This window comes from Chiloscyllium plagiosum, unplaced genomic scaffold, assembly GCF_037043375.1.
Source record: "Chiloscyllium plagiosum isolate Xiang-an unplaced genomic scaffold, Cpla_swu_hap1 HiC_scaffold_2, whole genome shotgun sequence".
NCBI classification, from domain to species: domain Eukaryota; kingdom Metazoa; phylum Chordata; class Chondrichthyes; order Orectolobiformes; family Hemiscylliidae; genus Chiloscyllium; species Chiloscyllium plagiosum.
Window position 1 is genome coordinate 20,859,776 of NW_028270140.1, and position 144,179 is coordinate 21,003,954.

At 43.2% G+C, this 144,179-nt stretch overlaps 1 pseudogene; it reads right to left on the reverse strand.

Moving 5' to 3' along the window:
• Positions 1–18,657: 18,657 nt before the first annotated feature.
• Positions 18,658–104,336, reverse strand: LOC122558068 (large ribosomal subunit protein uL13-like; annotated as a pseudogene).
• Between the last annotated feature and the right edge of the window lie 39,843 nt (positions 104,337–144,179).

The window sequence follows — 144,179 nt, forward strand, 5'->3', positions numbered from 1 at the left end:
ACACCAACTGCACTACCCTCATCCACACACTTCATCACCTCCTTGAAAATTCAAATTTGTGAGACATGATTGTCTCCTGGCAAAGCCATGCTGACAATCCTTGAATATTTCTAATCTCTTCAGGTAGAGACTAGATTAGATTACTTACAGTGTGGAAACAGGCCCTTCGGCCCAACAAGTCCACACCGACCCGCCGAAGCGTAACCCACCCAGACCCATTCTCCTACATTTACCCCTTCACCTAACACTACGGGCAATTTAGCATGGCCAATTCACCTAACCTGCACATTTTTGGACTGTGGGAGGAAACCGGAGCACCCGGAGGAAACCCACGCAGACACGGGGAGAATGTGCAAACTCCACACAGAGAGTCGCCTGAGGCGGGAATTGAACCCGGGTCTCTGGCGCTGTGAGGCAGCAGTGCTAACCACTGTGCCACCGTGCCACCCACAGTGTAGATAAAATATGTATCTGCAATGTTTTATGGAAGTTTCCCTACCACTGACATTAAACTCACTGTCCTAAAGTTTCCTGGTTTAACTTTCTAATCTTTCTTGAATGATGATCCTATATTCACTGTCTTCCTGTCCCCTGGCTCCACTCACGTGAACAGAGATGGTTTGAAAATTAACATTTGGACTCTGCAATCTCCTTCATTGCCTCCCACCGCAGCTTCAGATATATCTTATCTGGGCCTGGGAATTTATTGAACTTTATGAACCCTATTAAAATCACTAATACTATCACACTTTCAAAGATGTTCTTTCCAAATTTATCAATGTTGCCCTCCTGATTTTAATACCTACATAGTTCATCTGGATAGTGATACTAAGTAATCTTCTAAAACATTTATGTAGTCTGGTTTCACATAGAGATCACCTCTTTTGTCTGATCACTCTTTCCCTCGTTATCATTTTGCTGCTAATATACTTACAAAAATGCCTTTGGATTATTTTTTATTTTAATCACTAATGTTTCTTCATGCCCACTCTTTGCTCTCATAGTCTTTTTTGAGTGAATCTCTATACATTCTATTCTTGTTTCTACAGTTTTTAGCTCACGTTATCTACAAGAACTCCCTTTTTCTTCTTTATCTAATTTTGCACATTCTTTGATATCCAAGGGTCCCTAGAGCTGTTTGCTACTATCCCTTCATCTTTGCAAGAACATGTTGGTCCAGCACTACCATTATTTCTTTTTAAATAAATCTCACTAATCCAATGTAGCTTTTCCTCTAAACTGTTGTTTCTGGTTCGCTTTGGCCAGATCCTGTCTTATCATATTACCCTCGGCCTTCCAGCAATTTTGAATTTTTATTTCTGGTTCAACGTTGTCCTTTTCTGTAACTGTCCTAAATCTTAGTGAGTTATGGTCAGTATCACTGAGATGCTCCCCAAAAGATATTTCCACTTCTTGCCCAGCTTATTTCCACAAAATTAGGTTGAGCATCACTCATTCTTTTGTAGGAATTTCTACGTGCTGACTTAAAAAGCTCTCCTGTATTTATTTCAAGAATTTCTCACCCTCTAAGCTTTTTAATCTTTGTCTATCCCTGTTAATATTGACGTCTCCCATATCTTACCTGAAGTTTCTAAGCCTTGGAATATTGATCTGCCAGTCCTGTGCTTGCACTGTCCCACTGAGACAGGCAGGGAATGGTAAGGTGAAGGAGCCTTGAATGACAAGAGAAGAGGAGTTTCTCGTCAAGAGGAAGAAGGAAGCTTACTTAAATTTGAGGAAGCAAAGATCTGGCACAGCTTTCTAGGATTACAGGGTAGCCTGGAAAGAACTCAAAAATGGATTAAGGAAAGCTAGGAGGATGCAAGATAAAGTCTTGATGGAAAGGATTATGGAAAACCCAAAGGTGTTCGACACTTATGTGAGGAATCAGAGAATGATCAGAGGGAGGGTAGTGTTGATCAGGGATAGTGGAGAAAACTTGTGTCTGGAAGGTAGGGAAGACCCTAAATGAGTTTTTTGCTTCAGTATTCACTCAACAGAGGAACTTTGTTGGTAGTGAGAACGCTGTGAACCAGGTTAATAGGTTTGAGCAGATTGATATTAAGAAAGTGGATGTGCTGGAAATTCTGGGAAGCAAGAAGATAGGTAAGTCCCTAGGGCTGGACCAGATATATCCACAGTTACTACGGGATGCGAGGAATGAGACTGCTGTGCCTCTGGCAATGGTCTTTGCATCCACACTATCTACGGGAATAGTACCAGATGATTGGAGGGAGGCCAATGTTGTTCCTCTATTCAAGAAAGGGAATAGGGAAATCCCTAGGAATTACAGACCAATCAGTCTTACGTTTGTGGCAACCAAGGTACTGAAAGGACTCTGACAGATAGGATTTAAGATGATTTGGAAAAACATAAAGATACTGAGCATGGCTTTGTGAGGGGCAGGTCATGCCTCACAAGCCTTATTGAGTTCTTTGAGGATGTGACGAGACAAGTTGACAAAGATTGAGCAGTGGATGTGGTGTATATGAATTTCAGTAAGGAATTTGTTAAGGTTACCTGAGGTAGGCTCATTCAGAAAGTTAGGAGGTATGGGATACAGGGAAATTTGGCTGTCTGTGTACAGAATTTGCTGGCCCAAAGAAGACAGTGAGTGGTTTTGGATGCAACGTATTCCATCTGGAGATCGATGACTAGTGCTGTCCCGCAGGGATCTGTTCTTGGGCCTCTGCTCTTTGTAGTTTTTATAAATGACTTGGATGAAGAAGTGGAAGGATGGGTCGGTGTGTTTGCTGATGACACAAAGTTTGGTGGTGTTGTAGATAGTATGCAGGGCTACTACAGGCTATAACAAGATATTGACAGGATGCAGAGCTGGGCTAAGAAATGGCAGATGGAGTTTAACCTGGATAAATGTGAAGTGATTCATTTTGGAAATGTCAAATTTTAATGCTGAATACAGGGTTAAAGACAGGATTCTTGGCAGTGTAGAGGAACCGCAGGACCTAGGTCCATGCACATAGATCCTTTAAAGTTGCCACCCAAGGTGATAGGAGAAAGTGAGGTCTGCAGATGCTGGAGATCAGAGCTGAAAATGTGTTGCTGGAAAAGTGCAGCAGGTCAGGCAGCATCCAGGGAACAGGAGAATCGACGTTTCGGGCATAAGCCCTTCTTCAGGAATCCTGCTGCGCTTTTCCAGCAACACATTTTCAACCCAAGCTGATAGGGTTGTTAAGAAGGTGTATGGTGTTTTGGCTTTCATTAACAGGGGCATTGAGCTTAAGAGCCTCGAGGTTTTGCTGGAGCTCGATAAAAGCCTGGTTAGGCCACACTTAGAATATTGTGTCCAGTTCTGGTCACCTCATTATAGGAAGGATACAGATATTTTAGAGAGGGTGCACAGGAGATTTACCAGGATGTTGCCTGTATTGGAGGTCTTGTCTTACAAAGAGAGGTTGAGTGAGCTACAGTTTTGCACACTGGAGAGAAGAAGGAAGTGAGGTGACTTGATAGGGCAGGTGACTGAGGTGTCAGTGGGGGAGCACTTTGGGGCCAGCGACCATAATTCTATTAGATTTAAAATAGTGATGGAAAGGGATAGACCAGATCTAAATGGTGAAGTTCTAAATTGGAGAAAGGCCAATTTTGATGGTATTAGGCAAGAACTTTCAAAAGCTGATTGGGGGCAAACGTTCGCAGGTCAAGGGATGGCTGGAAAATGGGAAGCCTTCAGAAATGAGATAACGAGAATCCAGAGAAAGTATATTCCTGTAGGGTGAAAGGAAGGCTGGTAGGTATAGGGAATTCTGGATGACTATAGAAATTGAGGGTTTGGTTAAGAAAAAGAAGGAAGCATATGTCAGGTATAGATAGGACAGATCAAGTGAAACCTTACAAGAGTATAAAGAAGATAGGAGTATACTTAAGAGGGAAATCAGGAGGACAAAAAGGGGACATGAGATAGCTTTAGCAAATAGAATTAAGGAGAATCCAAAGGGTTTTTACAAAAACATTAAGGACAAAAGGGTAACGAGGGAGAGAATAGTACCCCTCAAAGATCAGCAAGGCTGCCTTTGTGTGGAGCCACAGAAAATGGGGGAGATACTAAACAAATATTTTGCATCAGTGTTTATTGTGGAAAAGGACATGGAAGATATAGAATGTAAGGAAATAGATGGTGACATCTTGAAAAATGTCCATATTACAGAGGAAGTGCTGGATGTCTTGAAGCGCATAAAAGTGGATAAATCCCCACGACCTGATCAAGTGTACTCTGGAACTCTGTGGGATGCTAGGGAAGTGATTGCTGGGCCTCTTACTGAGATATTTGTATCATTGATAGTCACAGGTGAGGTGCAGGAAGACTGGAGGGTGGCTAATGTGGTGCCACTGTTTAAGAAGAGTGGTAAGGACAAGCCAGGAACAATAGACCAGTGAGCCTGACAATCGGTGATGGGCAGGTTGTTGGAGGGAATCCTGAGGGACAAATTTGGAAAGGGAAGGACTGTTTAGGGATAGTTAACATGGCTTTATGCATGGGAAATCATGTCTCACAAACTTGATTGTGCTTTTTGAAGAAGTAACAAAGAGGATTGATAAGGGCAGAGCGGTAGACATGATCTATATGGACTTCAGTAAGGCGTTTGGCAAGGTTCCCCATGGGAGACACGTGAGCAAGGTTAGATCTCACGGAATACAGGGAGAACTAGCCATTTGCATACAGAACTGGGACAAAGGTAGAAGAGAGAGAGTGGTGGAGGGTTGTTTTTCAGACTGGAGGCCTGTGGCCAGTAGAGTGCCACAATGATCGGTGCTGGGTCCTCTACTTTTTGTCATTTACATAAATGATTTGGATATGAGCACTAAAGGTATAGTTCGAAAGTTTGCAGATGATACCTAAATTGGAGGTGTAGTGGACAGCAAAGAAAGTTACCTCAGAAATACAACATGATCAGATGGGCCAATGGGCTGAGAAGTGGCAGATGGAGTTTAATTTAGATAAATGCGAGATGCTGCATTTTGGAAAGCAAAACTTAGCAGGACTTATATACTTAATGGTAAGGTCCTAGGGAGTGTTGCTGAACAAAGAGACCTTGGAGTGCAGGTTCACTCCTTGAAAGTGGAGTTGCAGGTAGATAGGACAGTGAAGAAGGCATTTGGCATACTTTCCTTTATTGGTCAGAGAATTGAGTACAGGAGTTGGGAGGTCATGTTGCAGCTGTACAGGACATTGGTTAGGCCACTGTGCAATTCTAGTTTCCTTCCTATTGGAAAGATGTTGTGAAACTTGAAAGGGTTCAGAAAAGATTTACAAGGATGTTGCCAGGGTTGGGGGATTTGAGCTATAAGGAGAGGCTGAACAGGCTGGGGCTGTTTTCTATGGAGCGTCAGAGGCTGAGGGGTGACCTTATAGAGGTTTACAAAATCATGAGGGGCATGGATAGGATAAATAGACAAAGTCTTTTCCCTGGGGTCAGAGAGTCCAGAACTAGAGGGCATAGGTTTAGGGTGAGAGGGGACAGATATAAAAGAGACCTAAGAGACAACTTTTTCAGGGTGGTATGTGTATGGAATGAGCTGCCAGAGGAAGTGGTGGAGGCTGGTACAATTGCAACATTTAAGAGGCATTTGGATGGGTATATGAATAGGAAGGATTTGGAGGGATATAGACTGGGTGCTGATAAGTAGGACTAGATTGGGTTGGGATATCTGGTCGGCAGGGATGGGTTGGACTGAAGGGTCTGTTTCTGTGCTATACATCTCTATGGCTCTACGATTCGAGGGGTATCGGGTAATGAGATGCATAGGTAGAGTAGATAGGCAGAGGCTTTTCCCCAGGGCAGAAATGGCTGTCATGAGGGGTCATGGATGGCAGTAAATTGAGGGGTGTGTAGGTTAAGTTGATCTTAGATGAACATAAATGCTCAGCACAATATCGTGGGCTGAGGGGCCTGTACTGAGCCGTACTCTTCTATGTTCTATGTTCTTTGTTCCCTCAACTACATCTCCATGATAACAATAATATCATATTCCTAAGTATTAATCAGCATCCTGAACTCATCTACCTTTCTCATAAGACTTCTATTATGTGTTTCTGTGATTTTATACATGTGCATTTCAGTAATGTTCGAGCCTGACCCATTTTGTTTTGCTTTGAACATGTGGCACAAGGCAGACTCTGCCAACAGATTTAGCAAGAGATTCGTCAGTTTATCCAAACTTGCATTTACCTAATGGCTCTTAAATGGGTGAATTAGTTAAGAAACAGTATTGAAAATAACATATTGATCTATTCAGCCAGCAAGTAATCCTTCATAAATGAATTTATAATCTGCTTGTCTAACGTTGATAATGATTGACTCAAAATTAGTTTAAGAAATATATCCAATTAATGTTATGCTTATATTACTTTCTGTAAAGCATAAAGCAACCAAATGTAACCACATCATGGCTAAACAATTGTAACACCAATTTTTAATTTATTCTGATTACGTTGACAACGTTGGCAACATCAGCATTTATCTGCTTATCCTTAGTTGCCCTTCAGAAAATGGCGAATGACCTTCTCTCCACATGGTAAACATACTATTATAGAGAGAATTCCAGGATGAAGAGGATCGATGATTAGGAGGGAGCTCTATAATATTTTCAAGTTAGGATGGTGTGGGACCTGGTTGCATGTGGATCTGATGGTGTTACAAACACCTGTGAACATTCTCCTTCTCGATGGCGGAGATTGCAGTTTTGGGACATGGACAGAGGACTGCTGATTGATATGAAAATTAGATTTCTGTATTATAGGATGGTTACTTGATAAATAAGTTTTGATAATGGCTAGTGCTAATTGTTGGACAGAATAGATTAATTTAATGAGGAGATTGTGGTGTTGATGTTCTCATAGGTTAGAATAAATAGACTGAAAGTCTTTCCTGACCTTGTTTAATTACTGACGTTGTGACATGGAACATGGTCCAAATGGGATTACATGGAATCTGTTCACATACTAGTGGTCTTGATATGTTCCCCAGACTTCCAATCCTGAACTTCCAGTGGGTACGTGTGCCCCACCGTGATTCTGACTGACCCTCATGATTGGCTGTGATTGTAGTTCTTCACACATTCAGGATAAGCCAGCAAATGCTGTTTAATTGCAGAAACACATCTAATGTTAGAAACTGTTGTGAGTTTTACGAGCACAAACTGACTGGATATGGTCAGTAACTTATTTGAATAGCAAAAGGGATAAATTGAACCCTCTTCTTTAATTGCAGGATTTACTTGAGAAAGCAATTAGTTCAACTTATCCTCTGGATAACAGCATCTTCGACACCACACAGCGCTCTTTCTATGGTACTTCAGTGTGGACCTCTTAGAATCTTCTGATTTAGAAGTGGATGTACTAGAAAATTCAATGTTACAAATAATTTACTTGGTAATGTTTATTTTGCTTTCCATGTTGGTTTTTTGATTTATATATTATTCTAATTTTGTAAGTTAAAATAAATCAGAAATAAATTACAAAGCTTCATAAACTAATTAAACCAATCTTGATTTCAACATTTGATTTGTTTCATATATATTTTCCGGATAAAATATTCTCCCAGTGGTTGAGGCACAAATTTCAATTCCAGGCACTCTCAACTGTGAAGTATATTAGATTATTACTGGAGGCTAACTGGAAATGGCAATGACTGGATCAACGTATGTAATGTGTGAAAATGCATTGTAATTGTGTTCCTGTCTATTGGGCATTGAGGAATTAAATTGTAAGAGAATCTCAAATTATGGTTTGAATTAGAGGCCTAGATCTCTCAAATTAATCCAATTAATATTGGCAAGACACTGTGGACAGTATGGGCATAGAGGATGGCTAGAATGAAAAGAGATTTATTGCTGCTAGCACTGTAGATGTAACCAAGCTCTCAGACTGAATTACAAGGAAAATGATTGAAGCAGTTGGATGATTCAAGACAGTTTATCACCAGTAATCTTGACGTTTATATTGGTAAAGAAGTAATTTGAAAACTAAGGTTCCTGGTACATCAATATGTGTTGAGAGTTTTTGCTTCCTCATCTTTTAGCTAGCAAAGGTTTTTGTTGAAACCATCTATGACATGCTCCCAATCTCTCACTGGAACTTTGGTTGAAGATTGACAGCTCTGCTTGAAAAGTACAACAGCCAAAATTATATGATGTAGTCATTGTCTAATCACTATTTGGGGAAGTTTGCTGTGTGCAATTTATTTGTTGCATTTCCCACATTGTAACAGCAACTGACCGTCAATTTTTTGTTTTTGGCTGCAAAGTGCTTCGGGAAGTTCTAAGGATGTGAAAGGAGCTGCATAAATGTAAAGCTGTCTTTCTAGTTGCTATGAAAAATCTATACTTTAATTAACTGATACTGAATGTTGTAATAGTGCTGCCTGTAGTATAACAAAAGGGGTTAAATAAGGTAGTGCCTGCCAGTACATTGAGTGTCATTTCAAATCCTGAAAGTCTTGTAAGTATGGCAATGGTTATTAGCATACTATTGCTTCATACTTTAATAGAAGTTGTTTTTTCCTCTGTTAATTCATTTTGTTTATTAGGATTCCTAGGGCAATTCATATTATTTATAATGATAAAGGTAAACTTTGACTTGATTTTTCCTGCATTTGGCAATAATGCAGGATTTTCAGTTCTGCATATTACAATGAGTAGTCCTCTGGTGAGATTCTTCAATTTATTGCAATGCCAAATGGGATACCCAAAACATTCAAGTTCCTGGCTGAGGAGGAATGAACTGGCACCCCTCCTTCATTCATCCTCCTTTTGCGACAGTCCCATAGAACATAGAACACAGAATAGTACAGCACAGTACAGGCCCTTTGGCTCTCGATATTGTGCCAACCATTTATCCTACTCTAGATCAGACGAACCTACATACCCTTCAATGTACTAATTTCCATGTGCCTATCCAAAAGTTGCTTAAATGTCCCTAATGTATCTGACTCTATTACCACTGCTGGCAGTGCATTCCACGCATCCACCACACTCTGTGTAAGAACCTACCTCTGACGTCTCCTCTAAACCTTCCTCCAATCCCCTTAAAATTGTGCCCCTCATGAAAGACATTTCCTCCATGGGATAAAGTCTCCAGCTATTCACTCGATCTATGCCTCTTGTACACCTCTATCAAGTCACCTCTCATCATCTTTGTTCCAGTGAGAAAAACCCTAGCTTCCTCAACCTTTCTTCATAAGACACACCCTTCAGTCCAGGCAGCATCCTGGCAAATCTCCTCTGCACCTTCTTTAAAACTTCCACAACCTTCCTTTAATGAGGCGACCAGAACTGAACACAATATTCCAAGTGTGGTTGAACCAGGACACTATAGAGCTGCAGCATAACCTCGCAGCTCTTAAACTCAATCCTTTGGCTAATGAAAGACAACATACCATATACATTATTAACAACCCTATCAACTTGGGTGGCAACTTTGAGGGATCTATGGACATGGACCCCAAGATCCCTCTGATCCTCCACATTGCTAAGAATCCTGCCTTTAACCCTGTATTCTGCATTCAAATTTGACCTTCCAGAGTGAATGACATCACACTTTTCCAAGTTGAACTTCAAGTGCCACTTATCAGCCCAGTTCTGCATAATGTCAATGTCTTGTTGCAACCTATAACAGCCCTCCACACTATCCACAATTTGACCAATCTTTGTGTCATCGACAAACTTACCAACCCACTCTTCCATTTCCTCATCCAAATCAATTATTAAAAAACACAAAGAGCAGAGGTCCCGGAACTGATCCCTGCAGAACACCACTGGTCACTGAACTCTAGGCTGAATATCTTACATCTACCACCACCCTCTGTCTTCTATGGACCAGCCAATTCTATATCCAGACAGACAAGTTTCCCTGTATCCCATGCCTCCTTACTTTCTGATTGAGCCTACCATGGGGAACTTTATCAAACACCTTGCTAAAATTCATGTGTACTTCATCCTGTGCTCTACTTTCACCAATGTGTTTTGTCACATCCTCAAAGAATTCAATAAGGTTTGTGAGGCATGACCTGCCCCTCATAAAGCCATGCTATCTCTAATAAAACTATAGTTTTCCAAGTAGTCATAAATCCTGTCTCTCAGAAACTTCTCCAATACTATGCCCACCACTGACATAAGACTGACTAGTCTGTAATTCCCAGGATTATCCCTATTCCCTTTCTTGAACAAGGCAATAACATTTACCACCCTCCAATCATCTGGCACCACTCCAGTGGACAGTAAGGATGCAAAGACTATCGTCAAAGAAGCAGCAATCTCTTCCCTCGCTTCCCGTAGTAACCTTGGGTATATCTTGTCTGGCTCAACAAGTTTAATTTAGGAAGGATCCCATCACTTGTGGATACTTTTAACCCAGACCAAATCAATTCATGTTTTAAAAGGAGTCAATTTAAACAGGCTTTTTTTGAGTTAATGAGAGATTGAGTTTGCTAGCTACTAAGCACAAGAAGGAAATAATAATAGAACACACATACACACAGTTTAGAAATAAGAGGTGAGTTTTGAAAAGATTAAAGTTAAGAAGTACATATGGGTCAGTCTTTGCATTTACTGAAGAGTAGAAGAGATATTGTGAAATGGGTTGCATTGATGTTAATAGGTGGAGCTGTTGATTTTGAGATATTTGGCTTTGATGTCACCTGAAAGGCATTGGAAATATTTTCTTTGGACTGTGATTTTTGCATGCTTTCTGCTTTGAACCAGAGAAAGAGAGAGACTTCCCTTCCTTATCCCTGTAGCACCAGGATGAGAAGGGCTTTTCTTAGCTGTAACTCATTCTGCGTATGTTTTCAACTATAGACCAGTTTCCAAGTTGACTTTTAATCCTTGTCCCTGTGCATTTTTGAAAGGGGGAAACACAAACATGTCACACACTGAGACTTCTTTCTTTTGTCCCATCGTGTACACGTTCTTAGATAAACCACAAGAGATTACTGTTAAATTTGCAGTGCAATTCTCCCTTTTGAAGTCCTTTACTTTGAAGCATCTTTGGCATCCATCAGGCATGACATTCCAGGGACTCCCTCAAAACTGAGGATGATGCACAAATACCCTTTCAAACAGTCACTGAGATGTATGGTTCATATTTACATTCTCATCCACTTTATGAAAGTCAGATGTTGTGATTGGAAGTGTAATATGTTCAAAGATGATATGGGGTTGTGATCCATTGTCATAACAAAATGGATTTCTTGCAAGGAGGATATCTACATATATAATGCTCTACCACAATTCAGTGCTTATATTTCCTTTTAATCAATACCATTTTTATTTTGACAATAGAGAATTGGGACCGGAGATAGTCTCAGAATAAATTGGCACCAATTTAAGACTGAGATGAAAATGAATTTCTTATCTCATTCTTTGAATGGTGCAACAGGCTTGAGGGGCCGAATGGCCTACTATTTTTCCTAATTCTTGTGGTCTTGTGGTGTTAGGATGTAATACTTGCCCTTAACAAATATTTTTTTATTTGCTTTTGGGACGTGGGCATTGCTGGCTGGGCCATCAATTGTAATCCATTCTTAATTGCCATACAGAAGATGGTTGTGAGATACTCCTTGAACTGCTGGAGAATTTAGGTGTAGGAAAATCCTTAATTGGATTAGGCAGGATTTTGACTGAATAGCAGTGATAGAACAGCAGTACAGATCCAAATTAGGATGACATGCAACTTCCAAAAAGACGAACATTAAAATTACAACTGTAGAACATTAGGCCTTTTGATCCAGCTCTGCCTTCAATAAGATCGTGGCTGATCTGTTTGCTTTTCAGATTTCACAATCCCATGAACCCACTCTAGCAAGAATTTGTCTACCCCAATTTAAAAACACTTGTTAACCATCCGACAGCATATTCTGGAGCAAAGCTCCAGAGCTCCAAAAATATTCTTCCTATCACAGTCCTAAAAGAGCTACCCCTATTTTTAGAAGAAAATCCCTCGAAAGAAAATGTCCCCTAGTTCAGTACAAACCCACATGCGGAAATATCCTTTCCATGTCCACTTTGCCGATACCATTTAGGATCTTATTCACTTCAATCAAGATACTCCTTACTCTTCTAAATATCAGAGGAAACAAAATCAGCCTGACTCATCTATAAGTCAGGAAAATCGATGTTTTGGGCACGAGTCCTGATGAAGCGCCATACTCTCGACTCTGATCTCCAGCATCTGCAGTCCCCACTTTCTTCCAAACCATTTATTCCAGGACAAGATTAGAGTGGTGCTGGAAAAGCACAGCAGGTCAGGCAGCATCCGAAGAGCAGGAAAATCGATGTTTTGGGCAAAAGCCCTTTATCAGGCTTTTGCCCGAAACATCAATTTTCCTGTCCCTCGGATGCTGACTGTCTTGTTATGCTTTTCCAGTACCGCTCTAATCTTGACTCTAATCTCCAGCATCTGCAGCACACACTTCTGCCACTTATTATAGATGTCAATCCAGTAAACCTCCTCTGAACGGCCTGCAATGCATTTACGCCCTTCCTTAAATAAGGAGACCAAAACTGCACACAGTGCTTGAGATGTGGTCTCACCAATGCCCTGTATAACTGAAGTATAACTTCCTTACTTTGAATTTCAATTCCTCTGCGAATAAAGAATGCCATCTCATTAGCTTTCTTGATTTCGTCACAAACTAATTTTTGTGACACATACAAAGAACATCTAAATCCCTCTGCACTTCAGAATTCTGAAGTCATTCTCCATTCTTCTGACCAAAGTGAACAACTTCACAATTTCCCACATTCTAATCCATATACTAGATTTTTGCCAACTCAGTTAACCTACCTATATCCATCTGCCATCTCCTTATATCTTTTTACCAGCTCATTTTCCTGACTATCTTAATGATGTCTGTTGAATATAGCTACCATGCCCTTATTCCCTTCATCCTTACTCATTGTTGTAAATTGTAAAATATGACATCCCAGCCCTTGGGAATCTCCATTCATATCCTGCAATTAGACAAAGGCACATTTATGCGTACACTCTGTTTTCTATCAGCTGGCCAGCCAATCTCAGAGCCAAACTAATGTATTACCTCCATGAGCTTTGATTTTTCACAATAACCTTTGAAGTTGCATCTTTTGAAATGCCTTCCAGAAGTACAAGGGCAGCATATCTATAGACTCACCTTTATCTGCAGCAAATGTTAGTCATTCAGAGAACTTCAATAAATTTATTAATCTTGATTTTACCCTGATGAAACCATGCTGAATCCTTCCAATTACTTTTAAGTTTTCTAAAAACATAGCTATACCTTCTTCACTGAAGATTCTAACACCCTCCCCATGACATGCAAGTTAATTGGTATATTATCCTGTTTTCTGCCTCCTTCTCTTATTGAATAGAAGGTTATATTTGCCACTTTCCAGTTTGATGGAACCTTTCTTGAATCAAGGGAATTAAGTAAAATTACTAATGATGCATCTACTGGTTCATTAGCTGCCTCTTTTAGACACTAGGATACATACATCTGGAACCAGACCCTTGTGAGTCTACAGCTCCATTAGTTTGCAGATTGCCTAATATTGCTTCCTTGAGATTGCAATTTCATTAATTCTTCTCTCCCTTCCACCTCTTGATTTGAAACTACTACTGAAAAGTTTCTGTACCCTCTACAATCAAGAAAGAGGAAAAAATATGTTTAATTTCTCTGCCATTTCTTTATTATCTACTGTGGTGCCCATAGGATGCTGATCATGGGGGATTCAACAGTTGTAACACCATTAAATGTCAAGAGAATGTGAAGTTTTATTTCCTGTTGATGACTTTCATTGTCTGACCATTGTGTAATAAAGAGCTTCTTACTACTTATCAGCCCAAACCTTGATGTTTGTGGAAGGACCATTATTCTGAACTTTTTATTTTAGTATTTGTCTAATTTATTAATATGATTTTGTACTTTGAAGGTCTGTAATTTGAGACTGTGATTTATTTATTTTTAAATTTCTTTTCGAAGAATTTGTACTATAGAATCTGTGCCTAGGAACATTTTTACTTAAGATGGCTTCGTTAATGCCGCCTTGTAAAATTTTCGCTGCATTCATGTGAGTGCATGTGAAAATAAAGTGAATTCAAGTTCAAGTTCAATGTGGGCCCTGCCTGTTTAATTATCTGTGGGATTGCAAATGGAAAATCAACATGTGAGATCTGTCAACATTTCCACTCCCAAATAATAAGGGAGGGTGCGTAATTGATGAATCAACTGAAGATGGTACGAAATTACTCTGAGGAATTCCCACAGCGATCTCCTGGGTCTGAGGTGATTGGCTTCCAACAATCAAAACTGCTTATAGTTGGCTAGCATTAGCTCCAGCTGGTTCTAAGCTTTTCAACTGTTTGCCATTGGCTTCAATTTTACAATACCACTTTGAAGTTACAACAGTCAAGTACTGCCTTGAATGTGAAGTGTACTCACTCTTACCTTCCCTCTGGAGCTTAGCTTCTTTTTCCCCTAGTTCAGATTAGGGCTCTATATTTTCCTGTAGTCAGATTTTCGTGGCTTAACCCAAGCTAAGCATCAGTGAATAGATTAATAGGAGGTAGGTGCTGCTTGAAAATATTGTTGGTATGAAGATGTTAGAATTTCTAGTGACCAATTAGAGGAGCAAACTTCAATATTTCAAGTTGTAAGATATTTTACTGTAACAAACAAATGAATGTAAAATTGACTCAACAATCTTCTGTTAACAAACGAGGCTCTAACCCACAGAAAGTTTCCTTCTTTTTTTTCATTCATGGGATGTGAATGCGACTGGCCAGGCACAAATTTGTTAAGTATCTCTCATGCCCAGAGGCCAGGTAAGAGTCAGCTATATAACCTTTACATTTATCAGTCAAAACAACAAAACTTTTCTACTGCAGGTATACTTTCAGTTCCTTACAAATCCATTTCCTGCTTCCAGAACTAGCCATTCAAAGCTATTCTCTGCTTAAATTTCTTGCTTCATTTTTCCCTTTCCCTGCCAGGTAACATTTAATCCTGAGACGGACTTACACAGCAACGCTTATGATGGAGGTTATCGGCCACCCTGCAACCGCTCCCCCCACCAAAATCTTATCATGAGAGCAACAAAATTTAAATGGGTCCTTTACCCAGGAAGACACGTTAATTAGCTATTCTCCAACTCCATTCTTGAATTAGAATGACAGCCAAGATTCTGTCAGAGTCCACTGCCTTCACTGTATTGTGTATGCAGAGTGAAATATTGTAGGTGACAGGATAGTTGAAGAGAGCAGTAAATAAGGCATTCTGTGTTTTATTGATAAGGGCATACAAGAACAAGGAGCTGATGCTGAACATGTATATAAGACGCCTGTATTACTCAGTTAAGGTATGTATACAATTCTGGGTGCCACACGAAAGGAAGAGTGTGAATGTATTGGAGAAAGTGCAATTGAGATTTACATGAATCATTCCAGGGGTTGGAAATGTCAGTTTGGGGACAATTGGAGAAGTTGTGACTGTTCTCCTTGGAGTGAAGAAGGCTAAGTGGAGATATGGTAGAAGTTTTCAAAGTAATGAAGGGGCAGGACAGAGTAGATGGAGGGAAACTGTTGCCACTCATAAAAGAATCATAAACAGAGGATACAGATTTAAAGTATAGATAAAAGATTGAACGTGAGGTAAGAAAAATATTTTTCGGATTGTGGCTAGTTTGGCTCTGGAATGCACATGATGTTTGGTGGAGGCATGTTTAATTGAGGCTTCAAGAGGACTTTGGGAGACTATTTAAATAGGAACAATATACAAGAGTTTGGGGAAAAGGCAGGAGAGTGGTACTAAGGCATGATGCTCATTTGGAGAGTTTGTAAAAACACAATGAGCTGAATGGCCTCCTCTGTACCACTTTGACGCCTGTGTGACTTTGTGATCAAAATTATTGAAAATTGTCATGTGATGCCAGGGACCTCAAGAGGATGTCAAGATGAGCCATCATTCATCATTTCTGGCTAAAGATCTTGGATTTTGTTTTAGAGTCATAAAAATCCACAACGTGAGAAAAGACCCTTCAGCCCATCAAGTCTGCACCAGTCAAATACAAGCACGTAACCATTCTAACCTAATTTTCCAGCGCTGGCCTCATAGCCTTATGTGCCTTAACATTGCAAGTGCACATCTAGATATTTGTCTTTTGACCTCACATGCATTTTGGTGATGGGGTGGATAGTCCAGCTAAAGCTAATTTACTGATTGATTGAAGATGGGGATCCTCCTCCCATTAATGTCTAATTGTGCACCATCATTTTTCTTGGGTTGTGGCAGGACTGTAGATCTTTTTGTGTTGATTGTGGAATTGTTTGGCTCTGTATGTAATGCTGCTTCTTCTGTCTCACGTGCACAAAGTCCTGTAGGTTCATCAGGTTTGGCATTCTCCTCCAATGTTCCCTTACTTTAAATTTTGTTTTAGAATATGCTTTAGAGAAAAAAAAATGCTCAATTCTTCTGAAACAAAGAGCAGATGAGAAAGTGGAAGTACTCCCTCTGAAGAAGTAGGTGGAGTTGGTGATAGGAAGGGCAGCTATCAAGGCAGTTAAAGTTAAAAATCACACAACACCAGTTAGAGTCCAACAGGTTTATCTGGAAGTATTAGCTTTCGAAGCGTTGCCTCTTCATCAGGTGGTTATGAAGCAGGACCTTAAGACACAGAATTTATAGCAAAAGATTACAGTCACATGCAGCTGAAATGATATATTGAATAAACCTAGAATGTTGAGACTTTCATCTTTTGAAACCCATTCGAAAAGATGAAAGACTTAACAATCAGATTTGTTCAATATATCATTTCAGTTGCATGTGACTGTAATCTTTTGCTATAAATTCTGTGTCTTATGGTCAACTACCTGATGAAGCAGCAGCTCTCCGGAAGCTAGTGCTTCCAAATAAACCTGTTGAACTATAACCTGGTGTTGCGTGATTTTTTAACTTTGTCCACCCCAGTCCAACACCGGCATCTCCACATCATGGCTACCATCGACACCACTAACTGCCTGCTCAAAGTGGAAAGGATCTCCAAGAAGATTGCGCATATCAACACAAACATCAAGGCAGGTTGACATTGAGGGGAGATGCTCTCTTCTTTCCTGCAATCTCAGAGGCTAAGTTCTGGATGGAAAAGTAAGACCCAGGGTTAACCTTCCAGCCTTGCTGTCAATTCAGGGCCTTAAGTGATCAATGATTTGACTTGACATTTCTCACATGTACATACGATCAGCATAGGCATTGTGGCCTTATGTTACCAGATAGTTTCAATCTGGCACCTCCTGACATTCAGCTATCATGAATCCTTGGAGGCTGCTGATGAATTAGAGAATCTTGACAGATACTATGATTGTCATAGAAGAATTGGAAGTCTGATGGTGGTTCACTTGCAGGATTCATAGAAAAGCAACGATCTCTTCTGCAACCAGTATGTTGTGTGAATCGAGCAAAATCCTATTTGTTTAATAAGTAGTTCTGTAATGTGCAGTGATTTCCTAAATAACAAATCAACCTTGATATCTGTACATCAGCACTGTTTAGTGCACTGTCTGCAATGTCAGGATAGCAGTGGTACACAAGAATAGAATTATGAAAGGAACATGAGACAGATATTACATCTGTTTATGACAGCAATTTAGGATTCTGGCACCGCTGTGTCTGAACAGCATGGTCTCGTAAAGACAGCGAAAAGCTGTTATGGGTGATTACATGAGAGAGTTTTGTACATTGAGGATGAAGTGAAAACAACAACATCAAGGAGAGAACATCAAAAGTAACATTCTGAAAGAAATAAAAACACATAGTTGGCCTTCTGATGTTGCATTGCCCTGGTATATTAAACTTACAAAGGCAGGAAATAAATTCGTAACTTGGTCATAATCTACATAAAAACACAAGAAGTAGTAACAGGAACAGACATTTTGTTTCTTCCCTCCTGGATGGGCATTTAATAGGATCCTCAACTGCATCCTTCTGGACTTTAACCATATCCATTAATTTCCTTTGCATCCACAATCTATTGATGTCGCTTCTGACTATACTTATCAGCTGAGCATCCACAGCTCTCTGGAGGAGAGAATTCTGAAGATTCACAGCCCTTTAAGTGCATAATATTTTCCTTCATATCAACCCTAAACAGTTGGTCCCTTAACTTGATACCACCCCTCATGTTCTGGGCTCCTGAGTTAGAGGAAACATTTTCCCAGCAGCTGAACTGTCAGACCTCTGAAGAATTTTAAATCTATCAATGATATTCGAATCATAGAATCCCTACAGTGCAGACAGAGGTCACCAACCCTCCTCTCTGTCTCCTAGTGGGTCTCAAGTCCCAGGCTCAAAAACCAAGAGCAATAACTGTGGGCCACAGTGGCCAATAACAGTAGTCAGTCTTTATAGACTGTAATCAGCCATGCAGAAGCTTTTGATATTTTCAAATGAACCTGTTCAGCAAAGTTATTACACACCTCTGGAATAGGTGGGAGTTGAATTCAGGACTCCTGACTCAGAGGTTGGGACATAACAGTTATTCCTCACGAACCTCCATAGGAACTTGTTTTTTTTTAATATAGCATTTCTTGTCAATGCCTGAATAAATACACTAAACAAGAATACCATACTCTTTCAGCACTGCTGTGTTATTGGCTATTTCGGCATTCTACTCATCTGCTTTCTTCAGTTTTAAATGTTCTTATTTTTCTCAGAGTGAAGTTTGGTTCTTTCTTTGTCCTTCATTTCAAGAGTGGCTGTAACTTCCTGCTTTTTCCAGCCAACTTCCTGAGCAAGACAACCAGGGACAGTAAATTAGCATATTGGCTTCAAACATACATCTTCAGGGCTACTGGGAAAACCGTCCATTTCCTCGAGGTATATAGAGAAGTGAACCCATTATTGACCTTCAGTCTGCCCAAGACAGCTTGACCTTGTGCAGCAATTTACCTTTTACCGTTCTCTGGAAGATGTAGCTTGATGCTCCGAAGGGATGAGGGTCACAAGATGGGATTGTATTCATCCTCTTTTAGTTTAGGCCAGTAAAAGTTGCCAGAGATGTTCATTCCTTCACACTTCACCACCGCCACTTTACGGACTGGTAAGATTTATTTGGCCACAATGGCAGCCAAACAGCCAATGAGAGGGCCTTGGCCATTGAGGAGCAGGAGCTGCCCGGCATGAAAATTAAACAGATGGAGATATTTTGTTAATGTGCTTTAGGTTCTGTTGGCTGGGCCAGCATTTGTTGCCCATCCTAAATTGTCCATTTACCTGTGTGACTTGTTGGGGCCATTTCAGCATTGCTTGCGTCCCCAATCCTGCATTTTTCTTTGGCTCAGAAATCTATTAAAGTATGACCCCTCACAAAATTTCAGTTCTATTCTGACAGAGGCACTTGTGATTAGGTCCCCTTAGACTTTAAGAGCCAGCAATCGAAGAGTCTTCCATTCTTTGTATCACTGCAGAACTCCTAAAATGACCTGTGAAGGCAGATGGAAATGGCTGTTTCCCAAAACGTCTTTATTAAAATAGAGAGTCATTCCCAAAAAATTAAACATTGGCTGAAATTAAAAATCTACCATGTGTGTGATTTGTGTATGACCTAATAGTTTAAACATCATCACAGACTTTGGAATTTCTAGATTATATGTCTTTAATCTTTTATATAACTTCTCAATTCCATGATATAAGTAAAGTCACCATAGTCCATACAGGTCATTGGGCTACTCTCTTATTAGAGAGGTGGCAGGTGCTGGTTTAACCTGAGGGTTATCATACCACAGGCAAGAGGAGAAGTTGAGAATAGATTCATTTATGGTAACCTCAGTCGCTGTGGGAATTGAATCCACACTGTTGGCATCACTCTGCATCATAAGCCAGTCAACTGCACTAAGTGACCCCTTGTCCATGATAAAGTCTTCCATCTTCTTAAATTTATCAAATACTGACCATTCCCAATAAGTAATTCTTTTCGTAAACATTGTCTGTAAGTCATATTAGAATTTAACTGCTTCCTTGTCACGACAAAGCCAATGCCTTATGTTGAGGTCTCTTGGTTCGAGAAGTCACATGAGTCCACATATTCACCTCAAGCTTCCACGGCTACATTCAGAAAGCATTGGCAGATAATTATAATTCGTCATCCTGCAGCATGACTCAGCCATTGCACTTTTAAAGGCACTGCAAGCTTTGTATCTGTTAGAAACAGCCATTGCATTCTGCTTTCTTTATCTTCCCACCTGGTGAGATCAAGGTTAATCCACTAATACCATACTTGGCAGACTAATGTGCCTATGCTGAATTAGACAGCAAATGACTTTCAGAGATTTACATGAGTTTTATTGTGAGTCAATGCTTTAGCACAAACACGAGCATGCCCCTTTCCCGATTGAACCCGCTTACGAACCAGAAATCGGCCCTGTTTAAAAAAACATCTTGCATAACAAGAATCTATCTACCTCCACCTTAAAAATATTCAAGGACTCTGCTCCCACGACTCTTTCACGAAGAGAGTTACAGACACTAACTCACCTCAGAGAAAAACAAATCTCATCTTGTTTAAATGGGCAACAACTGATTTCTAAACAGTGATTCCTAGTTTTAGATACTTTAATAAGAGGAAACGTCCTCTCCACATCCTTCCTGTAAAGACTGGTCGGTGTTTTATATGTTTCAATCAAGTAGCCAATCAACCTAACCTGCACGTATTTGGACTGCAGGAGGAAGCGAGTGCATTTGGAGGAAACTCACGCAGTCACATGGAGGACGTGCAAATTCCACACAGACAGTCATCCAAGGCTGGAATCAAACCCAGATCCTTGACATTGTGAGGACTATAGTGCTAACCACTGAGCCACCATGCTGCCTTTCTGTTTTGATGGCTTCATTTGACTACTCTATCAAATATTGGAGCTGAAAAATTTCTCAAGAGAGGTAGCTGATGTGTTGTCACAGGCAGTGCACCACACAGGTTAATGGCCAGCATCCTGGCATCATTTGTAATGTCTTCATTCTTGGGTACTCTACAGTAACATCTGCATTTCTGTCTCCATGATAAACCAAATGGTGTGTTACAAGGACAATCTACTGGTGACATGACTCAGGGGCAACTTTTTCATACAGTGCGGTGTGTATGGAATGAGCTGCCAGAGAAAGTGGTGGAGGATAGTACAATTACAACATTTAAAAGGCACCTAGAACGGGTATATGAATAGGAAGGATTTAGAAGAATATGGGCCAAATGCTGGCAAATGGGACTAGATTGGATCAGGATATCTGGTCAGATGGGCAAATTGGACCGAAGAGTTTGCTTCCATGCTGTACATCTCTGTGACTCGAAATACTACACCTCCTTCCTATGTCAGCCTTCCATCTATGCATTTCACTGCTCTGGCCTTTTTGGCATATTAGCAATTGGCATATGGCTCAGGTAATAATCCATAGATCCCCAAACAAGGGCCCTTTTTAAATTTGGTTCATATCTTCCAATACTCATATAGCAAGGCTTGCTTCCTCATCCTTTATGACAATGGCTCTAACATGAACTCTACGCTGTATCTTCTCTTTCCAATCTCTTCTCCAGTTGCATGGAGGTATTTTTGTCTTTGTACAAGGTAACAATTCTTCTTTTTGGAATTGCAGACATGATTGCAAAGGAACAAAAACAACAAAGCACAAAAGAGAAGTTCAGCCCAGGAACATCCCCTTTAGCCCTCGAAGCCTGTGTCGATCATTATAGAACATAGAGCATAGAACAATACAGCGCAGAACAGGCCTGTCGGCCCTCAATGTTGCGCCGACCTGTGAACTATTCTCAGCTCGTCCCCCTACACTATCCCAAAATCATCCATGCGCTTATCTAAGGATTGTTTAAATCTCCCTAATGTGGCTGAGTTGACTACATTAGCAGGTAGAGCATTTCATGCCCTTACCACTCTCTGTGTAAAGAACCTGCCTCTGACATCTGTCTTAAATCTATCAATTTGTAGTTATGCCCCCTCATATACACTGACATCATCATCCTAGGAAAAAGACTTTCACTGTGTACCCTATCTAATCCTCTGATCATCTTGTATGTCTCTATTAAATCCCCTCTTAGCCCTCTTCTTGCCAAAGAGAACAGGTTCAAGTCTCTCAGCCTTTCCTCATCAGACCTTCCCTCCAGACCAGGCAACATCCTGGTAAATCTCCTCTGCACCTTTTCCAATGCTTCTACATCCTTCCCGAAATATGGGGACCAGAACTGTACACAATATTCCAAGTGCGGCTGCACCAACGTTTTGTGTAGTTGCAGCATGATATTGTGGCTCCAGAACTCAATCCCTCTATGAATGAAACCTAACACACCATATGCCTTCTTAACAGCACTATCCACCTCTATGTACATGGACTCCAAGATCCCTCTGCACATCCACACTACAAAGAATCTTTCCATTGACCCAGTACTCTGCCTTCCTGTTATTCTTCCCAAAGTGCATCACCTCACATTTATGCCCTAACTAAACTGAAAAACAAATATTTCGCGCTTATTCAGACCATATTCCTCTATTCCCTCCCTAATCATTGTGGTGTCTAGTACAATTACAACATCTAAATAGCGTCTGGATGGGTATACGAATAGGAAGGGTTTAGAGGGACATGAGCCAAATGCTGGCAAATGGGACTAGATTAGGTTAGGATATCTGGTCGAGTTGGACAGAAGGGTCTGTTTCCACGCTGTACATCTCTATGACTCTATAACTTCCAAATCAATATTCTCTCCATTGTAGTGTCAAAGATATCTACTATTGAAACAACAATGCTCTATATATGAATATGTTAGTCGAGAAAAGGAACTGTGTACATTCACAATGCTTCTTTGTGACAGTCTGTGTTTTGATGAGAAATCCTATTATTGAAATTCTCTCTTTAAGCTTCCACAAATTGCTAGGCAGAGGTCAAGTAGAGGTCTGAAAGGTAATCCCTCAAATGGAACCAATAATTTTTATTTTCTGAGTTAATCCCTAAGCGGATTGTTATTTTGCACACAACAAAGGCACTGCTTTACATATTTGAACGTCTGCTATTGATTCACAAAATTACAGGATTAAAATCCATTGCAACACCTCAGTGGCTTGAATTTACTATAAAACTATCTGACACTCAATGAATAAGTAGGTCAGACGTTTTGAAATCAAAGTCAGAGTGCAATCCAATGCCTCAGTATCATTGAGGATTTTTTTTGGGAGAGTGGCAAAAGTCAAGTGGGTGTTAAAGTGAGATAGAGACTTGCCTGCCAGGACAAACTCCATCTATTGGCCCCATTCACATCCATACCTGTGCAAGTGCTTATTTTTTATTAACATTTTAATGAACCAATTTTATACAGGAGATTAGAGGCTAATCGAGAGTTACACACTTAGATGTTTGAAATAGCTTCAGAGCTGTTTACTTATCGGGCGTCACACTGTATTAATTCAGCATTCAGAATGTTCATCTCACTCACACACTGAAGCTAAATGGTATTGGCAGATATGTCAAAGAAGGCATTTTATTGTCCCTAGGCAGCTTCAATTTTTATAAATTGTATTTTGATATTACATTTGGATATAAAATGGCAAATTTCTAAAACTTAAGGGAAGAAATCTTGGACACAATTATATCTTCTCTAGGACCTCTCATGATTTTCCTGTCAACATTGTACGCAGCTCTATAGGATTTAGATTATATTCAATTATTCGAATAAGACACTGGCTAGAATTCCATCAGAGCATCTGCAGCCCTGTTTCAAAAATATTATTTTGAAAGGTAATGTTACTGTTTGCAAAGAGAACTTAAGAGTATGTTTACACTCAAGACTGAATCTCATTATACACGTTTAGAAATGTTACCAATTCATTTTGGATCTGAAATTCTGCATAATGTGACTTACCAATCATCAACAGATTAGTGTATCAAGGTGAGCGTGACTGTGTGTTGCTTTTACTAACAATTATCAACGATCAACTCTAATCATTATTATGGCCCCTCAGGCCAATCCCTGAACACTAAGGATGGACAATAAATGTTGACTTCGAGGAGCAGGAAAATCGATGTTTCGGGCATAAACACTTCATAAGCCATTCCTGATGAAGGGCTTATGTCGGGAACGTTGATTCTCCTGCTCCTCGGATGCTGCCTGACCTGCTGTGCTTTTCCAGTACCACACTCTTGACTCTGATCTCCAGCATCTGCAGTCCTCACTTTCGCCTAATAAATGTTGGGTTGTCAGCAATGCCCAGACCCCAAGAATTAATAAAGAAAATCAATTTGCTTTTGAGCCCTTGAATTTGTTAAGTTCCATTCCTCAATAGCCAAGAATGTAGGTCGCAATAGTGACCCTCTAAACTAGTTTTAGCTCCAAACTATAATCCGTCTTGCAAAACTCTACCTTGGGTTTGGAAAGTTAATTGTTCGGCCTATGTGTGTGTGTAGTGAACAGAGGCTTTCTCTTTTTAAGATGATATTTGAAAATGGAAAAATAACAGAAAATATCTGCAATCATGAAAGCATTAGTTTTCAATTAAATAGGAAAGAAATATGAATCAAAAGGAGGTTAGTTTTGATGTGACCTTCTGCTCTCATCAAAATTTCAAAAAATAATAAAGAAAAGGGTAACTAGGGAGAGAATAAGACGCCCTCAAAGATCAGCAAGGTGGACTTTGTATGGAGCCACAGAAAATGGGGGAGATACTAAATGAATATTTTGCATCAGTATTTACTGTGGAAAAGGATATGGAAGATATAGACTGTAGGGAAATAGATGGTGATATCTTGCAAAATGTCCAGATTACAGAGGAGGAAGTGCTAGATGTCTTGAAATGGTTAAAGGTAGATAAATCCCTAGGGCCTGATCAGGTGTACCCGAGAACTCTGTGGGAAGCTAGAGAAGTGATTGCTGGGCCTCTTGCTGAGATATTTGTATCATCAATAGTCACTGGTGAGGTGCCGGAAGACTAGAGGTTTGCAAACGTGGTGCCACTGTTTAAGTAGGGTGGTAAGGACAAGCCAGAGAACTATAGACCAGTGAGCCTGACCTCGGTGGTGGGCAAGTTGTTGGAGGGAATCCTGAGGGACAGGATGTACATGTATTTGGAAAGACAAGGACTGATTCGGGATAGTCAACATGGCTTTGTGCATGGGAAATCATGTCTCACAAACTTGATTGAGTTTTTTGATGAAGTAACAAAGAAGATTGATGAGGGCAGAGCAGTAGATGTGATGTATATGGACTTCAGTAAGGCGTTTGACAAGGTTGCCTATGGGAGACTGATTAGCAAGGTTAGATCTCATGGAATACGGTGAGAACTAGCCATTTGGATACAGAACTGGCTCAAAGGTAGAAGACAGAGGGTGGTGGTGGAGGGTTGTTTTTCAGACTGGAGGCCTGTGACCAGTGAAGTGCCACAAGGATCGGTGCTGGGCCCTCTATTTTTTGTCATTTACATAAATGATTTGGATGCGAGCATAAGAGGTACAGTTAGTAGGTTTGCAGATGACACCAAAACTGGAGGTGTAGTGGACAGTGAAGAGGGTTACCTCAGATTACAACAGGATCTTGACCAGGTGGGCCAATGGGCTGAGAAGTGGCAGATGGAGTTTAATTCAGATAAATGCGAGGTGCTGCATTTTGGGAAAGCAAATCTTAGCTGGACTTATACACTTAATGGTAAGGTCCTAGGGAGTGTTGCTGAACAAAGAGACCTTGGAATGCAGGTTCATAGCTCCTTGAAAGTGGAGTCGCAGGTAGATAGGATAGTGAAGAAGGCGTTTGGTATGCTTTCCTTTATTGGTCAGAGTATTAAGTACAGGAGTTGGGAGGTCATGTTGCAGCTGTACAGGACATTGGTTAGGCCACTGTTGGAATATTGCGTGCAATTCTTGTCTCCTTCCTATCGGAAAGATGTTGTGAAACTTGAAAGGGTTCAGAAAAGATTTACAAGGATGTTGCCAGGGTTGGAGAATCTGAGCTACAGGGAGAGGCTGAACAGGCTGGGGCTGTTTTCCATGGAGCATCGGAGGCTGAGGGGTGACCTTATAGAGATTTACAAAATCATGAGGGGCATGGATAGGATAAATAGGCAAAGTCTTTTCCCTGGGGTTGGGGAGTCCAGAACTAGACATGATGGGATGAATGGCCCATCCTTTTGATTCCTATGATTCTCTGATGGCATGTGGTTGGTAAAATAAATGTGTTCAAATGGGTTGAAATATGATGACACCTAATGTATGTAACACACAACTCACACTGAGAATGAAAAAGCAGAATAAAAATTGCATTTGCAATCTGGTAGAGATTACAAAGGGGTTTTCACATGAAGATTTCAGCCTCCAGGACCCAGTCTAACCCCAGACACTATAGCACATATGTGCAAATACAGTATCAGGGAATGTTGCAGTCTCAGAAGTGTATCTTTCAGTTTAATATTTAAACTGAAACTGTGCCTGACTACTCAATTGGTTGCAAAAGATTCCAAGGGACAATGTGAAGAAAGGTCAGGATTTCTCTAAAATAGCATTTATCCTTTAGACAACATGAGCAAAACCTGTCAACGTTGAAAATTTATCCCACTGCTGTTTGTCAGATGCTGTTGAGCATAAATTAGTTGCTGTGTTTAAGTACATTATTACGGTGACGTACACTTGAAAAAAAAACACTCCTTGGTTGAAACACCTTGAGACCTGAGGGGAAAGGAAAAGGAAATAGATTTGCAAATATGAATTTTTACAGAATCTTAGTTAAACTGGAGTTGGAGCATTATGTGCAGTTTTAAACAGCTCATTACACGAAGAATATAAAAGAAATGAGATTATGGCTTCATTAATGTACAAAGGTGTTATCAGTCAAGGTGGATTCCAGTTTTGAAGAGAGATCTAAAAAGTTAAGGCTTTTCTTAAACACTAAGGTGTTTAAAATTATCAAGGATTATGAAATGATTATTACCAATGGGATTCAATGAGAAAATACAAACTCAAGATAACCACGAAATGAACTAAAAGTGAGATTAGAAATTACTTATTTTTAGTTAGCCAAAATACAACAAAGATAGGTAATAAGTGCTTTCAGAAGTAACTTAGGTGCTAGCTGTACAAAGGGAAATATAGAGATATTCTTCAATATTTGCTGGTACAGTTTGGATTATACTAGTTTCTTAGTCAGCATTGACAATTAAAGAAAGCTGCATCACTTGTGAGAGATTTATTTCAGTATTCAGGCACTGAGGGACCACAATTGGGCAAAAGGATTATGATGTGTGATTAACCTGCATCCATTCAAAGTGATGCACGGCAGACTGCCTACTGTGTGCTGTTTGCTAATAATAATATTGATGATGATGATAGGGAAATCCAATATTGCATATCTCAGCAGTGGGTCCAACATTGCACAGGACAAGCACCATTTAAAGCCAGCTTGTATTATGTAAAGCCAGATTGCACCTCTTAAAGGTGAAAAACATTCTGGCTACAATAAAGGCTGAAAATAGCGAAAGATGGTTTGAATATCAGGAAAAAATTACAATGGCTCACTAGACCATTGTGTATGAACTAAGATCCTCTGAAGAAGTGCTGGAAACCTAAGGTTTGTGGTTAGTTTCACTCAGGGGACCAAGGAGACCTTCCGGTCAGTAACTAAGAATGCAGTGCGAGCAGAAAGCCATTGCAGTCAACATCAGCAGGCTAGCTCTAAGGTCACGTATGTAACAAAGCAAGACATTTCATAAACCTTTACAACAGAGGTTCATCAGATTCATCCCTGGGTTGGCAGGATTGTTTTATATGGGGAGATTGAGGAAACTGACTATTCTGTATTTGCTGGAGTTTTGAAGAATGAGAGGTAACTTCACTGAAAGTTACAAAATTCTTGCAGGGTACATCAGGATGGCTGTAGAAAGGATACATTCCCTTGGCTGGTGACTCTAGAACCAAGGAATCTTACCTCAGGATAAGGAGCAGGCCATTTAAGACTGAAATGAGGAGGAATTTCTTCATTCAGAGGATGGTGAATCTATTGAATTTACTTTGCCAGAGGGCAACTGAAACACAGTCATTGATGGTGTTCAAGACAAAAGGCAATATGTTTCTGGAGACTAACGATATTAAAATATAGGGGTACGATGTGGGAATGTGGCATTGAGGAGATGATGATCCAGGATCCAGAATTGTGTGGGACAGGCTAATGGATTGAATGACCTATTTCTGCGCCTATCCTCTTGGTTTCCCTTGTATTTAATGTATTGCTTGGGGACAAAGCCAAATTTTTGAGGTCTGGAGTCCCATGTAGACCTGATGTTTGTGTAGATCTATTGAGTTTTAAATAGATGGTTGTAGATGGTGGACAAATTATTAGAATCAGTGGATATTGTCCACATGGCGGTTAGCTATTTGACAAGGCCCCACATGGCAAACTGCTCAGAAAAGTAAGAGCTGACAGGATAAAGGGGAATGTGGTCCAAAACTGGCTCAGGGACAGGAAACAAAAGATAATGGTTGATGTATGTTTTTATGAATAGTATGTGGATTCCAGCAATGTTCCTGGGGGCTGTGTTGGGTCCCTTGCTGTTTGTTGGTATATCAATGATCTGAATTTAAATGTGGGAGGCACAACTGAGAAAAGTCAGATGACATAATAATTTGCTGTGTAGTCAAAAGATGTCAATGTCAGAATTATAGCAACTGTTTCATTGAGTGGATGAAGAAGTAGCAAATGGAAATTAATCCAGAGACGTATGAGGTGATGGGTGTGGAAGGCAAATAAAAAATTAGGAAATGCACAGTAAATGGGTGGGTTAGAGGAAGTGGGGTAGAAAGACCTTGGATGCATGTTCATGGATCCTTGATGGAGGCAGGACAGGTAGATCTGGTGGTAAGGAAAGCATATTATTACAACACTGACAGAAGGATAAATGGTTTGATTCAATCACCACCAGTTACCCTTTATTACTGATACCAGAATAATATAGATTTGCATCAGGCCACTTTAATAAAGTTGACAGTAATTTGTTTATTATTTTCAGAACTGATTTCCTAAACAAATAGAAAAACTGGCTAACAACTAACCTTATTCCAGATTAAACTATATCCCTTTAAACCCTGACAAACCCATTCACATGAAAAATAATATAAAAAAAAGCTCTGCAGAAATAATATGAATTTGGTTTTAAGGAAAACAGAAAGGGAATAAAAATCTGTGGGCCAAATTTCAGAACTCAAATGATAAAATGGGATGATTTATCACCATTCTGGGCTTTTTTAGCCAACAAGATTGATTTGATGACCGCGACAGAATGATGGAAAATGTTCACATCAGATTTTAGTTCAGATAGAAAGTCAGTTAGACTTAAGTCTTTGAATAGAAGTAAAAATTCAGTTTTCAAGTAGTCAGATATAATGATGTCGAGAATATTCTCAGGTTTCTAGAAATGAGCCACTGAAATCTGTGCATCTTGTCCTGTGCAAGGTTTCCTCTTACTTTTTTTAAGAGGGGGAGTTTGTTTTGGCTACAAGCTTTTTGAGGTCTTTTCTTCTTTCCACTGGTGCACACAAATATTCTTAAAAAGACTGGAACTGGAAGGACATTGACTGGCAACCTTCAACAAACAGGCTCCATCTCTTCCAAATCCAGTTTGTCCAACTATTAAAGGTATAAACATCATAGAGTCAAACAGCATGGAAAAAGACCCTTAGGTCCAACTAGTCCATGCCAACCATTATCTTATCTCACCTAAAAGCTTTGCTGGTCTCCTTTCCTAAGTTGTGTGACTTTTCAGTAATAAGGTGAATTCAGCTCACATTACTGTTGAATATGACTTCAAATTCCTTTTTAGATTACCCACATGGTTCCATAAATTCCATTTTCTCAAGGTCACAAAATATAAATATGCAGAGCTTTACCAACGTAAACAGCGCATAAAACACGAAAGCAGGGATTAATGCTGGAACTGTATAAAGGATTGGTTAGATCACAGCTGAAAGTTTGTGCACAGTTCTGATCACCATATTACAGGAATTACATAGTGTTTCTGGAGACATGACAGAGGAGAATTACAAGAATGTTGCTAGGACTTGAAGTTCCAGCTGTAATGAAAGACTAGACAGACTAGTGTTCTTTTTCTTGCAATATAGATGGCTAAGGGTGACTTAACTGAAGTCTGTAAAATTATGACGGGCCTTGCTAATAACTAGAGTAATAATAATCTGCAATTTCCTGTTCAGTGGTGTAGGCAATCCTCAACTCATATAAAATTTCTCTGGATCTCCACCTGATGTGTGTAACCGATGGACCAACTGCTGGAAAATGGTATTAGAATGGGTGGCTAGTTCATTTTTTTGGCTGACACAAAAATAAACTAAATGGTTTGGCTAAATGGCTTGATTCTGTGCTGCACCTTTCCTATACTTTTACAGGGCTAAGATAATTGTTCTGAGGGAGTTACTGTGTATGTTACATTGGCTCCACCTATTCTACTACCATCACTCAGTCCATGGGTGGAGCAAAATACTTTCAGTCTAATTTTCAGAAGGAATTGTCATACCCGTGCAAGTTCCCTAATATCCTGGTTACTATGCAGGTAACTAATGTAGCTCTACTTATTGCTATAGGGTAATAAACATTGTTGAAGTCTAAGAACAGTGTTTATTCTGTAAATATGGTGGTCTTTGTTACTCTACCACTAATGACCACATAGGTCAAGGACAAAACAGTATCAGAGTATTACTACTGCACCATTATCAGCTCACAATAAATTCTCGCATTTTCCACCTACTGATGTTATGCACCCTGCTTTATACTGTGCAATTTTCTCTCTTTCTTATGTCTTAATTTGTGCTGATTACATTCCAATACTTGAGAACTGTTGTTAATTCTAAGAAACCATGGACAATCAAAACCAATGCGTTGGCTGCATGTACAACAATCTATTTTAAAACTCGAGAATGCTTGTCATCAGATCCACAGCAACTGTCACCACTTAGACTCAGTAAGTTCTAAAGTATTAATTCTTATTTTTACTGATTTTCTTATCAAGTTCCTCATACTCGTTAGCCCCTTGGTTCTCTCTTTGATTTTGGAATTGTTTGTGTCTTCTACCATAAATGTATATACAATGTATTTGACGCTTTTACATTCCTTGCCATCATGTTCTCTTTTCTCTTTCCTAATTAATGTTTGGCCATACTTTGCTTTTCCATCGTAATATATTTTAATGCAGCTTCTTTATTCACCATTTGTAACTCACCCTTCATACCTGCACAGTTTGCTTTTAGATTTAAGACTGTAAATTCTGATAGAGCTATATTGATTTCAACTTAATTTAAAAATCCATCATATACTGGTCAATTTTCCCTAGAGGCCCCTTAACCATCTGGTTATTAATTTACCCTTCCTTCTTGTACAATACTAGCTCCAAAATAATCCATTCTCTCAATGGTTCCTCAATGTACTGATCTAGAAAATTATTTTGCTATGAAAGTTGCAACCACACAATTACTGCATACAGACTGGGAAAGCCAAATATGACACATCTGCCTCCTGATCTATACCCCAATCATGCAACATTGACTGTTATAGGCCCTCCAAACAACTCTCACCAACGCTTCCTGTGTCTTGCTTGGTTTATCTTTTTGATTTTCTGAATTGAGAGTTTTACAATTTTGACCACATTTCAGAAAGTATTTCAGTTTGAACTACAGGGATAGGCTGGGGCTACTTTCCCTGGAGTGTTGAAGGATAAGAAGTGACCTTATCAAAGTTTGTAAAATCATGAGGGACATGGATAGGGTGAATAGCCAGGGTCTTTTTCCTAAGATAGGGGAGTCCAGAACTAGAGGGCATAGGTTTAGGGTGAGACAGGAAAGGTTTAAAAAGGACCTCAGGGCAACTTTTTCACACAAAGGTTGCTACGTGTATGGAATGAGCTGCCAGAGGAAGTGGTGGAGGCTGTTACAATTACAACATTTAAAAGACATCTGGATATGAAAAGGAAAAGTTTAGAGGGATATTGGCCAAATACCGGCAAAACTAAAATAGATTAATGTAGAGTATCTGGTTGGCATGGACGAGTTGGACTGAAAGGTTTGTTTCTGTGCTGTACACCTGTATGACTATGACTCTAAGTATTATAAGGCATTTCTGAGACTGTGTTGGCCCTATAGAAATGAAAGTCTTTCTTTCTCCTTTTTGCAGAAATTGAATTAAGCAAAAAAAAATTAAAAAGCTTGCTGTTGGTATTGTTGTCTCAATTAGAAATCTCCAGGAGGCAGGCTGATGGTTATTCCTCAGTTAGTCAAACAGAAGTAAGTCCCTATTGTTAATTGCTTATCCAAGTCAGAAATGGAAGTGATTGACAAGGTTGTTCCCACAATGGTTCAGAAACAGACCAACATCAGGACAGCTGCCTTATACTTGAAATATATTATTTTATAAGTTAAAGCAGGTGCGAAAAGGAAAAATATCGTCATGGTTTTAATCGAAGTTGGGTTCAGATAGCTGTTATAATCCACTTCACTTTCATCTGAATTCATGACGAGCTTTGAACTTCACAGTCTGATTAATGCCTTGTAATACACCCAGGCTTCCATTATTCTCCTTTTAATTCCCTAGTAATTGCTTGTTCATTATGTGCAGGTACTTAAATTCACATAAAAGCATCTATAAATATTATTTGCAAAATCGTTAAGTCAATTCTTATCTGTGATGAACGGGACTCAGACAACACAATGAAAACTGAATATTTTCACATTATTTATTGAAGAGAGTACTTCATTAGAATCTTAACTTTGCAAATTAAATATAGCACATCATTATATCAGCTTCTTTGTATCCAGAAATACATGTGAGATCCAAGCGTAGCTATGAACTTCTCAGGGTTTAAATGTATATCCTTTGTTATCTCATTGTTATTCCAAAGTTTAAACTTTGCATTTTATGTCTTAGAAGAATAGAGTGCAGTAAATGAGAATGTAACTGTTATTTAGCGGGTTAGGGGGAACCAGGGGGAGATAGAGAAGAGGGCCAATAACCACAATGTACTTGTTATATATGAGAGCTATGTCATGGCCAACCAATGGTAAGAGGTAGTCTAAGGTGGGAATGGGAGTGGCTGTGTTTTCAAAAATAAAAATGTAAGGTTAGAAAGGATTTAATGATTAGGGAAGTAGATAATCTCCAGACAGGCACATTGGAGAGGCATCTGGATAGTTACATGAATAGGGAGAGATTAGAGGGATATTAACTGAATAAGGGCAGAACGTTTATTTTTCAGTTTAGTTAGGGAATAATGATTGGCACAGGCTTAGAGGGCTGAAGGGGATGTTCCTGGGCTGTCCTTCTCTTTTGTTCTTTGTTCTTTTTGTTCCTTTGCAATCATGTCTGTAGTTCCAAAATGGCGCATTCTTACCTCGTACAAAGATGAAAATTACCTCTGGAGAAGTGATTGGAAAGTGAAGATACAGTGTAGCATTCATGTTAGGACCATTGTCTTAGAGAGGATGAAGAAACAAGCCCTGCTATGTATGGATTGGAAGATATGAATCAAATTTAAAAAGAAAACGTAAGATCCTTGTCTGGGGATCGCTGGGTTAATACCTGGGACATATGCCAATTGGCTTAGAGATAAGGTCAGAACGGTGAATGCATGGATGGAAAGCTGGCACAAGATGGAGGTGTGATATTTCAGGGAACACTTGCCTCAATATTGAGATAATGTGGTATGTTCGCCACAATATACAAAGGGAATGTGGTACATGACTAAAGATGTCTTACCTGAATTGCATAGAAACTTGTTGAACTCTCAGGTGGAGTACTGAATGATATTTTGATCGCCTCAAATAACCATGTTCCAGAAGGAAAGTTCACCAGACCACCTTTTGGGACAAGGGAATTTTCTATGAGCAGAGGTAAGTAGACTGTGCTTATGAATTAATGTTAGTTTATTGTATTATAGCAGTTATATACAAGTTGCATTAACATGATAATTTTTATGAACACGATGAGGAAATCTCAAATATTAGGTCAGTTCTTTTCCAAGGTGGTGGTGGAGTAGCAGCACTGCACCTGAGCTCAGGCCCAGGGCTTGTCCACTTCTGCCTGCCTTTTTGTTTCTTTCCTTGTCATTTTACTTTTTGTTTTTTCTTTTGCTTTTCTCTTTTTTTCTGTTTTTTTTCTCTTTAAAAGCCTTTTCAGTGTCTTCAGAAGGGTGAGAGCAGCCCTGGCCTCTCAAGGCAGTGGCGGCAAGAGTTGGTCCTTGGGGAGAGTGATCCCAGTGCAGAGGGGAGCGAGCCCTTGGAGAGGTCCGGATAGCTGTGAGTGTGGGGCCCAGAGATGGCGCCAGAGTGTGGTGGGCCTAACCGTGCAGGACTCCAGGCAATGTCATTGGCTTTCAAGATGGCAGTCAGTGGAAAAAGCAGCATCGGCGTTCGGCATTGGAATTGGGATGTTGGCTTTTAGCTGTGGTGATGCGGTAGGCCGTAATCGGTATTCCTGATGGCTCAACGGGTTGCATTGGCAGCGGTGTGGTACTCCTGCAATGCAGTAGCGGCAACGTGGGCCTGGAGTAGGGCTGCTGGAATGGACTGTGATGTGGGGGCATTGGTGGGTCCAGAGTCTGTTGTGGAGAGCTAGCCCTCCCCTACCCCCCACATCCTCAGATGTCAAGCAGAGCAGAAAAAGGAAAGAAGAACTCTGTTGTTAATTATACCTTTATGTCTTCAAAATGGTGCTGGAGTGTGGCAACATATTACACTTTTCACTGTACTTATTTGTTAAGTACAAGTGACAATACAATTCCTTTACTCATTAAATAACCTAAGCTGTTGTCCGACCAAATCCATATGACATCATCATGTGTTGTACTTAGGGTACTCCTTAGTAATAACCTTTTGAGATTGTTACACCCTTATGCAACAAGGAAAAACTTCCTATCTCCATCTAAGGCTGCATCCTGTCTGCCGTGTTTAATTGTGTCTAAGGACCAACAAGAAGATGGAGCACTTTTGAAGGACAACCTTTATTTCTACAGGAGCATTTCCAGGTGAAGAAGAGACACACCAATCTCTTTAAAACAATTGCTTCAGTTGAGGACCAAAGTATCCAGATTCTCTCAGTAATTTTTTACTGATTTTTTTATTTTAGTTGTGCTTTACCTAGGCAAAAGGTAGCGTCATTCTTTGTCACTTGTGTCCTTGCTGCTTTGGTTTGTATTTATATGTGCACATGTTGTGGAATTTGGGAAATAATTTTACATTTTTAAGGTTGCTAAACAGGTGGATTTTAACACAATAAAACTAACAGTTATGCTTCACTGGGATGGTGCAGTTGAAATCAAATTGTTACAAAAGTTAATGATTTTAAGTTATATACAAAATTCTTCAATTTATCTGCTGTGTAGACCCAGGTAAATTAGGACTGAGTCTCTCTACAAGATTTGCTATTTATTATATATAAATAGTTTCTAACTACAGATAAAAAAGATTATGGGCCAAACAACATATGTCTCTACTAGTTGAAATTTTAACTGCTTATTAAGTTGATTTCTACATATATCCAGACAGATACAAAACAAACTGTGGGTGTTATGGGTAGAGGGAATCATTGGAAAGGCAGCTTAGTGGTCCCTATCTACAGAGTTTGCTCAGATGATTCTTTCGCTGCACTATGCACAAGTAAATAAAGATGATGGGAGTCATTTGAGAGACCATTTTGTTAAAACCAAAACAAACCCAAATATCATGGATTAAATCAGGTTTTAGCCAGTTCTTGTCCAATCATAACACCAGCTAGGATCACAACATGACAAAATAATGAATCGGAGAAAATGGATTTTAAGGGGATGAGAATGTAACCAGAAAAAGTAAACTAGAAAATTCACTTAGAAAGAAATACAACTGCAGTTGGAAGCATTTAAAACAGTGATCAATAGCATTTAGGAGAAGTTGTCCACTGAAAAGCAACCACAATAGTTAGAGGAAAGATAATAGGATCCTTACTCAAAGATGAAATGGAAGGAATATCAAGAAACTGAATATATAATAAAAAATCCTCAACATGGATCTCAAACCGGGATGTTCTGTTTGATCTATCCCATAATGCAACATGTAATATCTCAGCAGTCCCAAGAGCAGCAAATGCTGGGGACTGCCACGGTGTAAATCTAACATTCCAGTACTTATTTTTCAAATTCGCTCATGGGATAAGCAAGATGGATGGTAGAGATGTTAGAATTAAAAGCTGAATAGAGGAAAACATGAAAACACTTAAATGCATTCATAATGCTTGGGAATACTTGAAAGCAAACTTACAGAAGGAATTGACAGCGTTTGTAAGAATTGAAATGGTTAAAATTTGCTTGTAAACATTGAAAAGATCTACTAGAACACTGTAACATGGCTACACCTCAATGGCATTCCTTCCTTCAGTGCCATCTTCATGGTTCCATTATATCTGAGTAGTGATGATGCTGCTCCTTTAAATAGGCTATGCTGTCCTTGGCTTTTTTGTCAGAGGGTTTGTTAAAGCAGCGATTCTGAAAAATCTGGGTTTAACTACTTGAGCGTGCTTTCAAGCTCTTTTAAATAAAAAATCACTTGTACAATGAAAGGGAAGTGGCCAGTGCTCCCAGCTCAGCTTTACTCTCGTTTGGTTTGGTTTTAGCAGTCTGGCTGTTCACTGAAAGCAGTCAGGAAGTTGGAGGCTGCTGGTCCAAGAAACAGCTACAAAAACGAAAGTGTTCCATGCTGAATCTCTCTGCCCTCTCCCTCTCTCTCTCGTACGACCCTGTGTTTGACTTTACCATTTTTGCCAAGTGGTATTTATAGGGATTGCTGTGGGAATTTGGAACAGGATCATTAAGTTGGAATAACCTGTTGGGTTTTCAGCTAGGTTAAATTATTCTATAGGAGACAGTGAGGCCTGCAGATGCTGGAGATCAGAATTGAGAGTGTGTGCTGGAAAAGCACAGCAGGTCAGGTGCATCCGAGGATCAGGAAAATCGATGTTTCGGGCCAGAGCCCTTCATCAGGAATGAGGGTGGGACCTTCGGGGGTGGAGAGATAAATGGGAGAGGGGTGGGGCTGGGGAGAAGGGAGGTGAGACTGCAATAGGTGGGTGGAGGTGGGGGTAAAGGTGATAGGTCGGAGAGGAGGTTGGAGTGGATAGTGGGAAGGAAGATTGACAGGTGGAACAGGTAATGAAGATGGTGCTGAGCTGGAAGGTTGGAACTGGGGAAAGGTGGGGGGAGGGGAAATGAGAAAACTGGTGAAGTCCACAACCCTGGGGTTGAAGGGTCCCGAGGGAGAAGATAAGGCATTCTTCCGCCAGGCTTTGGGTGGTGAGGGAGCGGTGATGGAGGAGGCCCAGGACCTGCATGTCCTCAGCAGAGTGGGAGTGAGAGTTGAAATGTTTGGCCACGGGGTGGTGGGGTTGATGGGTGCGTGTGTCCCAGAGATGTTCTCTAAAGTGCTCTGCGAGAAGGCATCCAGTCTCCCAATGTAGAAGGGACCGCATCAGGAGCAACAGATACAATAAATGACATGCATGGAAGTACAGGTGAAACTTTGATGGATGTGGAAAGCTCCTTTGGGGCCTTGGACGGAGGTAAGGGGGGAGGTGTGAGCGCAGGTTTTGCAATTTCTGTGGTGGCAGGGGAAGGTGCTAGGAGGGGACAGTGGCTTGTTAGGGGGCATGGACCTGACCAGGTAGTCATTGAGGGAATGGGCTTTGCGGAAAGTGGATAGGGGTGGGGAGGGAAATATATCCCTGGTGGTGGAGTCCATTTGTAGGTGGTGAAAATGTTGGCAGGTTGGTGGGGTGGAAGGTGAGGACCGGGGGTGGGGGGGGGGTGCAGTTCTGTCCTTGTTGTGGTTGGACGGGTGGGGTTCGAGGGCGGAGGTGCGGGACGTAGATGAGATGCGTTGGATGGCGTCTTCAACCACGTGGGAGGGGAATATTTCTATATTCTGTTCTCTTTTGTTTGTGTTTCATTCGGTAATCTTGCAAACAAGTTCTGTTTTGTTTAAAACTAAGTGGTTGGGCCAGCTGCATCACTCCTGGAATATCCACTGTACACCTGCTTAAAGCAACGCGAACAATTAGGGTCCAGGCTGCTGTCTTGAAATGTTTTGAGGGGATCTGGCTTGGTCCATAACAGACTGGGGACTCTTTGCGGGATTTGTTCTATAGTTCCAAATTGGGATTAAGTTGCTGAACTCGAAGACAGTGAATGGTAAGTGTTAGTGTCTTTTGCTTCAGGTGTTGAATTCAATTGGTTTAAATGGTGCTTGGTGTAGTAACGGCCCATTCAGTCATCAAGAGTTTTCTGGGGGGTGGAAGAAGTGACTTTGGGGGGCTTGGAAAAGGTGACTGCAATTAGCAGAGAAGCTCGGGTTGAAGCTGCCTCCTTCCCCGAGAAACGGAGAGATATTTTGAGCAATAGCTCAGCATTTAAATTTGCTGGAAGAGCAGAGAGTTAAAATGGCAAGATTAGCAGCTGAAATGGCTCATGTTTATGATTTGGTCCATAAATCAAAGTTTGGCAACAAAAATCAATTTCAATCCATGAGGGATAGAAATTGGGGAAAAGAGAAATCCTTATATGGAAAGGGAAAGGTAGATCTCGGTGAAGATCATAAAGATAACGTACAACATGGTAAAAAGGAAACCTTTGAAGGAGAAAGAGAAGTTAAAAAGTTACGGTGTTTTCACTGCAATAAAGTAGGCGACATGAAATCACAGTGTTGATGGGTTAGGAAAAGCACTGGCAAGCCAGATGTAGGAAAACAGGATAAGTCAGTGAACTTTTTCAGAGTGGTAATGGAGAGCACAGTGGAAGCTGGAAAGCTGCACCAGAATGTATAACCCGGTCGGAGGTTCGTTGAGGAGTAAGTGTCAGATCACCTTAAACTATAAACGTAAAGTTTACTTGCATAGACAAAAAGCACTCAATTATGAGACAAGAGTGTTCAGTGAAGAATGGGAAAGTCATAGTAGGAGTACTGGATAAAGTCTCAGCTCCAGGGACACAATGTGTCCTTGTTAACGATATAACTGGTTCATAGCTAGGAGTGCTGCCTACTATGGTTGAAAAGCCAGTGGAAACTCAGGCAACAGAACTATTGCAGGACACATTTCCTGGGAATTTTCCGAACTGTATGGTAACAAGGTCACAAAGTCACCAGTTGAAACAGGAGAGATCAAAGAGTACAGATAAGAAAGTTGAAGTGGAATTAGCAGAGACCCTGTTTGATCAGATGGTTGAGACAAACCAGGAGCAGATAGAAGACATCTTTAGCTCAGATGACTTAACTGAGTTACAACAGAAAGATAAAAATTTAAAGTGATTGTATTAAAAGGCATCCACAGAAAAAAGAATCCAAATGTATCCTTGAATGCTACTATCTTGGAAATGATGTCTTAATGATGAAATGGAGACTTGCATATTCAGGCAGACAAGAAATGGGCAGAGGTTCATCATGTCATATTGCCAGTGGGTTATAGAAAGGAGGTGTTGCAAGTGGCACATGGACTACTAGTGAGTGATCATTTCAGGGTAAGAAAAACCAAGCTAAAGTACAAAAACATTTTTACTGGCCTGGACTGCACAAGGATGTAGTTGAATTTTGCCAGAAATGTCATACATGTCAGGTAATTGGAAAACCACAGGCAAGAATAAAACCCACACCTTTAATATTTATTCCTATGTTTGAGGAACGTTTTTACAAGAGTCTTAATTGATTGCAGAGGACCCCTACCTAAATGAAAAATGGGAATCGGTATTTATTAATGATAATGGATGTGTCCACTAGATTTCCAGAGGCCATTCCATTATGCAATATCATACTCTAAAAGGATTGTAGAGCAGCCACTCAAATTTTTCACTAGATATGAACTACCCATAGAGATACAAACAAATCAAGGGTGAGACTTCACATTGAAATTATTCAAGGAAGTTATAGACAGTTTCGGAACAAAACAATTAGCATCTACTGCGTACAATCCAGAATTGCAGGGAGCGCCAGAAAGGTGGCATCAGATATTAAAGACCATGTTGAGGGCTTATATTGAAGACTATCCAGATGATTGGGAGAAGGGAATTCCATTTGTACATTTTGTAATCAGATACATCAAATGAATCAACCAAATTCAGTCAATTTGAATTAGGTTTTGGTCATGAAGTGAGAGGACCACTAAAATTGATTAAAGAGAAATCGATAAGTCAGAATTCAGAGACCACACAATTTAACTATGTGCCAAATTTTAGGGAATGATTAAATAGAGTGGGGGAGTTGGCTAGGCAGCATTTAAAAGCATCACAGGATTCAATGAAACAGGAAGCAGAGAAGAAATCAAAAACTTGTAATTTTGCTATTGGAGATAAGGTGTTAGTGTTACTTCCAGTGATAGGTGAACCTTTAAAAGCAAGGTTTAGTGGACCTTATCAGGTCAAAAGGAAATTAAGTCAGGTGAACTATTTGATAAGGATTCCAAGCAGAAAGAAATCTCACATTGTGTCATGTGAATATGCTCAAGAAATATTTTGACAGGGAAGGAAAACCAAAAGAGATTGTGCTATTGGTTACAACACAGAAGGAAGAACAAAGTTCAGAGGATTCGGAATTCAACATTCCTCAAAGTAAATTGGACAATGAGGAAGTTGTCAAAAATTGGGATAAATTGTTAAGTTACCTTCCAGAGGAAAATCGAAATGACCTGGAAGAGTTCTTACTATCTCCACATTACTATGGGTGGAAATAAACTGGGAAGGACTAAACTAATTATGCATGATGTAGGTATAGGAGATGGCTGTTCCAATTAAGCAACAACTTTATAGGCATAACCCTTTGAAGTTGGTACAGTTCAAAAGGAGATTGAACGCATACTCCAAGACAACATAATATAAGTGAGTTACAGTGACTGGAGCTCACCCATAGTAATGGTGCAAAAACCAGATGGTACCCAGTGGTTATGTGTAGACTATCACAAAGTCAATGCAGTTACAAAGACTGATGCATATCCAATTCCGTGTTTGGAAGACTGTGCTGAGAAGGTAGGACAAGCAATTTATATTTCTAAGTTGGACTTGCTCAGAGGGTAATGGCAGAGCGAAGGCAGTTTCAGCTTTTGTAACGCTGAATGGACTGTGTCAGTTTAAAGTCACGCCGTTTGGCACAAAAAATGCGCCAGTCGCATTTCAGAGACTCACTGATAAGGTCATTGCTGGACTACCCAATTGTGTAGTTTACATTGATGACCCAGTGATTTTTAGTCACATATGGAAGGAACATTTGCAACATTTATCAGACTTGTTCGATCGACTTTGGAATGCAGGCTTGATGATAAACTTGGCTAAAAGTGAATTTGCCAAAGCCCAAGTCACCTCCCTGGATCATGTTATTGGACATGGACAAATGGCCCCACAGGATGCAATAACAAAAGTAATTGAGGAGTTTTCCATACCATTGACAAAAAGAGCAGTACTACGGTTCCTGGGATCGAGTGGATTTTATCACACTTGCATACGAAATTTTAGCAGTGTGGTTGCTCCACTCACTGAATTGTTAAAGAAAGGCAAGATGTTTCAGTGGACAGCCGACTGTCAGAAGGCAGTTGACAGCCTAAAAGCTGTGTTAACCACTGCCCCAGTATTAGCCACACCTAATTACGCAAAGCCATTCAATGTGGCTGTCAATGCAAGTGATGTGGGTGTCAGTGATGTGCTCTTGCAAGAAGATGACGAGATGATAGAAGACCTATTGGGTATTTCTACAGGAAATTGAACATTCATCAGCAAAAATATATGACAGTTGAAAAGGAAACTTTGATTTTGGTGTTGGCGTGACAACATTTCAATGTTTATGGTACCAGTAATGCATCTGAGTCAATCATATTCACTGATCATAACCCATTGAAGTTCATGGAGAAATTTAAGGACCGAAATTCCAGACTGTTTAGTTGTTATACCCATTCAATTTGAAAATTTTGCATGTGGCAGAATGAGAAAACATCATTGCTGACGCAATGTTGAGACTTGATTGAAAAATGGGTGCAATTGATGGCAGGAGTGTAACAGACCGGGACAAAAGGTAGTTGTGTATGTTTGCATGATTCTCGTTAATGTAATATGCATGTGTGCTGTAGTGTACTAACAATTTAAGATGAATGGGTTTTAAAATGAACCATCAAATCCAAAGCTGGGTTCATTTTGTTTTAAGGGGGGGAGGTGTGATGATGTTGCTCCTTTAACAAGGCTTTGTTGTCCTTGGCTTTTTTGTCAGAGAGGTTGTAATAGCAGCGATTCCCAAAAAATCTGAGTTTAACTACTTGAGAATGCTTTCAGGTTTAATAAACAAATACTTGTACAATGAAAGGGGAGTAGCCAGTTGTCCCAGCTCAGCTTTTATCTGGTTTCATTTGGTTTTGGCAGTCTGACTGTTCACTGAAAACAGTCAGGAAGTTGGAGGCTGCAGTCCAAGAAACAGCTACATGGAAGAGGGTGTTCCATGCTGCCACCTCTCTTTCTAACATCTCTCTCTCTCAAAAGACCCTGCTTTTGATTTTACCTTTTTTTGTTTATGGAGTTTGTTGCAGGAATTTGGAACAGCATCATTAAGTTGGGATAGTCTTTTGGGTTTTCAGATGGGTTAGGTTATTCTATATTCTGTTATCTCTTGTTGGTGCTTCATTTGGTAATTTTGCAAATTAATTCTGTTTTGTTTAAAACTAAGTGGCTGGGCCAGTTGTATCCCTCCTAGAATATCCACTGTACACCTGTTTAAAACAATGAGCAAACTTAGGATCTGGGCTACCAGATGTTTTGAGGGAGTCTGGCCTGGTCCATACAGAGTCTTGTCGTTAGGTTTCCTGAGTTCATTTGTTGATTGTCCGATGCAGCAGCTGGGAGAGTACAGTATGGCTACTGTCAATATGAAAAAAAAGATCAGTGAGTTTCAAACTGCGTCAGCAACATTTGGCCAATCTTGGTTAATGGGTGGAAGTCTGCCAGGTCACGAGGGGAATGCTTGAGGCCAAATGGTGTGGGAAAGGTTCAAAAATGTATGTTTGCTTGTGATCCTGAGGTGCTTCACCTGGGGGAGATTAAAGAAGAGCAGAGAATGGACACCAAGATTCAGCTGAAATGAGGCAAAACTTCCAAATTAGGGTCAATAGGCAAACTGTTGTGTCACTTTCAAGATTACAGTGGTGCTGGAAAAGCACAGCAGGTCAGGCAGCATCCGAGGAGCAGGAAAATCGACGTTTCGGGCAAAAGCCTATCATCAAGTTGTGTCACTTGACATGCCATTAGCTCTTAGGAAGACATGTTGTTGGGCAACCAGGACTGAAGACTCAATATTCAAGGGTATTTAACATTCCAGAAGATTGGGCAAAAGGGCAAAGGTGTAGCTAGCTTTGTTAATAATATAAGGTATCAATACTGCAGGAAATAGTGAAACAGGGCAATAGAATATGATGTGGAATCAGTTTGGGTGGGAAATAGAGAATAACAAAGGAAGAAAGTCACAGGTGAGAGTGGTCAAAAGGGCACAGAAAAATTATGGAGGGTAGGATAAACTATAAATTGGGAAATGTAGGCCTGGGAGAAGGGTATTCCAATTAATATGGGTTATATTAATCTGCATATTGACTGGACAAACCAATGTGAAAGGAAGATAAATTTCCAGAATGAATCAGAGATTGTTTCTTAGAATGGTATATTGGAGAACTCATTCCAGAACAGGCTATTTTAGATCTAACAATTATGCAGGTAGGTTTAAAAGGCATCTTTTCATTTAGGATCCACTAGATGTAGCAATCATAAAATGGTAGAAATTCAAATTCGCTTTAAGGGTGTCCAAATGGAGGAGCAGATCAATCTGGGAGTGCAGGTTCACAAGTCTCTACTAGTAACTGCACATGTTAATATGGGCAGAGAAAATCAAAAGAAGCATAGGATTTCAATTCTAAGTGAATAAAATTGCAAAGAAGATAATTTAAATTTGTATAAAAGGTCAAACTTAGATTAAACTGTACAGTTCTTATATGGTTCTGTATGAGATAAACGTATTTAAACTGCAGTGAAATAGCAGCATAAAAGATGAACTAAAATGGTAGCATAGCCAGCAGAATATACCCGTGAATAAAGATTGAATAGACTGTGGATTCTATTCTCTCAAGAAGTGAAGATTGGAGGTGGGACCTGGTTTGAGGTCTGTAACATTATGAAAGCGTAGACATGAAGGAGATATTTGAGATGCAGATGAGAATTAAAAGCCTTCTGCGTAATGTAATAAATCCAAGAGGGGCTCCAGTGGAAATTGGTCTGCCCAGATTCTAAAATAATCCCAGATTTTCGAAGAGTGCAAGCAACAAGATATCATTTGTAGAAAGGAATCTAGAGTTCCAAAAACTGATATCACTCCCAACCTTTCCTCTTCTGATTGGTTGCCCTTCTGAATCATATCCTTCTTCTCAGTAAATGTCAGGAATATCTTAGCTGTAGCAAACCTCTTGCCTCTGAGACAGATATTTGCGCCTAAATCTCACCATTTAAGCGTTGCACAGTAAGAGATGTTGTCTTTCAAATGAGTGATCAAACCATTTGCCTACTGCTTTGAAGTCAAGGTGCTGAGATCATCTCTGAGGTCCTGAACAACATCTATTTCCCAACCAACATCTCTAAAACAAATGATCTGGTCATAACAATGTTTTTAGTTTGGGGTCTTGCAGTGCGCAAATTGGTTGTCACATTTCCTATAGTTAAACAATGACAACATTTCAAAAGTAATTTATTTGCAGTACAATATTTTGGGATATCCTGACGTCATGAAAATTGTCTTGCTTTTTTTTTTAGATTAGATTTTTTTTAGATTAGATTAGATTAGATTAGATTACATTACAGTGTGGAAACAGGCCCTTCGGCCCAACAAGTCCACACCGACCCGCCGAAGCGAAACTCACCCACACCCCTACATTTACCCCTTAACTAACACTACGGGCAATTTAGTATGGCCAATTCACCTGACCTGCACATCTTTGGACTGTGGGAGGAAACCGGAGCACCCGGAGGAAACCCACGCAGACACGGGGAGAACGTGCAAACTCCACACAGTCAGTCGCCTGAGGCGGGAATTGAACCCGGGTCTCAGGCGCTGTGAGGCAGCAGTGCTAACCACTGTGCCACCGTGCCGCCCATGGTGCTTTATTGCACCATGTTAATAATAGAGTAATGTGCTCTGCAGGGTGAACATTAAAGTTGATGTCCAACAAATGCAGCTCCTGTGCAATCCATGATTCTTGTTAAGCTGCTGCAGCAGTTTCTGTGTGATAGATAACACATTTCACCAAAGCAGTTATTTCTCGTATAAGGAGATACTGGAGCTATCGATTCATTGTGAAGTTGGAATCAATAATTGATCAGAGATATGACCCCATTAATATTAGGTCAAGTGGTACAGCAGTTTGGCTTAAGGCTTTGTATAACAGGTTTTCCTCTATTAATTAGATTAGATTACTTACAGTGTGGAAACAGGCCCTTCGGCCCAACAAGTCCACACCAACCCACCGAAGCGTAACCCACCCAAACCCATGACCCTACATTTACCCCTTCACCTAACACTACGGGCAATTTAGCATGGCCAATTCACCTAACCTGCACATTTTTTGTGTGTGGGAGGACACCAGAGGAAACCCACGCAGACACGGGGAGAACGTGCAAACTCCACACATAGAGTCGCCTGAGGTGGGAACTGAACCTGGGTCTCTGGCACTGTGAGGCAGCCGTGCTAACCACTGTGCCACTGTGCCACCCATCTGTTTAGGACAAAAGCAGGTCGCCTAGTGTAGTGTATATTAAAGCTGTATTTTTGTGCTGGGTTTCATTTTGAATGATTTTCAATATTCTTTTAAATTGATAAAAGCCAGCTAGCAGAAAGAGTTGCAATATTTGGAACAAAAAAATGAATAGCAGTGTAGAGTTCAATCATCTTAAAATTTCAGTGTAAAATGAATTATTCTGTAATTTATCTATCCACAGTAATTCAGCAATGCTCTCGGTATTGGTTGCCTTTGTAGAGCCAAGACACATCTTCAAAGGCAATAGAAAGGCAAAACATCAAAGAACTCTTCATCCATGAGCTTTGACAACACATTTACCACAGAATTCATGCAAAAAATCCCTATATAATGTATTATGAATAATAACAGATACCTGGCAGAGAATTATCAAATTGATGACAATTGTGAGTGTCAAGGGGCTTCAGTCTCATAGCTTTTGTTTCAGCTGGAATTACGTTTAGACATTTATTGAGAGATAGTGGTGGACTTCCATCAAAGTTTGCGTCGGGTGAGAAACTTATACCAATTACCTAGTCCAGAATAAGTGAACAAATCACAACTTGTACAGTTTAAAAACAGTAAACAAAACTCGGACACCAGCCTAACTGCACCGTCCAGGATCTGAAGGCAGAGCAAGAAATAGATTTCATTCTGGTTTCTGAGAAATAAAATGCTTTAACATGAGGGGAGACCAATAAAGTGAATCATTAGTTTGAATTCTTGTGTTGGAAGCAAAGAGACTTGACCTTGCCACTGAAGCACTTTAGAGCCAAGTCTGTAGAAGCATACACAATGACAAATGGTAAAAGAAAGGTTCTTTCAGACTATGACTTAAAATTAAACAGAGAGAGTAGGGTAAATGGATACTGGTGCAAGGCAGTTAAAGAATTGATATTTGGGAGTACCTTATGCTTCCATTAGATTGTAAGTATATTTGAATTTCTTACATCATGTACTTTCCCTGGCTGAATTCTAAAATGGCACTGGAACCTTATTGACATCAATGGATCCAGAATTAAAAATCCAAACTAGTCACTGACCTTTGTTTACCTTGGCTCTCAGGGTTACGATTCTGTAGACCATGGCAAAATTGTCACCATGGGAATGAGGAAGTTAGTTCCACTCCAGGATTTTCAGAGCAATGCTGTTTCTTTTCGACAATGTAAATTGTCAAATATTTTCCCATCCTGGCACTGCGAGGGTAGAAGCACTGAGATGACATTGTTTGGAGATGCCAGTGTTGGACTGGGGTGTACAAAGTTAAAAATCACACAACACCAGGTTATAGTCCAACAGGTTTAATTGGAAAGTAAAAACAAGGACAGCAGATGCTGGAAACCAGAGTCTAGATTAGAGTGGTGCTGGAAAAGCAAAGCTGGTCAGGCAGCATCCGAGGAGCAGGAAAATCGACGTTTCGGGCCAAAGCCCTTAATCAGGAATAGAGCCATGCATTAATTGGAAGCACTAGCTTTCGGAGCGCTGCTCCTTCCTCAGGTGATTGACAACCACCTGATGAAGGAGCAGCACTCTGAAAGCTCGTGCTACTAATTAAACCTGTTGGATTATAACCTGATGTTGTGTGATTTTTAACTGAGATGACTTTGACCTTCTTACTTCAATTCATCACCTTGGGATTCTTCCTTCAGATAGATATCCTTTCTTATCAAATGGATCAAAAACGAGTAAGGGTTTCAGCATATAATATTTACACATTCATACGGGAGACTTCAACCACTTACGTATGCACATTAAAATTCAATGTCATGTGGTACTACTGTCATGGAGTCATTGTGCTGCCAGTTGGCAAAATGGAAGATTGGTCAAAGTGGTTAAAACAATTCCCTAATTGCTAACTAGCCTGGCCTACTGATAACCAGAGCTACTCACAGCCAGTGAAATTCTCCATCTCCCCTGCATCACAGGCAGTGACACTGTCAACCTGCCCCTGCTTACAGCCAGTGACAACTGTCAATGTCCATGCTCACATACAGTGACACTGTCAATACTCCTGCTCACAGCCAGTGACACTGTCAATCTGCCTTTGCTTACAGCCGGTGACATCTATCAATCTGCCCCTGCCTCACAGCCAGTGACACTGTCAATCTACCCTGATCACAGCCAGTGACACTGTCAATCTGCCCTGCTCACAGCCAGTGACATCTATCAATCTGCCCCTGCCTCACAGACAGTGACAGTCAATGACCTTGCCTCACAGCCAGAGAGACTGTCAGTACTCCTGCTTACAACCAGTGACACTGTCAATGCCCCTGCTTACAGCCATGACACTGTCAATCTGTCCCTGCCTCACAGACAGTGACACTGTCAATCTGCCCCTGCCTCACAGCCAGTGACACTGTCAATGCCCCTGCTTACAGCCACGACAATGTCAATCTGTCCCTGCCTCACAGACAGTGACACTGCCAATGCCCCTGCTTACAACCACGACAATGTCAAACTGTCCCTGCCTCACAGACAGTGACACTGTCAATCTGCCTCTGCCTCACAGCCAGTGACACTGTCAATGCCCTGGCTTACTGCCAGTGCCACTGTCAATCTTCCCCTGCTTCGCAGCCAGTGACACTGTCCATGCTCTTGCTCACAGCCAGTGACTCTGTCAATGCCCTGGCTCAGCCCAGTGACACTGTCAATTCTCCTGCTCACAGCCAGTGACTCTGCCAATCTGTCCCTGCTCACAGCCAGTGACACTGTCAATCTGCCTTTGCTTACAGCCGGTGACATCTATCAATCTGCCCCTGCCTCACAGCCAGTGACACTGTCAATCTGTCCCTGCTCACAGCCAGTGACACTGTCAATTCTCCTGCTCACAGCCAGTGACTCTGCCAATCTGTCCTTGCTCACAGCCAGTGACACTGTCAATTCTCCTGCTCACAGCCAGTGACTCTGCCAATCTGTCCCTGCTCACAGCCAGTGACACTGTCAATCTGCCTTTGCTTACAGCCGGTGACATCTATCAATCTGCCCCTGCCTCACAGCCAGTGACACTGTCAATCTGTCCCTGCTCACAGCCAGTGACACTGTCAATTCTCCTGCTCACAGCCAGTGACTCTGCCAATCTGTCCTTGCTCACAGCCAGTGACACTGTCAATTCTCCTGCTCACAGCCAGTGACTCTGCCAATCTGTCCCTGATCACAGCCAGTGACACTGTCAATCTGCCCTGCTCACAGCCAGTGACATCTATCAATCTGCCCCTGCCTCACAGACAGTGACAGTCAATGACCTTGCCTCACAGCCAGAGAGACTGTCAGTACTCCTGCTTACAACCAGTGACACTGTCAATGCCCCTGCTTACAGCCATGACACTGTCAATCTGTCCCTGCCTCACAGACAGTGACACTGTCAATCTGCCCCTGCCTCACAGCCAGTGACACTGTCAATGCCCCTGCTTACAGCCACGACAATGTCAATCTGTCCCTGCCTCACAGACAGTGACACTGCCAATGCCCCTGCTTACAACCACGACAATGTCAATCTGTCCCTGCCTCACAGACAGTGACACTGTCAATCTGCCTCTGCCTCACAGCCAGTGACACTGTCAATGCCCTGGCTTACTGCCAGTGCCACTGTCAATCTTCCCCTGCTTCGCAGCCAGTGACACTGTCCATGCTCTTGCTCACAGCCAGTGACTCTGTCAATGCCCTGGCTCAGCCCAGTGACACTGTCAATTCTCCTGCTCACAGCCAGTGACTCTGCCAATCTGTCCCTGCTCACAGCCAGTGACACTGTCAATCTGCCTTTGCTTACAGCCGGTGACATCTATCAATCTGCCCCTGCCTCACAGCCAGTGACACTGTCAATCTGTCCCTGCTCACAGCCAGTGACACTGTCAATTCTCCTGCTCACAGCCAGTGACTCTGCCAATCTGTCCTTGCTCACAGCCAGTGACACTGTCAATTCTCCTGCTCACAGCCAGTGACTCTGCCAATCTGTCCCTGCTCACAGCCAGTGACACTGTCAATCTGCCTTTGCTTACAGCCGGTGACATCTATCAATCTGCCCCTGCCTCACAGCCAGTGACACTGTCAATCTGCCCTGCTCACAGCCAGTGACACTGTCAATCTGTCCCTACTTACAGCCAGTGACACTGTCAATCTGTCCCTGCCTCACAGCCAGTGACACTGTCAATGCCCTGACTCACTGCCAGTGCCACTGTCAATCTTCCACTGCTCACAGCCAGTGACACTGTCAATCTGCCCCTGCTTCGCAGTCAGTGAGAGTCAATGCTCTTGCTCACAGCCAGTGACTCTGTCAATCTGCCCCTGCCTCACAGCCAGTGACACTGTCAATCTACCCTGATCACAGCCAGTGACACTGTCAATCTGCCCTGCTCACAGCCAGTGACATCTATCAATCTGCCCCTGCCTCACAGACAGTGACAGTCAATGACCTTGCCTCACAGCCAGAGAGACTGTCAGTACTCCTGCTTACAACCAGTGACACTGTCAATGCCCCTGCTTACAGCCATGACACTGTCAATCTGTCCCTGCCTCACAGACAGTGACACTGTCAATCTGCCCCTGCCTCACAGCCAATGACACTGTCAATGCCCCTGCTCACAGCCACGACAATGTCAATCTGTCCCTGCCTCACAGACAGTGACACTGCCAATGCCCCTGCTTACAACCACGACAATGTCAATCTGTCCCTGCCTCACAGACAGTGACACTGTCAATCTGCCTCTGCCTCACAGCCAGTGACACTGTCAATGCCCTGGCTTACTGCCAGTGCCACTGTCAATCTTCCCCTGCTTCGCAGTCAGTGACACTGTCCATGCTCTTGCTCACAGCCAGTGACTCTGTCAATGCCCTGGCTCAGCCCAGTGACACTGTCAATTCTCCTGCTCACAGCCAGTGACTCTGCCAATCTGTCCCTGCTCACAGCCAGTGACACTGTCAATCTGCCTTTGCTTACAGCCGGTGACATCTATCAATCTGCCCCTGCCTCACAGCCAGTGACACTGTCAATCTGTCCCTGCTCACAGCCAGTGACACTGTCAATTCTCCTGCTCACAGCCAGTGACTCTGCCAATCTGTCCTTGCTCACAGCCAGTGACACTGTCAATTCTCCTGCTCACAGCCAGTGACTCTGCCAATCTGTCCCTGCTCACAGCCAGTGACACTGTCAATCTGCCTTTGCTTACAGCCGGTGACATCTATCAATCTGCCCCTGCCTCACAGCCAGTGACACTGTCAATCTGCCCCTGCTCACAGCCAGTGACACTGTCAATCTGTCCCTACTTACAGCCAGTGACACTGTCAATGCCCTGACTCACTGCCAGTGCCACTGTCAATCTTCCACTGCTCACAGCCAGTGACACTGTCAATCTGCCCCTGCTTCGTAGTCAGTGAGAGTCAATGCTCTTGCTCACAGCCAGTGACTCTGTCAATCTGCCCCTGCCTCACAGCCAGTGACACTGTCAATCTACCCTGATCACAGCCAGTGACACTGTCAATCTGCCCTGCTCACAGCCAGTGACATCTATCAATCTGCCCCTGCCTCACAGACAGTGACACTGCCAATGCCCCTGCTTACAACCACGACAATGTCAATCTGTCCCTGCCTCACAGACAGTGACACTGTCAATCTGCCTCTGCCTCACAGCCGGTGACACTGTCAATGCCCTGGCTTACTGCCAGTGCCACTGTCAATCTTCCCCTGCTTCGCAGCCAGTGACACTGTCCATGCTCTTGCTCACAGCCAGTGACTCTGTCAATGCCCTGGCTCAGCCCAGTGACACTGTCAATTCTCCTGCTCACAGCCAGTGACTCTGCCAATCTGTCCCTGCTCACAGCCAGTGACACTGTCAATCTGCCTTTGCTTACAGCCGGTGACATCTATCAATCTGCCCCTGCCTCACAGCCAGTGACACTGTCAATCTGTCCCTGCTCACAGCCAGTGACACTGTCAATTCTCCTGCTCACAGCCAGTGACTCTGCCAATCTGTCCCTGCTCACAGCCAGTGACACTGTCAATCTGCCTTTGCTTACAGCCGGTGACATCTATCAATCTGCCCCTGCCTCACAGCCAGTGACACTGTCAATCTGCCCTGCTCACAGCCAGTGACACTGTCAATCTGTCCCTACTTACAGCCAGTGACACTGTCAATCTGTCCCTGCCTCACAGCCAGTGACACTGTCAATGCCCTGACTCACTGCCAGTGCCACTGTCAATCTTCCACTGCTCACAGCCAGTGACACTGTCAATCTGCCCCTGCTTCGCAGTCAGTGAGAGTCAATGCTCTTGCTCACAGCCAGTGACTCTGTCAATCTGCCCCTGCTCACAGCCAGTGACACTGTCAATCTGTCCCTGCTTACAGCCAGTGACACTGTCAATCTGCCCTGCTCACAGCCAGTGACATCTATCAATCTGCCCCTGCCTCACAGACAGTGACAGTCAATGACCTTGCCTCACAGTCAGAGAGATTGTCAGTACTCCTGCTTACAACCAGTGACACTGTCAATGCCCCTGCTTACAGCCATGACACTGTCAATCTATCCCTGCCTCACAGACAGTGACACTGTCAATCTGCCCCTGCCTCACAGCCAGTGACACAGTCAATGCCCTGGCTCACTGCCAGTGCCACTGTCAATCTTCCCCTGCTTCGCAGCCAGTGACACTGTCCATGCTCTTGCTCACAGACAGTGACACTGTCAATGCCCTGGCTCACTGCCAGTGACACTGTCAATTCTCCTGCTCACAGCCAGTGACTCTGCCAATCTGTCCCTGCTCACAGCCAGTGACACTGTCAATCTGTCCCTGCTTCGCAGTCAGTGAGAGTCAATGCTCTTGCTCACAGCCAGTGACTCTGTCAATCTGACCCTGCTCACAGCCAGTGACACTGTCAATCTGTCCCTGCTTACAGCCAGTGACACTGTCAATCTGTCCCTGCCTCACAGACAGTGACACTGTCAATCTGCCCCTGCCTCACAGCCAGTGACACTGTCAATCTGCCCTGCTCACAGCCAGTGACACTGTCAATCTGCCCTGCTCACAGCCAGTGACACTATCAATCTGCCCCTGCCTTACAGCCAGTGACACTGTCAATGCTCCTGCTCACAGCCAGTGACACTGTCAATCTGCCCCTGCCTTACAGCCAGTGACACTGTCAATGCTCCTGCTCACAGCCAGTGACACTGTCAATCTCCTCCTGCCTCACAGCCAGTGACACTGTCAATGCTCCTGCTCATAGCCAATGTCACTGTCAATGCTCCTGCTTACAGCCAGTGACACTGTCAATCTGCCCCTGCCTTACAGCCAGTGACACTGTCAATCTGCCCCTACCTCACAGCGAGTGACACTGTCAATCTCCCCCTGCCTCACAGTGAGTGACACTGTCAATGCTCCTGCTCATAGCCGATGACACTGTCAATGCTCCTGCTCAAAGCCAGTGACACTGTCAATCTGTCCCTGCCTCACAGACAGTGACACTGTCAATCTGCCCCTGCCTCACAGCCAGTGACACTGTCAATCTGCCCTGCTCACAGCCAGTGACACTGTCAATCTGCCCTGCTCACAGCCAGTGACACTATCAATCTGCCCCTGCCTTACAGCCAGTGACACTGTCAATGCTCCTGCTCAAAGCCAGTGACACTGTCAATCTGTCCCTGCCTCACAGACAGTGACACTGTCAATCTGCCCCTGCCTCACAGCCAGTGACACTGTCAATCTGACCCTGCTCACAGCCAGTGACACTGTCAATCTGTCCCTGCTTACAGCCAGTGACACTGTCAATCTGTCCCTGCCTCACAGACAGTGACACTGTCAATCTGCCCCTGCCTCACAGCCAGTGACACTGTCAATCTGCCCTGCTCACAGCCAGTGACACTGTCAATCTGCCCTGCTCACAGCCAGTGACACTATCAATCTGCCCCTGCCTTACAGCCAGTGACACTGTCAATGCTCCTGCTCAAAGCCAGTGACACTGTCAATCTGTCCCTGCCTCACAGACAGTGACACTGTCAATCTGCCCCTGCCTCACAGCCAGTGACACTGTCAATCTGCCCTGCTCACAGCCAGTGACACTGTCAATCTGCCCTGCTCACAGCCAGTGACACTATCAATCTGCCCCTGCCTTACAGCCAGTGACACTGTCAATGCTCCTGCTCACAGCCAGTGACACTGTCAATCTGCCCCTGCCTTACAGCCAGTGACACTGTCAATGCTCCTGCTCACAGCCAGTGACACTGTCAATCTCCTCCTGCCTCACAGCCAGTGACACTGTCAATGCTCCTGCTCATAGCCAATGTCACTGTCAATGCTCCTGCTTACAGCCAGTGACACTGTCAATCTGCCCCTGCCTTACAGCCAGTGACACTGTCAATCTGCCCCTACCTCACAGCGAGTGACACTGTCAATCTCCCCCTGCCTCACAGTGAGTGACACTGTCAATGCTCCTGCTCATAGCCGATGACACTGTCAATGCTCCTGCTCAAAGCCAGTGACACTGTCAATCTGTCCCTGCCTCACAGACAGTGACACTGTCAATCTGCCCCTGCTCACAGCCAGTGACACTGTCAATCTGCCCTGCTCACAGCCAGTGACACTATCAATCTGCCCCTGCCTTACAGCCAGTGACACTGTCAATGCTCCTGCTCAAAGCCAGTGACACTGTCAATCTGTCCCTGCCTCACAGACAGTGACACTGTCAATCTGCCCCTGCCTCACAGCCAGTGACACTGTCAATCTGACCCTGCTCACAGCCAGTGACACTGTCAATCTGTCCCTGCTTACAGCCAGTGACACTGTCAATCTGTCCCTGCCTCACAGACAGTGACACTGTCAATCTGCCCCTGCCTCACAGCCAGTGACACTGTCAATCTGCCCTGCTCACAGCCAGTGACACTGTCAATCTGCCCTGCTCACAGCCAGTGACACTATCAATCTGCCCCTGCCTTACAGCCAGTGACACTGTCAATGCTCCTGCTCACAGCCAGTGACACTGTCAATCTGACCCTGCCTTACAGCCAGTGACACTGTCAATGCTCCTGCTCACAGCCAGTGACACTGTCAATCTCCTCCTGCCTCACAGCCAGTGACACTGTCAATGCTCCTGCTCATAGCCAATGTCACTGTCAATGCTCCTGCTTACAGCCAGTGACACTGTCAATCTGCCCCTGCCTTACAGCCAGTGACACTGTCAATCTGCCCCTACCTCACAGCGAGTGACACTGTCAATCTCCCCCTGCCTCACAGTGAGTGACACTGTCAATGCTCCTGCTCATAGCCGATGACACTGTCAATGCTCCTGCTCAAAGCCAGTGACACTGTCAATCTGTCCCTGCCTCACAGACAGTGACACTGTCAATCTGCCCCTGCCTCACAGCCAGTGACACTGTCAATCTGCCCTGCTCACAGCCAGTGACACTGTCAATCTGCCCTGCTCACAGCCAGTGACACTATCAATCTGCCCCTGCCTTACAGCCAGTGACACTGTCAATGCTCCTGCTCAAAGCCAGTGACACTGTCAATCTGTCCCTGCCTCACAGACAGTGACACTGTCAATCTGCCCCTGCCTCACAGCCAGTGACACTGTCAATCTGCCCTGCTCACAGCCAGTGACACTGTCAATCTGCCCTGCTCACAGCCAGTGACACTATCAATCTGCCCCTGCCTTACAGCCAGTGACACTGTCAATGCTCCTGCTCACAGCCAGTGACACTGTCAATCTGCCCCTGCCTTACAGCCAGTGACACTGTCAATGCTCCTGCTCACAGCCAGTGACACTGTCAATCTCCTCCTGCCTCACAGCCAGTGACACTGTCAATGCTCCTGCTCATAGCCAATGTCACTGTCAATGCTCCTGCTTACAGCCAGTGACACTGTCAATCTGCCCCTGCCTTACAGCCAGTGACACTGTCAATCTGCCCCTACCTCACAGCGAGTGACACTGTCAATCTCCCCCTGCCTCACAGCGAGTGACACTGTCAATGCTCCTGCTCATAGCCGATGACACTGTCAATGCTCCTGCTCAAAGCCAGTGACACTGTCAATAAGAAAAAGAAGGAAGCATATGTCAAGTTTAGACAGGATAGATCAAGTGAATCCCTACAAGAATATAAAGGCAGTAGGAGTATACTTAAGAGAGAAATCAGGAGGGCAAAAAGGGTACATGAGATAGTTTTGGAAAATAGGGTTAAGAAGGATCAAAACGGATTTTATAAATACATTAAGGACAAAAGGGCAACTAGGGAGACAATAGGCCTCCTCAAAGATTAGCAAGGCAGCCTTTGCGTGGAACCACAGGGGATGGGGGAGATACTAAACAAGTATTTTGCATCAGTGTTTACTGTGGCGAAGGATATAGAAGATATAGAATGTCGGGAAATAGATGATAACATCATGAAAAATGTCCATATGACAGGGGAGGAGGTGCTAGATGCCTTACAACACATAAAAGTGGATAAATCCCCAGGACCTGATCAGATGTACTCTAGAACTCTGCTGGAAGCTAGGGAATTGATTGCTGGGTCCCTTGCTAAGATATTTGTATAATCAATAGTCACAGGTGAGGTGCCAGACGATTGGAGGTTGGCTAAAAAATATTAAGCCTGTCTCTCCACAAATACTCTACCTACACTTCTCACTGCATTTTGGAAAGTCAAACAACATCATCAAAGACCCCTCCCACTCTGGTTATAATCTCTTCCAATCTCTTCTGTCAGGCAGAAGATGCAAAAGCTTAAACACACATACCAACTGATTCAAGAACAGCTTCTTCCCTACTGTTATTAGACTGTTGAATGGACTTCTCAAATTTCAAACCCAATATTGATCTTGCTTTTTGTACACCTTCTTTGCACCTGTAACTTTGTATACCTTGCTCTATTCTACCATCCTACAATCTTTGTACGGTATGATCTGCTTTTACTGCATACAAAACAAAACTTTTCACTGTACTGAGGTACATATGACAATAATAAATCAAATTAAAAATCAAATCAAATACTGTCAGAACTGTTGAATTTCTCCAGCACTATGTGTTTTTATTCACAACAGATCTTCTGTCAGGCTAAGAATTATAAATAGTTAAATGCATCAATTAGACTTCCCCTTAAACTCTCTTATGTGAGGGAACACAAGTCTGAACTATATAACATATAAGCCTTGAGAGTCCATTGTGTTATGACACAGGGTAAACCCCTCTGCTAATTTAAACCAGCAACACAGAAAGGATTCACCCCGTGCTGTAATCTGTGAGAAATCGAGAGGCAAATAACTATCCCAAAGTCACTATTTAAAGTGCAAACAAATTTAAGAACTTTATTCTTTAAGTCTAACAGAGAATATTAACTAACAACTATCTAAAACTCCTTTTTCTAAACCTATCTTTTACCTCCCCCTCTACAATACTAGTCCGACAAAACCCCCAATTAAGATTTACAAAAAATTCAAATTTCAAAACCAGCCAGCTGTCGAATCTTCCCTTTGTATCTTCCTCTGTCGATTTTTTCTCTAGGTCAGTGTCAATGTTTTTTTCTGTGCAAGCTCCTTCTCCAGACAGGTATCTCTCAGAAAGTTCTTACTAGCAACCTACATCTGTTGGTCTTTTGGCAGTTCTCTTTGCCAGTCTTTGCGGCTCTGGGTAACTGTTTAAAATATCTGATATTTATACCCCAAAACATCAGATTGGTTTATTGGTTTTAATATTATCAAAATAACAAATTCAAAGTTGATTGGATTTTGGTATCTTGGGGCATCATTTAAACCATTTGGCAGAATTTGAATTTGTTTTTGTATCCAGGCAACCCAGCTACTCCAGCTATTCAACCAAATGTTACATTGTTACCTTGTTCAGAACATTTTATTGTGTCAGGTGGATCTACTAGCTTTTCATCTTTCTTAAAGGTACAGTACACCTCTCCACTTTCATAACAATTGCCATTGACTCTGCATTACATACCTTCTGAGATAATATATCGCTGTTGAAGTGCAGACCCCATAAATATAGGCACCAATAATATATACAAATTCTTTTCAGCACTGGACATGCATGAAGCATTTGTTGCCATTTATTGAGTTTCAACAAAATAACTTGTAAAGCACACATGCTTTGGCCTTGTCCTGAAGAATGCAAATATGTTTCTCACATTGTTTTCAAAGTCTAATCATGAGCGTTCTTACACCAGCTATCCATTCCTGTAGTAAACAAAGATATCACTGAGCTCTTTTGCATTATCATGTATTTTCTTCTGAAGTGTAACTGAAATTGCTTTTCATTCCCACTTCATTATTTGAAGGAAATTTTCAATCAAGTGTTCTCAATCTGCTGAAGATGTGATTTTATTTTCAAAGTACAGTTCCTAAAAGGTAATATAACTACATCAATATTTTGTTCCACATCTTTTATTTAGTCAGATCATTATTGCATCCATACATTGCTGTATAGTACTTGCATGTTCAAGATTATTTCTTTAAGGAGAGGGTGTCAGGATTCTGGTGAACCAGTCTATGGAATGGCAGGATAGAACGTTCCATCTGCAATTCCTCTCAAAGGGGTTGAAATTCCTCTAAGAGCTCATTTTTAGACACTGATGAATGTACTCATGAAAAATCTCTTCTCTGCTTTTTTTAAGCGAGTTAATGACCTTGCTAAAATTAACTGTAGGAATTTGATGTGAATGCTTTAGCTGGCTAACCAAAATTAACACACCTAGGAATTTCACCAATAAAGCATGTTCCAAATCCGAGCATACTTCAATGATGGGAAGGATAGGGAATACATCGAAGGGAATACACTTGCTTTCTTAGAAACAAGAGGCACAAACTCAGAGGAAGTGCTAACATATAATATTGTCACATACTTTATCATTGTCTGTTTTAGGAGAGGCCTGAGAGCAAACATATCACCCACATGAAATAGAGAAAGGGAAAGAGGTAGCAAAGTTGCACTTATATTACACTTTTCAGGATCTTTGAATATCCCACAGCATTTATAGCCAATTAAGTACTTATGAGGTGTAGCGATTTTGTATATTATGATGTATGAATGGGTTCTTTGAGATTTCAGTGGAAGGTAGGTGTACATAAAGTACAGACAAATCCATCCTGTGCAATTCCTATGCTTGTTGTTTCAATAGAAGGTCTAAAATCTTTTTAAAAGTTCTGTGCAGAGTTGTACCTCTGCTACAGTATTCATAAATACATTTCATTTACAAGAATTTGTCGGGGTAAACATAGAGTAATAGGGGTAGGGGAATGGGTCTGGGTAGGTTACTCTTCAGAGGGTCGGTGTGGACTTGTTGGGCCGAAGGACCTGTTTCCACGCTGTAGAGAGTCTACGAGTCTAGTCTAGTCTACGAAGACATTGTGCACACTATTTCAAGACTGTGACACTAGTTGCTGGACCAGAACATATAAAATGCCTTACAACACCAAAACCAGTAAGAAGAATGCTGTTCTGTATTGAACTGAGAAGAATCCAGGATCGTCCTAATTTTCGCATAAATAGCAACATAAAAATAAATAAACCAGGAAGGAAAGGAAGCAGATTTCAGACTTTCACCAGCAAGATCTTTGCATTAGCTTAAACAAAAGGTTGTCCAAATATACATTTTGATGCAGAGGGTAATCCTGTGTTACTTAAATGAGCAATAGCTTTTTTAGTTCAGGATGGTCTGATGCTAAGATTGCCAATACAATAAGCAAATACTAATCAGGATAAATTTCAGCATCTATTCATTTCAAACCCAACATTGTTGCTTGTGCAGATCTCCAAGTTTTTATTAGCCTGTTTCCATTTTGTGCTTCAAATTCCCCCCTGCCTTTTTGAAAATAAGGACATGTCCTTCACATAAACATTTCACAACGGATGCAATTTAAGCAATGAATATGAAACTCTTCAACTACATTTTTCTCCTGTCCTCTGCACATTTCCTGTGGTAGTTAATGGGGAATGATCTGGAGTAGCTACTCTGGTTGTTTTTCCATAGCTCCTAAGGCAGGTTTGGCAACCTTCCTCTATAGCCACCTCTGTCTTCTCTCTACCTTCTGTTCCTGCAGTTGAGATCAATCAGCTTTTTATAGTTTGAGGGCTGTGCAGAAAAGTTTCCTAACTTTGGGTTTGACTGCATTTAGAGTATCATGTACAGTCTTGGACTCCACTCTACAAACAAAATGGATGCAAAAAGTAGTGGAAAATGGTCAAAAGAAATTTACAAGACTGATAATATAACTGAGCAGTGTTTAGCGAAGACTGAACAAACTGGGAATCTTGTCATGAGCAAAATGAAGGCCATGAAGTGATTTGACGAAGGTTTTAAAATGATGAAGGGGTAAGATAGACATGGGTCGGATATTTTTAGTTGTAGGAAGTCCAACATTTCAGAGTACATATGGAAGATAGTCACTGATAAATCCAATCAGATATTCAGAAGAAATTGCTTGAAGCAGAATGAGGAGAGATCGAAGCAATTGCTACCATAAAGGAGTAGTTGAAGCCGACAATTTAATATATTTAAGGGGAAGCTAGATCAGTATAAGGGGAAAAAGAAAAACTGTAGAAAAGAAAAATATGAGAAACAGAATGATATCTCGATAGGTTGAGATGAAGTAAGGTGGGAGGAGGTCATGTGGAAAATTAATAATGCATAGACTGCTCGGCTCAATGGACTGTTTCAGTGCTGTAAAATGTTACTTTTCTGTGCAAGAATCATTTCCAGGATTTGTTTAAGGGGATTTTTTGAAAAAGGTTGAAAGTTTTGAGGAGTTTTCACAGAGTAAGTAAAAAGAAGGTTGTTGTGAAATTGGAACATGGTAATTCTGCTACAGTTAACATCACCAGAGACAGAATCCAAAGAAAGGTAACTGACCCATTTCCTGTCTGGATGGGAAATGTGCTAAATACTTTCTTTTGAGCATATGTTCAGCTGCACAAGAAACTTCCTACTGGTATTACTTGAAATGCTCATGCTGATGCAAGGTGGTTGAATCAAATGTTGTGTTTCTGAGTTGGCTGAGTTGTGTGTCCAATCAGCCTGGCAGTTTCAGGTGAGGTATTTCTCACTGCCTTTTGCAGCTACAGTTTCTATGTATTGCATTGTTGGAGGACTTCTAAAAGGTTGGCTGAATACAAAGCAAGTGCCGTTCCAATGAGTTTGGTGAAGATTGAAGGTTTTTTTTAGCAGAAAGCTTGTCATCATTCCTTGGTGCTGTATTTGTAGTCTTTCTTGAGCTGTACATGACAAGAAGATGGAACAGAGGTAGCACCGGGAAAGTTCTAGACAGAGGAAGGGACAAGATTGCTCAAAAATTGGGTCATATTGATCTTGTGTAATCAGGATCCACTGTTCATACCTCCATCTTATCCAGGAGCATTGTCTGAGGTGGCTGTATTTCACCTCAGGAGGTTACTGAACTATATTACTTCTTGCAATTAGACCTACAAGCAGAGAGTAGGGTGAGGATGGTGCAACCAGTGGGAATAAGCAGTGATAGAATGATATGAAGGGACAAACAGAAAGAAACCTAAGAATATACCAACGCTTTAGACTAAACGTTACAAAGATAACTAGCAAAGAAAACTCAAGATTCAGTATATGAATGCAGGTAGGCTTTGTAACACAGTAAACAAATTGATATGGCATATTGAAAATAAATGAGTATGATCCGATAGCCAATTAAGAGAGGTACAGAATCTTCGAGATGGTGGTATTGGTACAATAATTAGAGTTGACCCTTGCTCAGGAGATTTGGATGCACATGACCAATACATTGTAAAGGTGTCTTGAATAAAGCTATATACCTGGAATGGAAGTAAACTATTAGACAGGAATCTGAATTACTTAGGTTGACAACATTCTTGGTTGTAACCTTGTTGAATTCGCTTCAATGTCTGATGCAAGTAAATATATAATTAAACCAATTGTACGAGTGTCTTACAGTAAATGAAAAACTGCAACAAAACAGATTGTTTTTAATCGATGGCAGAAAAGAAACATAAATTACTAACTTATAACTCTCTAAAACTCAAACTCTGCTCTTGTTTTATGAAGAAAAGACAATGCACATAAATGCAGGCACACAGAGATAATACACAAATATTATTTGCAGGGAAGGAATAAAATAAGTTTATCCATCTCCCAGTAAATGAAGGAAAGAGATAAACAAGCAAATATAGGCTTAAAATTGGCAGAAAGTGAGGGCTGCAGGTGCTGGAGATCAGAGTTAAAAAGTATGGTGCTGAAAAAGCAGACAGTCAGGCAGCAACCGAGGAGCAGGAGAGTCAATGATTTGAGCATAAGCTCTTCATCAGAAATGTCCCTTGCAGAGGGAGGAGGAGAACTTCTTCACATTCCTGATGAGAGCTTATGCTCGAAACATTGACTCTCCTGCTCCTCGGTTGCTGCCTGACTGTCTGTGCTTTTCCAGCACCACACTTTTTGACTTAAAATTGGCAGAAAGCAATGACAGAAGACCTAAACAGTTTTCCCATTGAAGATTTAGTGCAAAGCTCCTCAATAAGTATAGAAATGCAGAGTACTTCAAACAAATATAATATCACTGTTATTCCTGAGCTATTTGAAAACTTAAACAAGACAGTATCCTGGATTCTTTATTACTTTAAAAATATGATTGCGCAGAAAGAATGGCAATGATATTAGACCCTCCAGTGATTTTTTTTTCGCACAACAGCAGGTAAACAGGAAAGTTTACCCTTATATTCCATAGGGTTCTTCTGCTCACCCTTTGTAACTCTGGAGGAACTCTGTGTCCAGAAAAGAAGCATAAATGCTTGGGTTGCCCATATAAGTTTACCTGGAGGTTCTCTGGTCCTTTGTTGGACTGTTGAACACCCCCATTCCCTTACCCCAGAGATTTCAGAACAAATGAACGTAGGAATGTGCAGAAACAGATAATGTGCAGTGCATGGTGGGAATTTTGCTTATCCTTCATCATATTAGCTCTCAATTACCAGAGGCTGAGATTGGCTGCCATTATTCGCTTAACTGAAAACCTTTGTATTGTAAAGATCACATTTTTTTTTGGACTGTGGACTTAAAAATGAGAGAAGGTATTGTTTTAAACCAAAGGACCATGAAAGATAGAGTCACAGTGTCAGAGAGTCACACAGCATGGAAACAGGTCCTTTGGCTAAGAAGACTGTGCTGACCATGTTCCCAAACTAAACTAGTTCCACCTGCCTGCACTTGGCTCACATCCCTACAAACCTTTCTTAATCATGTACTTATCCAAATGTCTTTTAAACATTGTAACTGTTCCCACATCCACAAATTCCTCTGGAAATTCATTCCATACATGAACCACACTTTGTGTAAAAAAGTTGCCCCTCATATCCTTTTTAAATCTTTCTCCTTTCACTTTAAAAATATGTCCCCTAAGTCTTGAAATCTCCCACCATAAGGGAAAAAAAAACATCTGCCATTCACCTTATCCTCACCCGTCGTGATTTTAAAATCCTCTATAAGGTCACTACTCAACCTCCTATGCTTCAGTAAAAATATCACAGCTTATCCAGCCTTTCCTTATAATTTAAACTTTCCATTCTAGGCGACATCCTGGTAAATCTTTCTGGTACCCTCTCCTGCTTGATAATAGCAGGGCGATCTGAACTGGACACGGTATTCCAGAATATGCTTCACTAACATCTGGTACAACCTCAACATGACTTCCCAATTCATATACTCAAAGGTCTGACCAATGAACGCAAGTGGGCTAAATGCCGTCTTAACCACCCTGTCTACATGTGATGCAAACTTCAAAGAATTATGTACCTAAATCCCTAGGTCTCTCTGTTTTACAACACTCCACAAGATGTGGCAGTTTGAAAAAAAGACAAGTTACCAGGAGTCATTTCATGCTGCATCCATAAAATTCCCTTATTTAAGCAGGCTGCTCGATATCTTTTCTCCATAGTGTGTCCCCAGAGGCAGTTTGTCTATTGACAGACCTTTGATTGGTTTTTCAACCAGTACCAGTTATATGTGTTCAGGAGGAAACAGCAGAGTAACAACTTCTTGATTGGTTCCAAGTTGAGTAGCTACAGATTTGTATTACAACGACGCAACAGAAATATTCAGCCTGTAAAAGAGAAAACTTCTCCCTCTCTCTCTCTCCTTTCTGCGACTGGAGAAGTCAAAGTAAATCCTAAGCAGCTATTTCCCCTCTTACACTCTCTGCAAATTCCATTCTTGAAGGGAACAAGGGATGGAATACCTTCAGACACAATGGCGGGGTTAATCCTCAGCCAATGAATGAAAGAGTATGAATCAGTGCGTCCACAACCTTATGCATCCGTAAAATTTTAAAATGTACCAAAAGGGAACATCAGGAAAGCATCTCATCTATACGTGTCGTCTACCTGTGTACCAGCACTGTGTTCCACTGACTTTGTTTGTTTCTTCCTCAACATGTAACATTTGTGTCTTAGCTTGATTTTTGCGTCCATTTTATGTATAAGACTTCTTTTTTTTAAAGAATGGAATTCAAATCATGGAGTTAAGTCATATAATTTAGCAATTCGTATTTCTTTGCTATTCATTTTTAATGTTCTATTTGCAATAAATAGCTGTTTTTTGTTAAGTTCGGAAACCTGGTGTTTTCTTTTATCCTGCGTTAGGCAATGGGACCTTTGGATAGTTTACCTGAATCTTTTCTCAATTGTGATGATCCTGTGATGAGTGGGGTTTGATTTTGCAGCTCACTACCCCTGTGAGTCCTGAAGAATAATTTGTTTAGGTTACAGAATTAAGTCATGGCTATCAAACTTATCATTTAGAATAATTTGCATTCAAAATTGATTTTTAGCATATTGTTCTAGTAGATCATGCATTCTCTCCTTTAAATTCACTGATGCTAATCCTTCAATTTCTGTCTTTGCCATCCATTTTCATATGCCCTCTTCCTCAGCTTGACATACCACGTGACCTCCCTAAATCACAAATAGGATCATCTCTGAGCTCAGGAACCATGGACTTCTTTGTCATTAAGACTGTGATCATCTTTTTGAATGCCTCTGGCATTTTCCTCCCTTCGACTAATGCACCAGGGAAAAATATCTTCTAATGCTGGCCTGGCTTTAAACTAATATATTTTCTTAGTTTCTTTTCTAATTCACCTTATTCACGGTCATCATCTTGTCTACTTATGCCCATCTTTTGCTCCTTGTAAAATGGCAGACCAACTAACTTCCCTTCTTGAACCCATTATAGCTAATATTGTTAACATTGCTATCTCCCCAGACATTTTCCCTTTTCCCTCAATTCGACCATCTGTCTTGCGAACCAATACCTGACTGCCAAAAAAAAGATCTTCCTATTAAGTCCTTGAACAGCCTGTCACTTCCCAAATTCATGTCCATCTTACCAGTGCTTGAAATGCTCCAATTAGATTTCTGAATCTGACAGAGGTCTGGAGGCTCAACTCAGAGTCACAGATGATACCCTCTGTGACTCCTGGATTCTTGGGTCAAACACTGTTGCCAGTACGATATGACCTGCATGCTTCTTTCGATGCTAGCCTTTACAATAGAAATCACAAAGGCTGGATTCTTGTTGAGCCAGATCTTTACGCTAACACTGACCATTTACATTGTTATACGCTCTTAGATCTACTCATGGTCTGTCCTTACTGACACTGTTAGAGACAAAAGAAAATTGCAGATGCTGGAATCCAAGGTAGACAAGCAGGAGGCTGGGAGAACACTGCAAGCCAGGCAGCATCAAGAGGGACAGGCAGGAGGCTGGGAGAACACAGCCAGCCAGGCAGCATCAGGAGGTTGGGGGAACACAACCAGCCAGGGAGTATCAGGAGGAACAGGCAGGAGGTTGGAAGAACACAGCAAGCCAGGCAGCATCAGGAGGTTGGAAGAATGCAGCAAGCCAGGCAGCATCAGGAGGCTGGGAGAACGCAGCAAGCCAGGCAGCATCAGGAGGTTGGAAGAACACAGCAAGCCAGGCAGCATCAGGAGGTTGGAAGAATGCAGCAAGCCAGGCAGCATCAGGAGGCTGGGAGAACGCAGCAAGCCAGGCAGCATCAGGAGGTTGGGAGAACGCAGCAAGCCAGGCAGCATCAGGAGGTTGGAAGAACACAGCAAGCCAGGCAGCATCAGGAGATGGAGAAAGGTCCTGAAGAAGGATTACACTCGAAAAGTCGACTTTTCCACCTCTTGGTGCTGTCTGGCTTGTTGTGTTCTTCCAGCCTCCTGCTTGTCTACCTTACTGACATTGTGGCTGTGTTATATGATTGTAAACTACATGTGGCAGATTGACTGATGACAGGCAGCGCTGATACCATCGCACTACATTGTGATGATGAGACAAGGACCTTTATATTGGAATGACATGTGCCATGATGCCACATCACTGTTTTAAAGGTACAATGTCTAAAGGATCTGGAAACTGCGCTACAACAACTGCAACCAAAATAATCCACTCATTTTGTCAATCTCAGTTATCCATTGTTCTGATTGATCATGCCACTCCATTTCAATGTCTCTCCTCTGTTGTAGAGCTGGGTGGAACTGCTCTCACCTCATTCCATTGGTTGTTGTCTCAGAATCAGTTGCACTGACAATGCTTTCAGATGGCTCACTGTGACTGTCAACTTGCCACAGGATTGTGTCTTAAACATCCTTCCCCAGTGATAACATTTGTGGGCCTTGTCATGATGTGGTTCAGATGGCTAAAGTCATTGCAGCACAAAGAAAAGTCACTCAGAGTATCAGGGCTGTAGTGGAAGCTCAGACTGAGACAATGCGTTCTCGGCTTGTTACTGTGTAGGATCAGGCTGCTTTCATCATGGCTGTGGACACTGATGCTTAACACAACAGTCCAGCAATCTGATTACTTACACAGCAAAGACACCAGTGCATGAAACACAACACTGGATTCCATGGCATTCATCCTCACACCACTGACATTCCACCAGAACCCCTATTCTTGTCTGTCAGCCAACCTGCCAGCCAAGACCCCTGCCACAATGCCCAGCAAGGTGGTTCAATCAGAAACCCAGCCTTTAAAACTGGTCAACTCTGACTGCAAGGCCATCAATGATCTATATGAGAGGGTCTGAAATGCCAGATGAAGGCCAACACATCATTAGCTTTCTTAATTGCTTTCCGTATGTTCATGTCTCCTTTTCGCTTTTCATATGCAAGGACATCCAAATATCTCTGAACAATAACATTTAATAATTTCTCACCATTGAAAAATGTTCTGACTTTCTATTCTTCCTACAAAAGCCTTGCATCTCTGCACATTCTATTCAATTCCCACCTTCTTATATGTTCACTTTCAGTTGACTTTTCCATCTTGGCTTGTATTGTCTAAACCCTGGATGCAGTACATTCAGAGACTCTTCATTTTATTCATTAATATCCCAGAAGAAAAAAACATCAGTAAATCTTGTGAATGACACATATTGTTCTGGCTCATTTTGCATAATTCAAAATGGAGCTCCAGTTGTAACTCATATATTTATATCCAAGCATTATTAGTTCTTTAAAAAATTACTGTCTTTTACTTTCCTCATTGGCTGCAAACAACTGATCCTTGTAGCATTTCTCTAGTACCACTTTACAAACCCAAAATGACCCATTTAACTTGCCCTGTTTTCTGTTCAATATTAAACCTTCTTTCTGTGTTAATAGTTACCTCATTCTTTTGTGTGACACCTTGTTGAAAATGTTTTGAAATGCCAAATGCACTAACGCATTGCCTCCCCCCCCAATTTGCCTTCCTAATTAGTACACTTCCCACCTCTAGAGATGGATGGTGTGAACAAGGCACATCCCTCTGTCTTTTGTTTTGTCTTGATCTTTCTAGAACAGGCCATTAGCCTGAAGCAGAGAAAATAGCTTAAGAGGTATCATTCTGTATCAAATTAGGAGTCTCTTCTATTTGGACTAGTGTCCATGGGCATGTTTGAAGGATTTGCAGTTCAATAATAGCTCTGTTTGCTCACACTATTCAGTACGCCTTAAAACCAGAATATCTGGTCCAGATACAGAATCACTAACCCTGCACCACAAAACCACACTTCTGATGACTGACAGCAGACTCACTGCCCTGCGTTCTTTGATTTCTCCTTCCTTCCTTTCTTAACTAACAGTGTTACATCTCATGCATCATGACAAGCAGTTACTGCTTTTCGAACACCTGGGTGCTGGCAATCAGATTCAAGTGCTTGCTCTTAGTCCCATTGATTTTTCTAGTACTTGGCTTTACTAATATTAATTGCTGTCGGCTTCTCAGACACATTAAACTGTTTGAATCATAGAAACCCTACCTTATGGAAGCAGGCCATTTGGCCCATCGAATCCATACCAATCCTTCAAAGAGCAGACTCACTCAATCCTTGCAACTCTATATTTCCCACAGCTAATCCACCTACCTTGCACATCCCTGGACACTATGGGCAATTTAACATGGACATTTTTGGACTGTGAGAGGAAACCACGCAGACATAGGGCGAATTTGTAAACTCCACACAGACAGTCACCAAGGCTGGAATTAAACCCAGGTCCCTAGTGCTGTGAGGCAGTAGTGTGAACCACTGAGCCACTATTTGTTCACCATTATTTTTTGATATACGTCTTATCTTCACCACATGTCAGGTTGTGTAAAAATATTCCTCATGTTGGCATCACTTCTTTTGGCTCAAGCTAACACTTCTTTGAAATGAGTGTCCCCTGTTTCTTAATTTTTCTGCCAAAGGGACAGTTTCTCCATAACTACTCTGTCTGGACCCATCATGTTTTTGAGCACCTCTGTTAAATTTCTTAATCCTTTCTTCATCAGGAGAACTGCCCTAGCATCTCTAATCTATCCATGCAACTGATATTCCTCATCACTGAAACTATTCTCATAAACCGTTACTGAACCCTTTCTATTGCCTTCACATCCTTTCTAAACTGTTTGTTCTCCAATATTTTTTGATACTGGTTGTTCTGCCATAACGCACATTTCGTCAGGGCAAATTGGCTACAATGCGCTTGACGAATTTTGGACGTTGTTTGGATAATGGAAACTTTATACTGAATGGGTACAGTGATTTTCTACTAGCGATCTTCCATAGCGTGATTTTCTATAGCAGTTTTCCATAGTGTGATTTTCTAAAGCGGAGGGACACAACTGTTGCATTATAGCAGAACGACCTGTATGTGTTTTCTCTTCTCCACCATACTCTGACCAAAATAAATTAGGGAATGATTTTAAGGAAGATGTTGCACAGCGAAATATTTTTTAAAAAATCAAACTCAACCCCAACAAATCTTTAACCCATCTACCTCCTGTTTTAACAGAGATGTCTAAGGTTGAGAAACCAACCCACTTGCAGTAGGCAGATCTGTTACTAATTTTAGGGGGAGGAAATGGCCTCGTGCTATTATTGCTGGACTGTTAATCTAAAGACCTACATAGTGATCTGGGGACTCAGGTTTGAGGCAGATGGTGGAATTTGAATTCAATTAAAACCTGGAATTAAGAATCCAATGATGGCCTTGAATCCCTTGTCGATTGTTGGGAAAAACCTATCTGGTTCACTAATGTCCTTTTAGGGAATGAAACTACTGTCCTTACCTGATCTGGCCTACATGTGACTCCAGACCCACCAGCAATACCTCTTAACTCCGCTCTGGATGATTAGGGATGGGCAATAAATGCTGGCCTACTCAACAAAACCCTCATCCTATGAATGAATAAAAACAAAAATTAAGGGCTACTTTTATTGCAGGATTTCAATTTTTAACCCATGGAGGCCACGCTTCCCAAGGGATTGGGAATCCGGACATGTGAAAACTCAGGTCAAATTAATAAGGTAAGTGTATTTTCAATGGTGTTTGTGGACAAATGGAATAGGAGAACTCCCTTTGGGCCCAACAGGCCACCTCTTTACACGCTCCCCTTAATCTCCCACTCTTGCCCACTGACCCCCAACTTTCCCCTTGTCAATTCTGCCTTCATCCACGATTTATCTTAGCTACACCTTATTTTGACAATTCTAAAGTTTTATTTACAATGGTGCAATAGCTCTAGTTCTCGAATTTCTATCTGTCAAAGTTCTACGCATTTTATAAATTTTAACTAACTTCTACAGTATGACTTGAAATATCAGTACTTACATTATTTTGTCAATTATTGCACAATTGCCTTTTTATTCTCAGAGTCAGAAATGTAATTGATATCCTAAACTGAGAACAGCACTGTGTCAAAAAAAACTCATCAACATGGTGATGAGTTGTGATGTGACATATTTTGATCACATATTTGCATCAAATGTAAAACTGATTTCCAATTGACTTAGTAGTCAGAAAATAATGAAATTCATGACAACCTAGTCATATATTGTTCTATCAGCAAATTATTATACATGTGTATATTCCTTAAATTAATGTTTTTATTGTTATTCATCTTTCATCATATCATACTCAGACAACACTACAAAATTGTAAAAGAAGATCTTGATTTTGTTTATAGAATAGAATCCCTACAGTGTGAAAACAGGTGATTTGGCCCAACAAGTCCACACCAATCTTTCGAAAAGCACCCCAGCCAGACCCATAACCTTTATTTACTATGGCTAAGGCACCTAACCTACACATCCTTGGACATTACAGAGTAATTTAGCACAGCCAATCTGCTTAACTTGCACATCTTTGGACTGTGGGAAAAAACCCATGGGTAGAATGTGCAAACTCCACATAGAGAGTTGCTCGAGGGTGGAATCGAACCCCAGTCCCTGTCGCAGTGAAACAACAGTGCTAACCACTGAGCCATCATGTGATTTACAGTAAGAAGGATTGCTGAGTCCATTGAATGGAATTGAATGCACTGCTTCACCTTAAAAAAAAATCTTGCCTTTCGTGAGACTGATCGAACTCAGAACCTTCAGGATTTTACTCTCACTCTGGCACCTGCATGTAGAAATTTAGACTGGCATTTCTTTAGATGTGTACTAAAGGAGCAGAGCACTGTCAGAATTGCTGTCTTTCGGATGTGAGGTTTTGTCAGCTCACAAAGATGAATGTAAAAGACCTCTTGAACCTATTTCCCAGAACACCAGAGTTACTCCTGATCTCCTATCAATGGTTTTCCATTCATCAACATCATTAAATAAATTATCTGATTTTTATCATTGTTCATTATAAGAGCTTTACATTTGTGAATTGTCTGCTGCTTCAATTCCCTGACCTGCATTGTCTCAATGATTCCACTGTAAGAGTATTTAATGCTTTGGAAAATGCTTAAGGACATCAGAGTATGAAATATTGAATGGGACAAACATTATATTGGAAGAAATATCAATATGTTTAGCATCTTTGGAAATGGGCAATCAAGGGAAATAGTGATAAACTTCAAAAGAACATAGATATGCTGCTGGAATTTGGATATTTGACAGAATACAATTATTGAAACTGAAAAATGTGTTGCTGGAAAAGCGCAGCAGGTCAGGCAGCATCAAAGGAGCAGGAGAATCGACATTTCGGGCATAAGCCCTTCTTCAGGAATGGTGAGGGTGATTACAGTTATTGCAGAGGAGTATGACGTGATATGTATCAATCAGAAGAATGAGGATAGACAAAAGAAAACATATTTAACATGCTGCTTTGCCTTTTAAGCTCTAGAATAGCCTTCCTTAATTTCTCTATCCGGCCATTGTCATTTCCTCCATTAAGATGCTCCTTAACATCAATACTTTTGTCCAAACCTTTGATCATCTCCTATATTGTAATGTCTTTACATGAATGTTTTCTAATTATATCTGATAATGCTCCAGTGAAATTCCTTGGAATGTTTTACTCTTTAAAGATGCTGTATCAATGCAAGTTGCTACTGCCCATTGCTACTTCAATCTTTATGACTGCAACAGACCTGAGTGCCTCTTATTGTAGGAAAGAATTCATGTGGATTTCCATGGATCTCAAAGTAACTTAGATGGGAGACTGACAGAACCCCCATGCAGTTAAAATAGTTTATATCTGGTGTTTTCCAATGCTTTTGCCAGGCGAGAATGAGGGAGCCAATGGTGTTAATGGTAATATCACAGGCTATTCAAGTGACTCAGGCTAACATTACGGCAACTTATTCATTTAGAGGACGTAGGCATCTTTGACTAGGCCAGCATTTAATACCAATCTGTAACTTTCCTGAAGAAGGTGGTGGTAAGCTGTCTTCTTCAATTATTTCAAATCATTGCAGTGTCGGTAAACCCACAGTGGTGCTATATAGGAGGATTCAGGAGTTTGACTGAGTGAAGCAACAGCAATTTACATCCAGGTCATAATAATGTGTGGTTTCGAGGGAATCTTAAACAGCTCTTGGTATTTGCATGTGTCTGCTGCCTTTGTCTTCTAGGTGGCAGAGATCACAGAATTATAAGATATTATCGAAGCAGCCTTCATGAGTTGTTGAGGCGCATGGTGTAGATGGTACCTATTACTGGTGCTATGCATCTGTAGTGAAGGGAGTGAAAGTTGAGGGTAGATAATGTTAACATTGCTGGTTACATTCAGTTACATGTTTACAGTAACGGCCAAGATGTTGATGCTAAGGAACCTGGTGAGGGTAGTAAGATTATTGATGAAGCAGTGGTGATGGTTGAGCCTTGGACAATATCATGGAGAAATCCTGTAATGATTTATTTGGACTGAGATGATTGACCTCCAACAATCATAACCATCTTCCTTTGTGCTGAATATGACTCCAACCATTGGAAAGTGTTGCCTTGATTCCCATCGACCCAATTTTGCCAGGGCTCCTTGGTGCCACACATAATACTGCTCAATGCCAAATGCTGCCTGATGTCAAGGGCAGTCACCCTCACCTCACCTCTGGAATTAACCTGTGTTGTCCCTTAAATCATAAGATCAAAGATAGGAATACTTGCTGACAATTGCATAATATTTAACACTAGTTGTGACTCATCAATTCAGACACAGATACAGCAAGACCTAGACAACATCCAGACTTGTGTTAATAAGTGGCAAATGACACTCATGAACAAATTTCCAGGCAATGACATCTCCAAAAAGAGAAAATTAAGCCATCATTCCTCCAATGGCATTATCATTGCTGAATCCCCCACGATCAACTTCAGGGGAGATACCATTATCAGAAACTGAAATGAAGCAGTCATATGAAGATGGAACAAAATATGAATTGAAGGGCAGATCAGAGGCTGAGAATTCTGCACTGAGTAACTCACCTCCTGACTCCTCAAAGCCTGTTACCATTTATTAGGCACAAGTCAGGAATGAGGGTTTTTACAACTTAATCAGAACTTAGTTGGATATAATTTGGAGATGCTGGTGTTGGACTGGGGTATACAAAGTGAAAAGTCACACAACACCAGGTTATAGTCCAACAGGTTTAATTGGAACCTAGTGCTTCCAATTAAACTAGTTGGATATAAAGAGGTTGTGTGAATAGGCATTAACTTGGGAGATGTGTTTTACTGTCTGTCAGTGTGAGGTCAAACGCTTTGGTAGGCAGAATTAAAAGGCAGGCTATTAGTTAAATGGAAACAATCCAAAAATGTGCAGTATAGAGGGATATGGGTGTTCTTGTGCATGAAGCATAAAAATAAAGTATGCAGGTGTAGTAAGTAATTAAGGCAGCAAATGAAATTTTGGTGTTGAATGCTAGGGTTGTGGCTTAAAAAATGGGGAGGTTTTATTACAACTGTATAGTGCTGTTTGAGACCACAACTGGAGTATTATGTATTGTTTTGGCCCTTGCGTTTGAGAAAGGATATAGGAACATAGGAACATAGTAATTAGGAATATAGGAATGTAGGAACATTGGAATTAGAAACATAGAAATTAGGAACATTGGAACACAGGAATTAGGAACATAGAAACATAGGAAATGGAGCGGGAGTAGGCAATGCAGCCCTTTGAGCTCACTCTGCTATTTAACATGATCATAGCTGATCTTATCACCATCTCAACTCAACATTCCTGTCTGCTCTCCATTTTCCTTTATTCTGCTTTTCATTAGACACATATCTATTCCTTTCTTGAATCTGCTGTTTGATTCTGCCTTGACTCCACTCTGGGGCAGTGCGTTTCACAGATTCACAGCCTTCTAAGAGAATTAGTTTCTCCTCATCTCAGTTTTGAACCTACATTCTCTCACTCCATATCTATGATCTCTTGTTCCCCAGCAAGGGGGAATCATCTGTTCAGTGTCCACCTTAACAATTCCCTTTAGCATTTTATACACCTCAGTCAGATTCCCTCCTCATTCTTCTGAACTCCAGCAAGTACAAGCCCAAGCTATTCAACTGAACCTCATGCAATAGGTTCTTCATCCCTGGAATCAACCTGTGAGCTTCCTCTGACCTGCCTCCGGTATCACCACATCCTTCCTCAAGTAAGAAGACCAAATATGGGCACAGTACTCCAGGTGTGTTCTCACCAATGCCTTATATAGATGTAACAACACTTCTTTCCTTTTATAATCCAGTAGTCCCGCTCCTCCGCCCTTGAGCCCCGCCCCTCCAACCGCCACCAGGACAGAACCCCACTGGTCCTCACCTACCACCCCACCAACCTCCATATACATCGTATCATCTGTCGTCATTTCTGCCACCTGCAAACAGACCCCACCACCAGGGATATATTTCCCTCCCCTCCCCTATCAGCATTCCGAAAAGACCACTCCCTCCGTGACTCCCTCGTCAGGTCCATACCCCCCACCAACCCAACCTCCACTCCCGGCACCTTCCCCTGCAACCGCAAGAAATGCAAAACTTGCGCCCACACCTTCCCCCTTACTTCCCTCCAAGGCCCCAGGGATCCTTCCATATCCAACACAAATTCACCTGCACCTCCACACCATCATTTACTGCATCCACTGCACCCGATGTGGCCTCCTCTATATTGGGGAGACAGGCCGCCCACTTGCGGAACGTTTCAGAGAACACCTCTGGGACACCCGGACCAACCAACCCAACCATCCCGTGGCTCAACACTTCAACTCCCCCTCCCACTCCACCAAGGACATGCAGGTCCTTGGACTCCTCCATCGTCAGACCATAGCAACACAACGGCTGGAGGAAGAGCGCCTCATCTTCCGCCTAGGAACCCTCCAACCACAAGGGATGAACTCAGATTTCTCCAGTTTCTTCATTTCCCCTCCCCCCACCTTGTCTCAGTCCCAACCCTCGAACTCAGCACCACCTTCCTAACCTGCAATCTTCTTCCTGACCTCTCTGCCCCCACCCCCACTCCGGCCTATCACCCTCACCTTAACCTCCTTCCACCTATGGCATTTCCAACGCCCCTCCCCCAAGTCCCTCCTCCCTACCTTTTATCTTAACCTTCTGGACACACTTTCCTCATTCCTGAAGAAGGGCTCATGCCCGAAATGTCGATTCTCCTGCTCCTTGGATGCTGCCTGACCTGCTGCGCTTTTCCAGCAACACATTTTCAGCTCTGATCTCCAGCATCTGCAGTCCTAACTTTCTCCTCCATAATCCAGTAGTCCTTTTGTAATAAATGCCAGGACTCTATTTGCCTTTCTTATTATATTAGATTAGATTACTTACAGTGCGGAAACAGGCCCTTCGGCCCAACAAGTCCACACCAATCTGCGATAGCACAACCCGCCCAGACCCATTCCCCTACATTTACCCCTTCACCTAACACTATGGGCAATTTAGCATGGCCATTTCACCTAACCAGCACATTTTTGGACTGTGGGAGGAAACTGGAGCACCTGGAGGAAACCCACGCAGACACGGGGAGAATGTGCAAACTCCACACAGTCAGTCGCCTGAGGCAGGAATTGAACCCGGATCTCTGGCGCTGAGAGGCAGCAGTGCTAACCACTGTGCCACTGTGCTGCCCATGCTGCATCTGCACACTCACTTTCTATGATTCATGCACAAAGATGCCCAGATTCCTCTACACTGACACACTTTGAATCTACTTCCCATTTACCTAATAATTTGTCCTTTTATTTTTTCCGGCCAAAATGGACAACTTCGAGCTCAATCACATTAAACTCCATCTGTCAGATTCTGACCCATTCTCCATCTCCATCTCCATCCAATCAATATCCATCAATAAACTCTTTATCTCCACATCACTGTCTGTTTTCCCCTCTATTTTAGTGTAATCTGCACATTTTGCTATGTTACACTCTGTTCCTGAATGTAGGTCATTTATATAGATTGCAAATAGTTGAGGTCTGAGAACAGAGCTCTACAACACCCACTAGCTATAATTCACCATCCAGAGAAGGATCTATTTATCCCAACCCTCTGCTTTCTGTCAGTCCTTCTTCACTCTGGACTATAGTACCAATGTTGGTGTTATCTGCAAACTTATTAACCAGTCCTCCTAAATTCTCATCCAACTCATGCATTTGGATACAAAGCCTTTATGTTTGTTCTATTTCTGAATTTTCCCGCACTTTTACAGTTCCTTAGTGCAATATGACATTCACACATTCCATTCCTTCTTTTTTATTTTCTGGCAACAATCAGCCTCATCTCTAACCTGCAATTCTAATTGTTCCTTTGCAAACCTTTGGTTTTCCCATTTTCCAAGTGACTGAAACCCAACCCGTCACATCCCCACATCCTTGTGCCCCAGGGATCTGGTCCCAGTATGATTCAGATGGAGCCCACCCCTTCAGAATAGCTCTTTCCTCCCCTAGTGCTGGTACCAATATCTCATGAATTTAATCCCATTTCTCCCACACCAATATTTGAGCAATAGTTTGCCTCTTAAATCTTGTTGACCCTGTGCCAAGTAGCTTGTGGCTCAGGTAGTAATCTGAAGATTATTACATTTTAGATCCTGATTTTCAATTAAGTCCCTAGCTGCTCATATTCCCTCATCAATACCTATTTCCTCTTTCTATCTTTATCATTGGTACCTATGTGGACCACAATCTTTCCCCTCCTATTCTAAGATCCTCTCCAGCCCAGATGAGATTGTCTACTTCCCTGACTACATTATCGTCAATTACAACTACATTTGGCTTTTCTCCTTCTACTTGAATGTCTTCCTGTATAATGGTGCTATGGCCAGTTTGTTCACCGTCCTCACAGCCCCTGTTCTCGTCCACGCAGGGAACAAGAATCTCAAACCCAAGCTAGACAAGGACCTGGTGATGACCTTGGAAATGGAAGGGGTATGATGAAGAAAACGTCTTTGAAGAACCTGTGAATCTGTGACTGCTTTTCAGAATGACTGAAAAGGTGTCTTTTTAAAAGAAGTTTGTAAACATTATTTAGGAATACATTTCAATTTTGATGAATAAGATGTAATGCCAGTTCTTGTGACCTGGTGACTCTTGACCTGGAGGTAGTACCAACTGGATTAGACAGTTAACACCTGAGGTTGTGAGAGGAGAGGGAGAGTTACAGAGAGTAATAAGCAGCTGGTTGTTATATACAGAAGAGGACAGACCAAATAGACATACGAAAAGGAATGCAGAATTTATTTTTGAGATAAGGAACAATGCATTCTCAGAATTATGTCTGTTTTCCTTTTTGGAAAACAAGGAATAAGAAGCTCTTGGAAGTATTGTAGAGCTGGTTAAATGATCTGAACTCCAGAAAGCTACGTGAGTGGGCGGCACGGTGGCACAGTGGTTAGCACTGCTGCCTCACAGCGCCAGAGACCCGGGTTCAATTCCTGCCTAAGGCGACTGACTGTGTGGAGTTTGCACGTTCTCCCCGTGTCTGCGTGGGTTTCCTCCGGGTGCTCCGGTTTCCTCCCACAGTCCAAAGATGTGCAGGTCAGGTGAATTGGCCATACTAAATTGCCCGTAGTGTTAGGTAAGGGGTAAATGTAGGGGTATGGGTGGGTTGCGCTTCGGCAGGGCGGTGTGGACTTGTTGGGCCGAAGGGCCTGTTTCCACACTGTAAGTAATCTAATCTAATCTAACCTAGTAACTTGGAGACCCTATTTTCTCAGAAATGACCAAGCCATGGCAGAGGTGTTATTTATTTGTTGGTTGAAAAGGAACTCTGGAAAACTGCACTGTTATGACCTGAGGCATAGCAAGTTTGTAGAAGTGTGTTTTGCTGATGATAATCATACCATGAAACAAAAATAAAATCTGGGTAGGATTTCAGATATACCCAGCATGAATAAGGAAGGCTATAGTCTGGAACTGTCTTACTATGTAGTTCCATATGATTAGAAGGATTGATGTGAATACTTGCAGTTTTGTAAGGCGTATCTTTGTTATGTTAACTATTAAAAGTGGAAGGTAATCATTTATTTGAAATAACATTTCATTAATTGTTTGACTTCTGTTGATTCTGATTTGTGTTAAAGTTACAAAATGTGGAAACTTGTTGGTAATTTCTTCATTTGTGGAGGGATAATAAATTTGTTTTTTTTGGGTTTACAAGTTTCCCACAGGGATCACAGAAATGTGTTAATATGGATTAACAATTGGTTAATGGACAGAAAACAGTGAATGAACAAACAAGATATTTTCAGTTTGGACAGGCTGTATTTAGCAAGGTACATCAAGGATTAGGATTTGGGCCTAAGTTTATTGTAATTTATATTAACGACTTGGATAAGGGATTTGAGTGCAACCTATCCATGTTTGTTGATCTTACAAAATAATGAGTAGAGAAAAGTGGGAATGTAAGTGGTGAGGAGGATGCAAAGCAACTGCAGACTGATATAAACAGGTAACATCAATGGTCAAGGTCATGCTAGACAAAATACTGTGTGATGAAGAGTTAAGGAGGCAAGGTGTTTTTTGATTGTGTTGAGACTGGGAAATGTGAGCAGAAGAGTGGTGGCACAGTGACAGAGTGGTTGGCACTGCGCCCTCACAGCATCATGGACCTGTGTTTAATTCCAGCCTTGTGTGACTGTCTGTGTGGAGTTTGCATGTTCTCCCCGTGACTCGTGTAGGTTTCTGTCAGGTGCTCCAGTTTCCTCCTACAGTCCAAAGATGTGCAGGCTAGGTGGATCGGCCATGCTGAATTATCCCGTAGTGTCCACAGATGTGCAGGCTAGGTGGACTAGCCATGGTAAATAGGAGCTTATGGGGATAGAGTGGAGGTTTGGTGGGATGGTCTTTGGAGGGTTGGTACAGATTCAATGAGCCAAATGGTTCTTTTCCACATTGACGTATTCTATGATTCTATGAGATGGGTGCCCTGTTAATTGTACCATAGAAGATCAACATGCAGGAATAGCAAATATTTAAGGAAGGACAATGGTATGTTAGCTTTTGTAACAAAGATATATAGTATAGGGGTTTTACTATAATTCCAAAGGACATTATTGAGGTCACACCTGGAGAATTTGAAGGTCAAATTTGGAAGGTCGACTTTGAATGTAGAATACAGGGTGAAAGACAGGATTCTTGGCAGAGGGATCTTGGGGCCCATGTCCATAGATCCCTCAAAGTTTCCACCCAAGTTGATTGGGTTGTCAAGAAGATGTATGGTGTGTTGGCTTTCATTTGCAAAGAGACAGATTTTAAGCGCTGCGAGGTTATGCTGCAGCTTTATAAAGCCCCGGTTAGAACACACTTGGAATATTGTGTTTAGTTCTGGTCACCTCATTATAGGAAGGATGTGGAACCTTTAGAGAGGGTGTAGAGGATGATTTCTGAATTGGAGGGCATGTATTATGAAGAAAGGTTGAGGGAGCTAGGGCTTTTATCATTGGAGCAAAGAAGGATGAGAGGGGACTTGATAGAGGTGTATAAGATGATGCGAATCATTGATAGAGTTGATAGCCAGAGACTTTTCCCCAGGGTGGAAATGGCTATCACAAGGGGCATAATTTTAACATGATTGGAGAAAGGTTTGAGGGAGATGTCAGAGGTAGGTTCTTTACACAGAGAATGGTGGGTGTGTAAGTAGTAGTAGAGTCAGATACATTAGAGATATTTAAGTGATTCTTGGATAGGCACATGGAAGATTGTACAATAAAGGATATATAGGTTAGTCTGATTTTAGAGTAGGATAAATGGTCAGCACAACATCAAGGGCCAAAGGGCCTGTCCTGCGTTCTACTGTTCTATGTTCTATATTAATTGTATAGTGAAAGCTTGCTAGACTGGTTCTATGGTTGAGGGACTCCCATTGCTGCAGCATTCTTTATGTGGACAAGTCACCTTCTCCTCTTCCATCCTTTAAAAGATGCATCAATATGGTCAAGACAAGGAACTCACCATGACATCTCCAGAAACACTTCCGAGTACTTCCACACACTCCGCAGTAAAAAGGCTCTTAAAAATCATCTTACTGACAATTCAAATGGTAGTATTTTTAAATATCATTAGTTCAGGGCACACCTATCATCAGGTTTCTAATTGTTTATATAGGAATTCCTTGTCTGTTTGGAATGGTTGTAGACTGTTTGTGATATCAGCATAGTACCAATTCAAATCTCTCTCAGGGCCCTTTGTGTGTCCTTCTCCACACAGTAGACCACTGGGACTACGCAGGTAAAATGAAGGTAACATAGGCACCTGCAAATGAGATTGAATTTTGCACCTCTGAGTTTATTACTGTCTTTTCTTCGGAAACATGTTTCAAATGGACAGCAGCAAATGTGTGTGTTGGACATTCTGAAAATTCAGCACACAATCATTTCCTTGCATAATAATAACAATCGTAATAATAACAGTAATATTGGGAAGAAAGAAAATCAATAAAATTAATTTCCATGGGGGCTTCCTTTCCAGCTGCTGAATTGAGTTGGAGGTAGATTATTGCACATAACTGTGGTCTGTCATTGGTGATACATGTCATAAAGACGTGAGCACAATTGTGACAGATTCAATAATGTAGAAATGACTACCAATATGGTCTTATGATTAAAGCAATAAAGGCTGTCATTTCTTGCTAGTGTTCTGTACTATTGCTTTAATCAATAATGCCCAAGCTATGCTAGCAATTACCTGGATGCAACATTTTTCTGACAAGATGACTGCTGATGTAAAAATAAAAAAACTTCCTTTTGTATTCACCTGCTTGTTAATAAGCTGCCAATATGCAATTTGAAAGAAGTTGCATTTATATAAAGTCTTACATAACCTCAATATTCCCCAAGTTCTTGACTGCCAATGAAATACATGAATACTATTGCAATGTATGATAATAGATACCGCCTTTGTACTAAAGAGTCTGAAGTTTATATTCGTTCTATTACATCAGACTCCATATCTTTCCTTCCTTTCTGTCCTTCCATCTTTATTCTCTATTTGCTACAAAGATACACTGTTCTTAGATAACATGATGGTTCATAACACATTAAATTCAATTACGTTTGGTCAGGTATAATTACTGAGACCTTAAAGAGCTCAAATAGATGCTCCCTTTGACAGCTGGAGGAGAACTCATTGTTGTCTACCCATTATTTCTATGAGCAGAGTGGGAGGAGCCAATGTGACATGAAAACTAACCCCTTCAGAACTATTCCTGCAAACAGTATTATACATATCTAAGGTAGCTTCCTTGAGCAAACTCATGTTATGGACCAGGCCAGATCCCCTCAAAACATTTCAAGAAAGTAGATCTGGTCTTAACTTTGTTCATTGTTTTAAGCAGGTGTACAGTGGATATTCCAAGAGAGTTGCGGTAGGTCAAAACACTTAGTTTTGTTTAAAACAGAATTTATTCACAAGAATGAAATACAAACAAACTGAATAACCTAACCTATCCAAAAACCCAACAGACTATCCCAATTTAATGATACTGTTCCCAATACTTAGAGCAAACCCCATAAACACTCCTTGACACAAAAGGTTAAATCAAATGTGGGGTGGCACGGTGGCACAGTGGTTAGCACTGCTGCCTCACAGCGCCAGAGACCCGGGTTCAATTCCCGCCTCAGGCGGCTAACTGTGTGGAGTTTGCACATTCTCCCCGTGTCTGCGTGGGTTTCCTCTAGGTGCTCCGGTTTCCTCCCACAGTCCAAAGATGTGCAGGTCAGGTGAATTGGCCATGCTAAATTGCCCGTAGTGTTAGGTAAGGGGTAAATGTAGGGGTATGGGTGGTTTGCGCTTCGGCGGGGCGGTGTGGACTTGTTGGGCCGAAGGGCCTGTTTCCACACTGTAAAGTAATCTAATCTAATCTAAAAAAAATACAGGTTCTTACAACAGTGAAGTCAGAGAGAGATCAGCATGGAGCTGCTTCTTTGGGTCCAGCAGATTTTCAACACTACTGTGCTAAAGACCAAACCAAACCAGAGAAAAACTGAGCTGAGAGAAGTGGCCACTCCCCTTTCATCGTACAAGTGTTTTTTTTCAAAAGCTGAAAGCCTGTTGCCTGAGGCAGTTTGTGTTAGCGATAATCAAACTGGCCTTAAAACCCTTCAACTTTGAGTTTTGGAGTCTGTGTCTTTTACGACTTCTCTAAAACAGCCAGGGACAATGAAACCTTGTTAAAGGAGCTGCTTCATACACTTCCCCCCAATAAAAAAAATCATATCCAAAGGTGATTCATTTTAAAACACCTTAATCTTAAACTGTCAGTACTCTACACCACACATATACATTACATTGACTATAAATGTGCAAACATTCCATTTCAGTCTATTGTACTCCTGCCACTGAATGCCTCCGTTTCTCATTTGAGTCTAGACAATATGTTGAAAATCACTTTTTCTCAAACCAGCCACATGCACAATTTTCAAACTGGAAGGCTGTAACAACAAGCTCCATCTAAACAGTCTGACATTTCTCTCCTTAAATTTCTCCACAAATTTCAATGGATTACAGTCAGTGTATACTTCCGCCACCTCCAAACAGACCCCAGCACCAAGGATATATTTCCCTCCCCTCCCCTATCAGCTTTCCGTAGAGACCACTCCCTCCGCGACTCCCTTGTCAGATCCACACCCCCCACCGACCCAACCACCACTCCCGGCACCTTCCCTTGCAACCGCAGGAGGTGCAACACTTGCGCCCACACCTCCCCCCTCACTTCTCTCCAAGGCCCCAAGGGAAACTTCCATATCCGCCACAGATTCACCTGCACCTCCACCCACATCATCTACTGCATCCGCTGCAGCCGGTGTGGCCTCCTCTATATTGGGGAGACAGGCCGCCTACTTGCGGAGCGATTCAGAGAGCACCTCTGGGCCACCCGGACGAACCAACCCAACCAACCTGTGGCACAGCATTTCAACTCCCCCTCCCACTCCACCGAGGATATGCAGGTCATTGGACTCATCCACCGCCAAACCACAACAACCCGACGGTCGGAGGAGGAGCATCTTATCTTCCGACTGGGAACCCTCCAACCGCAGGGGATGAACTTGGACTTCACCAGTTTCTTCATCCCCCCTCCCCCCACCTTGTCTCAGCCGGATCCCTCCAGCCCGGCACCGCCTTCCTGACCTGCAGTCTTCTTCTTGACCTCTCCGCCTCCATCCTACTCCGACCTATCACCCTCACCTTGACCTCTTTCCACCTATCACATTTCCAACTCCCCTCCTCCAAGTCCCTCCTCCCTACCTTTTATCTTCTCCTGCTGAACACTCTCTGCTCATTCCTGAAGAAGGGCCTGTGCCCGAAACGTCGAATCTCCTGTTCCCTGGATGCTGCCTGACCTGCTGCGCTGTTCCAGCAATAAAGTTTCAACTTTGATCTCCAGCATCTGCAGACCTCACTTTCTCCTCGAAGATTTCAACCTACTGCGAATCCTCTTACAAGGATGCCTTCCTTGAAGAAGCTCTCTGCCTCTCTCTACAAAGATTTCAGTGAGTCCCTCTCTCACTGCACACCCCAGGTCATCTCCTCTGCACAGAAGCTCTTCAGCCACATTCTGAAGCAGACTCGTTACCACAGCCATATCTCCTTCCTCAGCACCTGCCTACGGAACCGACTGATCCCCCATGGACTCCAGATCACCTTCCGACCAACACAATTTGGACCCAACCAGGACTACCAATACCTGCAACAAATCTGCAGCCTCCAGCAACGGACCTCCCTCCGGATCCTCCGCTCCACGCTTGCAGCCATGCGCCGGTACCTACATTCCCTGCAACTCAACCTACCCCAGCTCAGGACAACTCTCTCACAGACCTGTAAAGGACCTCTACTGTTCTTCATTTACAGAAGAATCCATAGACTGAACAAACAGTTCTTTCTAGCCATTTCGGAAATTAAAGGCAGTAAGGACCAAAAACTTTCATGCACTTACCCCCAAACTCCGGATTCCTCAACCGTTCCAGAAACTTCCATCGGCCTCCGAAACCAGTCCGGCGCCATTATACACGCGGCCACTACAGCGCCCGCGGCAATAGCCGCAGACGCCGCAGACGATGATGTCACTTCCGCCCCCACCGACCTCGCAACCTTCATGATCGCGGCCCAAACAACCGCCTCCGGGATCGCCGCATAGACAACCTGCTCTGCGATCGTCATGAAGACAATCACCAACAGATTGGCGACCTCCGCGGCTATGGGGAAGAACTCTGTCTGCGTGGTCGCCGCAGCTACTTCCGCCCCCAGTGACGTCAGCAATCTACGTTTGGACCGCACCGCCGCATGTGTCTCCGCCCCCCCGCCGCGTTCCGTCACCACGCCTAACCCCGCCCCCCCGCCGCGTTCCGTCACCACGCCTAACCCCGCCCCCCGCCGCGTTCCGCCACCACGCCTAACTCCGCCCCCCAGCCGAGTTCCGTCACCGCGCCTAACCCCGCCCCCACGCCGCGTTCCGCCACCACGCCTAACTCCGCCCCCCGGCCGAGTTCCGTCACCGCGCCTAACCCCGCCCCCACGCCGCGTTCCGTCACCGCGCCTAACTCCGCCCCCCAGCCGAGTTCCGTCACCGTGCCTAACCCCGCCCCCCCGCCGGTCTCCATCACCATGTCCAACTCCGCCCCCAAGCCGACCTCTGTCCCCGCCCCCAGGCCTAACCCCGCCCCCACATCCAGCTCCAGCCCCACACCAGGTCCGAGCTCCCCGCCCTGCCGTGTGTTCACCATCCCTCCAGACTTGCCCCTCTCTGAGGATGAAAGATCAGTCCTCAGCAGAGGTCTCACCTTCGTTCCCACACGTTCTCGGGTCAATGAATTCAATACACGGAGTGACACCGAACAATTCTTCCGCCGCCTTCGCCTCCGTGCCTTCTTCTTCAATCAAGACTCTCGCCCACCCTCTGACGACCCCTTCTCCCACCTCCAACACACCCCGTCCACCTGGACACCCCGTGCTGGCCTCCTACCTGCCCTCGACCTCTTCATAGCAAACTGCCGCCGCGATATTAACCGCTACCTGAACTCCCCCACCCCTCCCACCCACTCCAACTTCTCACCCTCTGAACGCGCAGCCCTCCACTCCCTCCGTTCCAACCCCAACCTCACCATCAAACCAGCTGACAAGGGAGGCGCAGTAGTAGTTTGGCGCACTGACCTTTACACCGCTGAGGCCAAACGCCAGCTCGCAGATACCTCCTCCTACCGTCCCCTTGACCATGACCCCACCCCCCACCACCAAACCATCATCTCCCAGACCGTCCATAACCTCATCACCTCAGGGGACCTCCCATCCACCGCCTCCAACCTCATAGTCCCACAACCCCGCACCGCCCGTTTCTACCTCCTGCCCAAAATCCACAAACCTGACTGCCCCGGACGACCCATCGTCTCAGCCTGCTCCTGCCCAACCGAACTCATCTCGGCATACCTCGACACGGTCCTGTCCCCATTAGTCCAAGAACTCCCCACCTACGTTCGTGACACCACCCACGCCCTCCACCTCCTCCAGGATTTCCGCTTCCCCGGTCCCCAACGCCTCATCTTCACCATGGACATCCAGTCCCTGTACACCTCCATCCCCCATCACGAAGGACTCAAAGCACTCCGCTTCTTCCTTTCCCGCCGTACCACCCAGTACCCTTCCACCGACACCCTCCTTCGACTGACCGAACTGGTCCTCACCCTGAACAACTTTTCTTTCCAATCCTCCCACTTTCTCCAAACAAAAGGAGTAGCCATGGGCACCCGCATGGGCCCCAGCTATGCCTGCCTCTTCGTAGGGTATGTGGAACAATCCATCTTCCGCAACTACACTGGCCCCACCCCCCATCTTTTTCTTCGCTACATTGATGACTGTATCGGCGCTACCTCGTGCTCCCACGAGGAGGTTGAACAGTTCATCCACTACACTAACACCTTCCACCCCGACCTCAAATTCACCTGGACAGTCTCGGACTCCTCCCTCCCCTTCCTAGACCTTTCTGTTTCTATCTCAGGCGACCGAATCAACACGGACATCTACTACAAACCAACCGACTCCCACAGCTACCTGGACTACACCTCCTCCCATCCTGCCCCCTGTAAAAACGCCATCCCATTCTCCCAATTCCTTCGTCTCCGCCGCATCTGCTCCCAGGAGGACCAGTTCAAAATACGTACAACACAGATGGCCTCCTTCTTCAAGGACCGCAATTTCCCCCCCGACGTGGTCGACGGTGCCCTCCACCGCATCTCCTCCACTTCCCGCTCCTCCGCCCTTGAGCCCCGCCCCTCCAACCGCCACCAGGACAGAACCCCACTGGTCCTCACCTACCACCCCACCAATCTCCATGTACAGCGCATCATCCGCCGTCACTTCCGCCACCTCCAAACAGACCCCAGCACCAAGGATATATTTCCCTCCCCTCCCCTATCAGCTTTCCGTAGAGACCACTCCCTCCGCGACTCCCTTGTCAGATCCACACCCCCCACCGACCCAACCACCACTCCCGGCACCTTCCCTTGCAACCGCAGGAGGTGCAACACTTGCGCCCACACCTCCCCCCTCACTTCTCTCCAAGGCCCCAAGGGAAACTTCCATATCCGCCACAGATTCACCTGCACCTCCACCCACATCATCTACTGCATCCGCTGCAGCCGGTGTGGCCTCCTCTATATTGGGGAGACAGGCCGCCTACTTGCGGAGCGATTCAGAGAGCACCTCTGGGCCACCCGGACGAACCAACCCAACCAACCTGTGGCACAGCATTTCAACTCCCCCTCCCACTCCACCGAGGATATGCAGGTCATTGGACTCATCCACCGCCAAACCACAACAACCCGACGGTCGGAGGAGGAGCATCTTATCTTCCGACTGGGAACCCTCCAACCGCAGGGGATGAACTTGGACTTCACCAGTTTCTTCATCCCCCCTCCCCCCACCTTGTCTCAGCCGGATCCCTCCAGCCCGGCACCGCCTTCCTGACCTGCAGTCTTCTTCTTGACCTCTCCGCCTCCATCCTACTCCGACCTATCACCCTCACCTTGACCTCTTTCCACCTATCACATTTCCAACTCCCCTCCTCCAAGTCCCTCCTCCCTACCTTTTATCTTCTCCTGCTGAACACTCTCTGCTCATTCCTGAAGAAGGGCCTGTGCCCGAAACGTCGAATCTCCTGTTCCCTGGATGCTGCCTGACCTGCTGCGCTGTTCCAGCAATAAAGTTTCAACTTTGATCTCCAGCATCTGCAGACCTCACTTTCTCCTCGAAGATTTCAACCTACTGCGAATCCTCTTACAAGGATGCCTTCCTTGAAGAAGCTCTCTGCCTCTCTCTACAAAGATTTCAGTGAGTCCCTCTCTCACTGCACACCCCAGGTCATCTCCTCTGCACAGAAGCTCTTCAGCCACATTCTGAAGCAGACTCGTTACCACAGCCATATCTCCTTCCTCAGCACCTGCCTACGGAACCGACTGATCCCCCATGGACTCCAGATCACCTTCCGACCAACACAATTTGGACCCAACCAGGACTACCAATACCTGCAACAAATCTGCAGCCTCCAGCAACGGACCTCCCTCCGGATCCTCCGCTCCACGCTTGCAGCCATGCGCCGGTACCTACATTCCCTGCAACTCAACCCACCCCAGCTCAGGACAACTCTCTCACAGACCTGTAAAGGACCTCTACTGTTCTTCATTTACAGAAGAATCCATAGACTGAACAAACAGTTCTTTCTAGCCATTTCGGAAATTAAAGGCAGTAAGGACCAAAAACTTTCATGCACTTACCCCCAAACTCCGGATTCCTCAACCGTTCCAGAAACTTCCATCGGCCTCCGAAACCAGTCCGGCGCCATTATACACGCGGCCACTACAGCGCCCGCGGCAATAGCCGCAGACGCCGCAGACGATGACGTCACTTCCGCCCCCACCGACCTCGCAACCTTCATGATCGCGGCCCAAACAACCGCCTCCGGGATCGCCGCATAGACAACCTGCTCTGCGATCGTCATGAAGACAATCACCAACAGATTGGCGACCTCCGCGGCTATGGGGAAGAACTCTGTCTGCGTGGTCGCCGCAGCTACTTCCGCCCCCAGTGACGTCAGCAATCTACGTTTGGACCGCACCGCCGCATGTGTCTCCGCCCCCCCGCCGCGTTCCGTCACCACGCCTAACCCCGCCCCCCCGCCGCGTTCCGTCACCACGCCTAACCCCGCCCCCCGCCGCGTTCCGCCACCACGCCTAACTCCGCCCCCCAGCCGAGTTCCGTCACCGCGCCTAACCCCGCCCCCACGCCGCGTTCCGCCACCACGCCTAACTCCGCCCCCCGGCCGAGTTCCGTCACCGCGCCTAACCCCGCCCCCACGCCGCGTTCCGTCACCGCGCCTAACTCCGCCCCCCAGCCGAGTTCCGTCACCGTGCCTAACCCCGCCCCCCCGCCGGTCTCCATCACCATGTCCAACTCCGCCCCCAAGCCGACCTCTGTCCCCGCCCCCAGGCCTAACCCCGCCCCCACATCCAGCTCCAGCCCCACACCAGGTCCGAGCTCCCCGCCCTGCCGTGTGTTCACCATCCCTCCAGACTTGCCCCTCTCTGAGGATGAAAGATCAGTCCTCAGCAGAGGTCTCACCTTCGTTCCCACACGTTCTCGGGTCAATGAATTCAATACACGGAGTGACACCGAACAATTCTTCCGCCGCCTTCGCCTCCGTGCCTTCTTCTTCAATCAAGACTCTCGCCCACCCTCTGACGACCCCTTCTCCCACCTCCAACACACCCCGTCCACCTGGACACCCCGTGCTGGCCTCCTACCTGCCCTCGACCTCTTCATAGCAAACTGCCGCCGCGATATTAACCGCTACCTGAACTCCCCCACCCCTCCCACCCACTCCAACTTCTCACCCTCTGAACGCGCAGCCCTCCACTCCCTCCGTTCCAACCCCAACCTCACCATCAAACCAGCTGACAAGGGAGGCGCAGTAGTAGTTTGGCGCACTGACCTTTACACCGCTGAGGCCAAACGCCAGCTCGCAGATACCTCCTCCTACCGTCCCCTTGACCATGACCCCACCCCCCACCACCAAACCATCATCTCCCAGACCGTCCATAACCTCATCACCTCAGGGGACCTCCCATCCACCGCCTCCAACCTCATAGTCCCACAACCCCGCACCGCCCGTTTCTACCTCCTGCCCAAAATCCACAAACCTGACTGCCCCGGACGACCCATCGTCTCAGCCTGCTCCTGCCCAACCGAACTCATCTCGGCATACCTCGACACGGTCCTGTCCCCATTAGTCCAAGAACTCCCCACCTACGTTCGTGACACCACCCACGCCCTCCACCTCCTCCAGGATTTCCGCTTCCCCGGTCCCCAACGCCTCATCTTCACCATGGACATCCAGTCCCTGTACACCTCCATCCCCCATCACGAAGGACTCAAAGCACTCCGCTTCTTCCTTTCCCGCCGTACCACCCAGTACCCTTCCACCGACACCCTCCTTCGACTGACCGAACTGGTCCTCACCCTGAACAACTTTTCTTTCCAATCCTCCCACTTTCTCCAAACAAAAGGAGTAGCCATGGGCACCCGCATGGGCCCCAGCTATGCCTGCCTCTTCGTAGGGTATGTGGAACAATCCATCTTCCGCAACTACACTGGCCCCACCCCCCATCTTTTTCTTCGCTACATTGATGACTGTATCGGCGCTACCTCGTGCTCCCACGAGGAGGTTGAACAGTTCATCCACTACACTAACACCTTCCACCCCGACCTCAAATTCACCTGGACAGTCTCGGACTCCTCCCTCCCCTTCCTAGACCTTTCTGTTTCTATCTCAGGCGACCGAATCAACACGGACATCTACTACAAACCAACCGACTCCCACAGCTACCTGGACTACACCTCCTCCCATCCTGCCCCCTGTAAAAACGCCATCCCATTCTCCCAATTCCTTCGTCTCCGCCGCATCTGCTCCCAGGAGGACCAGTTCAAAATACGTACAACACAGATGGCCTCCTTCTTCAAGGACCGCAATTTCCCCCCCGACGTGGTCGACGGTGCCCTCCACCGCATCTCCTCCACTTCCCGCTCCTCCGCCCTTGAGCCCCGCCCCTCCAACCGCCACCAGGACAGAACCCCACTGGTCCTCACCTACCACCCCACCAATCTCCATGTACAGCGCATCATCCGCCGTCACTTCCGCCACCTCCAAACAGACCCCAGCACCAAGGATATATTTCCCTCCCCTCCCCTATCAGCTTTCCGTAGAGACCACTCCCTCCGCGACTCCCTTGTCAGATCCACACCCCCCACCGACCCAACCACCACTCCCGGCACCTTCCCTTGCAACCGCAGGAGGTGCAACACTTGCGCCCACACCTCCCCCCTCACTTCTCTCCAAGGCCCCAAGGGAAACTTCCATATCCGCCACAGATTCACCTGCACCTCCACCCACATCATCTACTGCATCCGCTGCAGCCGGTGTGGCCTCCTCTATATTGGGGAGACAGGCCGCCTACTTGCGGAGCGATTCAGAGAGCACCTCTGGGCCACCCGGACGAACCAACCCAACCAACCTGTGGCACAGCATTTCAACTCCCCCTCCCACTCCACCGAGGATATGCAGGTCATTGGACTCATCCACCGCCAAACCACAACAACCCGACGGTCGGAGGAGGAGCGTCTTATCTTCCGACTGGGAACCCTCCAACCGCAGGGGATGAACTTGGACTTCACCAGTTTCTTCATCCCCCCTCCCCCCACCTTGTCTCAGCCGGATCCCTCCAGCCCGGCACCGCCTTCCTGACCTGCAGTCTTCTTCTTGACCTCTCCGCCTCCATCCTACTCCGACCTATCACCCTCACCTTGACCTCTTTCCACCTATCACATTTCCAACTCCCCTCCTCCAAGTCCCTCCTCCCTACCTTTTATCTTCTCCTGCTGAACACTCTCTGCTCATTCCTGAAGAAGGGCCTGTGCCCGAAACGTCGAATCTCCTGATCCCTGGATGCTGCCTGACCTGCTGTGCTGTTCCAGCAATAAAGTTTCAACTTTGATCTCCAGCATCTGCAGACCTCACTTTCTCCTCAGATACATTACTGGTAACATAAACATCAAAATGTAACGCCAACACCAAGCTCAAAGTCTTCTTCTCAACCATCGAATATTTTTGCTGATGAATGTTAGTTTCCTGGAGAAATACCCAATCGGACTTTTTATCTTCTTGTCATCTTCTTGCAAGAGAACAGCACCAACACCCACATCATTGCATTGACAGCCACCTTGAATGGCTTTGCGTAATTAGGTGTGGCTAATCCTAGATAGATAGATAGAAGATAGAACATTACAGCGCAGTACAAGCCCTTCGGCCCACGATGTTGCGCCGACCTGTCATACCAATCTGAAGCCCATCTAACCTACACTATTCCATGTACGTTCATATGCTTGTCCAATGACGACTTAAATGTACTTAAAGTTGGCGAATCTACTACCGTTGCAGGCAAAGCATTCCATACCCTTACTACTCTCTGAGTAAAGAAACTACCTCTGACCTCTGTCCTATACCTATCATCCCTCAATTTAAAGCTATGCCCCCTCGTGCTCGCCGTCACCATACTTGGAAAAAGGCTCTCCCTGTCCACCCAATCTAACCCTCTGATTATCTTATGTGTCTCTATTAAGTCACCTCTCAACCTTCCTCTCTCTAACGAAAGTAGCCTCAAGTCCCTCAACCTTTTCTCGTAAGACCTTCCTTCCATACCAGACAACATCCTAGTAAATCTCCTCTGTACCCTTTCCAAAGCTTCCACATCCTTCTTATAATGCGGTGACCAGAACTGTACACAACACTCCAAGTGCGGCCGCACTAGAGTTTTGTACAGCTGTAGCATAACTTCATGGCTCCGGAACTCGATCCCTCTATTAATAAAAGCTAAAACACTGTATGCCTTCTTAACAACTCTGTCAACCTGGGTGGCAACTTTCAAGGATCTGTGTACCTGGACACCGAGATCTCTCTGCTCATCTGCACTACCAAGAATCTTACCATGAGCCCTGTACTTTGCATTCTGGTTACTCCGACCAAAGTGAATCACCTCACACTTGTCCGCATTAAACTCCATTTGTCACCTCTCAGCCCAGCTCTGCAGCTTATCTATGTATCTCTGCAGCCTACAACATCCTTCGTCACTATCCACAACTCCACCGACCCTAGTGTCATCTGCAAATTTACTAACCCACCCTTCTACGCCCTCATCCAGATCGTTTATAGAAATGATGAACAGCAATGGATTCAACACTGACCCTTGCAGTAAACCACTGGTAACTGGACTCCAGGATGAACATGTTCCATCAACCACCACCCTCTGTCTTCTTTCAGCAAGTCAATTACTGATCCAAACTGCTATATCTCCCACAATCCCATTCCTCCACATTTTGTACAATAGCCTACTGTGGGGAACCTTATCGAACGCCTTGCTGAAATCCATATACACCACATCAATCGGTTCACTCTCATCTACCTGTTTGGTCACCTTCTCGAAGAACTCAATAAGGTTTGTGAGGCATGATCTACCCTTCACAAAACCGTGCTGACTATCCCTAATCAAATTATTCTTTTCTAGATGATTATAAATCCTATCTCTTATAACCTTTTCCAACACTTTACCAACAACTGAAGTAAGGCTCACTGGTCTATAATACCAGGGTTGTCCCTACTCCCCTTCTTGAACAGGGGAACCACATTTGCTATCCTCCAGTCTTCTGGCACTATTCTTGTAGACAATGATGACTTAAAGATCAATGCCAAAGGCTCAGCAATCTCCTCCCTAGGATAAATCCCATCCTGCCCAGGGGACATATCTATTTTCACACTCTGCAGGATTTCTAATACCTCTTCCTTGTGAACCTCAATCACACCTCGTCTAGTAGCCTGTATCCCAGTAATCTCCTCGACAACATTGTCGTTTTCTAGAGTGAATACTGTTGAAAAATATTCATTTAGTGCTTCCCCTATCTCCTCTGACTTCACACACAGCTTCCCACTACTACCCTTGATTGGCCCTAATCTTACTCTTGTCATTCTTTTATTCCTTAAATACCTATAGAAAGCCTTAGGGTCCTATCCGCCAACAACTTCTCATGTCTCCTCCTGGCTCTTCTGAGCTCTCTCTTTAGATCTTTCTTGGCTACCTTGTAACCCTCAAGCACCCTAACTGAGCCTTCACATCTCATCCTAACATAAGCCTTCTTCTTCCTCTTGACCAGAGATTCCACTTCCTACGTAAGCCACGGCTCCCGCGCTCTCCAGCTTCCCCCCTGCCTGACAGGTACATACTTATCTAGGACACCCAGGAGCTTTTCCTTGAATAAGCTCCACATTCCTAATGTGCCCATTCCGTGCAATTTCCTCCCCCATCCTATGCTTCGTAAATCTTGCCTAATTGCATCGTAATTGCCTTTCCCCCAGCAGTAACTCTTGCCCAGTGGTATACACCTATCCCTTTATATCACTAAAGTAAACCTAACAGAATTGTGATAGCTATCACCAAAGTGCTCACCTACTTCCAAGTCTAACACCTGGCCAGACTCATTACCCAGTACCAAATCTAATTTGGCTTCACCCCTTGTTTGCCTGTCTATGTATGTGTCAGAAAGCCCTCCTGCACACACTGGACAAAAACTGACCCATCTATAGTATTCGTACTATAGTGTTCCCAGTCAATATTTGGAAAGTTGAAGTCCCCCATGACAACTACCCTGTCTCTCTCACTCCTAGCGAGAATCATCTTTGCTATCCTTTCCTCTACATCTCTGGAACTATTTGCAGGCCTATAGAAAACCCCCAACAGGGTGACCTCTCCTTTCCTGTTTCTAACTTCAGCCCATACTACCTCAGTTGTCGAGTCCCCACACGTCCTTTCTGCAACTGTAATACTGTCCTTGACCAATAATGCCACACCTCCCCCTCTTTTACCATCTTCTCTGTTCTTACCGAAACATCTAAATCCTGGAACCTGCAACAATCATTCCCATCCCTGCTCTAACCATGTCTCCGAAATGGCCATAACATCGAAGTCCTAGGTACCAACCCATGCTGCAAGTTCATCCACCTTATTTCGGATGCTCCTGGCATTGAAGTAGACACACTTCAAACCAACTTCTTGCTTGCCGGTGCCATCTTGCGTCCCTGAAACTTGACTTTGGACCTTCCTATCTTAACCTTTTCTATACTCGAACAACAATTTTGGTTCCCATCCCCCTGCTGGATTAGTTTAAACCCACCCCAGTAGCCTTAGTGAATTTCCCCTCCCAGGATATTGATACCCCTCTGGTTCAGATGAAGACCATCCTGCTTGTAGAGGTCCCACCTACCCCAGAAAGAGCTCCAATTATCCAAGAATCCAAAACCCTCCCTCCTTCACCATTCCTGTAGCCACGTGTTCAACTCCTCTCTCTCTCTATTCCTTGCCTCACTAGCAAGTGGCATGGGCAACAAATCAGAGACAACAACTCTGTTCGTGCTAGCTCTAAGCTTCCATCCTAGCCCCTTGAATTTCTGCCTTAAATCCCTATCTCTCTTTCTACCTATGTTGTTGGTGCCTACGTGGACCATGACTTGGGGCTGCTCCCCCTCCCCCTTAAGGATCCCAAAAACACGATCAGAGACATCACGAACCTGGCACCTGGGAGTCAACACACCAACCGTGACTCTCTCTCTCTCGTCCCCACAGAACCTCCTATCTGTCCCCCTAATTATGGAGTCCCCAATGACTACCGCTCTGCTCCTCTTCCCCTTTCCCCTCTGAGCAGCAGGGACAGACTCTGTGCCAGAGCCCTGTACCCCACTGCTTTCCCCTGCTAAGTCATCCCTCCCAACAGTATTCAAAATGGGGCAGTGGTTAACACAGTTTTCAGGCTGTCAATTGCCTTCTGACAGTTGGCTATCCACTGAAACATCTTGCCTTTCTTTAGCAATTCAGTGAGTGGAACAGCTACACTGCTAAAATTTGGTATGGAAGTGTGATAAAATCCATTCAATCCCAGGAACCGTAGTACTGCTCTTTTTGTTGATGGTATGGGAAACTCCCCAATTACCTTCGTTTTTTTCATCCCGTGGGGCCATTTGTCCATGTCCAATAACATGGTCCAGGAAGGTGACTTGGGCTTTGGCAAATTCACTTTTAGCCAGGTTTATCACCAAGCCTGCCTTCTGAAGTTAATCGAACAAGCCTGATAAATGTTGCAAATGTTTCTTTCATGTGTGACTAAAAATCAGCAGGTCATCAATATACTCGATACAATTGAGTAATCTGGCAATGACCTTATTGGTTAGTCTCTGAAATGTGGCTGACGCATTTTTCATACCAAATGGCATGACCTTAAACTGATAAAGTCCATTTGTTGTTATGAAAGCCGAACTTGCCTTTGTTCTTTCTGACAAAGGTACCTGCCAGTAGCCTCTGAGTAATTCCAACTTAGAAATATGAGTTGCTTGTCCCATCTTCTCAATGCAGCCTTCCAGACGCAGAATCGGATATGCGTCAGTCTTTGTAACTGCATTGAATTTGCAATAGTCCACACGTAACCATTGGGTACCATTTGGTTTTGGCACCATTACTGTGGGTGAGTTCCATCACTATTACTCACTTTGATTGTGTTGGTTTGCATGCATTCAATCTCCTTTTGAACCTGTGGCAACTTTAGACTCTTATGCCTATAAAGATGTTTCTTAATCAGAACAGCATCTCCTATCCCTACATCATGCATAATTAGGTTAGTACTTCCCAGCTTAATCCCACATATCTCCCCATGTGATAGTAATAACTCTTTCAGGGCATTTCGATTTTCCTCTGGAAGGTAACTCAAAAATTTACCTCAATTTTTGATAATGTTCTTGTTGTTAAATTTAATTTGAGGAATGTCCAATTCACAATCCTCTGAATGTGATTCTTCACTCTGTGTTGTAATCACTCATACAGTCTCCTCATACTTTCCTTCCCTATCAAAATACTTCTTAAGCATATTCACATGACATACTCTGTGAGATTTCTTTCTGCCTGGAGTCCTTATCAAATAGTTCACCTCACTCAGTTTCCTTTCAACTTGATGAGGTCCATTAAATCTTGCTTTTAAGGGTACACTTATCACTGGAAATAACACTAATACCTTATCCTTGATAGCAAAAATGCGAGATTTTGATTCCTTGTCTGCTTCCTGTTTCATTGCATGATGTGATACTTTTAAATGCTGTCTAGGCAGTTCCCCACTCTATTTAATCGTTCCTGAAAATTTGACACATAGTCCAAATATGTGGTCTGGGAATCCTGACTTACCAATTTCTCCTGAATCAATTTCTGCAGTGCTCACACATCAAACCCAAAAATGAATTTCAATGGACTGAATGTGGTCAATTCATTTGATGCATCTCTGATCGCAAACAGCACAAATGGTATTCCCTTATCCCAATCATCTGGATAGTCTTGATTATAAGCCCTCAACGTGGTCTTTAATATCTGATGCCACCTTTCTAGCGCTCCCTGCGATTCTGGATGGTTTACTGTAGATTAGAATTGTTTTATTCCTGTGTTGTCCATAACTTCCTTGAATAACTGCAATGTGAGGTTTGATCCTTGATCTGATTGTATCTCTGTTTTTGGTCCATATCTAGAGAAAAATTTGAGTAATTCCTCTACATTTCTTTTAGCTGTGATATTGCATAATGGAATTGCCTCTGGAAATCCAGTTGACACATCCATTATTGTTAACAAATACTGATTCCCACTTTTTATCTTGGGTAGGGGTCCTACCCAATCAATTAAGACTCTTGTAAAAGGTTCCTCAAATGCAGGAATAGGTATTAAAGGTGCAGATTTTACTACTGCCTGTGATTTTCCAATTACCTGACATGTATGACATTTCTGGCAAAATTCAACTCCATGTTTGTGCAGTCTAGGCTTGGAAAAATGCTTTTATATTTTATTTTGAGTTTTTATCACTCCTAAAACCCCGAGAGGTATCTCGTGTGCTACTCGCAACTCCTCCTTTCTATAATCCACTTTCTATAAAACGATTTGATGAACTTCTGCCCATTTATCATCCGCCTGAATATGTGTTGGTCTCCATTTCTATATTAAGATATTTATAAGATAAACATTCAAGGATACATTCAGATTCTTTTTCTGTGTACGTCTTTTGATACAATTACTTTAAATTTTCATCTTTCTGCTGTAACTCAGTTAATTTATCCGAGCTAAAGCTGTCTGTTTTGTCACCTATCTGCTCCCCTGTGTCTCAGCCATCTGATCAAACAGGGTCTCTGCTAATTCCACTTCAACTTTCTTAACTGTACTCTTTGATCTCTCCTGTTTCCATGGGTAACTTTGTGACCTTGTTACCACAAAGTCCAGAAAAATCCCAGGATATGTGTCTTGCAATAGTTCAGTTGCCTGAGTTTCCACTGGCTTTTCAACCACAGTCGGCAGCACTCCTACCTGTGAATCAGCTATATCATTAGCAAGGATGAATTTCGTTCCTGGCACTGAGAGTTTGTCCAGTACTTCTCGCACGACTTTTCCACTCTTCACTGGACACTCTAACCTCACTCTACATAATTGAGTGCTTCTTGTCTTACCATGATTTCCTATTACCAGTACATTGTCTGGAAATAGTCCTTCAGAGGTACATATCTCCTGACGTTTCAACATCACAGATTGAGAGGATCCTGTAGCTCTTAATACTGTAACCTCTTTGCCTGCTGCTCCTGGCCTACATGAATAAACTTTACCTTCGCAGGTATATGGTTTTGGAAGATCTGCTACTTCCTCCTTAACCAACCTCTGACCAGCTTGTACATTCTGGTGCAGCTTTCCAGCCTCCACTGTGTTTCCATTACCACTCCAACAAAATTCACAAGCTTATCCTGTTTTCCTACATCTGGATTCCCAGCGCTTGTCTGAACCCACCAACACTGTGATTTCATGTGGTCTACTTTGTTGCAGTGAAAACACCACAGCTTTTTAACTTTTCTGTCCCCTTCAATGGTTTCCTTTTTACCCTGCAGTATGTTATCCTTCTGATCTTCACAAGATCTATCTTCCCATTCCACGCGACAGTTTCTCTTTACTCCCATTTTTATCGTTCATGGATTGAAATTAATTTTGGAAGCCAAACTTTGATTTACGGACCAACTCATGATCATCAGCCATTTCAGCTGCTAATCATGCCATTTTAACTCTCTGCTCTTCCACATGAGTTCTCATTACTTCAGGAAGTGAATTTTTGAACTCCTCCAAAGTAATTGTCGCTCTAAGAGCATTGTAAGTTTGCTCTCTTTTAAGTGTCCTGATCCACTTATTGAAATTACTTTGTTTGATCCTTTCAAACTCAGTGTAGGTTTGACCAGGGTCCCTTCTCAGATTCCTGAAACAAGCTCATATGCACTTAAGATGGGTTTCTTCACCTCCTTATATGCCCCAGATACCTCCTCTGATAGGGATGCAAATACCTCACGGGCTCTATCTACAAGTTTTGTTTGGATCAACAAAACCCACATGGTCACTGGCCACTGCATTTGTTTAGCCACCTTTTCAAATGAGATGAGAAAAGACTTCCACATTCTCATTAAATTTAGGCAATGTGTGAATATATTTAAACAGTTTCTCACCAGGCCTTTGGCTACCATGGATTTGCTCATCCTCACTCGCTTCCTCACTAAGCTTACCTTCAGCCTTCATCTCCGTCCCTTTAAGCTGACTTTCCTGTCCCAGTGCCAATTTCTGAAGTTCAAACTCCCTCCCTTTTTCCCTTCCTCTCTCTTTTTGTCTCTCTCTTCCCTCGCTCTTTCTTTCTCTTCACTTTCTCTCTCTTTTTCCTTTTGTTCTGCTAAAGCAGTTCGTTCTTTTTCTCTTTCCTCTGCTTTGAATCACAATTCAAACTGTTTTACCTCTGTTGCCTTTTCCTTGTTTTTTGCCTCTAATTCAAGCTGCTTCATTTTCAGTTGAATTTTAGCCATCTCTAAAGATTCCGATCGTGTTTCCAGCAAATCTACATGCTGAGCTATTGCTGTAATTATCTCTCCTTTCCTCACTGAAGGAAGCAGCTCCAACTCCAGCTTCTCTGCTAATTCCATCAGTTTGGCTTTAATCACCTTTTGTAAAACCCCCAAAGTCACTTCTTCTACCCTTAGAAAACTCTTGGTGACTGAAAGAGCCATTACTATCTCAAGCACTGTTTAAACCAACCATATTCAACATCCGGAACAAAAGACACTAACACCTACCATTTGCTGCCTTTGAGTCCAACAACCCTAAACCTAAGAACGGAACTACAGAACAAATCCCGCAAAAGAGCAACCAATCTGCTATGGACCAGGCCAGCAACCCCTTCAAAACATTTCAAGAAAGTAGCCCAGATCATAACTTTGCTGGTTGCTTTAAGCAGGTGTTAAGTGGATATTCCAGGAGCGATGCAGTTGACCCAACCACTTCGTTTTAAACAAAACAGAATTTATTTACAAGATTACCGAATGAAACACAAACAAAAGAGAATACCAAATAACCTAACCTATCGAAAAACTGAGCTGATTATCCCAACTTAATGATGCTGTTCCCAACTCTTGCAACATTCCTCATAAGCACCCCTTGGCACAAAAGGAAAAATCAAACACAGGTTCTTACAGGAGAGAAGTCAGAGAGAGATCAGCATGGAGCTGTTCCTTTGGGTCCAGCAGCTTTTACAACACTACTGTGCTAAAAACCAAATCAAACCAGAGAGAAACTGAGCTGGGAGAAGTGGCCACTCCCCTTTCATTTTACAATTTTTTTCAAAAACTTGAAAGTCTATTGCCTGAGGCAGCATCTGTTACCTATAATCAAACTGGCCTTAAATACTTTCAACTTAGACTTTTTGGAGTCTTTGTATTTTACATCATCTCTGAGAAAAAGCCAAGGACAACAAAACCTTGTTAAAGGAGCAGCTTTGTCACACCCAGATTAAATCCAAATTCCCTGATACATTGTATCAGTTTCCCTCTTGCATCGTATCGAGGAAACAGAGGGAGACCCAGTTGAATGCATCCCACAACTGATGTCACCTGGCCAATCAGATAGCCAGATGCTGGGGAGCTTTCAAAACTGGGAGAAGAGGATGCAGCTAAGGCATATAGGGAGGACACTTCAACCTGGGAGAGTAAAATGTTTAATAAACTAGTTGGACCAAGCAGTCAGGCCTGTCTGGATAATCCTTTTGGACAGTCGAGGCACCCTTCCCTGTCTCCCTTTGAAGGAACATTGCCACTGACTGGAAGGAGTGGGGGGAGTGACTTTGTTGCTGGCAGGCAGTGACAATCCCTTTACTGGGCCTTTTGAAATTTAAATTGGTTGCCTCTAGTAGGTAGTGTGTTCGCTTTCAGTCCCAATGCTGGGAAACAGCTAACGGTGGGACTCTATCAAGGAACTGTCCTGACATAGCTCCCTACCATTTCCCCAGTCCCCTTGTCTCCATACCCACTATTTCTGGGCTGCCAAATCCTGCCCATTATCTTGGGAGTGCTCCCTGGAATCAAGCAACCATTTGGATTATCTTACATGTGCCAACTCTTTACAAAGCTACCCGAATAGATCCGCTTGTTGGCTCATTCCGCATACCCCTGGAAACATTTCTTCCTCATGTATCTTGGATGCTGCCTGACCTGCTGTGCTTTTCCAGTGCCACACCTTTTGACTCTGACTCACCAGTATCTGCAGTCCTCACTTTTTCCTCATGCACACTATCTACTGATTTCATCATGGAAGTTAACATTCAATTTCACACTGCCATCCTTTCAGGCAGTGCATTCCAGATTATAACAACTTGCAATGCAAAAAAAAAAAATCTCATCTCACCTCTGTTCATACACCAATTGCCTTACATCTAGTGTTCCACCTGGTAGTGTGAGCAGTTTCACCTTATCTAGAGTATCAAAAATCTTCATTATTTTGAATAAATGAAACAAATATTTTGGGGAGAAGAGAATATATAGGTAGTTATAATTATCATTTTAGATCTGGAAAGATGGGAGGAGAATGAAGTGGAGCTTAATCAGTAGCATGGACCAGTTGAGCCTAATGATCGTCTCCATGTCATACATCCTGTATCATCCTAAATTTTAAATTGTACTTAAACTTCTGTGCTAGTTATGGTTATATACAATGGATATTCCATATTTACCAAACAAAACTGGATAATATTAAATATTTTATCATTTTATTCCCATACTTTGGACCTTTCTGCTATCTTTGTCTTATTGCTGATGGACATGGGAAATGTTAGTTTGCTTTCTGCAGCTTTAAGCTCCACCAAGTCCCACAATTATGGAATGTTGATGACAGCAACTTTTGTCCTGATTGGTCTCCTGTATTGGTTCAACAATTTGAAATTCTCACTATCAATACATAAGCCTCTTTCGTATTTTGTTTACATCTTTAAGTGAAGATTTCTAGCTGTTTGCTTCCTGTCTCTTCAGATTACCCAATATTAAGTTCTTTCACAGAAAGATAAAAATGATAGAGGAAACATTCCTATCATTATAACCCTAATGAGAGCTTCTAATCTTTTGAGATTTGTTGTTTGTTTTGAAATATATACAACAAATGTCTTATGTATTCTGCATGATTTATTTGGTGGATTGAGAGCAGGGTTTATGGTTATAATGACGAATGGGAGTGAAGCCACATTTAGCCACAAGTTTTCTGCCATCATGGGGGTTTCTACAGGATTTTTTCTGTATCGTATACTCAGATGAATCAGGAGATGGCAGCTGTAGGTGCAGTCCAGGGAAAGTACATTTGTTTGAATTAGGACTACACAACAGCCTCAACCAAAAGCAAAATAATGCAGCTGATGAAAATCTGAAACAAGCACAGTGAATGTTGGAGAGACCCAACGGGTCTGACTGAGTGTCACCATCAAGACTGAGATTCTGAAGTAACAATTTATAAAAAAGGCATTACATTTGTGGGCTTTCATCAGACTGGGTCAAGTAGGAAATCATAGAACCCCTACATTGTAGAAACAGGCCCTTTGGTCCAACAAGTCCATACCAGCCCCCCCAAGAGCAACATACCCAAACCCATTTCCCTACCCTGTTACTCTACATTTACCTCTGACAATGCACCTAACTTAGAAATCCCTGAACATTATGGGCAATTTAGCACGGCCAATCCACCTAACCCGCACACCTTTGGATTGTCAGAGGAAACTGGGCACCTGGAGGAAACCCATGCAGATACAGGGCAAATGTGCAAACTCCACATAGACAATCGCCCAAGGCTGGAATCCAACCTGGGTCCCTGGTGCTGTTAGGCAGCAGTGCTAACCACTGAGACACCATGCCATCCCACAAAATGTGTTTAGATTTTAGCAAGTAAAAGTGATGGTTGTGGAGAGGGGAAAAAAACAAAGAGAAGGTCTATGATCAGATGAAGGACAAAATATATAAGTAGTAAAAGGGCTCGTGGTGCAAGATTGAAGGGAGTGTTAATGGGACAAATAAAGGTACTGATGCATGGCTCTCGAGTAACAAGAATGGCAGAGTGATGAAAGCTGCTGTCTAAAAACAAAGGAAAGGAAATAAAGGGAAAATAAATAAAATTCTTGAAGAAAAATGTAACAAAATGCAGGCAGCGATTACAATCTAACTTTGTGTGAACTCAATGTTAAGTCTAGAAGGCTGTAAAGTGCCAAGGCTAAACATGACATGCTGCTGCCTGAGCACAAGGAATTTCATTGGAACACTGCAGTAGGTCAAGAACTGAACACAGAAAACTAACAACGACAGACAAAGGAACTTCAGAGTTATGTTGGTGGTTGGAATGGAAGTGTTCCATTAAACAGTCACTCAGTGTGTGATTGGTCTCTCCAGTGTGCAGGAGACCACATCGTGAATAGTGAAGCCAGCTTACTAAATTGAAAGAAGTACAAGTAAATAAAGATATGTTCTGGGATGTCATAATGTTGGAGGTGACTTCATGTTGGAGTTGGCATCCAGCTAGAAATGGTGGAAATAGCAGAGAATGATCCATTGAATGTAGTGGAAAGGAAGGGTAAGATGAATCCTATCAAGATTCTGGGATGTAGAAAAAGAATAAAAGCAGAATGACCATTATTGAATATCCTGTCAACCATAGTAGGGGATGAGGCATGGAGAACTTTGTTGTGGAATACTCATGAGAAGCACTGGCTTATAATGAGGCACTGCTGGAACAAATGCTGTGGAAAATAAAAAGAAAACTAGAACAATGAAACAGAGAACTCACAAGAAGCAGAATGGATGGCAATGTTATTATGGAGTCAATGGGTACAAAGTTATGAATGCTGGTTGATAGACTATTCCCAGAAATGGAGAAAGAAACGGAAAAGTTGGAGATGGATGATGTAAAGGAAGAGGAGGTTAGAAATGGGAAACAAGTGGTTAAAGCCTTTCTGTTTATGGTGTGCTGAAAAGATTGGGGGGGGGGGGGGGGGGGGTGGGGAGGTAGGGGTGCAGTCTGAATAAGATTAAATCAAATAATGTTCTATGTAACTTATGAAAAGAAAAGCACAAGTAATACCCATTTGGATTTCCAGAGCAACAATGTTTAATTAGAAAATGAGAGTGGAGTGAAGTGGAGGGTGAAGTTGTTCAATGAGAGAACAAGAATCCAGCAGAGAGGCTTGTAGTGGATATGGACTGAGTAGGCCTCTGTTAAGGAAGAAATGGAGAGCTCTCAGACAACCCTGGTGGGTTTGTACCTTTACTTGTACCTTTACTGCAGAGGGAATATTACTGGACCCATGAAGAAATGATCTCAAATCCCAGTCTGGCACCCAGGAGTTTGAATTCAGTTGATGAACAAGTCTGAAATAAAAATGTTCACCTCAGTGATGACGATGACCATAACATGTCCAGATTATCCTAAGAACCCTTCTAGATGAAGACAATTCACTTTTGGATGAGGCCAGAACACTTTTTTTTTAAAAAGAATGGTTACTGGGGGGATCCAAGATGGTGGCGGTCTGAAAGTTCTGCCATGCTGAGCTCTGCACCACAACTCAGGCGAAGTGGTGCTTTTACCTTTCCCATCTAAGTTATTTTGGAAAAATTCTATAGTTAAACAGTTGGGTGAAGATGACAAAAGGATTGATTAAGTCCCAATACACAGCACACCCGTGACCGGGACTGCAACCGCAGCCACACCCTCCTCTGCAACTTGGTCAGAATGACTTACCCAACAGACCTTGGCTGCAGAGTTCATGAAGCTCTGGGAGATGATCGAGGCATCGATCGAGGAGGGTCGCACTAGGATGGAACCAATTTCGACCATGTAGCATAAGTACGAGCAGGAGCTGGAAGGGCTCAGAAAGCGAGTGGAGGAGGTCAAATGGTGGTTCGCAGCATCGGAGACCGTGATAGAGTCCTCAGCGGAGTGGATCCATGCCCTCGAAAAACAGGTCCAGGCCTTAACCAAGCAGGTCGATGGCCTCGAACACAGGGGATAGGAGAAAGAATATCCGTGTTGTCGGGTTGTTGGAGATAGTGGAAGGCACGCAGCCAGCAAGACTTTTTGAAGACTGGCTGCCGTGATTTCTCAGTTGGGAGGTTGAGGTGGGCCGGGTGAAGATTGACAGAGTTCACCGGGTTGCCGTGCACAGGCCTGGTTCAGACCAGGGCCCCTGCCTGGTCTTAGTGTGGTTCCAATGCTACAGGGACAAGCAGAGAGTTATGGAAGTTTCCGGAATGCAGGGGAAGGATCCACAAGCCTTGATTTACAAAGGATTCAGGAAAATATTCTTCCAGGACTCTTCTGTGGCTGTGATCTGTAAAAAGAAGTCCTTTGATGATGTTTAGAGAAGACTAGGGGACCTCAGTATTTGCTATTCTGTAAGGTAGCTGATGTTGCTTCATTTTACTCATGAGGGGTCTGTACGATCATTTGATACTTTGGAAAAAGCGAAAAACTGTTTGGACACTTTAAAATAGACTGGATGGTCTAAAGGATATGGTCAATAATGTTTTCTCTTTTTTTTCTTTGTGGCTCAAGCTGGAAGGAGTTATGAAGGTGCATGTGGGATGTGTAAGTGCCCCCTGTAGGCAGGAGGTAGAGTCCCCCATTAAATGCCTTTTGTATTTTATATTTGGTTTAGTTTGTTGTTTTTTTTTGTAGATGTAGTTTTTCAAAGTTCTGTTAGTTTGTTAGATATAGTAGTTTTAGTGTATGTAGATTTTAGACTCCATGAGTCTTTTTCCATTTATACTCAGCGATTTGTAAATTGAATTTTTCCTCTCAGGAGTTCAAAGGTTGTTGTAGAGAATTATGGCAAATGGTGTACCTGGAACATTAAAGGGAGTCACTTGCCAGTCAAGAGGAAAAAGGTGCTTTCCAGTCTTAAAAAGGAGAGGGTTGATATTGCCCTATTGCAGGAAACTCACCTTGATGATAAGGAACATCTGAAATTACGGCAGGGTGGGTTAGATCGGGTGTTTTTCTCGTCATTCAATACTAAGAGCAGGGGAGCGGCCATACTTGTTTGGAAGAATTTCCTATTTAAGTTACTAGATCATATTAAAGATGAGTATATGTGGTTCGTAATTCTTAAAGCCTCAATATATGGTGAAATGTATGGTATTTTGAATGTTTATTGTCCCCTGGTACATCCCCTTAAATTCCTGTTGGGTGCTTTCTCCAAACTGATTGCCCTTGCATTGCGACATTTTATTATAGGAGGATATTTTAGCTGTCTTATGGATCCCACGGTGGATAGAATGCTCAAACCCCCCCCCAAATGTTCTCTGCTATGTGTAGAATTGGGGCTGGTGAATGTTTGGAGTGCCTCCAACCCATGCGTCGGGACTTTACGTTCTTTTCTAATCCGCAGAAGTCTCAAACTAGGATTGATCCTTTCCAAGTCCCTGGGAATTTTTTGGATTCAGTGATGTCCTGCACAATTGGGAATATTGCCATTTTTGATCACGCAGCAGTATACTTAGAGGTTAAGATTAAGGGCAATGTAGCAGGTTCATGGCACTGGCAAATGGATCCCTTTATTCTCAGGGACAGTAAGATCATTGAGTATTTCTCTAATGAGTTTAAAGCAATCTTGGCCATTAGTTCAGATATGGCTAGCCACCCGTCATTCTCTGGGAGATTGCTAAGGTTTATGCTATGGGGATAATTATCTCATATTCTGCCAGTTGCAAGCAACAGAAGAGAAAGCAGCAGCATCGGTAAGGCACAACTGAAGCCAGCTGAGACGGCATATTTTGATTGGGCATCGGTGGCTAAGTTGCAGCGGGTCACAGCTCTTCGGTCCTGCTTGAATTCCATGCTCATGTGAGGAAGTGTTTTAAAAAATTCTCAAGGTCAAGGACCAGGCTCGCAGGAAAGTAGTCTGACACAGAACAAACAGCCAAGAGGCGAGTCTGCTAGAATATAAGTGTTTTATTCCCCGCAGTGTCCCCACAACCAGTCTCGTACTTACAACGGGTCTGGCTTATACTCACTCTACATGTTACCAAAACTGGGAGCCGTCAGTTCTCGTAGAGCGGTTGCCAACAACCCACGCTCGGCGGTTAAACGTAACCCCGGAGCAGACTCTACCGAACTGGAGACTTCTCCAGCTGATATACCCTTTTCCAGATATAAACATTCATGTGAACAGCAGAGCAAGGCTAAAAAACACATTCCATTCTGGTTACATACAGATAAGAAGATTCACACGGGAAGGTGTATAACAAGATTCACACGGGACTAAGCGACACCTTCCATTTTCGGTTAGATTCACACATGTATTGGGACACAATTTTAACCCTTTCACCACATTCCACTGCTTGGCCCAATACATGTGTTGCATAATGATTCACACATGTATTGGGACATAATTTTACACCACATTCCACTGCTTGACCCAATACATGTGTTACATTATGCCCATATGTATTCTTTCTAACAAGCGCCTACGTACACGCCAAATATACAAGCAAGTCAGGACATTACAGCATGTTAAAATCACCAGGACCGCTACCAGGATCGACAAGGGTGGGAACAGGAATGTCCCCGCAGTGGAGGACATACCACTCAATATGTCCCACCAATGATGAGCTGACTCCACGTCCACTACACGGGCAGCATGTACTACCTCCTGTCCATGTATAAAGGTAGACACCGTAACCTTGGTGACATTGGTTTGATGCTTTCGTAATATCTGCTTAAGCTCCTCGGATCGGTCCAATGCCCGCTTAAACCGATCCAGGGAAATGTTCCAGGGATTCCTCAGCACTTTCCACTGCACCTTGGTAAAGTGGCGAGCACTGCTATAAGTGGTCAACAAATAGGTGTGATTCTGCCAGTGCCACTGATAGACATTTGAGAGGCATCCCGAGAACGGTGCTGAGGGAAGCATAGGATGTGGATTATTGGTAGCCACACAGAGCGTGTGTGGCCCAATCTGCCACATCATGTCCCTTGGAGTCTCAACAGTCCATTCGCACAGGGCCGTTCCCTTAGTCAAGCAAGGGTCCCGATACCTGTCCATCAGTAGGCAAGTTTTCCCCTGATCAGTCTGTTCACAAGCGGACAGATCATAGGTAATATTGGTATCTGGGCTAAACCACTGTCCCCTTGTCTTCAGAAAATAATATCCAGAAGATGTAATCACTGGTAATACATAATATCGACAGACCGTAACAGTGTGGGTTACATTCATGGTAACACAGTATCCGTTACACATAGTTGCGTTACACCATGTTCGCTCTGGATGGGTTATCATCCACAATTTCTCAGATACATTCCATAGTCCCCTCCACGCCTGTACATTGGGGGATGTTACCACACGCAAAAAGCGTTCTTTCTGTATTTGAGCATGCAACATTTGAATATGACAGGCAGTCCAATTTAACTGAGCCGTAATGTTCTCAAACAGTTCCTGAGTGGCGCCCCAGACATCCAGTTCCCATTGCAGAGATCGTATCATTATTTCAGCTGTCTCTCCTTGAGTCATCATTACGGATGGCATCCACCTTCCAATAGTATGTAGTCCTTGTGAGGTGGCCTGTCCCGTGTTAGATAATTTAGTACGGGTTACCTCAGAGTCAATGGCATTCGAGATACCCATAACAGTTCCTGCGCCTCCCAGCAGGGTGTCGTACCACGCTCGTCGCCGTCTCTTGGTATGACACTCGGGTATGAGGGGCAACTGTACCCGCCAATGAACATCAGTGTGCAGTACCGCCCGGGCCATCTGTTGACAAGTTGACATAATAGGGGCCAACTGTGTTCGATGCGACCGCACGCCCCCCGTGGCACCCCTCTTCGGTGCTGGCCCGCCCCGCGTGGGGTTTAATAACGCCTCAGACGGGGCGTTCGTCGAGGGCAGTACCATTATTAACCACATGAATCGATGACGATTCCGAATATCGGTGGCATTGCGCAGCCACAGATCTTCCCCCCGAGCTGTGACGCTCCAATGAGTCCCCGTTGTCCCGCATGTCTGGGTGCGTCGGTCCCACAAACACGTCTTGACTTGGGCATTTACCACCAGGGTGCAATTTTGGCGGTATGAACGATATGTCATATTTTTCCCCATCCCGGCGCATGTAGCACTGTGCACACGTGTACAATTGACAGTCGCTGGTGAGAGTCAGAACAACGCACTGCTGACCGGGTTCACATGTAAAGTCGTCCTGCGTCCGTCGCTGGCTACTGGCCTCCCACCGCACCTCATGGCGGGCGACCGGTACCAGCGTCCAGGCCGTGATACCGATGCCCTGGAGTGGCCATCCGATCGCGAACATCGCCAATAGGAGTCGCAATCCCCATGACCACCCCATGTTCAAGGCGGAGGGTCAGCCTGCGGGTGCATAGCAATTACAACATTATTTAGGTCTCACGTAAGTAGCACTGGTTCGCCGGGACGTTTGCCCAGGTCGGGTCTCCGGGGTACATAATGGTGACCAGACTGTCCTTCCCCTGTGCTATGATTTCGGCCGGCCTGGGGGGGCCGGTCGTCTGGCGCACCCATACCTTGGCCCCCTTAGTGTCAGTAGACCCAAATCCCCCCGTCCCACGCTCAGTAACTGTAACGGGAGCTCCCATCTCTTCCACCGTTGAAAAGTTACATGGCTTAATGACCAATTGCGCTATTCTGTCCCCCTTCTGTATCACGTAAGGTTCAGCGGTGATGTTGACCAGGATCACCCCCAACTCCCCTTGGTAGTCTGCGTCAATTACGCCTGCCATCACATCAATCCCCTTTAGTGACAGTCCTGACCGCGGGAGGATATGCCCATAGGTTCCAGGGGGACAAATCAACCCTAACCCGGTCTTAATCACCGTAGGTTTCTGTTGGATCAAAGTCTGGGCAGTTAGTGCTCGTAGGTCCAGTCCAGCCGAAGCCGGCGTGGCCCTTACGGGAATATCAGCTTCCTCAGCGAACTTCCACATTTTAATAGGCTGAGTCTTTGGGGTATCACATACTCGTATCATCCTATTCAAGGGTGTTACCCCATTTCCTAATGGGCGGTTATTAATTTGTTTCACCACCCGAATTAGTTGCTTCCTCCAACCCGTTAAGTCATTGCAACCTCCTGCTTTTCGTAGTGAGGACTTCAGAAGCCCATTCATTCGTTCTATAAGTCCCGCAGCTTGTGGGTGATAGGGTACATGATAAACCCATTCCACGTGGTTATCGTGACACCACTGCTTTACCGCCCTTCCTGTGAAATGGGAGCCATTGTCACTCTGGACCTGTATGGGCAATCCATAAAATTGTTCAATCAAATCTAAACATCGCAAGGTAGCCTGTTGATTGTTGTGACGACAGGGATGGGCTACCAAAACCCCAGACATAGTGTCCACAGCTGTACATATGTGGTTACATCCTTGTGAGGAGGGTAAGGGACCCACAAAGTCCATTTGCCAGCTCTGTCCCGGACCATCCCCCCGATGGATATGTCCCATCATGTGTTGGGGCACTCCCTGCCGCTGATGTTGACACTGCTCACACTGGTTTACTGCAGTCTTAACATCATCTACCATAAGATCTATTCCTCGGTCTCGAGCCCAGTGCAAGGTTCCTTGCACTCCCCAGTGCCCAGCCTTAAGGTGTGCCCATCTAGCTAGGTCCACTGAGGTGCCCCTTTGCACCATCATGGTTCGGACGATACCATCCACATATCGGTTATGTAGAGCTTCCACATCATTTCGAGAGGTATGGGCATCTACGTGGGTGATGTATATGACCAGGTATTGAGCTTTCTCCCATATATCCTCCCATAACTGTTTACCCCACACTTCCCTATTCTGGATCATCCACTGATTGGCCTGCCAAGTTGGCATCCATTGTGTCATGCCGTTAACCACTGACCACGAGTCAGAGAACAAACAAACTCCCATGACCCCTGCTTGCATGACTACCATATGCACTGCCTTTAATTCTGCCCACTGACTACTTTTTCCCTCCCCTAATTCTTCTAGGGTAGTGCCTTGTTTTGGGTTAAAGGCGGCAGCTTTCCATCTAAGCTGTCCCGCTTTCCATTGGGCTGACCCATCTACGAACCAAGCCGTGGCTTGTTCATCCGGGGTCAGTTCATCATACCGTTTTCCCATCTTAACGGGTGATTCCTTGTATTCAATCACCTCAAACCGCTTTTCCCCTTCCTCAGGGGCCTCCGCCACTTGCTCATGTAGGACTGACACTCCTTTCTGTCCAGTCCGCACTCTCTCCGACACATACCATTTCCATTTAATGATGCTGCTCTCTTGGGCAGTTCCTATTCGGTGGGTAGTGGGGTCACTAAGTACCCACGGAAGAATAGGGATAGCTGTTCTCATGATCACTTCATGTCCAATGGTCAGGGCTTCGGTTTCCACCAAGCCCCAGTAGCATGCTAATAACTGTTTCTCAAAGGGGGTATACCGTTCCCCTGCCGGGGGTAATTTTCGGGACCAAAATCCCAGTGGCTTACGGGTCCTTTCCTGTTTTTGCCATAAGCTCCAATTGGCATAATCCCCCTGTGCTGAGACTTGCAGTTCTACAGGTCCTGACTGTATCTTTCCCAAGGATACAGCTTGCTGTATCGCTTGCTTGGCCATTTCAAATGCAGTTTGATGGACCTCCGTCCATTCGAACGCTGCCTTTTTCCTCGTAACTCGATACAAAGGTTTTAAAATTTGTCCTAAATGGGGAATATGCTGTCTCCAGAATCCGAATAACCCAATAAATTGCTGCACGTCCTTCTGGGTGTGAGGGACGGCAAAGACCTGAATCTTATTTTTAGCTTTCGCAGTGATTTCCCTTTCCCCCTTGTTCCACACGATTCCTAAGAATTTTACCGTTTGTGAGGGACCCTGGATTTTGGCTGGGTTGATCTCCCACCCATATCCTCGCATATGTTGAACCAGTTGGTCCAGCAATTCCTGAACCTGCTTCTGACTTGTCCCCTGTATCATCATATCGTCAATATAGTGCGAGATCATCACTTCGTCAGGCACTTTAAAGGCAGCCAAGTGTTCTGCAACTATCCAGTGGCAGATAGTAGGGCTATGCAGATATCCTTGGGGCAGTCGTGTGAACGTGAATTGTCTACCCTCCCAAGTGAATGCGAACTGTTCCTGCCTATCTTCGGGAATAGGAATTGTGAAGAAGGCATTAGCCAAATCAATTACTCCGTACCACACCCCTGGATGATGTTGGATTCGTCCTATAATAGTGACGGCATCCGGGACCGCTGCCGTCAAGGCCGGAGTGTGACGGTTTAGTTGCCGATAATCTACCGTCATCCGCCATGACCCATCGGCTTTATGTACGGGCCATAAGGGGTTATTCCACGCCGTGGTGCATGTCCTAAGCACTCCCGCTTCCAAATAATCCTTAATTGTGGCGGATATTTCTTTATGTCCGCCGGGAATCCTATACTGTCTAAGACTTATTACGCGATCGGCGATCGGGATGGGGAAGGGGTCCATCTTAACCTTTCCCACTAACACCATCCTACAGCGCAAAGCCATTTTCGTGATTCCAAATTCAAACTTCCCTTGTTGGAGGTGAAGTGTTAAACCGGCCAGAATGTCCATTCCCAGGATCCATTCTCTAACCGGTGTAATGATAATTGAATAAGTTTTAATGGGCATTGTACCTATCTTTAGGGGCAATTGTACTGTTCTTCCTTCAATCAGATTACCTCCCAGCCCAACCAGCGTGACTGGGGTTCCTTTAAACTTATGGGGCGTCCCATAGATTAAGGTGGCCTCCGCCCCTGTGTCCACTAGAGCCATAACGGTTTGGACGGATTTGCGCCAATAGATAGTCAATGATACATGAGGTCGAATGTCGTCTGCTGACCATTGGCTCGTTCGTGGGCAAACCCTTGGGGCTTGGCCCGATTCCTATTGTTCCTCCCATTCATCTTCCCCAGACAGCACTGGGTAAAGACGTTTGCCTCGCCCTTCTTTGTTCTTGCCTTTCTTACTAGGTTTCCGGCCACGCCTATCCACTTTATAACACTCTCGGAGGGGAGGCCGTACCTCCTCCTCCTCCTCGTCCTCCGAGGATTCCCACCGCTGGGAAGTGGAAGTTCTACCCCTTCGAGGCTCATTAACAACCGGACCCCGTGTCTGACATTTTTGTGTTAGTAATTCCACTAGGTCTTCCATAGTGGGTCGGGACTCCGTCTCTACCCGGGACACCTTCAGTCCCTTTCGTCTGCATAAGTCTTTTAATTCCGGTGTAGGTAGGCCATCAATCTCCGATGCTGGGACCTGCGCCCGTATCAAAGCTTGCCACAAAGCACGCCGTGAGGGGCCTTGGTTACTTCCTTGATTAGGGTTTACTTTTCCCCCTGCTCGAGCCTCAGGGCGACGCCCCTCCGTGCCCCCCTGAGAAGCACGGGTTGTGGGTCCCCAATCCCCCAAACCACCCATCTCCCTCATCATACTACGGGCATCTCCTAGGGTTTCTCCCCGTCCACTCAACATTATGGTTAATAACAGTGGTTTATAATGGGGGGGGGGCAGTCTTCACTAGATGGTCTCTAGTCTGTCTACTAACATTTGTGTTATCTACCTCGTCCAGCACTCCCAGCAACAGGGCATCCCGCACACACAAACGGGTTAGCCTCTGAACCCCTTCCTTAATCGTTGTCCAAGTTCCTTCCAAGGGGGGCCAATCGGACGGGAAGGGATACTGTTCGGCCACTGCCCTGGCATACATCCCAAATAGGGTCCCCATACTGCGATCTATTACCATATCCTTGGCTTGGTTGCGGTACCCCAGGTCTATGGCAGCATCCTTTGCTAATCCACCAAACTTGGGAGCATCCTGATAGTCTACCTGCACTTGTTGCCCCCCTTCCTCGAGGAGCCGAATTAGCCATAGCTCTAACGGCTCCCCAGGATTACGTCGGGTTTTCTGGGTGATAAACAGCACCTCATCGGTAGTGAAGTCTTCCGTTAATTCAGAGAATTCTGCGGGAGGCTGAGCCCGCGGTAATTCATGCATAATTGCCTCCCCTTGTTCATTCCGTATAGGGTTTCCTTTCTCATCTAACATTACCTCCCGTTGCACTGGGAGACGTCTCTGAACCTGCTTTCTCCTAACCACTGGTTTAGCTTGGAGTACGGGTGGGTCCTCTTCGTACTGATCATCTAAATCTCCCCAAATGTTCCCATCCCAATGATCGATATCCCACCGATCCCCGTTATTTAACTGGGCTACAAACGCCCGTACTTGTACCGGGTCCGGGGTTCGAGGGACCTTCCTTTTCTCTTTCCGTTTCTTAGCAGACAAATACATAATAGTTCGTCCTGCTAGTTCAGTTAATGCTGTCAATTCAGCTTTTAACTTCATAATTTCCTGCCTCAACATAGAGGCATCTCCCGAACTGAGTCCCTGCTCATGTTTCAGGAGGGCTAATTCTGCTTCAGCTTTTTGGCGCTTGTCTGACTGTTGTCTACAAGCCGCCGCACAGGCCCACATCCTCCGCTGTACCCCAGGCAATGGGTTCTTCGGCAGGACTGGGATCCTCTCAAGGGTGGACAGCAGCGACCCTGGGGTTCCTACGCCCTCGGCCTCCCAGTCCTCCGGTCGCCCCCCACCATTTCTCAAACAAACTGCCACGCCATGCCACGGCCCATGCCATCCCGGGACGGTCAGGACCTCCACAGTTTGTTCCTCTGGTTTCTTAGCCTTTTTCCAAAACATTGTTCTGTATCAAAATCTTTCCTCAATTGCGATTGATCCTGCCGACTACGCCAAAATGTTTTAAAAAATTCTCAAGGTCAAGGACCAGGCTCGCAGGAAAGTAGTCTGACACAGAACAAACAGCCAAGAGGCGAGTCTGCTAGAATATAAGTGTTTTATTCCCCGCAGTGTCCCCACAACCAGTCTCGTACTTACAACGGGTCTGGCTTATACTCACTCTACATGTTACCAAAACTGGGAGCCGTCAGTTCTCGTAGAGCGGTTGCCAACAACCCACGCTCGGCGGTTAAACGTAACCCCGGAGCAGACTCTACCGAACTGGAGACTTCTCCAGCTGATATACCCTTTTCCAGATATAAACATTCATGTGAACAGCAGAGCAAGGCTAAAAAACACATTCCATTCTGGTTACATACAGATAAGAAGATTCACACGGGAAGGTGTATAACAAGATTCACACGGGACTAAGCGACACCTTCCATTTTCGGTTAGATTCACACATGTATTGGGACACAATTTTAACCCTTTCACCACAGGAAGGAACTTTCTTTTGCGAAACAAAGAGCATTTGAGCCTGGTGATAGGCCAGGCAAATATCTGGCATGCCTGGCTAGGAAAAAGAATGCTCCCCAATCTATTACCTCAATCGGGGAAGGGACTGGGATTCTTACTTGTGATTCTAAAAAGATCAATGCTGCATTTTGGAGATTCTACTCTGAATTATATCAGTCAGAAGCTGTGAGGACAGATGGGCTAAGATGGAGTCCTTTTTTAAAAACCTGGATCTTTCAGGCATGACCTCCAAACAGGCATCTCTCCTTAATGCCCCTTTAACGGTGCAAGAGGAACAGGGAGCGAAGAAGCAGCTTCAAAGTGGATAGGCACACGGCCCTGATGGTCTTCACAGTGAATTCTACAAAGAATTTATAAATATATTGTCAGGGCTGATGCTGGACATGCTAATATCTCTCTCAGGCTTAAGAAAGGGAAAACTCCAGAGGATTGTGTTTCTTATAATCCCATTTCGCTTCTAAATTCTAATTTCAAACTTTGGTCTAAGAGTCTTCCATTAAGGCTAGAAAGGATGTTGCGTTCCATTGTCAAAGAGGGCCAGATGGGTTCTACAAAGGGCCACAGATCCTCCAACAATGTTAAGAGGTTACTTAATATGGTCCAAGTGTGTCAGCAATGATCAGTTCAGGGAGTAGTGGTCTCTTTCGATGCAGCAAAGGCATTTGATCGGGTTGAGTGGCCATATCTTATTTTACACCCTGGAACAATTTGGTTACGGTGAAGTCTTTATTAAGTGGGTAAGGGTCCTTTATAGTGATCCTCTGGTTGCAGTTCTCACCAATGGTGTAAGATCCAGTAATTTTAGATTCTGTAGGGGCAATCAGCAAGATTGTCCCCTCTCAACTCTACGTTTTACATTGGTGATTGAACCGCTGGCACAGGCTATCAATAGGGATCCTAAAATAACTGCCGCAGAAGTGGGATCAAAGCCACATAAGATCACATTATATGCGGATGACGTTCTCACCTTTTTGTCGAACCTGGTATTTTCTGTACCCCATTTAATACAATGTATTAATTTATTTGGTTCCTTTTCGGGCTAGAAGATTAATTTTTCAAAATCGGAGGTTATGCCTATGGGGATCTTGGGGGAATATCTGATGTTGAGGATGAGTCATGGTTTCCCTTTAAGTGGTCACAGGAGGTTTTCTTTATTTGTGTATTTTTGTTACTCCCATCTGCGATCAGTTATTTAAGGCTAATTTTGTCCACTTGCTCGACAAGATTAAATAAGATCTTCAAAGATCCTTTTCCAGGCAAACATTTTGAAAACTTAATGGGTGATTTAGCTCTTTTATCTGGCATCACAAGCTTGTCAAATTGAAATTGCCGCAAGGGTTAGGAGGAGTGGACCTCCTGGATATTAAACAATATCAATTAAGCTCCCTTTTATTTTTTGTGAGTGACTGGGCTTGTGAGGACCTGGCATCAATATGTTTGGATATTGAGGCCTACCAGGCAACGTGTCCTCTTATTAGCTTGTTGTTCTTAGATGAAAAAAGGACAGTTGTGGAATACTGTCGTAATCCAATAATTATTAATAACTGTCATAGTGTGCAAGGCAATGCTGCAGAGTGAGGTTAATATATTCAAAACTTATTTTAGTGAATTTTGAGAAGATTTGTAGCTCAGGTTGAGGTTCTGGATGTAGGTTTGCTCGCTGAGCTGAAAGGTTCATTTTCAGACGTTTCATCACCATACTAGGTAACATCTTCAGTGAGCCTCCGAATGTTGTGCTTTCTATTTATATGTTTGGGTTTCCTTGGGTTGTTGATGGCATTTCCTGAGGTGACATAATTTCCTATGGTGATGTCATTTCCTGCTCTTTTTTCTCAGGGGGTGGTAAATGGGATCCAAGTCAATGTGTTTGTTGATAGAGTTCCAGTTGGAATGTCATGCTTCTAGGAATTCTCAGACTACATTGGACAAACAGGCAGAAAACTAGCCACCAGGATACATGAACATCAATGAGCCACAAAAAGACATGACTCACTCTCACTAGTATCCTTACATATGGATGAAGAAACACACCACTTCGACTGGGACAACATATCCAACCTAGGACAAGCCAAACAGAGACATAACTGAGACCCAGAACCCATAACTGAGACTCCCAGAGCCAGTAACTGAGACCCCAAAGCCCGTAACCGAGACCCCAGAGCCAGTAACCGAGACCCCAGAGCCTGAAACTGAGATCCCAGAGCCTGAAACTGAGACCCAAGAGCCTGTAACTGGGACCCCAGAACCCATAATTGAGACCCCAGAGCCTGTAACTAAGATCCCCAGAGCCTGTTACCAAGACCCCAGAGCCAGTAACTGAGACCCCAGAGCGCATAACCGAGATCCTAGAGCCCATAACCAAGATCACAGAGCTCATAACTGAAACCCCCAGAGCTTGTAACTAAAGCCCGTAACCGAGATCCCGGAGCCTGTAATCAAGTCCCCAGAGGCTGCATTGGAGACCCCAGACCCCGTAACTGAGACCCCAGAACCATTAACTGAGACCCCAGGGCCTGTAATCGAGACCCGAGAGGCTGCATTGGAGACCCCAAAACCATTAACTGAGACCCCAGAGCCCATAACTGAGACCTCAAGCCCATAACTGAGACCCCAGCGCCTGTAATCAAGATCCCAGAAGCTGCATTGGAGACCCTAGAACCATTAACTGAGACCCAAGAACTATTAACTCAGACCCCAGAGCTGGTAACTGAGACCCCAGTGTCCGTAACTGAGACACAGGAGCCTGATTCATGGACTCCAGCCTGTGTCAAGCAGCAAATGGAGGGGCAGCGGAGGAGGAACAAGAAGAGAGAATGGTGAACTGTATTGCAGTAAAATCTTGCTTTATATTCATCTTGTTTCAAGATGGCACCAGAATGTGGCAACACTTTACATATAACATACGAAAAAACACTTTTTATATACATGTGACAATATATCAAATTAATTTCCAGTGCCATCTTAGGTGCAAGATACCTAGGCACAAAATTTTAGGAGTAAATTAGAAAAATAAAGAAATAAAGGTAAAAGTTCAGCATTACAGTCCCATCGAGTCCACGCTGGCTCATCGCTCCCCCACTAATGTATTCTGAGGAATTGAGGTAAGTAGGGAAGAAAAAAGAAAAAAGTAAAAAAGCATCAAAAGAGGAGAAACAAGAACAGAAATGGGAAGGTTACATGAGCACTTGACAAATCTCAGACTGAGCATCTTTCCACTCACTAAATTAGGAAAGAAATTTTCACTTGTAGGCATTGGGTATCTGACATTTCAATCACATCGAACACTTCCTCATGAACTTGACAAATCTGGTTAGATCTATCAACCATAAAACTCACGTTCTATTTACTGCTCATCACCTTCTTAAATGCTCCTATCATGTACATCTTATTCAGGTCTTTGTAAATGTACATATGTCATGACCTAACCTTGCCAACCATATATTTCCTTATATCCTAACTGTGGCCTCACAATTGTATAAATTAGGAACAAAAGTTGACTGTTTGACTCCTTGAGCTTGCTTTGCCATTCAACGAGATCCTAGCTGATCTGTTTGGAAATTAGATTCAACATCCCCATATACCCCCAATAACTTTTATTTCTTTGCTCAACAAGAACCTACCCACTTTCTTCACAAAAAAATTCAGTGATCCCACCTCCTGAGGCAGAGTTCCGAAGTTGCGTTACACCCACAGAGAAACAAAATCTCCTTATCTTTGTCCAAAAAGGATAACCCCTAATTAGGCCCTGTGATATCTAATGTTACGATTTGATCCTCTTGCTCAAAGTTCATTTTCTATTGTTTTAGCCTTCCCTCAATGACAGATCTATACTTATTGCTCACTGCAGTAAATAACTCAGCCTAGTTTAACCATACTTTCTTAAGCCATTTTATTTCCCTTCAGAGAGATTCCTATCAATACCAATGGCAAGTAACATGATGGGCCATCATCTTCCACCTTAATATCATATTCTTGTCTTGTGTGCCTTAACATTGGCTCAGTGTAGTACTGCTACCTCACAGTGCCAGGGACCCGGGTTCGATTCCAGCCTCAGGCATCTGTCTGTGTGGAGTCTGCACATTCTCCTCATGTCTGCATGGGTTTCTTCCCGGTGCTCCGGTTTCCTCCCACAATTCAAAGATATGCAAATTAGGTGAATTGGCCATGCTAAATTGCCCATTGTGTTAGGTGCTTTAGTCAGAGAGGAATGGGTCTGGGTGAGTTACTCTTTGGAGGGTCAGTGTGGACCTGTTGGGCTGAAGGGCCTGTTTCCACATTGTAGGTAATCTAATCTTATCACTCTTATACCCGATAGAGCAGTAGTATTTGCTCAACATACTTGACAATCTCAAAAGGTTCACTTTGCGGATAAGTTCATGACTTGCAGTTACAGAGCATCCTATTTCCGCATCTTTAGTATATCATACTGCAGCTTGGAGACTTCATGACTGCTGGTCATGTAGCTTCTTCCTGGTTCTGAGCACATTAGCAATCTCAGCTTTTAAAACTGAAACACAATACCTAATATTAACTGCACCCAGTACTGGAATACTGTTATTGGAATAACTAGTCAGTTTCACATCGGTGTTGTGTAAGAAAATGTGATGTAGGGACCTCTTGTCTTCACCTTCTGGGCTATCAGATATGGCTGCAGTTATATCAATGATGGAAGTAAATTGAGAGTATTTTGAGTTTCAGTATTACTTTCATGTTGGACGCATATCTGTAACTCTCACCTTCCATGTTCTGTTTTTTTCTTGCTCATTGATTAAGGATATTGACCTCTCTTTTCACATCTATCATACATGCATTGGAGGGGCTCCAGACTCCTGAATGTGCTTCACATCTACCACAAACCATGCACCTTATTGCGTGTCTACAATCTTTACCACATCCAGAAGCACCACTGTTTCCCCTACCATTCCATGCCATCTGCATATGACTGATGTTTCCAGTCTGGCACTTTGACCAAAAATTGGGGCATTTTAATAGTTGATGGCAGCAAGGCCACAATCGACTTTCTGATCTGGAGTCTTTGTAGCTGTCTGCAGTTGCCTGTATTTCGCTGAATCTGATGGATTGTCCCTGCCCCTTCAGAGAAGAATTCCCCTGCAATTTGCAACTATCTTTTTTAGGATTAGTGGTGCTGGAAGAGCACAGCAGTTCAGGCAGCATCCGAGGAGCAGTAAAAGCCCTGCCCGAAACATCGATTTTACTGCTCCTCGGATGCTGCCTGAACTGCTGTGCTCTTCCAGCACCACTAATCCAGAATCTGGTTTCCAGCATCTGCAGTCATTGTTTTTAACTAACTATCTTTTTTATGCCATTGCCATGTCAGTCTTTGATGCCTTTGCCTAGAGGTTTGACTTCCATAAATGGATAATGCCAATCCACTTGAGCTAAGCTGGTGTGAAGGGAAGGTGACTGTGTCAGTTGCTTGCTCAATACCACTCATCCTAGCCCCATCTATATTAACCCCAGTGCAAAATGGAGGCACTTTTCCAGATCCCTGGCTCCTCAACTCCCCTATCTTAGTGCTAATCTCTCAGACTACATTGCACCAGCCTTCCTGTGAAGGCACACTTGTGTGAACCCATGGATGCCGGATAGCCTCATCTGCTGCCTTAATACTGCCGCCTTAATGCTGCCCTTAAATCCCAGCAAACTCAAATGGTCTCTTAGAAAATTTGACGGGTCCACAAAATACCATTCAACTGGGTCATCAACAATGTTAATGAGCTCTCAGTGTTGGTTTTGAGATTAGCATGCACTGTTCTTGCATCCATGATTTTATACCTGCTATTGGTAAGTTTCCACCTCCTTCAAGTTTTCTTTCAATCTACTCACCATCTTGGCTTAGAAATATATCACCATTCCTTTACTGTCACTGGGTCAAAATCCTGGAATTCCTTCCTTAAGGATCAACCTACAGCAGGTGGACTACAGAGATTCAAGAAGGCAGTTTAACACAACTTCTCAAGGGCAACTAAAGACGGGCAATAAACACTGCCAAGCCAGCGCTAACCACATCCCACAAATAAATAAAAGATATATGGGTCCTGTGCAATAAAGTCAAGGGTTACTCAACACTTCCTCAGGTGATTTAAGGTAAGGGGCAATAGGCAACTTAAGTAGGCAGCTGACCACCACCTTCTCAAGGGCAAATAGGGATGGGCTATCAATGCTAGCCAGCCAGCGACACCCAAGTCCCATAAAATGGATTTTAAGAAACGTTTAATACCACCCACCAACCTCCAATACCTGGAGAATTGGAGATGTGATTAGAGACTGAAGAATCTGACATTTAGGACAGTGCAAATCACTGTCTTGCTTATTTATTTTCTGTTCTTTCTTTGTTGTCACAGTCATTCCCTGCCATACATTCTTCCAGCGAAGTGTCAAAACAATTACATGGTAAAAGGTGAGGGTGAAGATGGAAGTGAAGAAAGCACCAGCGTGGAATGACTGCAGCCCTGTCCCACAAGCCTGTGTAACACCTCATACTGTCCACAGGACATCACTCTGTGTACCTTGCATTTTTCAGTTTTTGTTTATTATAAATCTTGAGTGCTGCTCATATTGACTTAGGTCATAGCAATTACACATTTAAACATAGAGGCTTGATGCATATACAAGGACAAGGAAATTTCAAGATACAAGAGCAGGAAGGAATAGACAGCTGGAATGTGATGGGGTCTAGTGATAGAGTGATAGAGTCATAGAGGCCTATAGCACAGAAAAAGGCCCTTTGCCTCCTCGCATCTGCTCCAGTCAAATACAGCCACCTAATTATTCTAAATCCATGTATCAGCCCAGTCCATTACCTTGTTCGCCTTGGCATCGTAAGTGTGCATCTAAATACTTCTTAAATATTTTGGGATTTCTGACTCGAACACACTTTCAGGCAGTGGGTTTCAGATTCCCACCACACTCTGGGTGAAAACCATTCTTCCTCACATCTCTGCTAAATCTCTCACCCATTACCTTATATCCATTTTCACAAGCGAGCAGTGAGAGGGCTATTAATAGGGATTATTGCTCATTATCGTCCTCATTATTACTTAATCTCATTTCAGTGACATGCACTCTCCCATTCTCCAACCCACAGGATAGAAACTGGACAGTGAGAATTCCCCACACAAAGATCTGAGCAGTACCTCCAGCTTGCCACTTGCTTTCTCGGACTATCATCTTGGAAACCCAGAGTCAACGTCTCCAGCTATGTTTCATGGGCAGCACATGCTACCCATCAACATATACTCTCATTTCCCACGTTCCATCCTGTCCAGGTCTTGATGGCACATCTCCAATCCATTCACAGTATGCTTCTGAATTGCCACGCTGCAATTTGGAAGATGCCAGCAACCATATTTGCAAAGCTGCAGCAAGGAACCTTTGTGCACTGGAATAGGTTATGGAGAGGACCAGAATGAATCTCAAGGATGTTCATTTGTTCTTTGAGTGTTCGCTCACTTAGTGCTTGCCTGAACACTCATTGCATCCCTGACTTGCCTTGCTTTTCAATACTTTCCCACCTTTGTCACACGGTAAAGGCTGAAGCATTACCCCACATGATCTTTGGAAGTTTGCGCAGGAGAAAAATAAGACTGAATATTGGTGGAGAGGCAAAAAAAAAAAATCTGCTGCATTTGTTTGACAATTTAGTTGACTTTCTGCTTGTTGCTGTTATTCAACATCACCAGACGCATGATTGGTGTGCTATATATTAGTCTGATGTGGCTACTCTCCCTTTACAATGTTCCACCATAATCAGTATTGGTCTGCATGTTCTGGATTTATAAAGATATTTGCACTGTATCCAAACTATTTCTAAATCACATTCTACAGCTTGTGTACAGTTGTGGTAGTTCTCTACTTGTTCATTCATCATGTTTCTCATTCATTCTCTTTTGTATTTGGAGAAGAATGTTGTGATATACGAAGTTGATTTTTTAGGTTCATTCCAACTGTATCTTGGAATGGTTGCACAATTAGTTCCTGGGCATTGTCAGCCACACTTGCCTTATGAACAAAATGATTTGCCAGGAGTGGTAATATTTTCTGTATTGATGAAAATGCAGCAATGCAAAGTGAACATCTTGCTTTGTTGCCTGACACTTAATGGCCACAGTTGTGATCGTAAGTGTGATATGTTCTTCTGGAGCATTTGAGCATGGATATTGGGGTAACACTAATATATAGGGGCAGTCCCCAAATAGTGCACATATATTGAAATGGTTTGCAAGTGTACTATGGTCTGCTGTCAGACATGATCTGATCAATGACACTGAATAAACTGAAAAATAGTGTCAATGGTGCAACATTGTGAAGGGAGAGTAGTCAGATCAGACCAATATATAGCAAACCAATCATGCATCTGGTGATGTTGAATAACAGCACCAAGCAGAAAGTCAACTAAATTGTCAAACAAATGCAGCAGAGAATTTTTTTTTTGCCTCTCCAGCAATGTTCAGTCATATCTTTCCATGTGCAAACTTCCAAAGATCATGTGTGGTAATGCGACAGCACACCATTTGGCGAGCCAAGAGGGAACATTTCTCTCCAAATGGCTATGTGATCAGTAGTATTGCATTAGTTTGTTGCTGTAATTGAACAAAGGGAAATTATGAGAAGTAGTCTGTCACAAGGACGTAATATTATCCATGCAATGCTACTTTCATCCAAGGAGTGGATGGAACTTTGCGTGAACATACAGGTTCCCGCTGGAGTTGATACATGTACATTCATGAGCCATTGAATGTCCTGATCATGGCCAGTACCCAGCCTCACATGTAAACTGAGTTGTGTGTTCAATATCCATGTATCCCTTGTATAACTTGGACATGATATCTTGATGTAATGCTTTTGGATTATAACTTTTCACCCTGGATAATTTCTTGTTGTGATATACCAAGTTGATTTATAGCCAAAAATGGAAGAACATTCTCCGGTTTTGCTTTATGAAGTCCAACCTTCCCTGGATAATGATATCTTGCAAGTTTTGTAGCTGACCATACTCAGCATTTGTTGGTTGCAGCTGTTCGCACTGGATCTAGTCAAAGTATAACAGAATAACCTTGAGAATGTCTTCAACACTAAAGTAGATAGCGTTAACATGCAGATGAAGAGGACCAATATTTTGGTATTTATAGAGGTTGCCTAATCTGCTCAGTGTGTCAGATGTAATCGTCCAGCTACTTACCTTTTATATCCTTCTAAGCCATGGCTATTTTTGACTGATTTGATTGTGGCACATGTGGTTTGTTCCACCAGAATAGATGCAGTTTGAATCTCATGAATGGCAGCTGTACCAAGATCGGTGCATACTGGGTATTCTCCCAGCACTGGGTCATTGGACTAGACCGGGTAGAAGATTTCAGGAAGCCAAGATGAACTGGCATATTAGCACTGCAGTGTGATTCTCCCAATGCAGTGAATTGATGATACAATCGGCCAACAGGGTTTTGTCTATTGCATCATGGACTATTACTTGTTCAGGTACAGCTCTTTTGGGAGGTATAGTGGCACTAGATGTTGACTCTCACACTGTGTCGATTGTAGAATTTCCTTGTCTTTTTATTTCTGCATAGATAAAAGGGCAGAATTTTTTCCTTTCATGAGTCAATCTGAAAGTCCAAAATTGCCATTGTAAATAGAGTCATAGAGACATAGAGATGTACAGCACGGAAACAGACCTTTCAGTCCAACTCTTCCATGCCGACCAGTTATCTCAACCCAATCTAGTCATAATTGCCAGCACCCGGCCCATATCCCTCCAAACCCTTCCTGTTCATATACCCATCCAAATGTCTCTTAAATGTTGCAATTGCATGAGCCTCCACCACTTCCTCTGGCAGCTCATTCCATAGACATACCACCCTCTGCGTGAAAAAGTTGCCCCTTAGGTCTATTTTATATCTTTCCACTTTCACCCTAAACCTATGCCCTCTAGTTCTGGACTCCCCCACCCCAGGGAAACAACTTTGTCTATTTATCCTATCCATGCTTCTCATGATTTTGTAAAACTCTATAACGTCACCCCTCAGCCTCCGACGCTCCAGGGAAAACAGCCCCAGCCTGTTCAGCCTCTCCCTATAGCTCAAATTATCCAACCCTGGCAATATCCTTGTAAATCTTTTCTGAACCCTTTCAAGTTTCACAATATCTTTCCAATAGGAAGGAGACCAGACTTGCATGCAATATTCTAACAGTGGCTTAACCACTGTCCTGAACAGCCGCAACATGACCTCTCACTTCCAACTCCTGTACTCAATACTCTGACCAATAAAGGTGGTGGTGAGCATTTGCTGACTGTGGTCATATCTGTGCCAGGGCCAGAAAACAAGGGTGCTAGTACTACTTCTGAGTGATGCCCTGTCTCCAATTTGAGCACAGTAACCTCATCCCTAATCCAAGATCAGCAAGTCAGCCCTCCTGCTCCTTCCTGTGACCCCACCCTAGCACAGTGTCTTAAGCCCCTGACCAAAGCTCAGCAGTCCTGCTCCTGATCCCAAGTGCAAGGGTCCTCTAGAGCCTCAGGTGGTGATTATTGGTCCTTAGAGTACCTCTTGTCTCAGGTTGTGGGTAGTGTGCACATTCCCTTGAGATCATTAAGCATGCATCGCAATGTAGACATTTTGCAATAATTTTGTAATAAAGTTTTTGTAATAAAGTTTGATAAAAGAAATGAGAGTAAGGCTGTGCCACTTGGAGCCTCAAGCATACTCTGCCGTTCAATACATTCGTGGGTGACCTTTTAACCACAGCTAAACCTCTGTGTGTGTGTGTATGTGTGTGTTGTGATGATGCTGCTCCTTTAACAAGGTTATGCTGTTCTTGTGTGTTTTTCAGCGAGATCGTAAAAGCAGCAAATCTGAAAAGTTTGGTTTGGATGGGTATTAGGTCCAATTTGATTGTAGCTAACAGATACTGCCTCAAGGTTTCTAGTTTAAAAAAAAAACAAGTCCAATGAAAGGAGAGTGGTCAGTTGTCCCAGCTCAACTTTTCTCTGGTTTGATTTGGTTTTGGCAGTCTGACTGTTCACTGAAAAAAACAGTCAGGAAGTTTGAGGCTACTGGTTCAAGAAACAGCTACATGGAAGAAGGTGTTTCATGCTGCCACTGCTCTCTCTGACATCTCTCATGTAAAACCCTGTGTCTGATTTTACCTTTTGTGGCAAGGGGTATTTTTACAGACTTTTGTAAGTATTTGGAACAGCATCATTACGTTGAGATGATCTGCTGAATTTTCAAATGGTTAAGCTACTCAGAATTCTGTTCTCTTTTGTTTGTGTTTCATATGGTAATCTTGCAAATACATTCTGTTTTGTTTAAAACTAAGTGGTTTTGACCAGCTGCCATCCCTCCTGGGATTTCCGCCATATATCTGCTTAAAACAACTAGCAAAGTTAGAGTCTGGGCTACTTTCTTGATATGTTTTGAGGGGGTCTGGCCTGGTCCATAACAGTGTACATATTCGCCCAGGTTGTTTGTAACCCAATGTCGTTATATCTTTTGGAAATCCAATTTGCACATCCATAATCCAGGAGACTTGAGACTGGGCCTTTGTCAATCCATAGAATTTGCCAGAGGTCAACTGTCAGAGTCACCACAGGAATGTCTAAATATATTTAAAAAGCTCTGTGCAACATTAAATGAGATGAAAAGCAATTACTCTGGAGAATAAAGGTAATCACTTTACTTTTCGGATGAAGGGGTCCCGCCTGAAACATTGATTTTCCTGCTCCTCAGATGCTGCCTGACCTGCTGTGCTTTTCCAGCAACACACTCTCAATTCTGATCTCCAACATCTGCAGATCTCACTATCTCCTAATCACTTTACCTGTCATTGCAATTTCAGAAAACCAGCAGTGTTGCAGGATCTTTGGATAACCGAACGTACCAAAGGTTTCATGTTAGCAGAATGTGCTGGACCACAAAGGTTGCTGGAGCAGAGAACACCAGATTAGGGAGGTTTAACCTGTATAACCTAAGTGCACATTTTGGGTTGAACTTTACTATTCCAGGAAACATGTTCATCAAAATACCAACACATACTTGTAATTTACCAGTACTTATGACTGGTGAATATTGTTTTCCAGTGCAATCAGCATGTTGGTTCTTTAATGCATGAATGTGATACAGACATGGAACAAATGTAGCTCGTTTGTTTAATGGTTTTGAATGTTCCTGCAGGTTTTCATTTAGGCACTTCTTGAACATTCAAATTTTGCAGATCAAATTAAAATTGTGAAAAACCCAAAGGCTTATATTTAACAGAGAGGCATTTTCCACACAGCCCTGAGATGTTCCTTAAAGTGTGATGCAGCATTGCGCAGTGTGATTGAGAATTCAACAGTTGCTATACTTGTGAGGAGTAATTTCCTAAGTAGGCCTGCCAGAAGCACTGGCAGGAAATTACAATGCACTGCTTGAGGTTTTTGGTATGTGGAACAGAGAGTGAGGTTCCCCAACAGAACTGGGCACATTGAAAATCAGTTCATAAGTTACAGACTGAATCATATGGAATGTTTGAATAAGTCCATGCATCAGGTTTAGATTTTGATTAGAGGTTATAAAATTCAGATCTTCGGAATCCAATGCCTAGGCCAATGAATGAATATTAGAGACACATATTAGGACAAGTTGTACAAATATAGAGGGAAAATATTTAAAGGCCGTTATGCATTCCATATTCTTGTTTCCTGAACATGCTAATCTGAATTAACATTTATCTCGCAGTAATACAGATATTATCCACTTCCTAGTTCAGTTACTCAGATCAAGAATATATTACATAGGATGTACAGAACAGAAACAGGCCATTCAACTGTAATGTTCCTCATTAAGTTCTGCCATCCCCTTTCATCTAACACTATCTGCATATCCATCTGAAAAAGAAATTCTGCAGATGCTGAAAACCTGAAATATAAACAGGGTAGTTGACATGGGGGCTTCAACTTACCAAATATTGACTGGGAACACTATAGTACGAGTACTATAAATGGATCAGTTTTTGTCCAGTGTGTGCAGGAGGGCTTCCTGACACAGTATGTAGACAGGCCAACAAGGGGTGAAGCCACATTAGATTTGGTACTGGGTAATGAGCCCGGCCAGGTGTTAGACTTGGAAGTAGGTGAGCACTTTGATGATGGCTATCACAATTCTGTTAGGTTTACTTTAGTGATAGAAAGGGATAGGTGTATACCACTGGGCAAGAGTTACAGCTGGGGGAAAGGCAATTACGATGCAGTTAAGCAAGATTTAGGAAGCATAGGATGGGGAAGGAAACTCCAGGGGATGGGTACATTAGAAATGTGGAGCTAATTCAAGGAAAAGCTCCTGGGTGCCCTAGATAAGTATGTACCTGTCAGGCAGGGAGGAAGCTGTAGAGCGCGGAAGCCGTGGTTTACAAAGGAAGTGGAATCTCTTGTCAAGAGGAAGAAGAAGGCTTATGTTAGGATAAGATGTGAAGGCTCAGTTAGGGTGCTTGAGGGTTACAAGGTAGCCAGGAAAGACCTAAAGAGAGAGCTCAGAGGAGCCAGGAGGAGACATGAGAAGTTGTTGGCGGATAGGATCAAGGTAAACCCTAAGGCTTTCTATAGGTATTTAAGGAATAAAAGAATGACAAGAGTAAGATTAGGACCAATCAAGGATAGTAGTGGGAAGTTGTGTGTGGAGTCAGAGGAGATAGGGGAAGCACTAAATGAATATTTTTCAACAGTATTTACTCTAGAAAACAACAATGTTGTTGAGGAGATTACTGGGATACAGGCTACTAGACGAGGTGTGATTGAGGTTCACAAGGAAGAGGTATTAGAAATCCTGCAGAGTCTGAAAATAGATAAGTCCCCTGGGCCAGATGGGATTTATCCTAGGGAGGAGATTGCTGAGCCTTTGGCATTGATCTTTAAGTCATCATTGTCTACAGGAATAGTGCCAGAAGACTGGAGGATTGCAAATGTGGTTCCCCTGTTCAAGAAGGAGAGTAGGGACAACCCTGTATTATAGACCAGTGAGCCTTACTTCAGTTGTTGGTAAAGTGTTGGAAAAGGTTATAAGAGATAGAATTTACAATCATCGAGAAAAGAATAATTTGATTAGCGATAGTCAGCACGGTTTTGTGAAGGGTAGATTGTGCCTCACAAACCTTATTGAGTTCTTTGAGAAGGTGACCAAACAGGTAGATGAGAGTAAACCGGTTGATGTGGTGTATATGGATTTCAGCAAGGCGTTCAATAAGGTTCCCCACAGTAGGCTATTGTACAAAAGGCGGAGGAATAGGATTGTGGGAGATATAGCAGTTTGGATCAGTAATTGGCTTGCTGAAAGAAAACAGAGGGTGGTGGTTGATGGGAGATGTTCATCCTGGAGTCCAGTTACCAGTGGTGTACCGCAAGGGTCAATGTTGGGTCCATTGCTGTTCGTCATTTTTATAAACGATCTGGATGAGGGCGTAGAAGGGTGGGTTAGTAAATTTGCAGATGACACTAAGGTTGGTGGAATGTTGATAGTGATGAAGGATGTTGCAGGTTACAGAGAGATATAGATAAGCTGCAGAGCTGGGCTGAGAGGTGGCAAATGGAGTTTAATGCGGACAAGTGTGAGGTGATTCACTTTGGTTGGAGTAACCAGAATGCAAAGTACAGGGTTAATGGTAAGATTCTTGGTAGTGTAGATGAGTAGAGAGATCTCTCGATGTCCAGGTACACAGATCCTTGAAAGTTGCCACCCAGGTTGACAGGGTTGTTAAGAAGGCATACAGTGTTTAAGCATTTATTAATAGAGAGATCAAGTTCCGGAACCATAAGGTTATGCTACAGCTGTACAAAACTCTAATGTGTACAGTTCTGGTCACCGCATTTGTAGGCAGCATGGTGGCACAGTGGTTAGCACTGCTGCTTCACAGTACCAGAGACTCGGGTTTAATTCCCGCCTCAGGTGACTGTCTGTGAGGAGTTTGCACATTCTCTTCGTGTCTGTGTGGGTTTCCTCCGGGTGCTCTGGTTTCCTCCCACAGGCACAAAAATGTGCAGGTTAGGTGAATTGGCCATGCTAAATTGCCTGTAGTGTTAGGTGAGGGGGTAAATGTAGAGGAATGGGCCTGGGTGGGTTGCGCTTCGACGGGTCGGTGTGGACTTGTTGGACCGAAGGGTCTGTTTCCACACTGTAAGTAATCTAATCTAATTATAAGAAGGATGTGGAAGCTTTGGAAAGGATGCAGAGGAGATTTACTAGGATGTTGCCTGGTAGGGAGGGAAGGTCTTACGAGGAAAGGCTGAGGGACTTGAGGCTGTTTTTGTTGGAGAGATGAAGGTTGAGAGGTGACTTAATAGAGACATATAAGATAATCAGAAGGTTAGATAGGGTGGACAGGGAGAGCCTTTTTCCAAGTATAGTCACAGCGAGCACGAGGGGGCATAGCTTTAAATTGAGGGGTGACAGATATAGGACAGATGTCAGAGGTAGTTTCTTTACTCAGAGAGTAGTAAGGGTATGGAATGCTTTGCCTGTAACGGTAGTAGATTCGCCAACTTTGAGTACATTTAAGTCGTCATTGGACAAGCATATGAACGTACATGGAATAGTGTAGGTTAGATGGGCTTCAGATTGGTATGACAGGTCGGCGCAACATCAAGGGCCGAAGGGCCTGTACTGCACTGTAATGTTCTATATTCTAAACTGAATTGATCTGGCATAGTCTGTGGAGAGAGAAAAACAGTTGCTGTATTGAATCCTATATAAAGAGTCCTATTAGACACAAAACAATAACGCTTTCTCTCTCCACAGATGCTGCCAGACCTGCTGAATTGTTCTAGCATTCTTGTTTTTATTTTAAAACGTCCCCCCTACTGTTTTACTCGTCTCCTTTAAACATATTAATAATTTTCATCTCAACTGCTCCATGGAATAGGAAGCTTTACATTTTAACCTATTTCTGGGTAAAGACGTTTCTCTTAAGTTCATTATTGAATTGATTAGCATAAAGTTATATTAATAACTTCTAGATTTGGTCTCCACGTACACAGAAAATATCTTCCCTATCAAATTATTTCTTAATATTACAAACCACTATCAGATCTTTGTTCAACCTTATTTTGTTTTGGAATCTGTTAAGTTTTTTGTAATTGGTATTACCTGTCACCTCTGCTATCTCTACCATTTTTGCACTTTTTTTCCAATGTCTCCATAACTTTCTAATTTTTTTATCATGTGGAAACCATGGCCATGCATCATACTGTAAATGTGGCATAACTAATGTTCTAAAAATCTTTCACATAACTCTTGTGCTTTACACTTTTATTCCTTTCAGAGTGAATCCTGCATTATCTTCCTTTCTTACGGTCCTTTTAACCTGTTTGTGATTTTTGTTTTCTATTTTTGCCCAGTACTATCCAGGGCAAAGCAGTCCATTTGATTGGCACCCAATCCACAACATTAAGCATTTTGTCCTTCTACCATTGGTGCACAGTGGCTTCAGTGTGTACCATCTCAGTATACACTGCAGCAACTTACCAGGTCTATTCTAATATCCCCTTCAAAGCCCACAGACTTGTAAATATCTATTGCCATTCTTCACTATCACTGGATCAAAATTCCCTTCATAACAGAACTGTGAGTGTCTTCATGCCATGGCAATAGTTCAAGAAGGCAGCTTTATCACTAATACCTTCTTTTGGACAATTAAGAAAAGGAAATAAATGTTGGTCATGTCAGTGAATCCAGCGAATGAATGTATAAAAATCTTGTGCTTGTTTTCTATTGCATATCCTTTATATTCTTGCTTTGTTCTCAATTTCTAAATATTACCCTATTTGCTTAAATTCTGTGCATGAAGAAAGCCTTACTTGAATGCATTTTCTCAAAATATTTTATAATTTTGAACATCCCTATTAGTATTCCCCCTCAATCTTCTGCAGCCAAGAGTGATAAGGCCAAGAACCATCCCTCCTACACAATTCTCTTAGATTCTGGGATCAACCCTTCAAATCATCACTGGGTCCCCAAATTAATGGTGGCAGATTACCTATTGAGTACAGGAGTTGAGAGGTCATGTTGCGGCTGTGCAAGGCATTGGTTATGCCACTTTTGGAATATTGCTTGCAATTCTGGTTTCCTTCCTATCGGAAGGATGTTGTGAAACCTGAAAGGATTCTTAAAAGATTTACAAGGATGTTGCCATGGTTTGAGGATTTGAGCTACAGGGAGAGGTTGAATTGGCTGCAGCTGTTTTCCCTGGAGCGTTGGAGGCTGACATGTGACCTTATGGAGGTTTATGGAGGATAGGGTAAATAGACAAGGTCCTTTCCCTGGGGCGGGGGAGTCGAGAACTAGAGGGCATAGGTTTAGAATGAGAGGGGAAAGATATAAAAGAGACCTAAGAGGCAAATATTTCATGCAGAGGGTAGTATGTGTGTGGAATGGCTGTCAGAGGAAGTGTTGGAGGCTAGTACAATTGCAACTTTAAAAGGCATTTGGATGGGCATATGAATGGGAAGAGTTTGGAGGGATATGGGCAGGTGCTGGCAGGTGGGACTAGATTGGGATGGGATATCTGGTCGGCATGGACGGTTTGGACTGAAGGGTCTGTTTCCGTGCTGTACATCTCTATGACTCTATGACTCTAAGGTCACCTAGACTATTTATTAAAATGTGTAACCACCTTTGTTGATTGGATTTTCTACTAATGTAATGGAAAGTTGGAATAGACATTCATCATATTCAAATTGACTCCCTAAGTTTAGTTAGGTTTAGCAATAACTGTTTTATGTGTACTGGAAACTTTGATGTTTTCTGTTCCAATATGTATTCTATCCTAGTTACCTTCCATTCCTTGACGCACCTGTTGATTTGATCATAAAATAGCACCTGAATGCTGTTCTCTCCCTTTCACAAATCACTTGGACACCATTTGTTGTCTCAGTGATGACACTTAGTTTATATTTTCAATCAGCCTGTCTAAACATGCATATGTAGCAAGTGAGACTTTAACCCAGAGGTAGGAACACTACCACTTTGCCACTAGATCCCATGATACTTGGTAAATTCAATGATATCAAAAGTAGTACAGTACTCCTTTAATTATTTATAATAAATATGAATATCAAGAGACCTGAGGAGCTCACAAGGTATAATTTTTTCACTGAGCCTTCTATTACCATCTTATGTCAAACCAATTTCCAGGCCAGAAAGCTAATTTGAAATTCATTACTCACAATTTAATGCCCTTCAAACATCTGACAGGTGGAACTTAATTAAAAGTCTTCTGAAAATCGAGGTATAGTGTAGTGAGAATCTTTATTCATTAAGTTAGTTGAATGTGTGACTGCATTTGTATATGTTACATATTGATGTCTTTATGCACATAAACAGAGATATAGATAATACTGTATTTGCTATTCCAATCTCCTTTTTTAATAGATGGAATGTGGCATCACTGGCTAGGCCAGCATTCATTGCATGCCCCTAATGCCAATTAAGAGTCTACGACATTGCTGTGGGTCTGGAGTCATGTGTAGACCAGATCAGGTAAGGACAGCTGTTACCTTGCGGAAAGGACATTTGTGAACCAGGTGGGTTTTTACTACAATTGGCAATGGTTACATGTTAAAAATTAGATTCTTAACTCCAGATATTTATTGAATTCAAATTCTACCATCAGACATGACAGGATTCATACCTGGGTCCCCAGTGCAATAGTTGGTTTCTGGTTTAATACTCTAGTGATTATACTATTATGCCATCACCTCCCCTAATTCCTGCCCTTGCCTGTTCATTAAAATGGGAACAGACCAGATTCAGCCCATATCAAAGCAATGCAAATTCCCAGACAACAAGAAGGGGCTGCAGTTTAAGTATTCCAGGTGTCCATTATTGTTTCTGGTCTTTGCAACCAGTAGTTTTGTTCTGTTTAGCTTTGAGCTAAGTCTAGTGGTGTTTTGGCTAAGTGGGTGTCATGCCTAGTTTGGTGATTCCTGTTGTGAGACCAAAGTGAGTTTTCTTGCCATATCTTACCCAATGTAGAGTCATAGAGTCATAGAGATGTACCGCATGGAAACAGACCCTTCGGTCCAACCCGTCCATGCCGACCAGATATCCCAACCCAATCTAGTCCTACCTGCCAGCACCCGACCCATATCCCTCCAAACCCTTCCTATTCATATACCTATCCAAATGCCTCTTAAATGTTGCAATTGTACCAGCCTCCACCACATCCTCTGGCAGCTCATTCCATACACGTACCACCCGCTGCGTGAAAAAGTTGCCCCTTAGGTCTCTTTTGTATCTTTCCCCTCTCACCCTAAACCTATGCCCTCTAGTTCTGGACTCCCCAACCCCAGGGAAAAGACTTTGCCTATTTATCCTATCCATGCCCCTATAATTTTGTAAACTTCTATAAGGTCCCCCCTCAGCCTCCGACGCTCCAGGGAAAACAGCCCCAGCCTGTTCAGCCTCTCCCTGTAGCTCAGATCCTCCAACCCTGGCAACATCCTTTTAAATCTTTTCTGAACCCTTTCAAGTCTCACAACATCTTTTCGGTAGGAAGGAGACCAGAATTGCACATAATATTCCAACAGTGGCCTAACCAATGTCCTGTACAGCTGCAACATGACCTCCCAACTCCTGCACTCAATACTCTGACCAATAAAGGAAAGCATACCAAACGCCTTCTTCACTATCCTGTCTACCTGCAACTCCACTTTCAATGAGCTATGAACCTGCACGCCAAGGTCTCTTTGTTCAGCAACAGTCCCTAGGACTTTACCATTAAGTGTATAAGTCCTGCTAAGATTTGCTTTCCCAAAATGCAGCATCTCGCATTTATCTGAATTAAACTCCATGTACCACATTAATTAGTGATTCAGCTGCTATGGCAAGCATCACATGTTATTTGCACATCATCTCACCACATGCCATTTCTGGAGTAACTCACCAGAGAACCCAGAATTGACCTGTATTCTGAGCACTTGTGTCCATTTTAACAGACTGTTGTGCATCTGGACTCGCACTGTCAGTCTTGAGTGACCCTGCATAGCTGGTGTTGTTCAGTTCAGACTTGGCAGGTTTGGAGCATGTTGGGGCGGGGGTGGGGGAGGGTTGAGGGTGCTAAGTGGTGATGGTGGATGGAATTGATGTAGCTCCCCTGGGCATGCTCTTCCTGTACAGTTATAAAGGCATGACAAATCCAACCCATCAGTCTACTCTTGACCATCAGTGAAGTGATGGAAGCTGTCATCAGCAGTCCTATCAAATAGTACCCACTCAACAATAACCTGCTCGGTGATACGCAGCTTGGGTTCTGCCAATGTCATTAAGTTCCTGACTGCACCACAGTCTTGGTTCGGACAGGAACAAAAGAGCTGAATTCCAGAGGGAAGGTGAGAGTGACAGCCCTTGACATCAAGGCTTCATTTGACCATGTGTGGCATCGAGGAACCCCAGCAAAACTGGAATCTTTGGGAACTGGGGGCAAACATTCCACTGGTTGGTTTCATACTGGCACACAGGCAAATGTTTATGGTTGTTGGAGGTCACAGGACAAGTCTGCAGGAGTTCCTCAAGGTGGCATCCTCGGCTGAACCATCTCCAGCTGCTTCATCAATGACATTCCCTCCATCATAAGGTCAAAGGTGGTGAAGTTGCCTGACGATTGCACAATGTTCAGCACCATTTTCAACTCTCTAATGCTGAAGCAGTCCATGTTCAAATGCAAAAAGACCCAGACAATATCCAGGCTTGGGTAGACAAGTGGCAAGTCACATGTGAGGTAATGACAATCTTCAATAAGTGCAATATAAACACTGCCATTGACATTCAATGGCGTTGCCATCACTGAATCACTCACTATCAATATCCTTGGGATTACCATTGACCAGAAACTCAACTGGACTCACCACATAAACAAGAGTAGGGCAGAAGTTAGGAATACTGCAGCAAGTAACTCATTTCCTGACTCCCCAAAGCCTGCCCATTGTCTACACAAGTTAGAGTATGATGGATTACTTCCTATTTGCCTGGATGGGTGCAACTCCAACAACACTCAAGAAGCTTGACATCATTCAGGATAAAGCAGCCTGCTTCATTGGCACCATATCCATAAACATCTACTCCACCAGCACTAACACTCAGCTGTGTATACCATCTACAAGAAATTCATCAAAGATCCTTTGACAGCACCTTCCAAACCCACGACTACTTCATCTAGAAGGACAAGAGCAGCAGATACATGGGAACACCACCACCTGCAAGTCCCCTCCAAGCCATTCACCATCCTAACTTGGAAATATTTTGCTGTCTGTCACTGTCGCTGAGGATCTAAAATTTGAATTTAGGCTGTTGTCAGAAGCAACAAGTATCTGTAGATTTTTGTTAACCATAAAATGGCTTTTCAATTCAAAATGACACAACAAAATGGCTGCAAGTAATTATTTGACTGTGTGAACTTGAACTGAAGCTTTATTTAGAGATAAGAGAGAACAATGGATTTTTCATAATATGAATCATAAGAGAGTGATTTGGTATTCGAACTAATCTTGAACTGCTTGCAAGGGATGGTGCTCTATGTAAATTAAGAACCCTTTCCCAGGAAATATCATTGGATTAACTTGCTGTAAATCATGTCGCCTTATTTTATGTGATTGGTCTTTCTTGTAATTAAGGCTGTTCTACCTCTTAAAGAAAACATATAAATAATGTGTAATTTTCAAATGTAATTGTGCAACTTAACCACGGAACACAGAAGCTTTAACCTCTGTTGCTGGATAGAATTGCATCAAGGTACCTTAATTCAATAAACTAATGACCCTTGCTTTTTGAACAGACTGTATTCGTTGATTCTTTTGACCGATCTCGAACCAAGAGGCCCCTCTGAGGGGTACTAAATTTTCGTCACTGGGTCAAAAGCTTGGAATTCCCTCCCTAACAGCATTGTGAACAACTTATAACATACAGAGGACCTCGATTATCCGAAGGACATGGGCGGGAAGTATTATGTTCAGTTAATCGAATTCCAGGTAATGGAATGCCAGATAACATAGTTTAGCCAAGTATCGGGACCTGGCGATGTTGCTGAATAATCTGGATTTTGGATAATCGAATGCTAAATAATCGAAGTTCCTCTGTACAGCGATTGGAGCCGTTCGAGACAGCAAAATGACCTGAAATGGTGGACCAAGCATATGCTACAAAAGATAGATGTGACTATTTTATAGGTGAAAACAGCTAATTAATAACAAGCTATAAGAACTGCACCTTGAATGCAAAGGCAAAATAAAGAATGTTTGGATCAACTGAATTACTTGTACTTCAATAATTGAAAAAAAATGTTGCTTTGCATCAGAGATTTCACTCCAGAAACATGAGCCCATTCAGGTTGCATTGCTCGAGGTGCAAACTTCTACTAAATTGCTTTATTGTATAAATTTAAAAGAATCCATGGCATTTATTCATAGAAAATATGCGAATCTTGCTCAGTATCCTGGAAGAATGAATTACCACTTACTAAAAGCAGATTATCTGGTCATTATTACATGATTGCTTATATCACTTGTTTGCACCTAATATCTGCTGCGCATCCAACATACAATACCAGCTGAGGATACCGTACAGGTCCTCCTTCTCACCTCTCCACTCACCTGAGAAATGATGACCCTCAGACTAAACACCATCAGTCATCCCTGTCTAATGAGAGAGCAGCTTATAGCAAGTTTACAAAAGTGACAACCATCAAATGTACTTCAGCTGTATGACTTGGAGATGCTGGGTTGGTGTAAGTTAAAAATCACACAACACCAGGTTCTAGTCCAACAGGTCTATTTGGAAGCACTAGTTTTCAGAGCGCTGCTCCTTCATCACCACCAATCACTTGTTGGACTAGAACCTGGAGTTGGGTGATTTTTTAACTTTGGTTGTAAAAATCTACAGGAAATTCAAAGATTATGAATGCTTGGAGAAATGCATTTGTATATTGGATACACTGGCTTGCAACAACCATGTGATCTCCGAAATACATTCTTTCAGTGTATGCAGTTGCTGTTAAACCCATTGCATGAAACAGTGAAATATGTTGTAGTATATACATACATTCTGTAACTTTTTTTGAGTTTTATAAGAAATGTTAAAATGTATTCACTTGGTGAATGCAATAGCACGGTGGAAAAGAGAAAAGATATGTTTAGAAGACAAACAGCTAATTTGTAAGAAGTGAAGCTTCAGAATTTTTGTAAGTAGAATCCTGCTCCACTGGAATTAAAAAAATTTTTTTGAAGTAAGCCTCACAGATGAAAGCATGCCCCCTAGGTAACACAATGCTTTGTTTAGGTCTTTTTCAATCTACCAACAAAGGCATTGTTCCAAAATGTTAATGAATGCCAATTTTAAACACAAGTGCAATATCTTGGTAATAATAGATCAAATTGACATTTAGAGGAATAAAAACAAACATTTAAAACATCAATTCAACTTAAAGTTAACCAGATGGTTTCCCATTCTTCCAGATAGCACAACTTACTTTAGCTCTATTTGAAACACCTGGTGCTGAATTGAAGATTAATTGTTTTGCTGTGAATTGCTTAAATGCTCACAGTCAATTTTCCAAGCAATTTGTAAACAATTGCTGAGCCAACATGCACGAGGGACTGTCACAGCACGCTTAACTGTGTGTCAGAGACCCTCCGGTGATTGTTACAAGATATACGCTGGGTACTTAGTGCGAGTGATACTTTTTTACTGCAGAATTTGACAGAGGCCATTGATCATCTATGAACCTATTGGGATCCACTGGATCAATGCAATGGCCAGTAGGAACCCCAAGATCTCATTTTCTCTTTAAGTAGAAAATAGAATTGGAAAACCATGTCGAAATATCATACTAAATGACAGTTGTTAATTTATAATGGAGACAGAGTGGGTATTACCACAGCATCGATTCTACTGTAGGGATATGACATAAAAAAAAATTGAAACCCATGCGAAAATTGTTAACTAATAGCCTGAGCAAGACAATCAACTATGTACCAAAGGGAAATCAAAAATGACAATCAGCAAAAAATTCAAAGAAAACAAAACTAGCAAAATTTAAAGTATTTTTATCTTCGGATATTCTTTTTTCTAGATGAAATGTTAAATTATCATTCACGTTCTGATAATCAGAATGCTCATTTCAAACTTTTTGTTTTGTTGTTTTTAATTCTGCTTTATTCTAGTTTAGAATTTTGGGAAGATTTCTGATTTGCCACAGATGGCAATTCCATTTGTTGGTGACAACATTGGCAGTGAAGAGGAGATGGTATTCATACAAATGGAGGCAGCGTACTCCAGCAGAAAGGCTGGCAAATGTTTCTGCTGGCACCACAGTCTTCAAGACAACATAAACATGACAGCACCAACCACTGCAGGACTCAAGAGGTGCACGGTCCCTCCATCTTCTGCTGCCTATGACCCCAATGCCTGCAGCAGTACCAGCTGAAGAGATGAGCCTGCATCTGGACAGGAAGCTCTCAGTAGGCCAGGACTTGTTAGATACTACTTAACTCTTCCAAATCACCAAGGCATACCTCACTGCAAACTCTCTCCTCCCCAGTTATGGAGGTCAGGCTTGCACCTATGTTTGGAGGTAGGGACAGAAAGTAAGCAATATATCAAGGGCCCATCAGGGGCATGGATGTTTAGTAATGTTGTGAATAATGTAAGTTTAAGGCTAAAATTGATATGCATTCAATTAGAGTCATAGAGATGTACAGCATGGAAACAGACTCTTCGGTCCAACCCATCCATGCCAACCAGATACCCCAACCCAATCTAGTCGCACCTGCCAGCACCCGGCCCATATCCCTCCAAACCCTTCCTATTCATATACCATCCAAATGCCTCTTAAATGTTGCATTCCCCTCATAATTTTGTAAACCTCTATCAGGTCACCCCTCAGCCTCTCACACTCCAGGGAAAACAGCCCCAAAGTGTTCAGCCTCTCACCTGTAGCTCAAATCCTCCAACCCTGGCAACATCCTTGTAAATCTTTTCTGAACCCTTTCAAGTTTCACAACATTTTTCTGATAGGAAGGAGACCAGAATTGCATGCAATATTCCAACAGTGGCCTAACCAATGTCCTGTACAGCTGCAACAAGACCTCCCAACTCCTGTACTCAATACTCTGACCAATAAAGGAAAGCATACCAAACGCCTTCTTCACTATCCTATTTACCTTCGACTCCACTTTCAAGGAACTATGAATCTGCACTCCAAGGTCTCTTTGTTCAACAATACTCCCTAGGACCTTACCATTAATTGTGTAAGTCCTGCTAAGATTTGCTTTCCCAAAATGCAGCGCCTCGCATTTATCTGAATTAAACTCCATCTGCCACGTCTCAGCCCTTTGGCCCATCTGATCGGATCCTGTTGTAATCTGAAGTAACCCTCTTCGCTGTCCACTCCACCTCCAATTTTGGTGTCATCTGCAAACTTACTAACTGTACCTCTTATACTCGCATCCAAATCATTTATGTAAATGACGAAAAGTAGAGGACTCAGCACCGATCCTTGTGGCATTCTACTGGTCACAGGCCTCCAGTCTGAAAAACAACCCTCCACCACCACCCTCTGTCTTCTACCTTTGAGCCAGTTCTGTATCCAAATGGCTAGTTCTCCCTGTATTCCATGAGATCTAACCTTGTTAATCAGTCTTCCATGGGGAACCTTGTCGAACGCCTTATTGAAGTCCATATAGATCACATCTACTGCTCTGCCCTCATCAATCTTCTTTGTTACTTCTTCAAAAAACTCAATCAAGTTTGTGAGACGTGATTTCCCACACACAAAGCCATGTTGACTATCCCTAATCAGTCCTTGCTTTTCCAAATACATGTACATCCTGTCCCTCAGGATTCCCTCCAACAACTTGCTTGAGGTCAGGCTCACTGGTCTATAGTTCCTTGGCTTGTCTTTACCGCCCTTCTTATGCTATTTAAATTTTAAAATTAAGAAAAGACTGAGATTGTGGAAGCTGCAGCACACCACAATGATGGGAAAATCCAGTCTGGACATTCAATGCAGTGCTTCACTTGACTGGTCCAGACATCAGAACCTCTTTTCAGGAGGCCAGTGATTTTTGGCCATCTGAGAATTTCTTAGAGAGGAACGGGACACGTGGTGCAGGTAGCTTTGGTCAACCCTCAACCTCCCTTGTATGGGCTCAAGACCGTGGAAAGAAGCTGGGAGCTGTGAATGCTTCAGTGCAGATATGGTAGCGGTCTGATATCCAGCACAGATGACCAAAATGTATCTCTTATTGTGACAAATTGGTTTAGCATTAAAGTAGTCAAATCCTTTTCTGTTCATGGGCACTGTTAGTTGGTGGGTAGGGTGGTCTCAAAGCTATGTGGGTATAATTGATAGCACCCTATACCTGTGGGAAGCCAGTGATGGCTGAGAATCCTGATGTCCTGTTTGCCTGGCTGCATCAAATGGGAAGGAAGTGAAGAGATGGGCTCTGGCAAACATTGCATCAAGTTACATTTCAGATGCACTTGAGTTGACAATTGTGAAATGCCACAAAGCTCCCAGCTGCCTGATCAAATGAGCTGACAAATAAACTAAGAGTGTTTATAACCTTAAGGTTACTGGGATGGGATTGCCTTCCTGGCTGTGTAGATGCAAGCCTTATCCAGCAGCTGGCATAGGTGTGATGTGATAGCTCAGGACATCCTTAACATCCTTCGGCATTGGACCTTAGTCATTTGTAGGTGATGTCTTCTTTCTCCCTCCTCTAGAGGCTGAACTTTGTCTGCTGTTCATTGAGGCTGCAAATCCTCTTCCCTCTGCTCCACCCTGTGCCTGTTTTATTTGAGAAGCAGCATTGGCTGAAAGACGACTTGAATGGCCTCAGCCATTTAGTGTGAGGGCGGATGCAGGTAAAAAGGATTATAGAGTGTTATTAATGGCACACTGGAGCCCTGACATCCTTCACAATTACGTTGGTTATGTTGCAACTACCAGGAGCCCCCATGCAACCACTCCCTCAATGCTAATTCAGCTTTGGCTAAATTACCATTGTTTCTCAAGATGTAGCAGTTATAAGACAGAGTCTCCAAATCCTTAGGAGTGTGTACATTGGCCAATTGAGAAAATGAGGCCGAGATGACAAGTGTCTTGATAAATTGAATATGTTGAGTTCATAAATCACAAAGTGACAATCAATGTCTACAATGAGTCCTAATGAGTCCATCATGATTGCTTGTCTGAATTGGAATTTTTGAAGAATGCTGATTTACAGATTAACTGGAAATTGAAGGCAGATGGCTAGCATTAATTAATCACTTTAATCAGGATGAGTGCATTAAGACTGTAAAGTCCAGGAGCAGAAATAGGCCATTCAGCCCTTTGAGTCTGCTCTGTAATCAATAAGATCATGACTGATTTGATAATCCTCCACTCCACTTTCCTGTCTTTCCTGACACCATTTGATTCTTTCCCGACACCATTTGATTCTCTTACTGATTAAAAATCAATCGCAGCCTCGAATATACTTAATGACTCAACCTTTACAGCCCTCTATGGCTAAGCATCCCACATTCACTATCTTCTGAGAGAAGAAATTCTGCCTTATCACTGTCTTAAATATGTGACCCTTTAGTCTGAGATTATGTCCTATTATCCTAGACTTTCCCATAAGGGGAAACAATCTTTCTAAATCTATCCCATCAAGTTCGCTAAGAATCTTATAAACTTCAATAGGTTGCTTCTTTTTCTTCTTTTTCTTCTAAACTCCAAAGAATATAGGCCAAATCTACTCAACTTCTCATAAAAACAATACCTGGTATCAGCCGAATGAACATTATCTGGACTGTCTCCAATGACAGTATGTCTTTCCTCAGATAAAGAGCCTAAAGCTATTCAAAGTATTCCATCGGTGACCTTGGTTATGGCTTGTATATTTTTAGCACAACTTCCATATTTTTATATTCGATTCTCTTTGAAATAAAGTCCAACATTCCATTGTCTTCTCTATTACCAATTGATCTAGTGTGTTAACTTTTTGAGATTTATGGTTGTGGACTGTCTAAGCAAGACCTAAAGAGAGGGCTAAGAAGTGCCAGGAGGGGACATGAGAAGTCATTGGAGGATTGGATCAAGGACAACCTTAAGGCATTCTATAGGTATATCAGGAATAAAAGAATGACTAGAGTAAGATTAGGACCAATCAAACATAGTAGTGGGAAGTTGTGTGTGGAGTCAGAGGAGATAGGGGAAGTGCAAAATGAATACTTTTGATTAGATTCCCTACAGTGTGGAAACAGGCCCTGCGGCCCAACAAGTCCACACTAACCCTCCGAAGAGCAACCCACCCAGACCCATTCCCCTACATTTAGCCCTGCACCTAACACTATGGGCAATTTAGTAGAATGGCCACTTCACCTAACCTGCACTTCTTTGGACTGTGGGAGGAAACCGGAGCACCCGGAGAAAACCCACGCAGACACGGGGAGAATGTGCAAACTCCACACAGACAGTTGCCCGAGGCAGGAATTGAACTCGGGTCCCTGGCACTGTGAGGCAGCAGTGCTAATCTCTGAGCCACCATGCCGCCCAGTATTCACACCAGAAAAAGACAATGTGGTTGAGGAGAATACTGAGAGACAGGTAACTAGACTAGATGGGAGTGAGGTGCATAAGGAGGAGATGTAAGCAATTCTGGAATGTGTAAAAAATAGATAAGTCCCCTGGGCTGAATGGGATTTATCCTAGGATTCTCTGGGAAGTCAGGGATGAGATTGCAGAGCCTTTGGCTTTGATCTTTATGTCGTCATTGTCTACAGGAATAGTGCCAGAAGACTGGAGGATAGCAAATGTTGTTCTTTTGTGCAAGAAGGGGAATAGAGACAACCCTGGAAATTATAGGCCTGTGAGCCTTATTTTGGTTATGGGTAAAGTGTTGGAAAGGGTTATAAGAGATAGGATTTATAATCATTGGAGAGGAATAAGCTGATTAGAGATAGTTAACACAGTTGTGTGCAGGGTAGGTCGTGCCTCACAAAAACCTTATTGAGTTCTTTGAGAAGGTGACCAAACAGGTGGATGAGGGTAAAGCGGTTGATGTGTTATATATGGATTTCAATAAGGCATTTGATAAGGTTCCTTACAGTAGGCTATTGCACAATATACGTAGGCATGGGATTGATGGTGATTTAATGGTTTGGATCAGAAATTGGCTAGCTGAAAGAAGACAGAGGGTGGTGGTTGATGGGAAATATTCATCTCGGAGTTCAGTTACTAGTGGGGTACAGCAAGGATCTGTTTTGGGTCCACTGTTGTTTGTCATTTTTATTAATGACCTGGATGAGGGCATAGAAGGATGGGTTAGTAAATTTGTGGATTGCACTAAGGTCAGTAGAGTTGTGATAGTG